General features: G+C 55.2%; 1 protein-coding gene, 2 long non-coding RNA genes and 1 pseudogene across 5 annotated transcripts; 3 read left to right on the top strand and 1 right to left on the bottom strand.

Moving 5' to 3' along the window:
- The first annotated feature begins 1,073 nt into the window (after positions 1-1,073).
- Positions 1,074-2,210, top strand: LOC138847257 (uncharacterized). Its single transcript, XR_011384942.1, has 3 exons — positions 1,074-1,206; positions 1,912-2,010; positions 2,134-2,210. It is a non-coding gene; the product is annotated as an uncharacterized lncRNA (long non-coding RNA).
- A 57,707-nt stretch (positions 2,211-59,917) lies between these two features.
- On the top strand, positions 59,918-68,734 carry LOC100339933 (uncharacterized; annotated as a pseudogene).
- JDP2 (Jun dimerization protein 2) lies at positions 68,568-109,809 on the top strand. Of its 3 annotated transcripts, none has more exons than XM_051826215.2 (4): positions 68,568-68,720; positions 77,825-78,048; positions 100,261-100,365; positions 108,787-109,809. In XM_051826215.2, the coding sequence occupies exons 2-4, from the start codon at positions 77,848-77,850 to the stop codon at positions 108,970-108,972; spliced, it is 492 nt and encodes a 163-aa protein (XP_051682175.1). In that variant the 5' UTR covers positions 68,568-68,720; positions 77,825-77,847; the 3' UTR covers positions 108,973-109,809. The 3 variants fall into 3 exon arrangements, with proteins under 3 accessions (XP_051682175.1, XP_051682177.1, XP_051682178.1); XM_051826217.2 differs by lacking the exon at positions 68,568-68,720 and adding an exon at positions 68,898-69,123; XM_051826218.2 differs by lacking the exon at positions 68,568-68,720 and adding an exon at positions 69,222-69,435.
- A 17,961-nt stretch (positions 109,810-127,770) lies between these two features.
- LOC127484624 (uncharacterized) lies at positions 127,771-132,430 on the bottom strand. The gene is made up of 3 exons (XR_007911730.2): positions 132,302-132,430; positions 128,602-128,708; positions 127,771-127,894 (listed from the first exon to the last, which is right to left on the bottom strand). It is a non-coding gene; the product is annotated as an uncharacterized lncRNA (long non-coding RNA).
- Positions 132,431-139,972: the final 7,542 nt, after the last annotated feature.

The raw sequence follows: 139,972 nt of genomic DNA on the forward strand, positions 1-139,972 counted from the left end.
CAGAGCCCCAGCGCCTGTCACGGGAGGGCCCGGGGCAGAGTCGCTGTGCCCCCTGTGCCCGCTGCGCCCCACTCCGGCGGTTATGTACCCCTAAGTCTGCCCTGAGCGCGCATCGGCAGAGCCGAGCTCTAACTCGCTGCAGGGACAAAGCGGCCTGGACCACAAGAGGCCTTGACCCCGGGGAACGACTTCTGTTCTTTCTTACTAGAAAAAGCACAGGTTGGAGATGAGCCACAAGGATTAGAGTGGGCACCAGGGCTATTGCCATGGGGGACCCGCGTGGTGAGGTCGCCCACATTGCCCGAACTCCGTTCCTAGCTTTGCTCCGAGGCTCAACATGCGCGCGAGATCATCGAATAACGTTATTCCCAATTTGACAGACGAGGAGCTGGAGCCGCTGGGAGATGACGTCAGCAGGCCAAGGGCGCGTAGCTTCTGGGGCCAGCGTCCCGTTTGCCTTTGTGAAGAAGAGGGAACACGCCTTGCGCTTCTCCGAAGGAGAAACACGCTGATGTCAGGGATTCTTTCAAGAAAGCAGTTTGCAGGGCCAGTGCTGAGATCACTGGCCATTCAGCAGAAACGTCCCAAGCCCTGAATGCGATTGTGTCTCTGGTTTCACTTGTTTCGGTTTTTCAGGCAAAACTGATGCTCGGGATAATGACCTTCCACCGCCAAGGAAGAGCTGTGTTTTGCAAGCTCTGTTCGAATAGGCGGGGAATTAACAGGCTTCGACCAGATTTTTCTGGAAACCCAATGAAAGGAATTAACCCTCTCTCTGCAAAGCTTAGCTACCCTGGTAGCTCGTCCCAGGGGACCCTGGAGGTTTTAAAAATCGTCCCCTCTGGAGGGGTCTGCTCTGTCACCAGGGCTGCTCTTGCAACTGAGAAACAGGAAGGAGCGGTGTCTCTCATCACTTCCGGGACAAGTGCCCCCGAAGATGGTGGAGTCACGTGGGGAAGTTCCCTTTCTTCCCCAGCCTGAGCCCGAAATTGCCCCACCGCCCAGGGGCCTGGAGACGCTGGGCAGCCTGCAGCAGCCCTGGCACCTCGCCCTCTTTTATACAAAGCAGTCACTGTTGGGGAAACCAGGGTCCTGTGGCCATGTGGCACCACCCCCTGCCTGGCATTTGCGTGGGAGAAGAAACTTCTTTCTCCTTGACAATGGATGCTGATGGCAAACCCTTTGCAGAGGAGGCTTTGCCAGGAGGTGAGCACAGAGTGGAGCCCCAGGAGTGATGGCCTGGGGAAGCTGTGGCTGTCGCTGAGCAGAAGGCAGGCCTGGGTGGGTGGGTGGGGGGCGCTTCAGCTTCCCACCCCCATCAGCTGTCACCCAGGCCTCTCTCCCTTCACTCTGGTCCTTTCCTGGAATTTGTTTCAGGAGTTGTCTGGTCCCCGGCCGCCGTGACAGACACTTTGCACTGTGACCGTGTCTGGTAGTGTTCCAGTCTTACCTCTAAACGCAGGAGTACCGACCCTTTTTCACCACGATTTTCCTGGGGTACTTTACTAAGGAACTAACACTGGGGGTGAGCACTTGGCACAGCAGTTAAGACACCTGCATCCACGTTGGAGTGCCTGGGGTCTAGCCCTGGCTCAGCTCCTGACTCCAATTTCCCACTAATGAGCACCCCAGGAGGCAGGAGAGAAGGCCCAAGTACCTAGGTCCCTGCCACCTATGTGGGAGACCAGGATGGAGCTCCTGACTCTTGGCTTTGACCTGGCCCAGCCCTGGCTTTTCCAGGCATTTGGGGAGTGAACCAGTGTCTGGGTAATCTCTGTCTCTCTCCATCTCTGTGCTTCTCAAGTTAATACATTTAAAAGGAAATTAGTGTTGATGCGATACTGTTAACTAAATGACTAACTCTATTTGTGTTTCTCCAGTTTTTTCTCTCCTCTCCCTTTTCTGTTCCAGGATCTGATCCAGGATACCATATTGTGTCTGGTTTCCACGTCGTCTCTCATCTGTGACAAGTTGCTTAGTAGTTTTCCATGTTTCAAGACCTTGACTCAGGTATTTCACGAAATGCCCTCAGTTCGGGCTGGCCTGATGTCTTCTCGTGGCTATACCACGGTTATGGGTCTTTGGAAAGAATATCCCAGAAGTGAAATGTCCCTTTTCTTTGTGTTACACCAGGAGGCATGTGAAATGGATGTGAGGTTAATTTTGGTCACGTGGCTAAGGTGGCTCCGCCACGTGTCCCACTGGGAAGGTACGATTTTCCTTTTCTGTAGTCTACTTATGGGAAGCGAGTCCCTAAGTCTGGCTCACATGCAGAGAGAGGGAAGTGAGGTTCTACTTCCTGGAGGAGGGAGACTTTACCTAAATAATTGGGAATTCATCCATAGGGAAAATTAGTCTTTTTAAATTAATCTACTTAATCACTAATTAATTTTACTTAAGTATTAATTAATTTACTTTAATTATTCGTGTATAACTTATTTGCTTAATTATTCATTTATATTGGTATGGATTCCTTCTTGCTCATATTATTACAGGCTCGGTGATGACAAACTCCTGTGTTCTTTTTTCTCTTTTTAAAGATTTATTTGAAAGAGTGACAGAGAGAGGGAGAGAGGGTGAGATTGATCTTCCTTCTGCTAGTTCACTCCCCAAATGACCACAATAGCTGGGGCTGTTCTGGACTGAAGCCGGGAACCCAGGAGCCTGGGACTGGGTCTGAGTCTCCCATGTGGGTGGCAGAAGCACAATCTCTTGGGTCATCTGTTGTTGCTTTCCCAGGCGCATTAGCAGGGAGCTGGGTAGGAAGAGGAACAGCCAGGACTCGAACTGGCAGTCCATGGGATGCTGGAGTTGCAGGCAGTGCCTAAATGTTGCACCACAATGCCAGCCCTGGTCCCTAAGTCCTTCTGTCACGCCTCCCTTTTGTCTCATTACTTTCTGTACTGCACAATGCGCTAGGCTCCCTTTGGACTGAACTGGTTGCATGGTCAGCTGCATTAGAACTCGGGACTTCGGGCTTTGTGAGACCACACTGCCCTTCCTGGAACTGCTGTTTTCTTGGTGGGCCTAGGGCGCAGAGCCAGCTGTTCCATACAGCCTCTGGTCAAAGGAGAGGATGAAGGAGGCTTGAGTAGGTCACCTCTCTCTTGGTCAGGCAGAATCAGCAGATGTCGGTGGGCAGGAAGCTCAGAGATCTCTTGGCTCAACTGTCTTCCCTTGCAGGTGGGGGAACTGTTGAGAGAGGCAGTGTAACCTGCCCAAGACCAGCTATAGCTTGGTAGAGCTGTAAGACTGGGGGACAGGGTCTGGGGCCCTGCACACCCTCGTTTCTCTGCTCTGCCCATCACAGAGTGGGCTACAAGGTCGGGGGTCAAGGTCTACAGAAACAGAGTCCTTGGAAATTATATTTCCCACCGTGGCCTAAACAGAGACTTCGGCCAGGAAGGTTCCTTCATCCCTTGAGCATCCTGAAATGAGCACTGAGAGCTGACTGAGGCCCGCCCGAGGGGTCTGGAAATTTGGTCCCCATGCTTCACAGCAGTAGTGACCTCATCGAAAAGTGGCTGCCTAGGGATGTGAATTCCAGAGCTACCATTTTTCAGTAGTGTTGTATCCTCTCTTAATCCTGAGTGCCTGTGGGGCCGGAACTGTGGTGTACTGGGTAAAGCCGCCGCCTTCAGTGCTGGCATCCCATATGGGTGCCAGTTCGAGTCCCAGCTCTCTGCTATGGCCTGGGAAAGCAGTAGAAGATGGCCCAAGTCCTTGAGCCCCTGCACCCATGTGGGAGACCCAGAAGAAGCTCCTGGCTCCTGGCTTTGGATCGGCACAGTTCCATCCATCGCAGCCGATTGGGGAGTGAACCAGCGGATGGAAGACCTCTCTCTCTACCCCTCCTTCTCTCTCTGTGTAACTATGACTTTCAAGTAATTAAATAAATCTTAAAAAATAACCCTGAGTGCCTAAAAATCAGAGGATCATGGTGTCTGCCCGTCTCAGGACCTGAGTTTATTGGAAGCTTGACTGTAAGGTGGATGAAAGACCTCTCTCTGCCTCTGCCTCTCTGTAACTCTCCCTTTCAAATAAACAAATAAATCTTTTTTTAAAATTTTTTTTAATTTTTTTTTTTTGAGAAGTCACTGCAGCCAGTAAGCGTAGCCACAGCTGATGCGAGCGGTCCCCCTGCCCTCCCGGGTGAAGGCGGCAGTGACCATTCCTCAGCAGTTGCTGACTCCCCTGGGGGTCCAGCCCACGGGGAAGGGTGGGCTGACAGTGCCCGACCCGCCAGGACATGGGCATCGAGAGGGCCCTGGGGTGGGGGTGCCTGGCTCCGCCCAGTGCAGGCCCCAGTCACGGGGCCACGACGCACTGAGCAAGACCCTAGGTGTACGAATGACCTGGCTGGGAGACAAATAAATCTTTTTAAAAAATCTACCTCTCTTTCTCTCTCTTCCTTCCTTTCTATTTTTTAAAAGATTTATTTATTTTACTTGAAAGTCAGAGTTACACAGAGAGAGAAGAGGAGAGGCAGAGAGAGAGAGGTCTTCCATCTGCTGGTTCACTCCCCAATTGGCCACAATGGCTGGAGCTGCAGCCCATTCAAAGCCAGGAGCTTCTTTCGGGTCTCCCACATGGGTGCAGGGGCCCAAGGACTTGGACCATCTTCTACTGCTTTCCCAGGCCATAGCAGAGAGCTGGATCGGAAGCGGAGCAGCCAGGGCTCAAACTGGCGCCCATATGGGATGCCGGCACTGCAGGTGGTGGCTTTACTCGCTATGCCACAGTGCTGGCCCCTAAATAAACAAATCTTAAAAAAAAAAGACCTAAAAGGCTGACTGTAAGAAAGGAATCAAAACTTTCCCTCAACTCTTTTTTTATAACTTCTGGTTTCCTAATCTCTAGCACAGTATAAAGAACACAGTAAATAAATAAATAAGTAAATAAATAAATATTTAGCTATTGAATGAATGAGTTAAGGATCCTATTGGATATTTTGGGTTAAAGGACACTGCCATCTCTAATACTACACAGATGTTAGAAACTGTCAACTGTATTAACCAACACCCTGACCTTGGGTGAATTGCTTCACCTCTCTGGATTTCAGTCTCCGCACTTGCAATACAAGATGCTTCAGGTCTGTAGTTTCAGGGGTCACTGGTTATTATAAAGAGTATCATGAGAATTTTGAGATCGACTGAGGACACTGAAATAGAAACCATCAATACACAATACAAGCCGCTGAGTTAGGATACAAGAGTACACACCATCGTGGACCAGAGCAGGGATGACAAGATTTGTGTGTGTGTGTGTGTGTGTGTGAGTTCTAATTGATTGGTAACAGCTGCCTGGAATGCCACGTTGAGAGTCATGATTGATTAGTAATGTCTGTCATGCTATTGTGGACACGGAATACAAAGTAGTTGCAAGCATGCCAAGTTCCTGCCATCTCCCACTTAGCTCTTAGAACAGTGTGACCTTGGACTTTCCGGAAGCAACATGCTTCTGCGCAATAGAGAAACCACTCGGATGCAGCAGACTTCCCAGAGTCCAACACAGAGCTCTGGCGCTGCAGTAGACTTGTCACCCTTCCGCCTTGGATGGCCTCTGTTTTTAACTTTCTCGGGCAAATAAAGAAGATGCACATGAGTGTGTAATTCATCGTGAGACGTGAACTCCAGACCCGGGGTCTCTCCACTATTCTGAGACACACTCGTGTACACGACATCTGTTCTTCAGGAAAATGAGGACGTAGAAGGACATGAAAACATGCACCTGCTGGCTCCGTAGCACAGGTTGAACACCCACAATGTACTGAAAATGCGGGTGACCTCCCCAGGAAAAAGGACTTGCCCCTTTCTCTTGCTTCCTGAAGAGTGGAGGCCGAACCTTTGACGGGTCGGTAAGCGTGGGTCTGTGAGCTTTCTTGGTAGAACCCTTATTTCTCCCAGTCTCCCATGGTGATGTGAAAATGGTTTCAGGTCTGACTGAGAATTCTTGAAGGAAACAAGTCACGTGCCGCCTAACGCTGGGGACACGTTCTGAGAAATGGGTCCTTAGGTGGTTTTGTCGTTGTGCAAACAGCACACGGTGTACTTAGCACAAACCAAGACAGCTGGGATGTCCCTGGGTAATACAGTCTTACAGGAGCCCCATGGCGTAGTGGTTAGTCACGGACAGGAGCATCATAACGCAAGATCTGACTGCTCCCCAAAGAGACTCTGACTCTCCCCTGCACACAGAGAAGCCACCGGCCACGGAGACAGCTTCTCAGCCATTAAGTGCCATCCTCTTGCTCAATGCGCTTTTGAAATCCAAGCGTGCTGTGAGGATGAGCATGTTCCCATGCTTTCTCGTATAGCTGGGAGTGTGGAGAGGCCTCTGTATCTTGGCTGGGGGGGGGGGGGCTGTGTGTGCCCACCTCCCTGGGAGGCCAGACATACACCAGCAGGGAGGAACAGCACCATAGCCCCTGGAGTGCTCCCGTGCCTCAGCCGCGCAGTCTCCCGGTGAGCCGCGCTTAGCATTGCTCTTTCTCCACTGTCCAGGCAGTTCCTGAAAAGGCTGTGCTCAGGGAGCGATTACTTCAGGGCCTGAAATAGCTTTTTTCCTGTCCCAGCTATGACACAGTCACTTCCTCATAGAGCCATGGCTCCAAGAGGAACAAGACGTCCCTGCAAGGGAGCCAAGGAGGTCACGTGATCAGACAGCTGGGGGCCTCCCGGGGACCTTGTTTCCCCTTGAGCTATTGGCAGAAGGCTATCTGCAACGGGCCGTGGACAGCCACCCTGAGCCTCCTGTCGGCCGGGGATTCAGTCCCGAGCACGTTCCACAGGGGACAGATGCTTCAGCCACGGATGACACGGAGGGTGGCTGGGGATGGAACGTCTTCGGCGACCACATGGGGATGACCTCAGCATGCATGTGCCTGCACGTTAGGCGAGCAGGGAAGCCCCGTGGCCCTGTGATCTCTGTCCCCAGTGGAGGCTGTGCAGTTGGGACCATCAGCCCAGCCTGTTGGCTAGGGAATTCCTTGGCGTAATCTGGAGCCAGCTGGAGCGCAGAGAGGGAAGCAGAGGGAGTAAAGGCTTCTGTAGAATGCGGGCTCAGGCGGAAGAGAGACACTCAGGAAGGACCAGCCTCGGCCCTTCTGTCAGCTCTAGAACCCCCAGGCCTCACAGACCCCTGGCCAAGCTTTCCCGGGAGGTAGCCGGACTCTACGGGGGAAACTATGACTTAGGCGTCCATGCAGGAGCAGGCTGGGGAGCTGAGAAAAGGTCTTCAGAGGCCCTGAGAACGGGGAAGAATGAGCTGAGTCAGAAGCCAACAAGAGGAACCTATGTAGAGGAACTGGGTCTGTAGGGTTCAAGGCAGCCTCACCCTGGGAGACAGAGTTAGGCATTAAAAAAAAAATCTTGAATTTCTGGTGCCATGATGCCATGAAAATCTTTGGGAGACACAAAGTGACTTTATATTGGTTTAGTGAAAACTGTCAGTAGCTAATTAAGTTACCTTTCAGGTGAATGGGAGAATCCCTGATTAGACTGTAAAAACTTCTAGAATGCCAAGAACCCGGGAGGAGCTCCCCAGGCCATCTGGTCTACCGCCCAGCCCCTTCTCTCCTGCAGTTGCAGGGAAACCCAAATGCTCCAGGGCTTTTGGCCTGTGGAAGTGTTGCAGTTGGCCATTGGCCAGGTGAGGCCACGCGGCTTCCATTCACACCTGGGCCGTGGACAAGGCCACAGATCCAAGCGGTGGACGTCAGGGTTGCTTTGGTGAAATGCAGTTGCGGACAACAGTTTGCCCTGGAGAGTTTAAGCTAGAAGGAGTTTCTCTGTGGATATGGGGAACATCTCAGAACTGTCAGAAAGGCTGGAAGAACAGGTTCCAGGGTGAACTCCCATGAGCAGTTCCTAGAGCCACGCCAGTTCCTAGATCAGGCGGGGAGGGAGCTGCTGCCACTGCGAATCACAAACCATGCCTGCCTGTGCCACAGGTGGAGCTGCCTCTGCTCCCAACCCCCGAAGCCTGCTGCACCTGCACACCGCAAAACGTGTGCCTGCACCCCTCCCCGCCCCGGTTCCTCCTGTAGCTCACTTCCAAATGAAAGTTTTGTGTGGGTACACAGAGAAAGCTCACATACACACACACACACGCACATGCACACAGAGTGTGAATATCCTTAAAATGCGGGGAGGCTACACAGTTTTCTGAGGAGTCAGGAATGGCAGACTTCAACTACAGGGCTATGGCAGGGGATACCTGGGGCAGGGGCACCTGCAGCAAGTGTCCCATTGAGAGGGTCAAGTGACAGTTTCCTTGGTGGGCCTCCCTTAACAGCTTTCAGCTCAGTGAGTTTGAGGCAAAATGGAGTGGAAAAAAAGCTTATATTCTAGATTCTCCATTCGACCAACTGTACCTGTCAGCGCTATTTATTCATTTTTAAAGATACCTCCAAAGCAAGCCTTGAGCCACCCAGGGTGTTGTTTTGCCTTCTACAGCTCTGGTCTATTCTGGGCATTGTGAAATTCACCAGCAGTGGCCTTGCTGGGGAGTCGGGAAAACAAATACTGGCGGTGTTCCCAACACAGCCCAGTCCTGTAGGATAAGCCCCTGATGAGTGGTGTCGGTGATGGTACAGGAGCTCCCAGGGAACCTCTGGTTTGGGGGGGTTGGGGGGGTTTTGGGGGGAGGCTGGAGCAGAGCTGCATCTCTATCAGTGGTGGGATTTGGACGCTCAGTGAAGAGGAAGAAATGGTGGTGGGTGTGAGCTACTGGTGGGGGGGTAGGGGGACTTCCAGGTAAAATTTGGAAGCAGTGCAGGTTTGGTAGAAGTGGCGTAGGTGATAACAACAGAAACTTGATTTGGGACCATATTTTGGAGAATCTTAATGGCTTCATGAATTAACTTAGGCTTAGTTTTGAGTGATAGAAATCCAACTCAGAGGCCGGCGCCGTGGCTCACTAGGCTAATCCTCCGCCTTGCGGCGCCGGCACACCGGGTTCTAGTCCCAGTCGGGGCACTGGATTCTGTCCTGGTTGCCCCTCTTCCAGGCCAGCTCTCTGCTGTGGCCCGGGAGTGCAGTGGAGGATGGCTCTAGTACTTGGGCCCTGCACCCCATGGGAGACCAGGAGAGGCACCTGGCTCCTGCCATCGGATCAGCGCGGTGCGCCGGCTGCAGCGCACTGGCCGCGGCGGCCATTGGAGGGTGAACCAATGGCAAAGGAAGACCTTTCTCTCTGTCTCTCTCTCTCTCACTGTCCACTCTGCCTGTAAAAAAATAAAGAAAGAGAAAAAGAAATCCAACTCAGATCAACAAAAGATAAAAGGAATTTATCGCTCATCTAGTTACAAAGCTCAAGGGCATGAGCTTGAAACATGGCTACATCTAGGTGCTCAGAATATTATCACCAGCTCAGTCTCTCGCTCTCAGCTCTGGTTCACCTGTGTTGGTTTCACTTCCCAGCAGGCTTTCTCCATGTGACTCCATTTCTCCTGCTAACTCCAGGCTTCCGTCGTCCCAGAGCAGCAACAGCTGGCCAGATATTTCCAAGGGTTGGAGCTGGTGTTGAGGCACAGCGAGTTAAGCCTCTGTCTGCAATGCTGGCGTCCCATATCAGAGCGCCGGGTGGAGTCCGGCTGTTCCACTTCCCCTCCAGCTCCCTGCCAATGCACCCGCTGGGAGGCAGCAGGTGATAGCTCAGGTACTTGAGCCCCTGTCACCCACATGGGAGACCCAGATGAAGTTCCTGGCTCCTGGCATCGGCCTGGCCTAGGCCTGATGGGGGCAGCGATTTGGAGAGTGAACCAGAAGATGAAAGATCTCCCTAACCCTCTGTCTCCCTGTCTTCTGTATCACTCTGCCTTTCAAATAAATAAATAAATCTTTAAAAAAAATTTAAAAGGTCTTAGAATCTTGGCACCGAGGCTTGTGGATGGGCTCAGCCAGGGACCGTGGGATTTCTCACTGAGTGGGTCTGGAGTTAATGGCTAATTTTATGTCTGTTTGATTAAGCCATGGGAATGCCTAGATACGTGTCAGACATAATTCTGGGTGTTTCTGGATGTGTCAAGAGACTGAGTGGAGCAGTTTGCCTGCCCTACAGCGGTGGGCCTTCGCTGATTCATTGAGGGTCTGACTGCAGCAAAAGGCTGCGCCTCCTCTCAATCAGAGGGGAGTCCTCTGTCTTAACCGCTATTTTAATCCATTTTCTGTTGCTCTCACAAATCCCTGAGACTGGGTCATTTAGAAAGCACAGAAGTGGTTCTGGACTGGAAAGCGCAAGAACGAGGCGCAGGGGTCAGGCCTCCTTGGGGCGCCCCAGCCCGGCAGAGGCCATCACGTGGCAAGGCAGAGCAGGCTTGTGGGAGAGCTCCGGCTACAACAAAGCCACTTCCACCAAAGCCACGAGTGGGCGGAGCCTCCACGGACTCACCTCCCCACACCACGGCACTAGGGACCAAGTTTCCAAACACATGGGCTCCAGGGGACATATCAAGGCTAGCGACTGCCTTCAAGCTGGGCCATCAGCTTTTGGATTCCAACTGAAAGCTGGTCTGGGGACCGGGGCTATGGCGCAGCAGGTTAAAGCTCCAGCCTGCAGCTCTGGTATCCCATAGGGGCGCCGGCTCTAGTCCCAGCTGCTCCACTTCCGATCCAGCTCTCTGCTATGGCCTGGGAAAGCAGTAGAAGATGGCCCAAGTCCTTGGGCCCCTGCACCCATGTGGGAGACCCGGAGGAAGCTCCTGGCTCCTGGCTTCAGATGAACTTTGGGGGTGTTTGTGCCATTGGCGGGTGAGGTTCTGTGTAGTTTATAAACCCCGGACTCCAAGCCTGTAGCAGTCAGATTGCACTGAAATGTCTGGGATGAGGGCTGGTGTCATGGGGCAGAGGGCTAAGCTGTGGCTTGTGACACTGGCAGCCCATATCAGAATGCCTGGTTCTGGTCCTGGACGCTGTGCTTCTGATCCAGCTCCTTGCTAAGGCACCTGGCAAGGTAGCAGATGATGGTTCAAGTGCTTGGGCTTCTGGTAGCCACATGGAAGCCCTCCATGGAGTTCCAGGTTCCCGTTTCAACCTGGCATTTGGGGAGTGGCCCAGTGGATGGAAGATCTCTCTCTGGCTGTCTTGCTGCCTTGCCAAGAAAATGAAAATAAATGATTTACACCTTCCCTGTGGTCCGTCATCCCTCCAGGCCTCAGGAGGTGTCGGAGCCACCAGGGTGAAGGGGCTTTGGTCCCTGGATGACTGGGTGGAGCAGAGTTCCTTGCTCTCGGCTTCTCCTTGGTCTGCGCCAGGGGCGAGAGACAAACCTCGATTCTGCTACGCTGCTGAGATTTGGGGGTGCCACAGAGCAGTCACTAGCTGCCCGATTTTAGGGAGCCTCACTGCAACCTGGCGAGAGGGAGAGAGGAGCTTGGGGACCCTGGTTAGGGCCGAGTCCTGGCTGCAGCCCTTGGGGCAAATGAGAACTCGGATGTGCAGGCAGGTGCGGGGTTTGGGAGACAGAGCTGACTGTGGGGAGCTCTGGGGCCGCGTGGGCATCCGGGTTCCGAGGTGACGGGGTGTTCGGCTTAGACATGGGTTGGGCGTCCCCCAAGGCTCCATGTGTTGAGTTTGTCCCTCCCTATGGGGTCTGCAGAGGGTGGAAACTTAAGCCAACTCTAGCATTAGAGCTGAGGCCTCTGGGAGGTGGAGAGGGTTAGGCACCGTCAGGGTGCAGCCCCATGGCTGAAGCCTGGTGGCTTTGGAGTAAGAGGGAGAGACCAGGAGAGACAGCTGGGTGTGCCTGCCCTGTCTCTCGCCGCGTGCTGCCCTGGGCCACCATGGAACTCTGCCGGCAGAAAGGCCATTGCCAATGTGGCCCAACAATCTCGGGCCTCCAGAACCAAGAGCCAGAATAAACCTGTTTTCTTTGTAACTCACCCCGGGCTGTGGTTTTGTGTTATTAGCAACAGGACACAGATGACTACGCGGGGATGTCCAAGTGCAAGTTCAGGGGGCAGCTGGCAGGCGGCCAGGCCTGGGGTGAGGTTAGAAGCTGTCCCCCCAGGAGTGGCCACCAGAGCGAGAGGAATGGCCGCTAGAGCCAGAGCTTGTGAAGGGAGGACGGTGCGGGCCGTCAACCGGCAGGAGCACGGCGGCTCCGCGCGTGGCACAGTCGCAAGGACCTCGCTTCTCCAAGGCCCCAGGCGGAAGGAGACGAAGGTCGTGCCTGGTGCGGTGGCGGAAGTAGGCGGGAGCTAAGATGCAAAGCGAACGTTTCTCCAACACAACTGGGCGGAGACCACTATCTGAGCGATTGGTCCCAGGAGGTGGGACTTGGGGGAGTTGCGTTTGTGTCCAGGAGTCTGGGGCCTGAGGTAGGGGAGAGAGAGGGACAAGGCAGCGTGGTGCGAGGTCCCTGTGAGCACAAAGGGGCGGGGACTTAGCGAAATCTGTTATAACTGCACGACTCGGCTACATTTGGGTGTAGGTGCTGGTGTGACCTCTTCTGTACATAGGGTGTGGTGCGGTCCCAGGGTGTATAACAGAGAAACGTCAGCCCTGTGGGTTTGCACATACTCAGTCTTGCTAAGCCTCAGTCTCTCCACCTGCAAAATGGGGCTTCAGTAATTTCTGCTTCAGAGGGCCACTGGTGGTGCATAGAAAGCACACGATGAGAGTAAGAGGGCAGCATGAGTTTAGGAGCTCTGGAAGTAATCAGTATCATGAACTTGACATTTTGCACAGCACTTTGCCTTGTACAAAAAGCTTTGGCATTTATACTCTAGAAAACAATGCAGCTCTACTTCCCATCTTCTGAGATCCAGCTCAGCAGGAAGGAGGGCAGCTCTACCCCAGGCTAGAGTCCAGGCCTGACTCTGATTGGTTCATTTGGGATGATGAGCCCATCCTTGAGCCAATCTCCGTGGTGAGAATGGAATATACTGATTGGTTGAGGACCAGGTCGGGTGACTCTTGGCCCTCTGAGTTGGGGAGAGGTGTGTTCTCCAGGGGGAACCAGGGAACCTCTCCTGAGTGTGGCCTGAGCAGAGACCCGAGGGGACAGCAACCGCAGGTGCTGCTGAGAGCCAGGGCTCTTTCGGGAGGGTGAAGTCTCCATCAGGCTCTCCGGGAATGGCTCTTCCCCATTTCTCTAGAATAGAAGTGCACCAACCATCTTGGGATCCAGGAAATCCCGCAGCTGCAGCAGCCTTGGCATCCAGGGTCTACAGAGAGAGACAGGGTGCGCCCTGGTGTCTGTCACAGATGTGCTGGGTGCGCCCCGGATGATCCCATTTTACTCTCATGGCCGAGTCTTCGCACCGCAGAGGGAGGCGTTGATGAATTTCTCTACCATGTGCCAGGAAGTGCCAATTCAAGAGCCTGGTGTGTGGCTGGCGCTGTGGCCACAATGGCCAGGCTGAAGCCAGGAGCCTGGAACTCCATCCAGGCCTCCCACATGCATGGCAGAGACCCAAGCACTCATCATCTGTCATCTGGTGCATTCCCAGGTGCGTTTGCAGGGAGCTGGATCCCAGGTGGAGCAGCCTGGTCCCCAGCCGGCCCTCATCTGAGAATGCTGGCACCGCAAGCTTAGCCCCTTGTGCCAGGCCAGGCCAACTCTCTGTGTATAGTTTGGTTTTCAGACTTTCAAAGCTTGACTATCCTGGGGAAACTGAGGCAGTGCATAGGAGACACCAGCTGTCAGGACAGGAGCCCCTTGAAAGCACACCACTTGGTGTTTGGAGGCAGCGGAACCATCTTTCAGTCCGTCTGGACAAGCAGTCACTTCTTTGCAGCAGGTGAGGGAAGAGTTTCTGGAAGATTCCTTCATGCCATACCAAGCTCTCTTTAAGGTGGAAAGATTGGTAATGATGAGCTGTCTCCTCCTCCTGTCCCAGTCACCTCCTGCTCTGTGTTGTGCCCCGGCCATGCTTCCTAGGGATTGAGTCCCCGTCTGGGTGTGTGGGTGGCCAGTGCTCTGGGACTCCGTCAGGGAGGGCCACCTGACACCCAGGCCTGGAGGGCGGCCTCTGACCCCTTCATCCTCCATTTTATTCCTTTCTTGGCCAGCACCGCGGCTCACTAGGCTAATTCTCCACCTCTGGCGCCGGCACCCCGGTTTCTAGTCCTGGTCGGGGCGCCGGATTCTGTCCCGGTTGCTCCTCTTCCAGGCCAGCTCTCTGCTGTGGCCCAGGAGGGCAGTGGAGGATGGCCCAAGTGCTTGGGCTCTGCACCCGCATGGGAGACCAGGAGAAGCACCTGGCTCCTGGCTTTGGATCAGCATGGTGTGCCAGCCGCAGTGCGCTGACTGCAGCGGCCATTGGGGGGTGAACCAACGGCAAAGGAAGACCTTTCTCTCTGTCTCTCTCTCTCACTGTCCACTCTGCCTGTCAAAGAAATAAAAAAAAGAATAAATAAACATTATTCCTTTCTCCGTTGCACCTGATTTCTATGGTTGCTGGGTCATCAGCCACCTTCCGGGGAATGGAGGCTCCAGGACAGGAATTTCTGTTGTTCCAGGTTGGAATAGTCCTTGGCATGCAGTAAATGCTCCTAACTCTGTTGATTCCCAGACACTGTGCCGAGTTCTGCCCATGCCTTATCTCACTGAATGCAAAGCCATGGTGGTTTGTCCACACGGGACCCCAGACCCAATTTCAGTAAGTGGGCAAGTAGGTAGAGCAAGGCCCGAGGCAGTGCCTCCTCCTCCCCCGTGGTAGCAGGCCCTGGGTGTAAGAAGGCCTGTGAAATTCACAAGGCCAGGCTGTCCATGGGGTTGGCGGCACCTCTGATGCTAGCAGCTTCACACCTGCCCTGGTGTGAAAGTCCTTGGCGTCACAGGACAATCGTGGCTCCCAGAACCTTCTTTTCAGAAATGAGCAACAAACCAAAGAGGAGACAGCCATCCACAGAGAGCTACAGTGAGGGGTGGGGGGATGGCTTGCAGTTCTGGCTTCTTCTCTCCTCCTCCAGTCCTGCTGCCGCTCTCTGAGGCTGCAGGTGCAGAGCGAGGGGCCAGGAGCTGCACCAAGTTCAGCTGCACGTTCAGATCTCAACCGATGTCAGGCCCCGGTCCTAGGCTGGACCTTTTTTTAGACAGATGGGAAATTTCACTGGGTCACACCCTTAGATAACATATAATTGAAACGTTAGGGCAAACGTTAGGGTCTAGAATGGCTAATGAGCTCTCTGGGGTGAATGTTTATGATTCTGGAAAGGCTCCAGCATTGACCGCCGGGCAGTGTAGCCCCTCTTTCCACTTCCTTCCCGATTTTGACTAATTTCCTTTCCCTGGCCTGATCCCCATGTCATGAATCATTTAAAGCAGACTCCTTCTCACTCACAGTCGGCTCGCGTTTTGGTTAATGACCAAGCCTGCGACACACATGCATTGAAGACCCCATGAGTGCAAAGTCATGCCTACAATGAAGAGCAAGACGAAGCATCTGCCTCTTGGGGTGTTTGCCTCCAGCGGCCCACGCTGCAGGCCTGGCTCCGTGTTCCTACCGCACCCTGGGTTAGTCTCTGGGCGTGAGTGGCAGAAACGCAACCATAGCTTACAACCCATCAGAATTATAGGAATGCACCACAGCCGTCCAGAGGAGCTCCGCCCATCCGGCCCGCCCACCGCAGCTCTGCTCCTGTCCAATTTTATCCTGGAGGCCTCTCTTCTGTGTGTGAGCCTCAGGTCTCAGGAGGGGGTCTCTCTGGCTGCTGTGTGACCATGACTGTGACCGGCAGACACTGTCAGGGGCCGTCTGCTCCAAGAGGGTGGGCCCTGGAGAGAAGAGCCAGCCTCACTCTTGCCCAGGGCCGGTGTGGGGGCCTCGGGGGTGCACAGCTGGCAGGCAGGAGGCGAGAGAGGGAGGGAGGGAGACAGAGAGAGGCCTCCTCCTGCAGGCAGTAAACACCCCTGGGTGACTCTGCCATGTGGTTTGAACACGCTTCCTGAGACTTCTGCCTTCTATTGCAATAGTCTCAGCCGTTCCCCCTTGGTTTCAGGGCCCACACACCGCCCAGTTTATCCTCAGCAGCACCACGCTCTGTGCACTTGCGTGCACAGGGGGCCGCCGAGTGTTTGCAGGAAGAAGAGGAAGGCGAGAGCACGCAGACATTTGCTTCCTCTGGGAACCGGATCCGCTTCTCACCTAGAACTGGGTCAGAGGTCCCAGCCTGGGACTGCTGCTCCGGGGCCTGTGTGGACATGACCGCAGAGGAAGGAGACTCAGACGCGTCCTGGACGTTCAGCTGGGATGAGCTCCTCCGTAAAATGTGGCTTCACCCTGGCCTTTGTCGCGGGAGCCTGTGAGGTCCAAGGATGAAATGCAGCCTCGCTCGTGCCGTCAGTGCAGGAGGCGGCCTGGGAGCCAGGATGCCTGCCCCTCCCTCCCTGCACGTCCAGCTGCACTTGCTTACCTTCTCTTTCTTTCGTAAGATTATTTATTTATTTGAAAGGCAGAGTGATAGAGAGAGATTTTTCCTTTCTTTTTTCTTTTTCTTTTTTCTTTTTTTTTTTTTGACAGGCAGAGTGGACAGTGAGAGAGAGACAGAGAGAAAGGTCTTCCTTTGCCATTGGGTCACCCTCCAATGGCCGCTGCAGCCGGCGCACCGCGCTGATCCAAAGGCAGGAGCCAGGTGCTTCTCCTGGTCTCCCATGGGGTGCAGGGCCCAAGGACTTGGGCCATGCTCCACTGCACTCCCAGGCCACAGCAGAGAGCTGGACTGGAAGAGGAGCAACCGGGACAGAATCCGGCGCCGCGATCGGGACTAGAACCTGGTGTGCCGGCGCCGCAGGCAGAGGATTAGCCTAGTGAGCCATGGAGCCGGCAGAGATTTTTCCAATCCTCTGGTCCACTCCCAAAATGCTTGCAACAGCCAGGGCAGGGCCAGGAAGTCCATCTGGGTCTCCCATGTGGGTGCAGGGGCCCAAACACTCGGGCCATCTTCTGCTGCTTTTCCCTGGCCATTAGCAGGGAGCTGGATCAGAAGTGGAGCAACCGGGTCACAAACTGGCGCCCACTATGGGATGCTGGCATTGCAGGTGGTGGCTTTACCTGGTATGCCACAACAGTGGTCCCAAAATAGATGTTTTTAAAAGGATTTGTTTATCTTTATTTGCAAAGCAGAGCAACAGAAGTTGGGGGTGGGAAGAGGAGCGAAAGAGGAGGAGAGAAGAAGAGAGAGAGATCTTCCATCCTCTGGTTCACTCCTCAAATGCATGCAACAGCTGGGGCTGGGCCAGGTCCAAGGCCAGAGTCGGGAACTACATCCAGGTCTCCTACATGGGTGACAGGAACCCAAGCACTTGAACCATCATCCACTGCCTTCCTGCTTCCCAGATGCATTTGCGTTAAGCTGGATGGAGAGAGGAAGAGCTGAACTCTGACTGGCTCTCCAGTAAGGGAGGCAGGTGTTCTGAGCTGTGTTTGTGGGCCACTGCACCACAAACTGGCCCAGGTATTTTAGAAGTTTTTTTTTTATTATTATTTGAAAGGCAGAGAGAGAGAAAGACACACACACACAGATGCACACACACACATGCATACACACACAGAGAGACTGAGATCTTCCATCTGGTAGTTTACTCCCAAATGCCTGCAAATCTGAGGCTGGGTCAGACTGAAGTCAGGAGCTGGGAACTTCATCTGGATCTCTCATGTGGGTGGCAGGAGCTTGGGCCATCATCTGCTGCCTTCCATGCGTATTAGCAGGGAGCTGGATCAGAAGGGGAGGCAGGACTGGCTCCCAGGCACTCTATAGCCCTCCAAGTGGCGGCTGGACCCACTGCACCACAAAGTCTGTCCCTTAGCTCTTTTCTGCTAGGCCAAACACCTGCCCTGCACTTTTTTTAAAATTTTATTTATTTAAAATTTTATTTATTTTTTGACAGGCAGAGTGAACAGTGAGAGAGAGAGACAGAGAGAAAGGTCTTCCTTTGCCATTGGTTCACCCTCCAATGGCTGCCGCGGCCGGTGCGCTGCACTGATCTGATGGCAGGAGCCAGGTACTTCTCCTGGTCTTCCATGGGGTGCAGAGCCCAAGCACTTGGGCCATCCTCCACTGCACTCCCTGGCCACAGCAGAGAGCTGGCCTAGAAGAGGGGCAACCGGGACAGAATCCGGCGCCCCGACCGGGACTAGAACCCGGTGTGCCGGCACCGCAAGGCGGAGGATTAGCCTAGTGAGCCACGGTGCCGGCCGCACCTGCCCTGCACTTTAATACCCGAACCAACTCCAAGGCCTCTAAGGTCTTTGCGGGGTGTGTGGATATATCCGTGTGCCCGTGCAGGGATTCTTGCTGTAGCAGTGTTTGTTGCGTGAGTATTTCTTTCTTTCTTTTTTTTTTGACAGGTAGAGTTAGTGAGAGAGAAACAGAGAGAAAGGTCTTCCTTCATTGATTCGCCCCCCAAATGGCCACTACAGCCAGCCCACTGCTCTGATCCGAAGCCAGGAGCCAGGTGCTTCTCCTGGTCTCCCATGCGGGTGCAGAGCCCAAGCACTTGGGCCATCCTCCACTGCCCTCCTGGGCCACAGCAGAGAGCTGGACTGGAAGAGGAGCAACCGGGACAGAATCTGGCGCCCCAGCCGGGACTAGAACCCGGTGTGCCAGTGCCGCAGGAGGAGGATTAGCCTAGTGAGCCGTGGCGCCGGCCCTGTTGCGTGCGTATTTCTAATGAATACAGACATGACCACTTCCGGAAGATGCGGTCCGTGAGACGCTCAGGTGTTACTCAGTGCTGGTTGTGGTCAGTGTCCCAGCTCTTGCCCTTCACAGGTGTAGGTGATATTGGGGAGGAAGTCTGTAACTTACTCTACCAGGAATTCGATTATAAAGCGGTTATTGGAACTGGGACTCTATTTTCTCATAAAAACAATTTATATATGGTGATTATGTGGTTTAGTTAATCCTTGCAGCTTGTTTCACGCCATATATATAGTTGAAATTCTGCCCACTTGGAATTAACGCAAATACGAAATACTACTTTTTCCACCATCAGTGCCTAAATAGAAAAACTATAAAACTAAGTAAGAAATTATTGTTAATGATCATGAATGATGGTGGTAGGGGTGAGAGGCTCCTGTTAGAAGCGGAGATGAGGGTGGGTAGCACTGTGGCACAGTGGGTTAAGCCACAACCTGCAGCACCAGCATCCCATATGGGTACAGTTTGAGTACTAGCTGCTCCTCTTCTGATCCAGCTCCCTGCTAATGGCCTGGGAAAGCAGTAGAAGATGGCCCTAGTCCTTGGGTGCCTGCACCTATGTGGGAAACCTGGATGAAGCTCCTGGCTCCTGGCTTCAGCCTGGCCCAGCCCAGGCTGGTGTAGCCATTTGGGAGAGTGAACCAGCGGATGGAAGATTCCCTCTCTTTATCTCTTTCTCTCTCCTCTTTATAAATAAATAAACATATATATATTTTTTAAAAAGTGGAGGTGGGGAAGACTTGGATTCCTGATGAGACCTGTAGCTATCCTAAGGGCTTTGTGTGCTGATGGTCCTGGGGTGTGGCCATGGCTACTTTTACATTTACGTCTTTCTCTTCCTTCTCTAAAGCATCATTAGCCCCACTGTTTAAGTTGATCCGATGTGATTAGATCTTGGAATTTTGTTAGCAAGTGGAATTTCTTCTTTCACTCGTGAAGAAGAAAGGAGGCAATTTTCCTCTTGAAAGCAGTCGGTGTGAGGTGGAACAGAGTAGACAGAGAGACGGCCAGCGCAGGTGAGTTGGTGCTCCCGGCGGGGTGGCTGCCCTAGAAAGGGGGGCAGGAAGCAAGAGGGAGGGCTGGGGCATGAGCCCCCCCGTGCAGCATGACCTCCGTGACTCGTGCTGGATTACTGACAGCTCAGAGCCCTGAGATCTCCCTGGGTCCTGGGCCTGATGCGGTCTTCCAGACCAGCACGTCAGCACCTTTCCCAAAGTCCAGTCCCATGTGTTCCATGAGAGCAATATCCTGCTAGGGAGAAGGGATGATCTGCTCGTCCTGACATACTCCTGGGACCACGTCTAACCAAGACCCCAGAACCATTCCTTGGCATGAAGTCTGGAACCCTTCAGGGCATCTGGTCAACCTCATAGGCTTAGGGAGCCAGGGGGAGGATGGGGCAGTGGGGAGTAGAGGGATTGGAGAGCACCCCGAAGAGGAAAGGTGGAGTCTGGGGCAACAGGGGGACCTGAAGAGATTTCAGGTGAGGCCTGAGCTCTCCCTGCCTGAAGGCAGCACTGCAATGACAGAGCTGGGCTGAGACCAGCTCCACCAGGACCCGAGAGCTCAAGTGGAAAAAGCGAAGAACTTGACTTACGAGAGCTTCCCGTGAGAGAAGAAAGGGGTAGGTGTGGACGAGGTGTGGTCAGCTCCACGCACTGCTCACAGGGACGTTGGCTGTACCCCGGGTTTGGATGAGGGACGTTGGCTGTACCCCGGGTTCGGATGAGGCTGGAGCAAATGGAGAGGAGTTTCACCCACAGCCCAAGTGCTGGTCATGGAGGAAGCAGCCGCAAGCTCCATGTGCTCGCCGCGCTGACAAATCCTTGCCTTCCAGAGAGGCAGAGGCTGATGAGATGGCCTGAAAGCGATGAAGTCTATCCATTCCTTCAGGTTTTTTTTTTTTTTTAAAGACATATTTATTTATTTGGAAGGCAGAGTTACAGAGAGGCAGAGGCAGAGAGAGAGAGGTCTTCCATCTCTGGTTCACCCTTCAAATGGCCATAATGGCCAGAGCTGGGGCAATCTGAAGCCAGGAGCCAGGAGCTTCGTCCACATCTCCTACATGAGTGCAGGGGCCCAAGCACTTGGGCCATCTTCCACTGCTTTTCCAGGCAATAGCGAGGCGCTGGATTGGAAGAGAAGCAGCCGGGACTCCAGCTGGCACCTATATGGGATACCAACACTGCAGGCAGTGGCTTTACCCGCTACACCACAGCGCCGGCCCCTACTCCAGTTCTTCAACTTCATCCTTGACTCCTTCAGCAGCGGGTGTGAACTGCGTGGTTCTGGACTCCCGTGGAAATGCTCTTAACACACTCTAAGAAGCCATCAGCCCACACTGAGGGATGTTTTAAGAGACAAAAATTATGGGACCTTTTATTGTATTTATGGTAAGAGTATTGTTTTCTTTATGAGGATTAATGGAAGAAACTTCTCATCAGTCTTCATTCCGGGAACAGCTGTGCTTCCCCTAAACACCTGGCTTTTATTTCATGCACAAGACCACGTCGTTGCTCGTATCCCCCCCTTTTCTGCCTCACTCACTAGGAAGCTCGGGTTCAAATCTGCAGCTACGTCTTGAACAAGGGCATAGACCGCTGTAACCTGCAGAACTGAAACTCCACCCTCAGCCTCTTGGTCCTTTTTCTTTCCTGTGTCTTTATTTTCTCATTTACTCGTGATCTTACTTTCTTGATGTTGCGTGCATCTTTCAAGCCGTCTTAAATTATTTTCAGAACAAGGTGGCTAAATCAATAAATGCGATGCTGGCGATGGGGCACGAGCTCACGGGATCCAGTTGCTGAGTGTGGCTGGGTGGCTTTGAACAACGGGCTATTCATAAGTTCAGGAAATTTGCAAGACTGATGTTAGAAACTCTGGAAGTACCTGCACTATTTATAGTTGCATTTTAAAACAAATTCTTGAATCTGAGTGGTGAATATGTGCCATTCTAACTGGAAAGGCAATTATCAAATTCCTTCATAGCCCATTTGGCCATGGGATAGAAGTACCTCTACACTCAGGGGGGCAAGCGGCTGCTGGTTTCTTTCATCTAAGCAGAGCTGTTTTCTTTTTAAGGTTAATTCCATGTGTGCACCCATTCAAGGATCAAAGTCCAGATACTTAATCAAAATCTCCGATTTTGCAAATCGTCAGCCAATCTTGGACTGGATTTGCAACCACCGAGTATGAAAGAAAGCAGCGTGAAATGAAACCAGCGCCTTAAAAACACAGAGTTTATCGAATGCATTTTTATTCCTGGTTAGCACTCAGCACTGAACACTGCTCTTCAACGTATCCCTTTCTTCTCTCCTGCGGAAAGAAGCAGCCCAAGGCTGGAAATGGCTTGCACGGGGCGGGCAAGAGTGTCTGTCTCTTAAATATCTCTCTGCCTGAGCATTCTTTCTGTGGCATCTGCTCTCGCTAGGGGACAGCTGCACGACGACCAGCCTCCTGCTCCCCGATGGGCCAGGCGTGGCTGGGCAGAGCCTGGGTGTGGTGCATGGGAGTGATTCCCTGCAGGAGTGACCGGGGGCTGGGCGGTAAAGCAGGGGAAGAGGGGCCCTCAGGCCTCTGGCCGCCTCTTCCAGGGCATCCTGACTCGTCTGCGCACAGGCCAGGGTGGCAAGCAGCTTTTCTGGTGCAAATACTATCATGGCAGAAAGCCGACCCAATTCTTGAAGGAAGAGAGCTGGAAAAGCATCGTATTCGTAAGAAAGACTCAGAAAAAGCCCCGCAGCACTGTGCTCAGGAGTTAGAATGCCACGCGGGGGACTGCCACGCGGGGCACCTGCAGCCCCTCCCCTCCCCCACATCAGAGCGTCTGGGTGAGAGACCCGGCTCTACTCCCACCTTTAGCTTCCTGCTGATCCACACCTGAGAGGCAGCAGGCGAGGGTTCAAGGACTTGGGTCCCTGCCACCCACCTGGGAGACCCGGGTTGAGTTCCAGGCTCCTGGCTTTGACCAGCCCAGCCCTAGCCGTTGTGGACATTTGCGGAGGGTGAACTGGAGGATGGGAGATCTCTCCATGTCTCTCTCTGTCTATCTTACTGCCTTTCAAAAATAAAATCAAGAAATAAAAATTAAAAAACCAAAAGGCATCTTATTTCCAGTTTTCCTTCATGAGATACTGGCGTAATAAATGTACTTTTGGGGGTTGGCACTCTGGCGCAGTGGGTTAAAGCCCAGTCTGCAGTGCTGGCATCCCAAATGGGCACCAGTTCCAGTCCCGGCTACTACTCTTCTTCTTCTTCTTCTTCTTCTTCTTCTTCTTCTTCTTCTGACAGGTAGAGTTAGAGAGAGAGAGAGAGAGAGAGAGAGAGAGAAAGAGAAAGGTCTTCCTTCTGTTGGTTCACACCCCTAATGGCTTCCATGGCCGGCGCGCTGCACCGATCTGAAGCCAGGAGCCAGGTGCTTCCTCCTGGTCTCCCATGGGGTACAGGGCCCAAGCACTAGGGCCATCCTCCACTGCCTTCCCAGGCCACAGCAGAGAGCTGGCCTGGAAGAGGAGCAACCAGGACAGAATCTGGCGCCCCAACTGGGACTAGAACCTGGGGTGCCAGCACCGCAGGTGGAGGATTAACCTAGTGAGCCACGGCACTGGCACCGGCTACTCTACTTCTGATCCAGCTCTCTGCTGTGGCCTGAGCTTGGGCCCCTGCACCCGCATGGGAGACCCAGAAGAAGCTCCTGGCTCCTGGCTTTGGATCAGCCCAGCTCTGGCTGTTGTGATCATTTGGGGAGTGAACCAGCAGATAGAAGACCTCTCTCTCTCTTTCTCTGCCTCTGCCTCTCTGTAGCTCTGCCTTTCAAATAAATAAATAAATCTTTAAAAATGCACATTTGCCCACATTTTTCTTACAAAGAAAGCTCTTTGAGGGTGCAGAGAGGAGGAACGACTCCTGAAGTTCATAGCACAGAAGGGCAACTGTGGTTGGACAACAAATAATTGGGCACCTCCAAGTAACAAGCAGAGAAAATTTTGAATGTCCCCAACACAGAGAAATGATGGATGTTTGAGGTGATGGCATTGACCCTGATCTGATTATTAGGTACACATGTATTGAAATGTCCCACTGTACCCCATACGTCAGTAAAACTACCAGATGTCAATTAAACATCTTAGAAATTGATTAATTTTTTTAAAAGGCCACTAGAGGTGCCTAGTGCTTGTCTCTGAGCCGTGGATCCAGGGAACTTTCTTTCTCTGCTGGACTCTCTGATCCGATTTCCCTGCAATGGATGCAGACAATGTGGCTGGATGTGAAGTGCGACCTGCTTTTTTTACTTAGGATTTATTTATTTATTTGAAAGGCAGTTACAGAGAGAAAGAGAGAGAGCAAGCGAGTGAAAGAAATATTTTCCATCCTCTGATTTCTTCCTCGAATTGCTGTAATGACCAGGACTGGGCCAGGCTGGAACCAGGAGCCTGGAGCTCCATCTGGGTCTCCCACGTGGGTGGCCGGGGCCCAAGCACTTGGGTCATCATCTGCTACCTCCCCAGGTGTGTTATCAGGGGTCTGGATAGGAAGTAGAGGAGCCAGGACTCGAACTGACTGGGATGCTGGCGTCGCAGGTAGTGGCTTAACACCCTGCACCACAACACCAGCCCTGAGAATTAGCTTCTAAATTCAGTATGTAAAGAGGAAAATCAGTCATGTTCAGTAAAATGACCCCTGAAGACAACTTCCTGTTAAAATAGGATATACATGGTTGTGTGCACCACGAAGCAGTTGTCTTTGTGTAAAAACACCATCTTGTGCAGCACAAGGTACTTCACGGAGACATAAGGTGCCCAGCTGTGTTGGGAAGCGAGGCCAGCTGTGGGAACAGCTGCCGCCTGGTCCTCACTCCCGCTATGGGGCCTGTGCTCACGGCACAGTGTGACCTGGGGGAACCTCACCTCTGGATTGCTCCCTCTCCCTCTCTCCCTGGATGTGAGATGCGGGTGCTAGGCAAGGCATTGCTGATTTAGATTAGATTAGTTTTCATGTTGCATATCAATAAAACAGACAGTGTTTTCCTTTTTTCTCTAAAACAATTTTATTCTTTATTCAAAAGGCAGAGAGGCAGATTGATGGAAAGAGAGAGAGAGAGCTCCCCTCCAATGGTTCTATCTCCAAATGCCCACCTCAACCAGGGCTGACCCAGGCCAAAGCCGGGAACCCAGCACTCAATTCACAGTCCCACATGAACGGCAGGGACCCAAGTACTTGAGCGGTCACTTGCTGCCTCCCAGGGTGTGCATTAGGAGGAAGCTGGAATTGGAAGCGGAACCAGGAATCAGATATGGGATGTGGGTATCCCTGCTGGTATCTTAACCACTATACCAAGTGCTCCCTGGTAATACTTTCGAAGAATGAATTTATTCTTATTTTACATAAGATTAAGAAAGGCTTGGGCTGGCGCCGTGGCTCACTAGGCTAAACCCCCGCCTTGCGGCGCCGGCACACCGGGTTCTAGTCCCCATCAGGGTGCCGGATTCTGTCCCGGTTGCCCCTCTTCCAGGCCAGCTCTCTGCTGTGGCCAGGGAGTGCAGTGGAGGATGGCCCAAGTGCTTGGGCCCTGCACCCCATGGGAGACCAGGAGAAGTACCTGGCTCCTGGCTCCTGCCTTCGGATAGGCGTGGTGCGCTGGCTGCAGCGCACCAGCCGCGGCGGCCATTGGAGGGTGAACCAACGGCAAAAGGAAGACCTTTCTCTCTGTCTCTCTCTCTCTCACTGTCCACTCTGCCTGTAAAAAAAAAAAAAAAAAAAAAAGAGAGAGAGAGAGAGAAAGGCTTAAGGCATGGGGTGGGGAGAACGGGGTGGGTCTGGCTATAAACACAGGGCTCTTCAGGAGTGTGCTTGGAAACCCGGCTGGGAAGCTCTGGGCTGCTGCAGCCGGGGTGGGCCGTGAGGAGCAGCCTGTCAGCAACCAGGGGCTGTTTTCCCAGGCGGGGTTCAACTCTGTGGAGGGTGGGCGGAGGGGCAGGAGGAGGGAGCTGGAGGGGTGCGGTGGAGCCATGTTTGTTTACTCCTCTCCTACCGTCAGATAGGCACAGGTTCCCTGGGCAAGGCTTGGGTCCCGGATGCAGGAGCCTCCACCCCACACCCAGTTCATGCTTACTGAGCCCTGTTATGTGGGCAGCCCTGGGGGGTGGTTGGAGAGCCCAAGGAGGACCAGCCTTCCTACGTGGGGACCCACAGTCGCAAGCCCCCCAAAGGGATGAGGCGGATGCCTAGGAGGCTCTGTAGCCAAGACCCCAGTGTGGGCCGCCCGGGAGAGCAGGCTTGGAGTGCAGGGCTCTCTGCGGTGTTGCCGTTTAGGTGGAGAACCGTGGATTGAGATGGCATCAGTCTGAGTGTCAGGGAGAGAGCACGCCCCCGGGGAGGGGACACATGCACTCGTCTCATCTCCAGACCATCAGATACAGCGCCTCACCCCTGAAGAGCCAGGAAGCCCTTCTTAGCTAGAAATAAGCCTTCCGAGCGGCTGGGTGAGACCCTGTCACAGTGCAGAGAGAGCCCCCAGGCAGACAGCACCGTGCTGTAGTCAGACACGCGTGGAGCTGCTGGTCCCCACGCCGCTGCCACCTTCCCTGCTAGTCCTGCCTCCCCGGGAGCCTGTCTCCAGCGTGGCTGGGCTCCCGAGCTGGGCGCCCGCCAGTCAGTCTGGCCAGGGAAGGAACTATTTTGAGAATTTTTATGATGGAACAATATTTTTTTGGTAAACAAACGGAAAGCTGTTAAGCAGGGACACTCACCCCTAGCTCCCGGTTCACCTTTCTCCACGTGGAGGTGTCACAGAGGTGGCACTGTCCGGCGGGAGAGCGTCCCCCCCAGCTGCCCAGCTCCCGCGTGCACACACCCCCCCCCCGCCCATGCCTCCAAGAATAAACACGGGGGCAATCCAGGAGGCTGCTTTGGTTCCCATGAAAACCAAACCCGAGTGCAGTCCCGGGCGGTGGGGGAGCTGGGCCTAGCGCGGGATGGGCTGGATTCAGCATATCGGCCTTGGAAGGCAGAGGGCACCCCCTGGCCCTCGCCCTGCACAGAGGAGGAGGCCGAGGCTCGGACATAGCTCATCTGTTGCAAGGGAGGTTGGGACCTCACATGTCAGACTCCCGGCCCTGTTCTCTTTCAATAGGAATAATGACCAGGCTGGTGGACGAGACAAGGAAAGAAAAGATTTCAGATTCAGGGCTTCGAGGACGTCTACCAACCATACCCTGATAGTGAAGCATCAGCATGCTAGGGCCCTAAGCCCTGAGCAACCTCACCGGAGAGGCGCCCCACCCCCAAGGACCCTGATACCCTGCCACTCCAGGCTGGACGCTTGGGCACTGCCTCTGATTGGCTGCTGGGGCAGCTGGGAGGTCCTTCCCAAGGGTCCCTCTCCTGGGCATTGGGAGCCCACCCTGCCCAGGTCTCACTCCTCCAGCGGTTGCGCCATCTCTTATTTCACAGAGCAGCCTCCAAGCATGCCTGGCTACCTGGACCTGGGTTTGTTTTTATGTCCGAATTCTGAGAAAGGCAATTAGGGCCTCCAACAGAAAATGGGACGGAGGCATCGCCTTCCTCTGGTGGAGCGAGGGGGTCACTGTAGACATTGTAGGAACAGCCACTTCCATTGAGTTCCCACTGGGCCTACCTGTTTCATGTACAACAGCCCCACATGCTAGGGTTCTTTGTCCCACTTTACAGATGAACAAACTGAGGGCCACACAACCGATGGGTAAGTAGTGGAGCTGGAATTCACCCAAGCTCTTTCTGGCTTGGATCCCATATGTCGGTCTTCACTGGGGTGGGGACCAGAGCAGCAGGCCCAGCACTGAGACCTGGCAAGCGAGTGTGGGGAGAAAAGGACAAGGGCCCAGTGCAAGGTCCAGGAAGCCTTTGCCAAATACATGGCAGTACTTAGTGTCTGCTGGGTGGACTGTGCTGGACATCCCAGGGTCACAGGCTCTGACAATCCCGTCCATGCAATCGGACTGTATTGGTACCAGGTTGGGTTGTACTGTCTCTCTTGTTTATTTTTAAATATTTACTTGTTTATTCAAAAGGCAGAGGATCAGAGAGAGAAGGAGAACAGAGAAACAGAGAGAGAAAGATTCTATCCACTGCAATGGCCAGGACTGGGCCAGGAGAAGCCAGGAGAAGCCAGGAGCCTGGAACTCCATCCTGTTCTCCCTCCTGGGGGGCAGGGTCCCAGGCACATTAGCAGGGAGCTGGAACAGAAGTGGAGCAGCTGGAACTCGAACCAGCACTCCAGTGGGATGCAGGCATCGCAGCAGTGACTAGCGCACCGTGCGCAGCGCCAGCCCCAGCCGTGCCTTCCTGCTCCTGCGCTTGCTGTGCCTGGCTCCAGTTCCTCTCGAGCTGGATGAACTCGCTGCATTTCAAGGAAGTTCAAGTTAAGTCAATCAAACTGCATTTATCGAACACCAAATATGTGCTGGGTGTTGTGCTATGCACCTGGGGTGTGGAGATAAGTAAGGCACCATTTCTGCCTCTTTAGGGATCACTCATTCATGAGGCCTCCATTGTCTCTCAGGTGCTTACTGTGTAAAGTGCTGGGTGTACACGACTTATATGAGGTTGTGTGGAGTCACCCAGATTTAGGCTCAACCAATCATAATGCAATGTGATAATGCTTTTATTTGCATATTAAAAGTGCTTTGGGGGGCGCGGCTCAATAGGTTAATCCTCCGCCTGAGGTTTCTAGTCCAGGTCGGGGTGCCAGATTCTGTCCTGGCCACTCCTCTTCTAGTCCAGCTCTCTGCTGTGGCCCGGGAAGGCAGTGGAGGATGGCCCAAGTGCTTGGGCCCTGCACCGCATGGGAGACCAGGAGAAGCACCTGGCTCCTGCCTTCAGATCAGCATGGTGCGCCGGCGGTAGCGGCCATTGGAGGGTGAACCAATGGAAAAGGAAGACCTTTATCTCTGGCTCTCTCTCACTGTCCACTCTGCCTGTCAAAAAAAAAAAAAAAAGTGCCTTGGGGGCAGGTATTTGGTGTAGCTCCTGAAGTTGCCACTTGGGCCTGAACCCCATATCGGGTGCCTGGTTCAAGTCCCAGCTACTCCACTTCTGATCCAGCTTCCTGCTAATGCATACCCTGGCAGGCATCAGAGAGATAACTCAAGTACTTGGGTCCCTGCCATCCACGTAGGGGACCCAGATGAAATTCTGGGTTCCTGACTTTGGCCTGGCTCAGCCCTAATTATTGTGGGCATTTGGGAGCAAACCAGCAGATGGAAGATCTCTCTGTGTCTATGTCTCTACCTCTCTCTGTGTTTCTGCCTTACAAATAAATTAAAAATAAATGAAAAAAAAAAACATGTTAGGTGCCTTGGGATTACCAAGCTAGACATGACTAATTTTTATCTGGGATGTGCAGGGCACCCTTGATGAGTTGTCAGCTGCGCTAGGCCAGCAGAGCGAAGGGCTGACTGAGGCAAGTGTGCGAGGGCTGCTTGGAGTGGCTGGGAGCTGTTCGGAGTGGGGAGTCGGCGCACCGGAGGTGGCAGGAGTGGGGGAGGGGTGGAAGGAGGCTGGGTTTGAAGAGCCGTTGGGGGGTTTCCACTGCATCCACGGTGCCTGGGTCCCTTGGCAGGGGAACCTTTGCTGGTACAGGAGTCTGTGTCTTACCAGCTGGACATCTGTTGCCCTCCTGCTTGGCTTGCTGGCCAGCACGCGCGGTATTTGGCCTGGTTGCTGTGCTGTCATCTCCCAATGGCCAAGGCCCGTGTCCATGCAATTTTGATTTTAGTTTTGGTCCTGGTTCCGGTACAGTACAGGCCGTAAGCAGGTCCCCGAAGGTGGCCCAAATGTAACAAAAGGGGGTCCTGGCCACAAGCGCTACCAAGGGCCTGGGACATCGAATGCTGCTGAGATCCTGTGTCCTCGGGCTTCTCTTGTCTGCAACCCTGGGTTCCACACTGGCTTCTGTCAACGTCCACTCTCTGCTCATTTGATGGTAGAACCCTTGAGTTTGTGCTGGGCACCAGGCCACCCCAGCCTCCCTTGCTGTTGGGTGCGTCCACAGGACCGAGTTCCAGTCTCCGGGATGTGAGTAGAAGTGACTCACATTTGAACGTGACCCACGAAGGGGATGTTTGACCACCTCCCTGCCCTTCCCCCTTCTTACATCTTACATTACATGAGGACCCCCGGGGAAGCACCTTGCACACAGCAACGGAAGCCCCGTGCTGAGGATGGCAGAGTCACCCTGCTGGCCTGGGCCACTCCCCGGGGCTGGTGTTCACTAAGCCTCCTTATTACAGCAACCCAGTTGGTACTGAAATCCTTTTAGTAGACAGAACCTTGGGCAACTGGTTCCTTGTCTTGTGGTCTTGGACCAGTCACCTTATTCTTCAGGCCCTGGTCTCCGCATCTGTCAGATGGGAATGCAATTACTGGGGAGGCCTGGAAGAGCTGCAGCAGTGACAGTGGTTTGCAAAGAGTGGGGAGCAAGGCGAAGGTCGGGGGGAGCAGTTCCAGGCTGAGGGTCCCTCCTGTCACTCTGCTGTTTCCTCTTCAGGAGCCTCAGAGTGGTTGGTCCTGCTCCGCAGACACACGGTGGCCCCTGGGGCTCACCGTCTGCCCAGACACAATTCTCTCCAACCATCCAAGTGCTCAGAAAACAGTTTGTCTTGGCTGTAAAGGGCCAGCCCTAAGGAAGCGATCCGGAGCAGAAAGATTTGACACAGTTGTAAGCATGGGCCATGCTGGACCCAGCTGAACCTCATTAAAATGCCATGGCGCACCCAGTGTTTATGTTTCACGTCCATAACGTTTGACTGTTTAAATTCACAGGAAAAGCACAGCACCGAGGCGCAATGGCTGGCGGGGTCTGCCCCACTGTTTTGGGACGAAGGGTACTGGATGGTGACAGCAGCAATGACAGGACAACACACTGACTCTGAAGCATGGTGGGGGGCTGCAGCTCGGGCGGGGCCCCCACGTGGGCTGCGGGTGCTCCACTAACCCACCGTTAACACAGTTCGGCTAGTCTCCTGCAGCCCATCGCCGTGCTCAGCACCTCCCCGGCTGATTTACGGAGCGTGAAGGATGGAGCCAGTGTGATTTGGGAGAGGCAGGCAGAGCTTGGAGTGTCGTGGGGAAGTTGAATGAAGAAGTAAAAACTGGAAGGATACGCAGAGGAGAAATAAGCCAACATGTTGGAGACATTCAAAACAAATCCTGTAAATATATCCCAGTAGGAGAACAATCAAAGGAGTGATGGCCCAGTGACTCATTCCATTCGTTACAAAACCTCGCACTGTCCTCTGGCAGCCAGTATCCCCCGCCTCCGATCAGGCAGCTATTTAAAGGAATAGTTACGGTTCCTGCTTCAGAACAAGGAAAATGCTCATGATAGAAGTAGAGCGAAAGATGCAACAATGTGTGTACAGTGTGATGACCAGATTTAAAAAGCCAACACAGAGGAGAACGGAGAGAGAAACTACAGCAAGGGGGTCATGATGGACTGTGTTCACGTTGTGGGGTTATGGGCAATTTTTCTTCATTGTCTAAACTGTCAGTACTGTAATTGTGGTCCACTCCCAGTTCTACAGAGGAAGAGTTGTTTTGTTTGTTTTTGTTTTAACAAGAAGGAGGAGGGTAGGTGTTATGGCGCAGTGGGTTAACCCCTGTTTCCGGAGCCGACATTCCTGAGTGCCTGGGATTCAGTCCTGCTGCTGCCTCTGACTCAGCGTCCTGCGGCTGGGCACCCCAGGAGGCAGCAGATGATGCTCAAGTGCTTGGGCCCGTGCCTCCCCTGTGGGAGACCTGGATGGAGCGCCTGGCTCCTGACTTTGGCCTGGCCCCAGCTCTGGCTGTTGTAGGCATTTGAGGGCGTAAAATAGTGGATGAGAGATCTCTCTTCTCTCTCTCTCTCTCTCTCTCTCTCTCTCTCTTTCTGACTTTCAAATCAATAAAACTTTCAAAAGATGCTATGTGAGGGGTTGGCGCTGCAGAGTAGTGGGTTAAGCCGCTGTCTGCAGTGCCGGCATCCCATATGGGCACCGGTTCAAGTCCCGACTGCTCCACTTGTGATCCAGCTTCCTGCTGATGTGTCTGGGAAAGCAGTGGAGGATGGCCTAAGTCCTTGAGCCCCTGCACCCGCTTGGGAGACCCTGCAGAAGCTCCTGGCTTCTGGCTTCGGATTGGTCTAGCTCTGGCTGTTGCGACCATCTGGGGAGTGAACCAGTGGATGGAAAATCTCTCTCTCTCTCTAACTTTGCCTTTCAAATAAATAAATAAATAAATCTTTTTAAAAAGAAATGTTATGTGAATACTTTACTATTCATCTTTTTAAGTGAAAAATAAACATCAGAAGGGGACACTGCCTGACCACCTGAGCCCCTCACATTCGTGCCAGGGTCCAACAAACTTCAAGGAGTACAGCCTGCCCCCCCCCCCCCCAGCCCTGCTGACAGCCGACTTCCTCCGGGGAGGGGGGGTGGCTGCTGTTCCCAGTCTGACTCGCGGACATGAAAGTTTGGGAAGCACCCAGGTATTTGGAAGGGCACCCCTGTTCTTAGTGATGACAAGCTCAGCAGGAAATGGAGAAGCCCCCAGTCCAACACGGTGCAGGGCCGCTGTCTCCCCTGACTCTCAGAGCCTGGGCACCCATCCGTTTGGGACATGAGATGAAGGACTTGGCTCGCGCCTGCCTTGGGAAGAGATGAGCTGGCCGCCAAGCCAAGGCCAGGGCTACCCGAGCCGTGCCGGCCTCCCGTGCGGAGAGCAGGAGCTCGCTAGCTGCCTCATGGGTGCAGCTCTGGAGTCAGACAGGTGCAAACATTTTGAAAACTTTGTGAATATTTCAGTGCTGTGTCATTTAGTGACGTGGTTGGGAATAGGCCCCTGCTCTGCTCCTCCTTCGATGCTGCGGCTTCTAACTGCCTCGGTTTCTGGTTCCGCCCGATCGCCTTCATGTCTGGAACAGTGGGCTCACACAGCTGACTCTTGGCGTCCCAGGAGACTGGGTCCAGGACACCAGAATCCGCAATACTTTATATCAAATGGTATGTGCAGGTAGCCTGTGCACCTCCACCTATCCACTGTATATCAGCGAGAGATTCCTCACAATACCTACTTTTAAAAAAAATTTATTTATTTATTTGAAGGGCAGAGTTACAGAGAGGCAGAGGCAGAGAGAGAGAGAGAGAGAGAGAGAGAGGTCTTCCATCCGCTGGTTCACTCCCCCAGATGGCCACAATGACCAGAGCTCGCCCATCTGACACCAGGAGCCAGGAGCTTCTTTCGGGTCTCCCACGCAGGCACAGGGGCCCAAGCACTTGGGTCATCTTCTATTGCTTTCCCAGGCCATAGCAGAGAGATGGATTGGAAGTGGAGCAGCCGGGACTAGAACCAGTGCCCATATGGGATGTCGGCACTTCAGGTAGCAGCTTTACCTGCTACACTACAGCGCCAGCCCCACAATCCTTCCTCCACACTCCATCACCCTCATCAAACACCAAACCGACAAGACTGCCTGATTTTGGACCTGAACCTCCAAAGCTGTGTGCTAAATAGCCCTTCCCTCTGTGTGAAGTGAACTTCCGGTTCTTCATTGCAGCCGTGGAAGGCAGGCTCACGCTGCCGTCTTGTTCCCTTGGTGCTCACTCCAGTTTGGCTGGAGTGCGTTCTCATGAACTTCTCCAGGAGGCAGACCCCAAGTGCAGAGAGCAGGACCCCCGAGCCCTGAGTCCTCTTTCATTTCAGTTTCCTCTTCTCCAGAGTGGGGATCGTGGCTCCCACCTCGTGGAGGTAGATTATATTTGATGGCGTTTGTAAAGTGCCTGGGAGCAAATTCTGATTTGTTTTCCTAATGAAGACTCCCCCCACCCTTGGCTAAGGGATCCTGAAATGCCCTGATGGCTGTGGAACCGCATTCATCAAATGTTTTAGCGCAAGGCCTGCATAATTGGATCCCAGGTGACCTACTGCCTTCGTGTACCTTGGGTTGTGCCAAGCTTCGCCCTAACGCAACCTGTGTCTGCCAGATTTCAGGCCTAGGTGGAGTTCCCACGGCCTGAGGTCCTCTCCCATCAAACCTGCGTATCCAAACTCCCGCCCTCCCAGGTGCTCCCTCCGTGGGCTGTGGATGTCCAGCTACGTGCAATCCCCAGCCATCCTCTGGCTTTTGCTGAGCGGTGCGGCGCTGTGGCTGCCCCCTTGGCTGGCTGCCCATGGGGGACCAGCCTCAAGGCCTCTCTGCAGCTGGACAGCCTCGGTGCTCAATGCTTCTCTTTTCAGCAGGCTGGGCAGAATCCAAGAGGCCTTTGGGCAGTGTTTGGAGAGGCCCAAAACTACCACTTCCTTCCTCTCTGCTGCCAGGGCAGCTTCCCTTCCCCCACAGCCACCTCCTACTCCCATCCCACGTAGGCTCAACTTGACTTTCAGGGAAGCCCCCACTGGGTGAGATCTTAGGGCCGCTGGGAAAATGCTCTGTCATCAACATTGCTCTTACTGGGATTTGGTTAAAGGAACACAAAGCACTACCCGCTGAGAGGGGCTCACCGCCCATATAACGTAACACCAGCATTCCTCACTCACCTGTTCCTCCGTTCATTCTATCCGTGCCTGCACACATGTATTGGATGACTCTGGGGTGCCGGGCACTGGCGAGGGCTTGGGGAACCAGAGAGGAAAGGCATATAATTCCTGCCCACAGGGGCATCGCAGTGACTTAGATTGGTTTACAGAATGCTTTCCAGCCATGGGCTCCAGCAGAGAGCAGGACGCTGGACGTGAGAGGCAGAAGAGGGAGAGGCTGGGTGCGCAGGTTGGGCTGGTGCGGGAGGGGCTGTGAAGGGCCTAGGGTGGAAGAGGAGCTTCCACGCAGGGAGGTGCCTGCCCGCCGATGTGGTGGAGCCTGGTCGGCCTCCAGGTCAGGCCAGAAATTGGGGAGGGCATGGAAGAGGAGACAAGGCAGGCTCTGAATACAAGGTCCCATCCCATCCCGTTCACCCATCATCCTCTCTGCTGAGCCAGGTGAGACCCTGGCCAGCTGCAAAAGGTCAGAAAGGGAATGGCAGAGACAGGAAAACCCCTTTCTCAACTCAGTCATCCTCCTGGCAATGTGTTCATTGCCCAGATGAGTGTGGGAGGCCCAGGGGAGAACGCAGTCCCCGCTGGGGCTCGCCCCGGGCCCTTCTCCTGAGCCAAGTCAGCCCAGCACCCCTGAGCTGGCCTGAGGCAGAGAGCAGGCGTAGCAGCCTGCTGCAGGTTGATTTCTGTCCAGTGGTCACATCCTGGACTCACCACCCCACGGTGACAAAGCTTCTTTTGTAGCCGGCAGGACCAAGGATGGCAGCTGTCGCTCCCCCTCTTCGTGGAGGAACGACACAGGACCCTGCGCTGTTCTTTTGTCTGCTCGGCCCTCCCCAGGTTTGCTGCTGGTTCTTCCCGGGTTGGCTACTGTCCCTTCCACCTCCGTGGAAGGGCGGTTCCCCCTGGCCACTTTCCCCACTTCCGCAGGGGAGCGGCACACCGCCGGCCGGCTCTCTTGGGGGCTGCACAGGTGTTCCCTCAGATGTTCCCCTTAGATGTTCCTGGTGCATGCCGTCTCTTTCCTCCTTTATAGTCCTCCTCCGCCAATCCCAACTCGGCTGCCCACACGCCGAGTACGCTGCTCTCCTCCAATCAGGAGCAGGATCAGCTCCTGGAGGTCATCACTCAAGTTGGCAAGAGGCAGCTGTGTAGAAGCTGTTTTCTCCTCTCCCAGCACCATATTGTGGGAGAGCAGATGCATAGAATAAGTCTTAATTCCAGTAACTTAGTCCAGTCCGAGTTGCTCCCCACAGATCCCCCTTTCTTTTTATTTTTGGTGTTGATACGCGCCTGTCTTCGGTGCCCCGCGGCACACACTCTGCTCTGCTTGCTAGAGTTGCCCACAGGTGCTTACAAGTCCTATCAATCAGGCAAACCGAATCCGGGTCCTCTCTTCGCCATGTTGTGAGGAGGTTTTTAGGCGCTGATGCATGCCTGTGTTCCGTGCCCTGCAGCGCATGCTCTGCTCTGCTAGAACTGCCTGCAGGTACTTACAAAACCTAGCAATCAGGCAAACCGAATCCAAGCCTTCTCATTGCCGTATTGTGGGGAGATTTATTGATGTTAATTCATGCCTGTCTTCCGTGACCTGTGGCACATAAGCTGCTAGCCGCCCGCAGGTGCTTATCGTCCTAATCAGGCAGACCGAATCCAAGCTCTCTCATTGCTGTGTTGTGGGGAGGCCTTTCTCTATTTCTCTATCTCCGGGCATTCCTATTTCTCCTATTTTACTTCTATCTACCAGCATTCCTATTTCTCTCATTTTACTTCTAAAACTTCTGTTTCTCTTATCCCTGCGGCTTCCCGGCGCCCGCCCCGAGGCTGCTTCTCGGCACCTCGCCCCGCGGCAGCTTCACAGCTCTGCGTGGCTTCCCGGTGCCTCGCCCCGCCGGCGCCCGCCCCGAGGCTGCTTCTCCGCGCCTCACCGCCCCGCGGCGGCTTCCTGGCTTTGCGCTGCTTCAGCCCGCACTTCTCTCATCTGCGCGGCTCAGCTTCGCGCACTCCGCGGTCTCTGCGCCCTTCGCGTCCGCACCACGGCCTCGCGCTAGCCCCACGTTCCCTATCTATTCACGCCCCGTGCTCTCTCTGCACGCGGCGGCTTCCGCGAGTCACACAGCCTAGCTTACGTTTCTGCCACTAGCATTCAATCTAAGTTCCCCGGGCTAACCTGGCGAATTCAACCTATAGCTTACGTTTCCGCCTCATGGTTTGGCTTCCCGTCTTTTGCTCCCCGGGCTAATCTGACGGATTCCAACCTGGCTTACGTTTCCGCTTCTGGTTTTAACTTTTCGCCCCTTATTCCCTGGGCTGACTCGACGAATCCCAAGGTAGCTTTCGTCTCCGCCTCAGCCTGCCCCCCCGGCTTCAATTTCCCTAACATTTTTCTCTACCCGGTATGTTTCCCTAAGTTTTCTTCCAACAATATTCCTCCCTCATTTCTCCTGGCTTCTCCATACAGTCCGTATCCGAGTCTGTGCCTAGGCTTTCGATAGCTTCTTCCGGCACCTTTTCTGTCCGGCTTTTCCCTAGGCTCTTTGCTAGTCTCTCTCTCCGGTATTTTCCACTTCTTCCCGTTTCTTCCCTCCTAAGTTTCCTATCCGAGTCACGGCACCATTATGTCGCTCCCCCTCTTCGTGGAGGAACGACACAGGACCCTGCGCTGTTCTTTCGTCTGCTCGGCCCTCCCCAGGTTTGCTGCTGGTTCTTCCCGGGTTGGCTACTGTCCCTTCCACCTCCGTGGAAGGGCGGTTCCCCCTGGCCACTTTCCCCACTTCCGCGGGGGAGCGGCACACCGCCGGCCGGCTCTCTCGGGGGCTGCTCAGATGTTATCCGGATGTTCCCCTTAGATGTTCCTGGTGCATGTTGTCTCTCTCCTCCTTTATAGTCCTCTTCCACCAATCCCAACTCTGCTACCCACACACCTAGTACGCTGCTCTCCTCCAATCAGGAGCAGGTCCTACAGTTTATTGGTTGAACTGGAGGCAGCTGTGTAGAAGCTGTTTCTCCCTTCTCAGCGCCATATTGTGGGAAAGCAGATGCATAGAATAAGTCTTAATTCCAGTAACTTAGTCTAGTCCGGGTTGCTCCCCACAGGCAGCAGCTGAATTCTTAGTGTGGCCAGTCAGGTTCCAGCTGCTATCAACACATTTCTCCCAGGACCTCTTCCAGACAACCTTTGGCCAATGCAGAGCCATGGGGCTGTGGGTGTTGGCTGAGGCCTGGCATGGCCCACAAGCCCAGGTTCTCTGTCCTCGGCCACAGTCAGCCCTTGGGTCACCTACAGCTCAGGCTATGGGGTCCTGGGAGCCCAGCCTTCTAACTGTATATTTGTGCTCTCTGCTCTGGGAGAAAGGCGGTCCAAGGAGCCGCCTCACACCCAGGTCAAAGGCTGTGGGCTCTGGGGTGTGGGCACAGGGCCTAGAGGTCAAGACACCTGCATTCCGTATCAGCAGTGCCAGTGTAACTCGTCTTCCTAATGTGCGCCTTGAGGGGCAGAAGGCGAAGGCTCAAGGACTTGGGTCCCTGCCACCCATGTGGGAGACTTAGATTGAGTTCCTGGCTCCCAGCTTTGGCCCTGCCTCAGCCATCGCAGACATTTGGGGAGTGAACCAAAAAATGGAAGTTCTCTCTCCCCAGCCCCCTCCCAGCCCCCTGGGGGAAGTCAGAGAGAGGCCACAGGCACGGTGCTGCTGGGTGCCCCAGCGAGTGGCTGGCAGGGTCCCCAGGAAGGACCAGGACTCAGCAGTAGCCGTGGGGTCTGTCTCTTGACAGCTGCAGAGGAAGTGGTGCGAGTCAGAGGCTGGATGACACCCTTGCTTTCCACCAGTGTCAGGGGTTGGCATTCCCCTCCCCCAACCAACGCCCCTTCTCAAATGCAGGGTGGAGGAAGCACCTCACCCCTCACCTTGCACACCTGCTGGGGCTCCCACTGCTGTGCAGACAAAAGCCATGCAGTTGCAGTCACAGGCGACCTCTCGCACCCCAGCCAGATCTGTTGCCATGACAGCAAAGGGTAGCTTGGGAGTGCCCAAACTGATGGAGCATTTCAGGATCGGATGTGCACCGGGGAAAGCAGTCGATGGCGCCAGACACAGACCTGGGTCCCAACCTCAGCTCTGCTGTGACTCACTGGCTCTGTGACCTGGGAAAGGTTACGTAACCACCCGGTGCCTCAGTCTCCCCATATGGAGCATGAATAATAATACTAGGATTGCTGGGAGAATTAAATGGAAGGGGCCAGCGCTGTGGTGTAGTAGCCTAGGCCTCTGCCTGCAGTGCCGGCATCCCCTATGGGTGCTGGTTCGAGTCCCAGCTACCCTACTTCCAATCCAGCTCTCTGCTATGGCCTGGGAAAGCAGTGGAAGATGGCCCAAGTCCTTGGGCCCCTGCACCCTCATGGGAGACCCAAAAGAAGCTCCTGGCTCCTGGCAGCTGATCAGTGAAGCTCCAGACATTGCAGCCATTGCAGCCATTTGGGGAGTGAGCAGTGGATGGAAGACCTCCCTCTCTCTCTCCCTCTCTCTCTTTCTCTCTCTCTGTGACTCCAACTCTCAAATAATTAATAAATAAAATCTTAAATATGTGAAAAATCTGGAGCACTACTTGGCACGTGGTTGCGCTCAAAGCGCGTCATCTGTCACTATTGTCAGAGGAGGAAGTGAGGGGGCAGCGCTGTGGAGAGTTCCGGTGAGGCACGCAGACGCCAGGGGCTTGGAGAGCCAAGAGTCACCGGGCACAGACACGAACCTGCCAGCTGGAACAGGGAAGAACTCCCCTAGCACGTCAGAGGTGGGGGTGGGGATGCCCGAGTGGGCACCAGGAGCGGGGCGGGGGAGGGGGCAAGCTGCTGCTTGGGACTCCCACATCCCGCATCCATGCGCTTGCGTCCAGTCCCGGCTCGGCTCCCCATCCAGCTTCCTGCTCATCTCAGTGCATTCTCAGAACAGCAGACGATGGCTCGCTGCACCCACACAGGAGACCTGGATGGAGTTCCTAGTCCTGGCTTTGGCCTGGCGCAGCCCCGGCTGTTGTAGACATTTGGGGAGTGAACCAGCAGGTGGAAGATCTCGCTCTCACACACTTGCTCTTGCTCTCACACTCGTTCTTCCAAATAAATTGTAAATACGTTTTAAAAATGTTAAAGTGGGGATGCTATGAAGGGGAGACTGATAGAAACAAGCCTGGGTCTTGAGAAAGGGGACTAGATCCCAGGGCGGGAAGAATGCGAATCAGGCCAGCCCCTGAATATCTTGAGATGGAAAAACTACCATGAGTAATTTGGGGCAGGTGAAAAATTGCAAGTTTTTCAGGTTACAGGCCTGGCGTGTGTGTGTGTGTGTGTACCCACTCACACAAAGAAATGCTATCTTTTCTTAAGAAGAGAGAGAAAGGCGCTTGCCCAGCCCCGTCCCTGTAACCTCCTTCCCCCAGGCGGCCTCGTGAACTCATTAGCACATCCTGAGCTGTCACTGCACCTGTTTCAGCAACCTCAGCTCCTGGGACAACTGGGGGAACAGTTCCAGGTCAGAGCCTCTCCCCTGGGGGGTGAACGGGCACCTGGCCTCCTAACAGCAGGAGGAATTTGGCCTGAGGCCACTGCCATGGAGACTGGTGCCTATGCTGAGCAAGTGCAGTTATCTTCACAAATACTAAGAAAGGAACAAAAAACTAGGGCTTCAGCCGGATTCTGAGCCTCCTCGATGGTTCTGAGCCCACTGGGAGAACCTCAGTTACTTGGACGATGAGCTGTGTGGGGTAAAAGGCTCTATCTTGCAGCCACTTGAGACACCAGCATCCCATAGGAGTGTCCTTTGAGTCCCGGCTGCTCTACTTCCCGTCCAGCTCCCTGCTAATGCACCTGGGAAAGCAGTGGAAGATGCCCAAGTGCTTGGGCCCCTGCATCTGCATGGGAGACCCAGAAGAAGCTCCTGGCTTCCTGGCTTCGGATCAGCGCAGCTCTTGGCTGTGCAGCCATTTGGGGAGTGAACCAGCGGATGGAAGACTCTCTGCTCTACCTCTCTCTGTAACGCTTCCTTTCAAATGAATAAAACAAATTAAAAAAAAAAAAACCAAAGAGCTTAAAACAAAGTTGGATTCTTTTGAACATCTGCTCACAGGTTTTTGAGTGTGTGTGTGGGGGGGGGGTTGTTTCATTTTATTTTATTAAAAATTTCTTTATTTTGATATCTCTGAGGAAACTCTGTACTGTCTTCCACATGGGTGTGCCAGTTTACATTCCCACCAGCAGTGGATTAGGGCTCCCTTTCCTCCGCCTCCTCGCCAGCATTTGTTATTTTTGATCTCTGGACGGCTGGTGATCCTGAGTATTTCACCCGTCTGTTGGCCACTTGAATGTCATCCTTTGAAAAATGCCCATTCATGTCCTGCGTCTGTTTCTTAACCGGATTCTGTGTTTTGTTCTTGTTGAGTTTCTTGAGCTCTGCCCAGCCACCCCACTCCTGGGGATTTACCCAGGGAAATGAAATCAGCGTGTGAAAGCGTTATCCACACCCCCACTTCTATAGCAGCTCAACTCACATTAGCCAAGAAATGGAATCAGCTCAGATGTCCAGCAACTGAGGACTGGATAAAAAAAATGTGATATATATACACGACGGAATACTGCTCAGCCATGAAAAGGAATAAAATTGTGTCTTTTGCAACAAAATGGATGCAACTGGAGGACATTATGCTTAGTAAAATAAGCCAGACCAAAACAAAACAAATGTCACAGGTTTTCTCTGATCTGTGGGAACCAATAAACAAAGTACAAAAAAGGTGTAATGTACATGTGTGGAACTGACATCTTGAGATTTGATTACTGTTTGCAGCACTTCTCTATGCCCCTGTGGAACAGCAGTCTTTTTACTTTTTACTTGTCTTTAGTGGAGGATTAAGCCTGTGATTATAAATTAAATTTAAAATGTTATTGCAAAAATTTTTTAAAAGATTTATTTATTTGAAAGGCAGAGTTACAGAGAGGCAGACAGAGAGAGAGAGAGAGAGAGAGGTCTTCCATCCACCGGTTCACTCCCCAAATTGCTGCAACGGCCAGAGCTGAGCCGATCTAAAGCCAGGAGTCAGGAGCATCTTCCAGGTCTCCCACGCAGGTGCAAGAGCCCAAGCACTTGGGCCATCTTCTACTGCTTTCCCAGGCCATAGCAGAGTTGTCTATCAGCTATGTGGCCCTGGGCAAATGACTTGCCATCTCTGGGCCTTGGTTCCACCTATGGCAATGCCACATGTATGACAAGAACTCCACATGGGGCTGTTAAAGAACCTAAGACATGGGGCCAGGGTGTGGCTTAGTGGGTTAAGCTGCCACCCGCTACATGGCATCCCATATGGGTGCTGGCCCCATTCCTGGCTGCTCCACTTCCAATACAGCTCTCTGCTAATATGCCTGGGAAAGCAGTGGAGGATGACCCAAGTGCTTGGGCCCTGGAACCCATGTGGGAGACCCGGATGAAGCTTCTGGCTTAGACCTGACCCAGCCCTGGCTGGTGTAGCTACTTGGGGAGTGAGCCAGTGGATGGAAGAGCTCTCTCTCTCTCTCTCTCTAACTCTGCTTCTCAAATAAATAAATCTTAGAAAAAAAGAAGACCCTTAGACTCACTTTGTTATAGTTAGTTAGTGTTGTTCACTGTTAGCATTTACTGTTTAGAAAATTCCTTTAGGCCCCAAAAGGCAACTTCCGTTTCTAGAGCCCTTGGTCACTGCAGTGGGGGGCGGGGACTCTCAAGCATCCCGAACCCCATGGCGATTTCTGCCGATGAGGAACGGGCAGCCCAGCGGGGTGAAGTCAGACCATTGTCCTTTTGTGCAGTGCTCTTTCTGCTATACTGTGCTGGACGCTGACAATTTCCCAAGAGGCTGAGCCTCTGTAGGCTTTAGAAGGTGGTTTTTTTTCCCCCAGCAAGAATTTGATCTGTTCAGATAAAAGTTTACAGACGGAGAGGCTGAGATCAGCAATGGAGGCTCAGTTTTGCTGTGACCAGAACTAGATGGGTACTTGAAGAAGTGCATGAACAAATGGAATGAAAAGACAAGCTTATTTGTGTCTAAAACGCTTTTGAAATCTGTGCATACATTTCTCATCGTATGCATTTTCTATGGATTTCATTGTTTAAACTTTAAGCTGTTCAAAAATTATTTCTTAAACGTTTTATGCATTTGAAAGACAGTGACAGAGACTGACTGAAAGACAGTGAGGATCTCCCAGCCACTGGGTCCTTCCCCAGGTGGTCACAAAAGCTGAGGCTGGATCAGGCTGCAACCAGGAGCCCAGAACTCCATCCGGGTCTCCCACCTGGATGGCAGAGGCCCAATAACTTCAGCCATCACCTGCTGCCTCCTAGTGTGCACATTAGCGGGAAGCTGGAATTGGGTGCAGAGGCGGGACTTGAACCCAGGAGCTACGACGTGGGGCGTGGGCATCCCAAGTGGCGTCCTAACCATTGGTCTACATGGTTGCCCTCCATGAACTCGTGAAGACCCCTCAGATGCATGGATTTCAGCATTTGTTTGCACCCAAATAAAGTTATCATTTAAAAAAAAATTTATTTGAAAGAGTTACAAAAAGAGAGAGAGAGAGAGAGAGAGAGAGAGACAGAAGGACCAAGGGTGAGGGGGATGGGGATGGAGGCTCAGGGAGGATGGCCTTGTGGGCGGTGCAAATGCACCTGCACTTGGCCTTCAAGTCACGAGAGGCTGGGGGGACTGGACATCACAGCGACATGGTTGGGTTTGTCTTACAGGTTGCTGGCTGTAGTTTCGCCACACTCCAGGAGGCCCAGGAAGTAGCCTGTGCCTTGACGCTGGAGAGTGTGTGGCATGGTGTTGGGAGATAGGAGACTGGAAAAACTCCTCCTCCAACCTTCTCACCTTGGCTGGTGCCTGCAGGGTGTGGCTCGGTTCTCTTGTGCCTCCAGGGCTCCTCCCTGGTTGATCGCTCTGGTCACCACTCCAGATAGCTGGAGGAAAGACCTCAGAGGCTTCAGTTAAAAAAAAAAAAAAAAAAAAAAGACCCCCCCCCCCCAAGGAGGGGGTCTTGACCTTATGTTCCAGAAACAGAGCCGATCCCAAGAGTGAACACCCTGTTCCCCCTTTCCAGGGTCCCTTAGGGAGAGCAGAGAACATGGACACTTCCAGCGCATAGAATCCAAGGCTTTAGCATCAAATCTCCTGGGGTTGATTCTTTGCTTTTCCCTTAACCAACTGTGTGACACTGGCATGCCATGCCTCAGTTTCTGCATCCGTAAAATGGGGCTGTCGAGAGGACTAAATGAAGTAATGCTCGCCGGGTGCTGGGAACGTGTTTGACAGGTGGGGTGTGTTGGCAGGGTTGCCGGTGATGCCAACGGTGTTACTCAGCAGAGGGCACATCGGCGGCGGGGGCCCAGGGTGTGATGCTGTTTGTCCCAGCTCACGGAGACTCCCTGTCCTGGAGGGTGGGGCTCTGACAGCCGTGTGTGAAGGGGACAATCTCACTGTGAGTCTTTGGTTCCTGATGGCAGCAACTTCTTCTTCTTCCAAGATTTATTTATTTGAAAGGCAGAGCAAGAGAGACAGAGACAAAAAGAGAGAGCTTCACTTGCTGGTTTTCCCATGTGAGTGGCAGGGGACCAAGCACTTGGGCCAGCACCCACTGCTTTCCCAGGCGCGCAGCAGGGAGTTGGATCAGAAGCAGAGCAGCCAGGACTGGCACTGGTGCTTCCATATAGGCCGCTGGCACAGCAAATGGCATCTTTGTTTTTTTTAAATATTTATTTATTTATTTGAAAGAGTTACACAGAGAGAGGAGAAGCAGAGAGAGAGGTCTTCCATCTGATGGTTCACTCCCCAATTGGCCGCAATGGCTAGAGCTGAGCCGATCCGAAGCCAGGAAGCGTCTTCCAGGTCTCCTACAAGGGTGCAGGGGCACTTGGGCCATCTCCCACTACTTTCCCAGGCCACAGCAGAGAGCTAGATTGGAAGTGGAGCAGCTGGGACTCGAACCGGCGCACGTATGGGATGCCGGCACTGCAGGCTGGGGTTTTACCCACTACACCACAGCGCCGGCCCCAGCAAATGGCGTCTTAACCCACTGCCCAGCCTAGCCATGGCTGCTGCAGGCATATGGGGGAACAAACCAGCAATTGGGAGATTTCTCGCTCGCTCGCTCTCTCCTTTTATCCAAATAAATAAAACAAATTTTAAAAGAAAGCGAGCACGAAGTGGGCTCTTGGTTGGGCTCCGCTTGTCTCAGCCTCGTTCCCCTCCACTGCCGTGAGGTCACTTCCACGGCCAACCCCTGCTTCCCGTCTTTTGGGGACCGGCGCCTCTGCCTGCAGCTCTCTGGGGCAAGCCTGCCACCGCCATCCTCCCATCCCCGCGGCACCAGCCTGGCACAGGGCTGGCCGTGGTCTGCGCTGAGATGCCTCAGGGCTTACTCATCTGTTTCATAAGCACCTCCGAAAGCTGCAGCCAGTGCCCGCCTCCCGGCTGCTGGCAGGTGTTGGCAGCCCGAGTGCCAAAGGCCAGGAAGCCAGGCCCTGCGAACACGCGAGGGCGGCGAGGGGCGGCCAAGTCCGCGGGCTCCCGGAGTCCCAACGCCCCCTCTCCAGGAAGCACACCCCAGCCTCCTTCCTGTCTTTCTTTGCACCTGTCCTGTCCGCTGGCCAGAAGCACATCTGTGGGTTTCCCTGCTTCTAGAAGAAGTCAGTTTCAGGGCCACACCCTTCCCAGCTACCTCCCGGCTGCTCCCTAGGAACGTTAACCCCTTCTCATCACCCCCAGAGCCTGAGAAGCTTGGAGTCCAGAGCATGGAAACATTAACCCTTTAGCTCCTTTCCGAAGGTGGATCTGACACCTGCCCCGCACCCCTGACATTCCCCTTCTGCCGACGACACTGCATCCTGTAGGACTTGGCTGCGGTGGGAAGCTGGGGGCCTGTGTGGCATGGGGGTGTGTGTGTGTACTCCATGATTCTCCAGCAAGTTGGCAGGAAATGAGACTAGGGGCAGGCGTTTAGCCTAGCACCTGAGACGCTGGTTAAGACACACATGCCCCGCACTGGCGAGCCAACAGCAACGCCTGACGCTGGGAGGCCGTGATGACCGCCCAGGAGGCTGGGTTCCTGAAACACACGAGGGAGACCTGGATTGCGTTCCCAGATCCTGGCTTCTGCCTGACCCAGTCCCGGCGGTCACGGGTGCTTGGGAAGTGAACCAGGGGCTGGGCGCCCTCCTCTGTCTCTCTGCCTCTCAGTTTAAAAAACTGAATTAAAACGTAAGCTTATTTTTGGGCCGGCGCCGCGGCTCACTAGGCTAATCCTCCGCCTAGCGGCGCCAGCACACTGGGTTCTAGTCCCGGTTGGGGCGCCAGATTCTGTCCCTGTTGCCCCTCTTCCAGGCCAGCTCTCTGCTGTGGCCAGGGAGTGCAGTGGAGGATGGCCCAAGTGCTTGGGCCCTGCACCCCATGGGAGACCAGGAGAAGCACCTGGCTCCTGGCTCCTGCCATCGGATCAGCGCGGTGCGCCGGCCGCGGCGGCCACTGGAGGGTGAACCAACGGCAAAGGAAGACGTTTCTCTCTGTCTCTCTCTCTCACTGTCCACTCTGCCTGTCAAAAAAAAAAAAAAAAAAAAAAAAAAAAAAAAAAAAAAAGTAAGCTTATTTTTGAGCAAATCCATGGATACCTAGCTTTTCATAGCAGGCACTCTCCACGGACCGCCGAGGTTTCCCCGGGTCTGTTTCCTTACGGGAATGCCTGGCCCGGAGGCCCGCGCCGCCGGCTGCTCCAGGGCTGTGACCTCCCGCGCAGCCGGCCCCACTGTTGTGTTTCCCCGTCGCCAGGGCAGGGATGAGGGCGGGGAGCCGCGGAGGGCGGCGCGAGGAGCGAGCGGGAGACTCTGCCTGGCGGGCGATTTCTTCGGCTGTGCTCGGGTCTGGCTTGGTTTTTCCCTCCGGGTTCGTTCGCAGAGGCGAGGAGCAGGGGCTGCGGCCTCCGGCTGCCCGTGCGGTGCCACGCCTGGCTACCGAAGCCCCTCTGCCAGCGTGGGTCCCCGCCAAAGGCGCTCTTCAGACCCCCGATGGCAAAGCAGCTTCCAGTTCTCCGCCAAGCGGGGGCTCCGTCTGACGCAGGACCACCCTGAGACCATACAGGAGCCCCTGCCTGTGGGAGACCCCTCCCCGGCCTCCCGGCGAGCTTAGGGTGGGAAGCAGTGGGTCTGAGGAGGGCGTCCCCACCAGAGCCCGCTCAAACCCACCTTGAGCTCTCGCTCCCAGTACGCAGGACCCCAGCCTCTCCATCCTCATGGCCCAAGCCCACATCCAGCACCACGGAGCCGGTCCCCCACGGTCTGCCCTGCCAAGGTGGCCTGATCAGGGCTGCTGGGGGGCGGTCGGCAGGCGTCAGGACCTTGCACTTGAGCAAGACCCCCGCTGAGGATGGACACTGCAGCCAGGCAGGTGCTGGGCGGAGGCTGCGTTGTGCAGAGCTGCCCCTGGGTGCTCTGGGAGAACTCTGCTCACAGCCAGCCCTCCCAGCGTAGCCTTTGTGCAGGTAGGAAGATAAGGCAGGTCTTATCTAACCGTGTATCCACTTGACTAACAGCTTTTAAGTACTTACAGACAGCACGGGGAGGCTGGCTTTGAATTCTCGCCCTGCTCCTGCAAAGGGGACAAACGAAGTCCAGCGGGGCAGCGGGCCTGCATTCCCAGTGCCGCTGCCACATCTCATTCGCTCCCTGTCTCAGTCTTGCCCTGCCAGCTGCCTTTCACTCGGGGGCTCCCGTCCTGGGTGAGGCGGTGGGTAGGCCTGGCACGGCTGTAGTGGGGGCAGAAGACGCGATGTGGAGGGGCCATCGGGGGTTCACTCTTTGTACTTTTGGGTTGTCCAGCTTCCAAGTCCCTCTCTGTATCTGGGGAACACCCACCCAGCACACACATGCCCTGTTCTGAGCCTCACTAAGGAGCAGAGCTCAGTTTCTAGCACCAAAGACAAAAATGCTTGTGGCCAGTGACCAAGTTTGCTCAGTCAGATGTCAGTAATATATGCCATTTCCAGGAAGTGGCTCTCAAGAGAGGGATCATGCTGCTTGCCCCTTTGTCTTTCCTGATGGCTGGGATGTGGGCTCCATGGCAGACACTGCAGCAGCCACATTGGTCTGTAAGACAGCATGCAGAGGCCGAGTTGAGGGAGTCTCAGAGCAGCCTTCTACTGTTTGCTTTCACACTCTTTTAAAACCAGAAAAAAATAAAGTGTATTTTATTTAGGCCACAGTTAGTTTTGTGCTGCCTATCACAAGGAGTGGACTACAAGCCCGAACAGCACTTTTACTTTCCCAGCCTCTCTTGCAGCTAGGACACGGCATGAGACCACGTTCCACCTAAGGCAGACTGTGTGGCCAAGGCCATGTCAGGAGGAAGTTCAAGTTCCCGGGGTGGCAGCGGCTGCACGCAGTGCTCAGTCTGGGAGTGTGGACGAGGCACAGCACAAAGCCAAAGGCTGGGTGGCATTCATGGGATCTCGGCAGGCCAGTTCTGCTGCGTGGTTTCGGGCACTGCGCCTGGCTACAGCCCCCACCTTGGTCTTCCAGTGCACTGCCCGTTCTGTGAGCTAGCCAGTGTCCTGCGAGCCTGCTCCTCTCAGCCAGAGTTGCTTAGCAACCCACAGTCTCACCCCCGGTCAAGAGTAAGATTTCACCAAGGTGTTTGGCCCGGCCGTCAAATTCGTCCACCAACTCATCTGTCAACTCAGCCTCCCCGGGAGGCACGGACTCCACTTAAATATCAAGATTTCCTGACACTCTTGTTTCCGTGATGCTCTGGTTAGGAGAGAGCTGGGTTCTCCGGGAGGTTTGTGTCTCTCGTCGTAGGGGTATGTGTGCTATTTGCTAGCCTTGATATTTTAGGGGGAGTACCAGCCACCAAAATTAAATGCAAATTTAATGAAGTTAATACAAAGTTAAGCTGCAAGTGCATTCCAAGGGTGGCAGCACTTGGCTTTGGCAGAGACAATTTCAACAGTGACCTCAGCTCGTTGGGACACTTTCAGGAAGCAGGAAGGGAAGAAAAGCCAGCAAAACCAAACCAAACCAAACCCCAAAACTGAATGAACAAACAATAACCTTTCAAACCAAACAACAACAACAGCAAAAACCTGCTCAGGGCGCAGAATTAGTGGCTGCCCCTCCCCCGGAGCCCAGGGACTCTGTGTGCAGATGCTGTCAGAGGAAACATTTGCATGAGGAGCGTCCCATTCCGGAGCAGATCTGAAAGATCTCCTAAGAGGAAGGAGGGGGAGATGGTGCAGACAGCTCTGCCAGGAATGACAAGACGGCAGCGCGCTGGAAGGCGGAGACTCGGCCAGAATAACAAGCAGGCAGGCAGCCCAGCGTCTGCGCCTGCTCTGGGCGGTGGTGACCACGCTGAGGCAGACGGGGAAGGGGTGGTCATGAGGACCTGGGTGACGGGAAGTGTCCGGAAGCAATGGCGCAGTGTCCAGTGTTCCGTGGATGGCTGGGGACTCCCCACCACTGGCGAGAGAGCAACCACTTGGGAAACCGGTTTGGCAGCACTGTGCAGGGCTGAGTGTGCTCCAAGGCCTCGACTCAGCAGTTCTACCCCAAAGAAAGTCCAGAAACACATGCGATTGTAGGAGATGGACCAGAAAATTCACTGTGGCGCTGTTTATCACAACACACAAAGGGCCTCAGATATCCATCCAACAGCAGAGTGAATGCGTTATGGGCATCTCCAGTGGAATATTATACAACAGAGAAAATGAATATACTAAAGACACATGGCACGAACACAATGTTCGGCAAGGGAGCTAATCTCAAGGAACTGTAGCTATTCGAGTCAATGTGTATAAAGTTCAAGGACAGGCAAGGTTACGTATTGTGTGGGGCTATGTTCAAACGTGATGAAGCTACAAAGAAAAGCAAGGACGTGATTAACATACACTGTGCTGTAATGCAGTTACTTTGGACAGTGGCCCTTAAGATAATTGGTTCACCCCCCAAATGGCCGCAACAATGAGAGCTGGGCCAAGCCGATTCTACCGTGTCTCCCATGTGGGTGCAAGGGGCCCATGCACTTGGGCCATCTTCTATTGCTTTCCCAGGGAGCTGGATCAGAAGTGGAGCAGCTGGGACTGGTGCCCATAAGGCATGCTGGTGCTGCATAGGGCAGCTTTACTCTCTGCGCCATAGCGCGGGCCCCTTGTGTGCGCATTTAACCTCACCATCCATCCACGGAGAACGATCCCGTCTTTACATGGGTAGGCCCCAAAGGCTCGAGCCCCACTGAAAGTGTCCCGTTCACCCCACCAGCAGCGGCACAGTCAGAATGGGCCATGTTCTCTATTGCATTGCACTACTGCCTGCAAGAGAAAGGTTGAGGGCCCATCAGCAGAGCCAGCCAGGGGTCACGAGGGCAGAAGCTGCCCAGGGGGCGGGTCTCAAATCTAGATCCCCACCCCCTTCCCGATCGGCTGCAGTCTGTTGCCTGGCTCTGCGCCCACCCTGACAAGCAGCTACACTGGCTGCAGAAAAGCCAATCCTTTAGCTAGGGGCCATCGTCAGTAGCTTTGCGGTGCAGGTGATCATGCACCATTAATAATAAAACCGACCCCTGCCGCCCCACAGAAGGCCTGCTCAGAGAAGGAATCCTCTGTCTGTCCGCTTCCATCTCCTCCCTTCCAGTGTGTGTCCTGGGCGGCCCCAGGCCAGGCGTCTTCTCTCTTTCGTCCCTACTCGGAATGCCCAGAGCTTTCAAGTGTCCTCCCTCTTGTCCATGGGGAGGGAGGAATCTCAACAACTTATCATCGCATCCAATTGACTATTTCATTGGTTGGTTCTTTCAGGCCTCTCTCTCCGCCACTGTCTAACTCGGCAGACGTCCATGGGAAAAATGGAGTTAAAAGTAAGCCTATTTTGGTGCCCAAAACATGGAAAGTCAGGTGTTTGGTGCAGTGGCCCTTTGAGGTTCTGCTGCTGAACACCTCTGCCCAGGCAGTCCTGGTCCTCAGCCGGGGGTACAGGGATGGGGAGCTGGTCCTCCTTTGAGGCCCTAAGACATTGCGCCAGAGTTTGTGCTAATGGACAGAGGAGTTAAGTGCCGTGGCCTTGCTTTGTAGACATGGGTGCTGAGGGCTCCTACCCAAGGCCGTACAGGAGGACTCAAACCCAGATCCACTGCCCCTTCATCTTGAACTGCAGTCTGTTGGGTCCCCTCATCCTGGAACCACCTCCGTCCAGGGAGCCTGGAATTTCAGCCTCCCCATGAAGAAGTGTGTCCATTACCTAAAGAGGTGGAAAGTCTCAGTTTTCAGGAGTCTCCATCTGAATACCAGAGTCCCTGGGGCAGCAGTCTCTGACACGTTGGGCCTGTAACACCGCAGTGGGTGGGGTTCAGGGACCAGTCCCGTGGGGGAACACCCCGAGGGGGCCTGGACCAAGCACGGGGAGCAGCACGGTGAAGAGGTTTCACTCACCGAGGGTCCCTTTCCCCTGGTGCTTCCCGGAGCCCGAGGTCAGCTTGCTGCCTGATTCCCAGAGGCCTCGGGCTGGTGGTTTCCACCGCGCTGTTTTGGGAGGGCAATTATCTTGAGAGTGCCCTTAGCACCCCCACCCCCCCACGCACGCACAGGGTCTAATAAGGCTTCCATGAAGCTGAGAGCTTGCAGTGCCGCATGGGGAGACAGTGTGGGCGGAGCCACGCACACTCTCCCCTACCCAGGGGACCCCAACTTCTGCAGCTCAGAGAGCTGGGCTCCTGGCAAGACTGATCTGAGTGTGTGCTGAGTGCATGTGTGTTTGTATGTGTGTGTGCGTGTGTGTGTTTGGGGGGAGGGTGTTCAAATTCGACCAGCCACTTGCTCCTGGTTGTCATGACAACCTCTCCTGGAGCCAATCTCACCTCCCTCTGGATGTTTCCCGAAGACGAGCTGGTAACTTCCTGGCTGACAGCGATGGTTTGGGCTGGGTTAAGCTGAAGGGACCCCCCCCCACACACACACACCTACACACACCCATTTCTGGCTCTGATAGCTTGTTTGGGCTTCCAGAATCCAGCCTCACAAATCAATATTTTTATTCCTGGCTCAGCACGTCGAGGGCTCTTTGCTGACCTGCAAGAATGAACCTGCCTCTCGGCAAGGCAGCCTGAGTCAGGGCCTGAAGCAGATGAAGGACGGAGGACTGCCCGTGGCTGTCTCCGGTCCACCCTGCCTCGAGGCGGGAGCTGCGCCCATGGCTCCCCTCTCCCCGCACCCTGTGTCTTCCAGGAAATAGGACGAAGGCGCGGCTCATCACCGTGCCAGGCCTTGTGGTGAGCCCTTCCGCCTCCCTGTCATCACACAAGGTGCAGCCGAGGTCTCATCACACACACACAAAGGCACTGATGTCGGGGGGGGGGGGTGACACCAGGTGGCTGACACTGGGTCACTAACGTGGGCTGTGGCAGAACCTGGACTTGAACCTGGGTGTCTGACTGGGGAACTGGGCTGGAACCGGGAGCACAGAGTATCTCTAGCTGGCCCCACGAGTGGCAAGGTGGACACCTGGAGCCAGGATGGAGGGGTCCTCCCGCTCACTGCATCCACGCCCTGGGCAGGAGACCAACAAGTAGCAGGTCAAGAGGCACCGTCCCTGCACTTAGTTATCCAGAATAAGTACCAGCTGCCTCCTAGAAAGCACACTTTTTTCTTCTGCATAACAAGGTTTTATTATCTCCTTGGGATATATCACATCTAGAAGGAACACAGCTTTTATAAAATGTTTAAACTTATATAGGTACACAAATTAATTGCATCATTTCATATATACAGATTTAAGAGCATAATAATGCTTCCCACTCCATCCTCCCTCCCACCCACACTCCCACCCCTCTTCTTATTTTTTCTTTTAATTTTCGCAATGACATATTTTCAGTTTGTTTTATAATCACAAACTTAACTCCACCAAATAAAGAACTCAACAAGTGGTAAGTAGAAAAACCACTGTTCCTCAAGAGTATAGACAAGGGTTGTAAACAATAATCAAATCTCAAAATGTCGATTTCACTCATATACATTACATTTTTTGGTGCTCTGTGTATTAATTACCGCAAATTAGGGAAAACATGATATTTGTCTTTTGGGGGACTGGCTTATTTCACTAAGTATAATGATTTCCAGTCACATCCATTTTGTTGCAAAAGACAGGATTTCATTCTTGTTTTTACAACTGAGTAATATCCCATAGTGTGTGTGTGTATAGTGTATATATATACATATATGTGTATATGTATATATGAGTATATATATGTATATATACATATAGACTATATATATATATATATCTCACATCACAGTTTCTTTATCCAGTCATCAGGTGACGGACATCTGGGTTGATTCCATATCTTAGCTGTTGTGGGTTGAGTTGCAATAAACATGGGGGTACAGATAACTCTTTCATGAGCTGATTTCATTTCCTCTGGGTATATTCCGTGAGTGGGATTCGCAGACCTACTGTCAGCTTTCTGAGGTATCTCCATACTGTCTTCCACAACAGCTGTACTAGTTTACATTCCCACCAGCAGTGGATTAGGGTACCTTTTTCCTCACATATTCGTCAGCATTTATTGCTTTTTGTTTTTGTTTCTTCGATGAGATCCATCGTAACTGGGGTGAGATGAGCACACATCTTGTTTAAAACAGCAAGCAGTAAATTCCAGGCGTTTTGGGCTCGAAATGTTGTGCTGTTTGTTTTTGTGCAGTGCACCTTTGGTAAGAGGATGTTCATCTGTGATATGAAGATTCCGTTTGGGGGCCAGGGTTGTGGCACAGCAGATTAAGCTGCCACTTGCGATGGCAACATCCCGTATCAGAGCGCTGGTTTGAGTCCCGGCTCTTCCACTTCTGGGATCCAGCTCCTTGCTAATGGTCCTGGGAAGGCAGAGGAAAATGGCCCAGGTGCTTGGGTCCCTGCCACCCATGTCGGAGGGGAGTTCCAGGCTCTGGGCTTCAGCCTGGACCAGCCCTGGCCATCGTGACTATTTAGGGAGTTAGCCAGCAGGTGAGATACCTGTGTGTATGTGTGTGTGAGGGTGTCTCACTCTGTCTTTCAGTAAATAAATAAATCAGAAAAAAAGGAATTCTCTTGGGGCCGGCATTATGGTGTAGCGGGTAAAGCCGCAGCCTGCGGTGCCAGCATCCCATATGGGTGCCAATTCGAGTCCTGGCTGCTCCACTTCCGATCCAGCTCTCTGCTATGGCCTGGGAAAGCAGTGGAAGATGGCCCAAGTCCTTGGGACCCTGCACCCTCATGGGAGACCCAGAAGAAGCTCCTGGCTCCTGGCTTCGGATAGGTGCAGCTCCGGCCATTGCAGCCATTAGGGGAGTAAACCAGTGGACAGAAGACCTTTCTCTCTGTCTCTCTCTCTCTCTCTCTGTGTGGCTCTACCTCTCAAAATAAATAAATAAATAAATAAAATCTTTAAAAAAAGAATTCTCTTTAAAAATTGGTTGCTTTGGGGCCGGCGCCGTGGCTCACTAGGCTAATCCTCCGCCTTGCGGCGCCGGCACACCAGGTTCTAGTCCCAGTCGGGGCACTGGATTTTGTCCTGGTTGCCCCTCTTCCAGGCCAGCTCTCTGCTGTGGCCAGGGAGTGCAGTGGAGGATGGCACAAGTGCTTGAGCCCTGCACCCCATGGGAGACCAGGATAAGTACCTGGCTCCTGCCATCGGATCAGCGCGGTGCACCAGCCGCAGCACGCCGGCCGCAGCGGCCATTGGAGGGTGTCTCTCTCACTGTCCACTCTGCCTGTCAAAAAAAAAAATTGGTTGCTTTGAAGTCTCAATGACTCCCTTCCAAATAACTGGAGATGATGAACTTGTCTCCTCTTTACAGACACTTGCAGCAGGTGCCAGGTGCCAGGAACCAGGTGTTTGGGTCCCTCCCCCCAATTCATCAAATTCTAACCCCAATGTGATGGCATTAGCATTAGCAGGTGGAACCTTTGGCTTGTTCTTGGTTCATGGAATGGAATTAGTGCTTGTCTTATTCTGTCTTCTGTGGCTACACTGGAATAGCACGGACTGGGTAATTTGTAGAGTGGAGGCTTATTGGCTTATTTAGCTCATGGTCCTGGAGAATGGGAAGGCCAAGAGCATGGTGCTGGCGTCTCTTTGGCATCTGGTGAGGGGTTCTTGCAACAGAGCAGTATGATGGAGGGCACCACACGGCGAGCCAGTGCAAGCGTGCCAGCTTGGGTCTCTTCCTGTTCTTACAACACCACAAACGTCACCATGGGGGCCCCGTGACCTCATGGAATTTCAATCACCTCCTGAAGACCCTGCCTCCAAATAGCATCAACAGGAATTTAAGGATTTCCAAGCCATGAACTTTTGGGGGGGCACAAAAAGAGACCCCAGAGAGCTCCCTCGCCCCTTCCATCACGTGAGGATGCAGCCAGAAGTCAGCCACTTAACAAGCCAGGATGCTGGCCCTCACCAGGCACCAAATCTGCTGGCACCCTGACCTTGGTCTTTGCAGCCCCAGAACTGTGACGAACAACCAACCCCAGCCTGTTGGCGTCTGTTCCGGCAGCCTGCACGCACCACAGCACCAGTGTGTTCATTGAGGGAAAATTCGCTCAGCTGCACACCTACGATTCGTGTATTTTTTGGTTTGTATGTTTACATGCTAGATGCCAAAAAAAAAACGTTTTGCAAATATTAAAGAGAGAGAGAGAGAGAGTGCTCTGAATAGCATGTGGATTAGAAAGCACCCAAATCTCTACTTGTTGGTGGAGCCAATGGGCTCTGAGCTTGGCCCTCAGGTAAAGCTCCCCCATGGGCACAGCCCTGGCAACCTCTGGGAGTCTGGTGCACTAGGGGCTTGCGCAGAACCGAGCATGGAGCCCCTGGTGTTTGTGCGTGCGTGCTGCACACACGCGTGTGCTGGACAGAGGCCAGCACACGGCTCAGACAGCTGACCCTTGTGACCCTGTGACACTGGGCTGAGTTCCTCAACCTTCTGACCCGCTAGCTTTCTCACGGTAGAGGGAGGCTGATAGCAAGACCCACAGGACAGACTGCATGAGGAAGCATCCAATTGGATGCCGGGTAAAGGGCTTAGCCCAGAACCAGGCCCCCAGCAAACGCAAAAATAACGCATGAGGCAGGCGTTTGGCACAGAGGTTGCCCACACCCTGTATCAGAGTGCCTGGGTTTGAGCCCCGGCTCCTTTTCTGACTCCAGCTTCCTGCTGATGCACATCCTGGCAGGCAGCACCCTTGCCACATGGGAGACTCGGGTGGGGTTCTGGGCTCTTTGGCTTCATCCAAGGTTGGGAATTTCCCTCTGACCCAGGCCTCTGCCCCTGCCCAACCATTACACCACTGCATCATGGGAGATTTGGAGTGCTAATTCTCTTCTCCCCCTTCCTACAGGTTCCAGCAGAGGTCACAGGGGGCTGCCCAAGGGAGTCCTCCCTCCCTCCCTCCCACAGACCCTCCCTGAACAGGGGCCAGGACAGACAGGTGGTCAGATGTGACTGCTGTCTCTGGGAGTCAGCTGTTCACAGATGAAGCGGTGTGGTCTCAGCTTTGCCCCCACCTTTGTGGCTCTGGGCCTTCTTTCTCACATCTGGAATCCGAGAGACATTACTCTGATTTCTGAGGTCCATCTGTCCCTCTGGATCCACACATGAACCTGAAAAAGAGCACTGTAGAACCAACAGCAAGAATGAATAACCTGGGGCCGGCACTGTGGCATAGTGGGTAAAGCTGCCACCTGCAGTGCTGGCATCCATATGGACACCGGTTTGAGTCCCAGCTACTTCTCTTTTGATCCAGCTCTCTGCTATGGCCTGGGAAAGCAGCGGAAGATGGCCCAAGTGCGTGTACGCACATGGGAGACCTGGATGAAGCTCCTGGCTCCTGGCTTTGGCCTGACTAGGGCTGGCCGTTATGACCATCTAGGGAATGAATCAGAGCATGGAAGATCTCTCTCTCTCTCTCCTCCCCTCTTTCTGTAACTCTTTCAAAATGAATAAAAAATCTTAAAAAAACTCTACTTAAAATGCAAGCAAACATCAATAAATGCTGTTTTGTATATGCTGAGAGTATGGGCTTTGGAGCCAGGCTCTTTGGTGTGAGTCCTGACTCTGCCACTCTGACTAGCTGTGATAGTAAACATTCTGTTCCTCAGTTTCCTCATCTGTAAAACGGGATTAGCAATACCGCCTACTTCATGGGCTTCTATGAGGATTAAGTGAATTAATAAATCTGAAGCTGTTAGCACGGTGCTTGGCATATAGTAAGTGTTCAATCAATATTAGCTGCTATTTCAAAAGTAAACCTTCTTAAGAGCAAATTCCAATCGATTGCCTGTCACTGCCCCTGGTGACAGAGGCTGAGCGCTGGGGACAGTCCGAGGCTGACAGAATGACGGTGCTCCACTGTGCATTGGGGCAGAAGAATTTCTAGATTTGTTTTATTTATTGAAAGACAGAACCATAGAGAGGGAGGGGCAGAGGCTGAGAGAGAGATCGATTTTCCATCCATTGGCTCACTTCCCAAATGGCCATAATGGCCAGGGCTGGGCCAGGCTGAAGCCAGGAGCCTGCTCCAGGTCTCCCATATGGGTACAGGGGCCCAAGCACTTGTGCCATCCTCTACTGCTTTCCCAGGTGCACCAGCAGGGAGCTGGATCAGAAGTGGAGCAGCCGGGATTCGAACCTGAACCCACATGGGATGTTGGCGCTGTAGGCTGCAGCTTCACCCACTACGCCATAGTGCTAGCCCCTAAAATAAATCCTAAAAATGCAAGAGGTTAGTTGAGAACCATTGATGAATTCGATATTTTGTTGCATACTTTAAATGCATTGAAATTTATGAGAAATTTTCCCAAATAGTTCTATTGCCATAACAGTGTTTGAATTTATACGCATAGGTATCTCTACAACTAGTGCATTGCAATTCAGATTTTAAAATTTTAATATTTTTTGTTTGAAAGGGAAAGCGACAAGAGACAAATAGACACAGTTCCCATCCACTAGTTCAGTCCCCAAATGCCTACAACATCCCTGGGCCAGAGCTGAAGCTGGAATTCAATCCAAGTCTCCCAAGTGGGTGGCAGGAGACCAACTAACTTGAACCATGACTGCTGTCTCCTAGGGTCTGCATTAGCAGGGAACTGGAGTCAGCAGCTGGAGCCTGGGATTGAAGCCAGGTATTCTGATAGAGGCCAGGGTTGTCTTACCTAGCACCTTCACTGCTGTGCCAAGCACAGCCCTGAGATGATTTCTCAGAGGGCATGCACTTTTTCAGCCCTGAGAATGAGCTATGTTGCTTTAAAGAGGTACAATGCTTTCAGAAAAAGAATGTGTCAGGTAATAGAATGTGATTTAAAGCAAGTGCTGGGGCAGGCAGTGTGGCTTGGTGGATAACGCCGCTGCTTGGGATGCCTGCACCCAATACCAGAGCGCCTAGGATTGCATCCTGTCTCTGCTCTGAACTCCATTCCTGCTCGTGTGCACCTGGGAGGCAGTGATGACTCAACTTGCCGGTGCCATGGCACCACCGATTGAGTTTCTGGTTCCCAGCTTCAGTCTAGCCTCAGCAGTTGAGAATGTGTCGGGGGAAGAACCAACCAATAGGATCTCTCTCTCTCTCTCTCTCCCTCCTTTCCCCTGCCAAATAAAAATATTTTAAAATTGAGTTAAGGAAAATGCAGTCTATCTTCTTCCTCCGATGGACATAGCTTTGAATTTTCCCTGGGATACTTTTATTTTGATCTTGAGTTTTACTTTGCTGCTCATGGTAGTAATTGATTTTTTAAAAAAATATTTGTATATTTGAGAGGCAGAGAGAGCTTCTATCTCTCTCCTGGCCCAAATACCTGCCATAGCCAGGGTAGCCAAAGCAGGGAGTTGGGAATGCAACCCAAGTCTCTCCCAGGTATGGCAGAAACTCAGGCACTTAAGCCGTCACAGCTGCCTCCCAGGGTCCACGTTAGCAGGAAGCTGGAGTCAGGAGCTGGAGCCGGGAGCCGCCAGCATCAAAGAGCAGCCAACCTGAGTCCCGTGTGATAAGTACTATTCTAAGTGCGTGTGGGGGTAACTTATTGAGAGTCTCTCGTACTCCTATGGTTGGGTGTTGTCACCTGTATCCTGTTTTAATGATGGAATGGAACACAGAGGAGTTAAGTGAATCGCTCCAGGCCACATAGCTAACATGCATCAGAGACAGGATACAGAGAGGCAGTCTGGTTCCAGGGAGCCCCTTCACCGCTCTGTCCTGCCGCCTTGCATGATGAATCAATCTTAGAGCCGTGAAAACCATGAACATGGCCATGGGGGACAACCCGAGACCCCAGGTCTGCAAGGGACTAGGGATGGGCAGTGGAGTCTGAAGACACTCCCCTTAGCCCTGAAGCTTTGACCTACAGGAAGCAAGGTCGAAGGGGTTCCTCTGCCTCAGACAAGTCCCCAGGGGGACACTTGTCCCGGTGCCACAGTGGAACAGCCCTGGCCCCACACTGATTGGGATAAGAAGTGCTGACCAATAGGAGAAGGTTTCTTCCAGTGGCTTTCCTCCCTGTGTCCAGTACCCCTTCGTTGGCCTTTGCACACATGTGATCACTTAGTTCCTCAGCTAATTATGCGTTCACATGAGAGCGGGGGGGGGGGGCAGCCTTGTTCATCCTTTTATGATCTAAGCCTTTGCTCCTACAGACAATCCAATATCCATGGAACGAATGAACGGCTGAGTGAAGGAACGAGTGAGAAGTCCGCCGCTGGGTCTGAAACTGCGCTTCAGTTGGAGCTGGCGGGGGAAGCGCGTGAGGGGGCGGGCACAGAAATAACAAGCTGGCATTTGGGGAAGTGTGGGGACGGAAAGGCAGGCTTTTAAAAGGAGGAAGGAGCGGATTAGGGAGGTGTATTTAAGAGATAGAGAAACACAGAGGGCAGGCGGGAGGGAGGGGACCTCAGGCAGAAAGCCTGAAAGGGAGCCTGTGAGACCAGCCAGGGCCACCAAAGGAGCCCTTGTCCCCAGGCCTCCCTCCGTGCCCGTCCCGGAGGCCAGCCCGAGGGGTCTCCTCTGGCAGCAGTGCGACTTTCCCTTATTTCCCCAGGGCGGCAGATTTCCCCAGGAAAGACACAGAGTGTGGGGCTGCCCTCCTGGGGGCTCCGGGACCCCAGCCCCAAGCATTCCAGGCTGACTTGGGGGCCTGTGTGCAGGGGTGCAGGCGCCAGGGCCTGGCCGGCATGGGCTGGAGCTGGAAGAGCCTCCCTCCAAGTGCAGACCCCAGCCGCCCCCGGCCCAGTCACTGGGCCCCCTCAGGCTGCCCACACCTCCCGCTCTCCACCTCCAAGACCAAGAGCGCTGAGTAAAAGCGGAAACACCACCTCCTGCAGAAAACCTCCAGGGCTTTTTTCCTTCCCTTCCAGAAACATTGGCTGAAATCACTTTTTCTTGGCGGTGGTTTGGAAACACAGAGCAGACAAAGAGTCCGGAGGCTTATGCCCGTCGTCACTCCGGGCCAGCTCGATCCCGTGCCATCTAGGCCGGCCTCATTTAATATGGACAAGTTTGTGCTGGATAAGATGTGTCCGCTCATTCTCTGGCCGCTCAGCATTCGCTTAAAGAACATCCTTCCAGTGCCGAGAGCCCCGAGTGCTCTCCACACGCTGGGGATGCGAAAGAAATGATTGCTTGGCCCAGCACATGGTTTATTTAAATGTCCGTTGAGTGTAACCATAAGCTCAACACATGGCGTTAAGCGGACGTTCAAACCTAAGATGGAAGCAGGCGGCGGCGGCTGGGGTGACCAAGCAGAGCCCGGTGACAGGACGCTGGTGTTGGGAACGGGAGATCTGCACATCCCACACCGGTGCAGCAGTTGGCCAGCTCACTTCGAAAAACCCCTGCTACCAGGAGAGACGCCTCTTATTCTCTGCACTGGAAACCTTTGCACCTAGGACATGTTGACTATCAAGGCTTTGGGAGACTTCGATGAGATCTCAATCCTCCAGACCAGAGCGTGTGACTGGTGGACAGCCCAACACTGGCTTGCTCCATGGACATCAGGTTATGCTGTAGGGAGACATGGCCAGCTTAGCCCTATCTCTGGACACACACACATACATTCGAAGCATTTGAGCACAGAAATAAATTCTATATTAACCCAGGTTCTGCCACGGGGCATATGATGCCTTGGAAACAGACATTATTCCTTCCTTTGTATTGATGGATACCCAGGCTTCTATAGTGGTCACTCACATGTATCAACTAATTGGAGATGACGAGAAAGTAGAGCGAATTGAACACACAGAATCCTACAGGCAGGCCTGCTTTGGTGAGTTCTCTCTCTTTTTTTTTCATTGCCTTGTTCACATCAAGTAATTAAACACTTAAAACCACACAATTGCATGACTTTTATAATATTTTGCAGTGAACTATAACATTGTCTTCTCCATTAATATATAATTCCTCTAAGTTTCTTGTAAACTAAGACTATATTTAGTTTACAATATATAGTTTCTATGATAACAATGTCCACACACAGTAAATGGTCCTATGTAAAAAAAAAAAATTACCCTTTGGAAAATCTCAAAAGTTGATACTTGGGAACCCATTACAAAAGTAGTGCATGAAAAAAAAAAAAAACCTAGACTTTCTTGTATACATTTTTCTCTTCCTTAATAATAAATGTTTACTTTTCATTCTTTCTTAAAAAAAAAAAACCCTAAGATGTGGGCACTACCCCTGAGGTCACTTCCAGCACACGGCAGTGACCACAGCAGCATGCCTGAACCAAGGAGAGCAGTTTTGAAGACTCTATCATCAGGCATCAGGAGGAAAGCGTCACCGAAGGTCCCAAGCGGGAGAAAGGCCTGCAGGCTGCAGGGGTCTGCCCCAGCTCCTAGCCGCAGGCCCTTGAACCTTCGCATCAACCCGCCAGTGTAGGTGTCGTTATCGTATCCATTTAACAGATGAGGAAACTGAGGCTCAAAGGTTTTATGGAGCAATCTGACCAATCCACAGCCACACTTTCTGAAATTGGGGGGTGGGCAGAGAATCTGACCAATCCACAGCCGCGCTTTCTGGAATGGGGGGTGGGGTGGGAGCAGGAATTAAGAAGAAAGGAAAGAGTGAAAAGGAGTCTTCAGTTCATCTAGAAGCAGCAGATGTGTGTGGCTGCTGGCTGGGAACATGGCTGTAGTGTAATGTCTAATGTCTACATGTGCAGATTACACTCTTTTTTTAAAAAAAAAATATTTATTTTATTTGAGAGGCAGAGTTGCAGACACAGAGAGGGAGAGACAGAGGTCTTCCATCTGCTGGTTCTTCCCCAAATGGCTGCAATGGCTGGAGCTGGGCTAATCCAAACTCAGGAGCCAGGAGCTTCCTCTGGGTCTCCCATGCTGGTGCAGGGGCCCAAGAACTTGAACCATCTCCACTGCCTTCCCAGGTCATTATCAGGGAGCTGGATCAGAAGTGGAGTAGCTGGGACTCGAACCAGCACCCATATGGGATGCTGGCGCCACCTACTACCTCACAGCACCAGCCCTAGATTACACTCTTTTTTTTTTTTTTTTTTGACAGGCAGAGTGGACAGTGAGAGAGAGAGACAGAGAGAAAGGTCTTCCTTTTGCTGTTGGTTCACCCTCCAATGGCCGCCGCGGCCAGCACGCTGCGGCTGGCGCACCGTGCTGATCCGATGGCAGGAGCCAGGTACTTATCCTGGTCTCCCATGGGGTGCAGGGCCCAAGCACTTGGGCCATCCTCCACTGCCTTCCCGGGCCACAGCAGAGAGCTGGCCTGGAAGAGGAGCAACTGGGACAGAATCCGGCGCCCCGACCGGGACTAGAACCCGGTGTGCCGGCGCCGCAAGGCAGAGGATTAGCCTAGTAAGCCGCGGCGCCGGCCTACACTCTTTAAAATATACATATTTAAAAGATTTATTTATTTGAAAAGGGGAGAGAGAGAGAGAGAGAGAGAGAGAGAGAGAGAAGCCTAGAACTCCATCTGGGTCTCTCAGGTGGGTGGCAGAAGTCCAAGCACTTGGGCCCTCTTCCGCTGCTTTCCCAGGCAAGTTAACAGAGAGCTGGTCAGAAGTGGAACAGCTAGACTTGAACCGGTGCTGGTATGGAATGCTGGTGTTGTGGGTGGTGGCTTTACCTACTGCGATGCAGCCCCAGATTAAACTCTTGCTTTTAAAAAATGAGTTCGGTGGGTGGTGGTTGTAGGGGTTAAGTGGCTGCTTGGAAGCCTGCATCCCATATCAGAGTGCCCGAGTCCTGGCTCTGCTCCCAATTCCAGCTTCCTGCTAATGTGTACTCTGGGAGGTAGCAGCTGAGGGCACAAGTAGCTGGGTCCCTGCCACCCACATGGGAGAGCTGGACTGAGTTCCTGGTGCCTAGCTCTGGCCTAGTCCAGCCCTGGCTGTTGTGGACATTCGGCAAGTGAACCAGTAGAGGGGTGATTCTCTCTCTCTCTCTCTCTCTCTCTCTCACAGAGAGTCTCTGTCTCTGCTTTCCAAATAAATAAAATTATTTAAATTAGAAAACAACTCAAGGCCCTTGACTCTCCCTCTGTGAGGGTGTCATGTCTCTCATATCTGAGCAAGTACAGCAAACTCCTCTTTGACCTTGTTTCCTTCTGGGCTCTTCTGACTGTCCTGGTAACGCAGTCTGACTTCCACGGCACTGGGGAAGCCCGTGCTAAGGGAGAGGGGGTGGGATGGGGTGGGGTGGGGGGCCTGAGAGTCTGTGAGGGTGCCCCCCACTCTCCAGTCTTCTGGGGCATAGGTTGTCTCGGAACTTCTCTGCCTCTTATTCCCCCAGTTCATTAATTCACCGTCAACATCTCCTAAGACTGAGCCCCAGATCAACTTCTGCTCACTCGTTCATTAAGCTGCAGGACTTACACAGAAACCGAATATTCTGAGAGCACAGTGCATCACGTTAGGTTTTCCCTAGATCACTGAAGCCCTCACTTCCCCATTTTTATAAATATCATCTGTCTTTCTGGGCCGCTAGTGTGTCATCCTTTATGGGCAAGAACATCTTCTTTTTCCTTTGCCTCTTCAAATACGGCAGCACATGGTGCATGGCTCACAGCAAACACTCAGACAAGGTTGTCGGACTAAATTATTTAAATGACTAACTGAGCCCTGAGCCGTGCGCAGGCAGCTCGCTGCAGTTCTGTATTTAGTCTCTTGGAGGCTGAGCGGCGCTTGATGGATGAGAAAGGATGGAAGCAGGTGCAAGTCCACATGTCAGTTCAGCGCTCCCTTGGAAGCTTGACTTTAAATCATTTGACTCATGCATTTTTCAGCATCCTTTCAGTGGCCAGGTCAGAAAACTCAACTCAAACTGTCTTAAGAAAGCGAAAGGGGATGTGTTGACGCCATCAATACAAAGTCCAATGACTGATGACTCAGCGGTTTCTTACGGCACGCTAGAGTCGGGGACTCAGATGGCGATCTCATGGCTGTTTCTCTCTTTACACATTTTGGCTCTCTTTTCTTCTGTGTGTTGGTTCCTTTCTCAGGCTGTTGTCACATGACAGGAAAAGCGGCCACTGACAGCCACTGACTATACCTTTGCTGTGGCGTTTTAAAGAGAAGGGGCTTCCTTCTTCCTTAGCATTCACACAGCAAATCTCAGGGAAGACTCTGATTGGCCCTATTTGGGCCATAGATCCACTCCTGAACCAATCACTGTGGCTTTGGAAAGGGACTACTCTGATTGGCTAACTCAGGTGTCACACATCTACCTTGGTTGGGGTGATAAAGCCCCTCCAGAGCTACAGGAAGGAGCTCAAAGAATGGAATGCTGAGGGGAACAAGTACCCACAACGCTTCTCCCACCCTCACCCCGCCTGCCGCATCATGAGAAGTTACTGTTGCTTCACTCTCCCAAGCCTTATAGCATTAGCGGATTAAAGAGAAGATGCTGGACTCTTCCCAGAAATGACTGCGTTCCGTGGATGCTGATTTAGTCTTAAACCTTTAGACATATTTCAGAAAACTCTCATCGGTGGTTATTGGGAGAGAGGCCTTCCCATTCCCAATTCCCAAATTTTCTTCTTGGATACTTCAGCCTTGAATGCACACACACACACTCACACACACACACACACACACACCCCTATATGTATGTGAATTCAGACACAGGTAAATTAAAAAAATTTTTTTAAATCAGACCCCCCCCCAATCACTACCACGAAACTTCCCCCACCCCAGGGAAGAACATGGGGGAGGCTCATTTCTCCAGCTTTCTCCTGGTAGCTGTTTCATGGATCAAAGGAAGACCAGGAGGAAGAAATCATCATAGCAGGTTACTGTGATTTGCAGAACATAAAAAAAGCTACTCTCAACCTCTTGTGTGATTCCATGACACCATCCTGCCTCTCATCCTAAGAACCCCCTACGGCATGTGTTTTTGTTTTAAGCAGATCAAAACATCTGTTTTTGAAACAAAACTTGTGATAACTCCATGGATCACCAGAGACACCTGGAAGACTAATGCTGAGATAGGCCTTGTGTATACCGGGATTTACACAGCCAAGTGCCCTCAGAGGCCAGGCCATGCCAGGCTGGGAAGAGAGTGCTGAGTCAAATCCCACGGTGCCCCATCTCAAGGGGGCGTTGTCTAGGAGGTGCCAGCCCATTGCTGCCATGAGGGAGTGCGTGCTGTGGCAACTACTGATGGTTCGCTAATTTCTGGTTCCTTCCTCCTTCACCATACAGAGCAGGACAGAGCTTCCTTGTCCCTTTGAAATTAAGAGTGGCCACGTGACTTGCTTTGGCCAATGACAGGCAATCCACAGTACTAAATGCCTCTCCAGGAGGAAAGACTCGTCTGCTAGTGCGTAGCCAGCTCTACTTTCCTTCTCTGCCATGATGGACGTGAATGCACCTGTTGACACGGAGGTGCAGCACCTACAGGACAGCTGTCTGTGAAATAAACCTTTCTTGTGGTGAGTCACTCAGTGTTGGGTGATACTTACTCCTGCAGCAAAACATAGCTTATCTTGACTATTACATATACTCCCGACATGGCCACAATGGCTGGAGCTGGGCTGATCTGAAGCCAGGAGCCTGGAGCTCCCTCCAGGTCTCCCATGTGGGTGAGGGACTCAAGGACTTGGGCCATCTTCCATTGTTTTCCCAGGCCATAGCAGAGAGCTGGATGGGAAGTGGAGCAGCCAGGACTCGAACTGGTACCCATATGGGATGCCAGCACTGCAGAAGGCGGCTTTACCCACTGTGCCACAGCACTGTCCACTCCTTTAATATATTTTTAAGAAAGAATTTAGGACTGAGCCAATGAAACTAAGTTCAACCTGCCAGTTCCTAGTTTGTAACTCTGGTCCGCACAGTGGAGGATGATCGCCCTATCTCAACTCCAGCCGTGCTTATAGTCTGTGTCATGTAATTCTCTCTCAGCTGCTCCTGGTGTTGCTGTTCATCTGTTTTGTCTATTTTAAAATTTACTTATTTGAAAGGCAGGGGGGAGAGAGAGAGAGAGAGAGAGAGAGAGAGAGAAGACTGACCTTCCAAACACTGGTTCACTCCCCAATGATCACAACAGCCTGGACTGGGCCAGCAAAGCCAGAAGCCAGGAGCCTCAGCTGGGTCTCCCACGTGGGTGGCAGGAACTCCAGTACTTGGGCCATCATCTGCTGCTTCCCAGGAGCATTAACAGGGAGCTGAGTTGGAATTGGAGTATCCAGGACTCAACTAGCACTCTGATTTGAGATGTTCCTATTCATTAGTTTTTAAGTCATTCTTCCTAACTCGATGGCAAGTGAGAAGTGAGGAAGAGTCTCTCTCTCTCTCTCTCTCAGCAGAGCATCAGAAAGAGCTCTTATTCACTGGTTCAGTCTCCAAACACCTGCAATGGCCAGGGCTGGTCCGGGGCTGTAGCCAGGAGCTGGGAATTCAATATGGGTCTCCCACATGGATGACCAGAACCTGATTAACTTGAACTATTTACTTGCTACCTCCCAGGGTCTGCTGTAGCAGGACAGCGGAGTCAGGAGCTGGAGCTGGAGCTGGAAATCAAACCCAGGTGCTCCCATCTGGGACAGGAGCGACTTAATTGCTAGGCTCCCAGGAATCATGCCTTCCACTCTGTGTACCTTGCAGGCACAGACGAGATGTTCAGTAATATTTGCATGAAGACTAGCTGTTTGGCAGACTACCAGAACCATCACTTCCTGCTTTGATACTGGAGGAACAGGTCTGAGGGATTGTTTTACTTCACCATTTCACTTCTTCCCTTTGCAAAGAGCTTAGTTGTCATCAACGTCCAAATGCACCAGACGTGCGAAAGCCAGTGGCCTCGTCAGGATTTTTCTACTTGCAAGGACTCGGAGGCCCAAGTTCAGTAAGGTACAGTTTGCTGATTCCTGTAACAGAGACCTCCAGAGGCAGGGAAGGTGTCAGCCGGGCCTGGACACAGGATCTCAGCGTCCTGAGAACGCCACCTGCCCGCGCCTTGGGGACGACTCCCCTCTTCTCCGCTCTGCACTGTGTCACCCTCAGCCGACCCCTAGCGTGTGCTGGCTTCCAGCAGCGTCTCCTCTGCACAGTCCCCATCTCTTCCGATTCACCTGGAATATGCAACAACCTCTAAGGCTGCCTCCTGGCCGGGGCCAGTGTCTTACGAGGACTCTTCTAGCTGCGACTGAGAGGAAACCTAAATTCAGACTGCTTTCAGCTGAGTCATTTGCCCCTGGGAGCCAGGGGTGTAGACCAGCTCCACATAAGGACCAGCAGGAGAAGCAGGCCACCGTCGGTTTACAATCCTCCCTCCAGTCACTTCCCTGGGAGGGGGCGGTGGGGCTGGAGGGAGGTCTTGAAGCTGTGTTTGCACAGCATCCTATATAAAATGGAAAAACGCCCGTATCAAATAACAGGAGAGAACTAGTGGCTATTAGAGGGAGATGGAGCGGGCCCAAGACCGCCCAGTCACCCCCAAGTACCACCCCTGTAGCTTATTTAAATATTTGTGGGGGGAGGCCCCACCACGGTCCAAAGCAGGCCCTGGAGAGCACCTGCTCCAACCACACACGCTCATTTCTGGTCCCTGCGCATAGATCAGCTTCGTTTGTTCAAAGTCCCAGCCGACGACACATAAAGTTTCACGACACATAAAGTTTCAGTGTCGGCTTCCACATAAACGTCCAAACCTCGGTCTCCTGGGAGAAGCATCCTAAGGCAGCTTCCCGGTCCCCGGCTTTGATGCTGATGCTGATGCTGCAGCGAAGGTGCCGTGGGGTTGAGTCCTGTTCTCCCACAGGACTATCAATGATGATGTGTTCTCCAAGCCTATTCTTCTAGGGCCTGGCCCCCTCCTTACTGGCTCGCATTCATGTCCCAAGGGAGGCTGCTGATGGCCAAGGGGAAGACTGGCCAGGCCGGCAATGGCCATGGGGACCTGGTCTGCCTTTCCTCCCACGGGACCAGTGCTCTGATCTGGAAAGATTCCACTGCCCAGGAGTGGCAGGGGGACTACAACCACATGGCAGGCAGACTGGCTTGAGTGTTCTGTGGCTCCCACCTGTCTCCAGTCCTGTTGTTCCTTTCATTCTTAGCGTCTGCCCTCCAAGAAGGCTTGACCTTTTCCTTTCACTTCCTTTCTTCTGTGGGAAATGACCTGGCATCACCCTGAGAAGGAGGCTAGAGGTCACCGGGTATCCAAGTCTTGGGCAGAGAGGTAGGGGGTTGGCTGGGCACCCAGAGGGGCCTGGAAGGTGGCAGGCATCGAGAATGGTGCCAAGGTCTCAGGAGCCACGCTTCTGCCCCCAGGGTTCTGGGCCTTTAAGGACTGGAGGGCACCACCCAGCACCATTCCTTCTAGCGTCCCCTTGCCCATCTACCTCTGGAGGAGGATGGCACAGGGCCACTGCCGGGCTGCTGAGGGCTGGGTCAGCTCCGGAGGGGAAAAGGCACAGCCTGCGGGAGCAAGACAAAAAGCCCAGGGATCAAACAAGCCGGGCGCGGGGCGGTGGAGCTGTCAGGCTGCAGCCTTGGGTGGGCGCCCGGTGGGCAGGGGTACAGGTTCCCCCAGGCACCATCATCCTGGGCCCATCTTTCTGCATGCCCGCTTGTGAGGCCACCTCCTCTCCCCTTCGCTTCCCAGGCGTCCAAGCTCGGAATCGTGCTGACACCATCTAGGTCCGGGAAAAGGCTGAGGACCCAGAAGGCCGTGCCCCGACGCCCGCCCCCCCCCCCCCGTCCTCCCACCCCACCCCCCCACCTCCCCCGGCGATGCCTGCCCGGGCTCTGAGCCCGGCCCTCTCTTCGCGCTCTCCCAGGCGGCGGCTTGGGCGTCGCGGGGCGGCCGTGCGCTGGGGATGCGCTTACATAACCGCTCGCCGCGTCCTGCTCGCTCCGCGCGCGTCCCGGAGCCGCGGGCTGGGAGCGCGGGGACACGCGATGGAGCCCGGGCAGGCGCCGCGGGGCCCGGGTCGCCCCTGCGGGCAGAGCAGCGCGAGCAGCCGCGGGAGGAGGGCGCCCGAGGCGGCGGGGGCGGTGAAGGTCAGTGGGTGTGAAGCGCCGGATCCACACCCCCTCCTCCTCCCCTGTCCCCTCCTTCCCTTCCTCTCCGTCCCCCTCTGACGTCTGGAGCTGGCAGCTCGGCCGGTTCCGCATTCCCGACCCCTCCCCGCCGCCCTGGGGCCGCTATATAGCCGGGGCTGATGCAACCCGTCCCGCCGCCCGCCACTGCCTGCGGGAGGGACGCTCGGCGGCCGCGACGGGGGGCGCTGGCGGCGGCGGACGCTGCAGCGGCGGCGGGGCTGGCGCCGCGGCGGCTCCCGGGCCGGGACGGGCCTGGGCACCGGGCGGAGCTCCGCGGCCCGGCGGCAGCGGCGCGGAGTGTGCAGGGCGCCTGCAGCCGGGCCCCGGCCCCGGCGCCGCCTCCGCCCGCGGCTTCTGCACGGTGGGTGCGAGGGCGCGCGCGGGGCGCCGGCCGCGCGGGTGGGGCGGGGCGCGCCGGCCGCGGGCACCTGGGACGGCCGCCCTCGCGCGGGCGGAGCGCGCAGAGTCCCCCGGCACCCGCGGCCCGCGGGAGGCTCCCCGGGACCGCGAGCTTTCGAGGCGCGGGGCGTCCGGGAGCCGGTGGCTTCCCTTGGTTCCGGCCCCGGGACGGGAGGCTCCGTCCGCTGCCTCCTCCCTCGCGCGCTCTCCTCCTCCGTCCGATTGCTGGGAGGCGCTCTCCTCCAGCGGCGGCGGCGGTGGCGGGGAAGGCGGGGTGAGTGGGGAGACAACGGCCCCTGTCCGGGAGCCGGGGGCGGGGCGGGGGAGGATGACAGGGACCTGCCGGCCGGGAGGAAGCACGGCTCCCGGAGGACCCGGGGGAGGGTGTGGAGGAGGGCGAGGGGTCTGCATCCGATGCAGGGGGCTTTTCTCGGATACTCCGCTGCATGGTTCTGGGCTGGGAAGGGTCCTAGGGATGGCCTGGGTCGGCTTTGGGGGTTCCGCGTCTCCCGGCCAGGTTACATAAGGAGGCAAGGCAGCCCCTCCGGAGATGCTTGGAATTCTCAAAGGGGCCCGGGGGCTCTGGGCCTTCTGCCCCGTATCCCTGGACCCCGGGGCTGGCAGAGCCAGGATTGGCTTGGGGCAGTGGGAGGAGCGGCAGCTACACGCGGGGATGCAGTGATGGAAGGGTGGAGAGGCTGCAGGAAGAAGTCGCGGGGACCCCTTGGTGTAGTAGCAGGATTGCCTGGCCCCTGCTGGCTGAGGCCCCCTCCCCTCCCGTGTGGCCCCCAGGGCCTGGGGCTGTGGCCTGACAGCTCCTGCGCAGGGCGGCAGGACTCCAGTCTGTGTGGAGAGGGCAAGCAGAGTGTGGGTGTGTGTACCCAGGTTTAAATCCTGATGCACTCACCCTGGCTGGGAGTTTGAGAAGCCTGAGAAACTGAAGCTTGGCGCGGTGTTGGGTGCCTGCTTGTCCTTTGAGGCTCTGTGTTAACCAGTCCTCTGCCCTCCCCCGCCAGCCTCCCTTCCCTGTGGGTTTTCTAAAGAAACCTCCCATTGCTTTGCGTTTCCAGCAAATCTGGCTGCAGGGAGAGTTCGATGGCTTATCTCCCTTTGCAGGTTTCTAGGGGAGAGTGTAACCACGCATTAGGTGTGAGGTGGCTCCACTTTTATATGAACCCGAGGTTGGGGGTGTGGGGCGAGGAGAGAGAGAAGCAAGGTCCATTCTCATGCCTCTGGGCTGCTGGGGTTCGGCTTAGCTGAGGACAGGCAGGGTGGGCCCTGAGAGAACCTCTTCTGTCCCTGCTCCTCTTTCTCGGCTCCAGCGCGGCAGGCAGCTCCAGAACCTTCCCCCAAGAGCTGGTTGCTGAGCTATTTGAGGGCTGCAGCAAGGTGTGCGTGTGGAGGCCTTTAGCTTCTCTCCTGAGTTAGCTGAAACCCCATCCTGGGCAATGTGTCCCTATGTGGTGACAATGACCTCTAGGGAGGGCTGGGTAAGGGTCTCCCCCCTACTCAACCGCTACTTAGCTTTGGCAACCCCCAGGGCACACACCTCCTGTCTCCCCAACCTGTTCCCGGGCTGTGTGGGCATCTTTTCCAACCTGCAGAAAGCCTTGGCAGGGCCAGGCCCTCGGGCCTTGCTTGTTGAGCCGCCCCTGGTGTTGCAATGGACTGGCTTTCTCTTTCGAGTGCCTCCACTTCCAGCTCCACGCTGGGAAGGAAGGGGCTGGTGCAGACTCTGGGCTGGCCTGCTCTGCGTTCATTCAACCCCAGCTCTACTTGAGCAGTCAGAGCCAGGGCTGAGGGCAGGCTACATTCTTCTCTGCTACAGGATGTAGTTTGCTTTTTTTCCATGCGAATGAATTATGTTTGAAAGCGAAATGGGCGGAAGAGAAAAATAGAGTGAGTGTGTCTGGGTATAGGTGCACATACCTATATAGGCGGGTGGGGGGGAGAAGCAGGCACATTATTTTTCCATTTTCCTTTAATTAAGGCTCTGTGGAGGTGTGTTTGAAAACAGAGGGTCTCCTATGCCTTAGGAGGGTGAGAACACTCTTTTGGCTGCGTCCTGGGCCATATGCAGCGTATGGTGGCCAATGAAACTGGAACTGGCTCATTCTCCTGCTTGTCTTGGCAGGCGGTCCCGTGGCTTGTGTTACCAGCTCTGGAACGTTGGGGCTGCCAAGCTCCGTGTGCCTGTGTGCATGTGTGTGCGTGCGCGCGTGCACTCTTGTGCGTGTGTGTGGTTTGGCCCTCTCAAAACTCAGCAGAGACAAATGCCTTAGCAACCCACGCTTGGAATTTTCGGCCTGGGTTTCTTTACACGTGGGGCTGGCTGTGGGAGGCCTGAGCGGAGCCCACCGTCCTTGGCTTTTCTCTCCCCCGTTCCTCCCCACCTCTCCTTTTTGGTCTAGTTTCTGGCTGTAGCCCGTGGGATTCGGCTGTGGTGCTGATTTCCAAAGCAGGAGCTGGCCAGTGGCACTTTTTTTTTTTTTTTTTTAAAGGACCAAAGCAATTATCACACAGCACGTGTGTGTCTGTGTTGTGCGTTGTGTTATGAACCCTGCCACTGAGAACAGAGCTGACAAGCTTGGCAGAGGGGCGACAGCTGGGCCGGTGCCAATGTCTTCCCTGGAGGTGTGGACTCCCAGGAGGGAGGATCTCACGTGCAGTCGCTGGCCAGCTATGTTAGGAAGAGGACAAAGCTGGCTTCCCAGGCAGGCTTGTTGGAAGCATTTTTCCAGTCTCCAGGGAAGAACAGGCATCCCCTAGGGCAAGGTTCCCAGTTCTTCTAAGGCCCGACTGGCTATGCAGGAATCATGCGGTGGCTCCTCCTGGCACTGGCTACCCGTCACCAAATGCTTAGGGGAACCCCAGAGGAGCAGCCCCTCCGAGTGGCACAGCAGTGCCGGCCCCCACTCTTGAGGGCCACCTGGTGGCTGTACCTCATGGCCAGTGATCTGTGCAGCCGTGTCCCGGCTTGCAGGGTGGAGAAGACCTCAGAGGGATCTCTGAGGACAGAGGGCAGGTGCCCGGCCTCATTTCTGCACCTGTGTCGCTAGCCCTTGGCCTGGCATCTCTGGTTGCAGCTGTGTAGTTCACTGCCAGGATTCAGGATGGCCCTGCCCACTCGGGGTGTACCACTGGGAAGTGGGCGAGCAGGGAATCCTCTGGGGAAATCCTCTAGGTGGCTGTAAGGAGGGGAGACCACTGTCAGGGGGAGCAGTCCGGAAGGGACCTCTAAGGGATCGCCGCCGAGTCTTCCTGGTTGTGTGCAGGTGCAATTCCAGGTACTTTCCAAGTCTTAGCTAATTGAATCTCTTGGCAGCCTTAGCGGGCAAGTAACACTGTTCTCGCCTTAGAGCTGAGAATAGGGAGGTGCAGAGAGGTTAGGGAACTTGCCCCGGGCCACATGGCTGGGGTCTGGCTCTGAAGCCTCCCCAGGTGCCCCGCCTGCAGAGCTGGGCCAGCACCTGCAGGGGCCTGGTCCTCATTCTGCGGCTTGCAGCTCCCCCTGCCCCTTTGCTCCTTGCCGCCTGATCTCCTTGTGCTTGGAAAGCTGGTGGACCTGCATCACTGACCTCCCAGCAGAGAGGCAGTCCCAGATGACTCCTTAGCGCCAGCCAGAGGTCTGCTGTTCATTCTGCAAGCCTCGCGGTGACGGGTCCCATACCCTGTGGCCACTGGCCTGCCACCTTTCTGCTCACTCCGTGGACTCCTGCCCCTGCAGCCGCTTGCCTCCTGGAGGTCCTCCCCCGCTGTTTCTCAGCCCTCCTTGGTGCTGATGCTCAGTTCCTGGCTCCGTGCCCTTGACTTCTGACCCCAGTTCTTGCTACTGGGGCTTGCTCTTGTCAACTCCAACCTGCCCTCACCTCCACCCTGAGCCTTAGCACACCCCCGTTCCGGGCTCCCGATGCCAGCCCAGGCCAGCTGCTTCCCTGGAGGGCAGCTCTTCTCAGAGCGCCTCCCTTAAGCCTTCGTTTCTACGGACAGGAAGTTCGAGATGCAGATCCTATTTCTTTTGACCTTTTTTTTTTTTAAAAAAAAAAAAAAACCTGTTTTTGCCTCTCTGGAAAAAAATACTGAATATTGGGCAATTTCTTTTTTTTTTTTTTTAAGATTTATTTGAAATTGAGAGTTACAGAGAGAGGGAGAGACACACAGAGAAAGAGATCTTCCCCAAATGGCCATAATGGCCAGGACTGAGCCAGGAGCCTGGAACTCCCTCTGAGTCTTCCCAGGTAGCAGGGGCCCAAGCACTCGGGTCATCTTCTGCTGCTTTACCCAGGTGCATTAGCAGAGAGCTGGCTTGGAAGTGGAGGAGCCGGGACTTGAACCCAGGATCATACAGGATGCTGGTGTCACAGGCTGTGACTTAACCTGCTGCACCTTGACACCAGCCCAGTAATGGGCCCTTTGTAATAAAGATAGCTCTTTCCAAGCAACAAAAAAGGGTTTAAGGCTTTTTACAGCTTTACATAGAGTAAATAAGAGCAGAAAAGCCCAGGGACAAAGTTTGCTTATCACCTCTGGCTTTTCTCACTAGGGCTGAAATGAATATCCGTGCTGCCCTCTCCTGCGGGCATTTCTGGCCTGGACACATTTTGTGCCCAGTGCAGCTCCCCAGGGAAGTCAGAGCGGAAGAGATCTGGGTACCAGGCCTCTTCTTCAAGTGCTTCCTCCCGCCTGGCCCCTGTTGTCACCCAGCTGGCTTTGTGGAGCTGCCTCAAGTCACCCATAATCTTAAGCTCAGCAGCGGCTTAGGGTCCGCTGTGACCTTCGGAGCTGTTTCTTTCTTATTCGTGCCTGACCTGTCCCTTGTGCATTCCCCAGCTGTCCTTCATTGTTCCTGGTCAGAGCCCCAAATTGCCAGAGTCATTCTGGATTCTGGAAGCCCAAGCCCCATTTCCCGACATGGCTGCTGTGCCAGCGCACAGGGCCGGACGGAGACACGGAGGGCGCTTGTCTGCCTCTCAGACCTCCTGGGCCCTGGGGTTTCCAGCGCTTAGCCTGTCGTCAGTTCTCCTTTTCCTGGTCAGTTGTTTCCATGTGGAATGACTGGGCTGGGAGATGAGTCCACTGCTTGTCATCTGTCCCGTGTCTTCCTGCAAGTGTTAAGTTCCTCCTGGCTGCCGCTGGCTCCTGGCCACCGCCACCCCCTTTTTTTATAGATCCACGAATCACATCAAATTGTTTTATTTCTCAAATCACCAAAGTGGCCTCCCAGCCTTAGATTGCCAGCCAGCTCCTTGCAGTTAATGAGGCTCCAGCTCTGAGAGGCAGCTGCTCGGCCGCTCAGCCCCCGCCCGCCAGGGGTTAGATGACTTCTCACCGCGAGTGTCAGCTGCTGGGGTTGTCTCCTAGGAATGCTATGCGTTGAGGACTCTGTGGCTTGTATCTGAGCAGCAGCGAGGGAGGAAAAGGGGTGGGCTGGGGGGGAGGGTTGCTTCCACCAAGGAGAGCCTGGTGCCTGGTCCCCTGGGGGAGGCTTATCCTGGCCACAGGGTCACAGAGGAACAAGAATGGTGGGAATCCCCAGGGGGTGGCTGCCCCTCCTGGGGGTTCCACGGTAGCAGAGAATTCTTTGTGTTTGGGCTCATTTATGACGCTGATGTGTCTCGTTTATACCATCTGTATGAAAATAAACAGAAGCTGCATGCCCAGCCTACCATTCCTGGAGCACGCTGGGTTCTGGCTTCCATCTCCCGGGCTTGCCTTCGGCAGGGAGGTTCACGGGAGCCTCTAGAGTACTTTTCTGGGATCTACTGTGGGAACGAAGAGCCTAGAGGTGAAATTAGGAGCTGACAGTGAGCATCTTGGCTTCCAGAGAGAGTTTACCTCCCACACACGCTGAATTTTGCTGTTCTGTGAAGTCGTTATCATCTGCACTCTCACTCATTTATTTATTACTTCAATAAGTACTTATCTTTCAGAAACCATTTATTTATTTATTTATTTGAGAGGCAGAGAGACAGAGTCATCCTCTAGTTCATTCCCCCAAATGCCTGCAGTGGCCGCGGGGGTGGGAGGGAGGCTGAAGCCAGGAACTCAATCCAGGTCTCCCACGTGGGTGGCAGAGACTTGAGTACTGGAGCCATCAGCTGCTGCCTTCCCAGGGTGCACACTAGCAGAAAGCTGGAGTCAGGAGCTGGAGCCAGGAACCAAACCCAGGCATCCCAACCGGCGTCTTAGCTGCTAGGCTAAACACCTACCCCAGGCAAGTGTTCTAGACTGCCCTTCAGTGCCAAAAATGGTGCTAGGCACTGGGGTTACCTGGGTGACGCCCCGCCAGCCATGACTGCACCCCTGAAATCCCCTTGCTTACCTGGTGGCCACATGGCCTGGCCCAGGCGCCGTTGTGCCCACAGGAACGAGTCCTTGTCCCAGTTTCCTGGAGGAGCGCTGGGCAGACAGGGGGGTCTTGGGCAGACCTGGGGTGGTCTTCTGGGGGGCAGTCTGCACCCCCTCCCCGCGGTGACAGCCCAGCTGAGGCGGGCAGCAGGAGTGGCCCTCTCACTGACCTGGGACCCCAGTGCGTTGAACTCCCACAAATGAGAGGTCTCTGGGGCCACCTCTGTGTCTGGTCTCCACCCCCTTTGTTTAGCTGCTGTGGGGTTATCTGGAAGCGACCTCAGCCTGGGGCTCTGGGAAGCAGAGCCCTCTGCACAGTGTAGGTGTCTGGCAGCCGGGGAGGAGGTCATTCCCGCTGCTGAAGGCACTGATGCCTAAGGGACACAGAAAGGGCAGGGCCAGAGAGCCATGGTCCCAGGCTCCAGGGACCGGGAGTCTACTCCTGGCCCTGGTGCTTTCCAGCTGCGTGACCTTGAGCGAGTTAGTGGTTTGGACGAGTGAGCCTCAGGTCCTGCTCTGAGAGGGCCCAGGGACCACTGGGTGCCAAGGAGTCGGGGTGGGGAGAAAGGATGTGGGGTGGGGTGGAGGGGCTGAGGGGACCGGATGTGGGAGCCGAGTGGGTGGAGCCCAGATGAAGGAGCCCAGGAGCACCAGATGCTGCCTTGGCTTGGAGCTTGGTGGACAGACGCCGTAGGTGTGTGGAGGACCAGGTGGCGGCTCCCTGCCCGTTCCACATCTTTAAACAGACAGAGTCCAGTGGAGGTCTTTGTGCTCGTGTGCTTTGCCCCTTGGAGCGCAGAGCCTGTTAAGAAAGTGACAAGGGACTCAGAGAGGGAACCAAACGTCACCTTTTCAAGTGAGATGGAGACGGAGAGTGTGGCCTGCATTTGATGTGCCTCGCCTCTTGCATGTTAGACCTGGGAGCCTGAGTAGGGGCCGGTGGCTGTGGCTCACGGTCCAGGGCCCCTCTGGGGTGAGGGGAGAGAGCCGGAGACGACATGGCCCCTGGAGCACAGGAGCTCCTTGACACAGAAGGCCAGTGTGGCAGCTTCAAAAAGTGGGAGGAGAAATGGGATGACACGATGGTGCAGATTCGCCATGACTTGCTGAAGCTCCCCTGTGCGTCTCTATAAGAAAAGAGACGGGTGGAGATGGGGGATGGGCGAACAGTCTTCCCTCAGGATAAGTGAGATAGGGGAGGTTTCCATGGGTGGCCCTGTGCACACAGGTGGGAAGGAGAGACAATTGCCTGTACAGGACTGGAATCCATGGACAGCTGTGCACTAAAATGCGACTAAGACACTAAGACTTCTTGAATCCGACCTCCCCGGTGCCTGCTGGCTCACAGCAGGTGCTTAGTGAGCGGCCAGTTGGGCAGGAGCCCCTCGAGGGCCTGGGTGAGTCCGGGCTTTTTGGTGGATGAGCTGTCCTCACTGACATTTGAGCCTTGGGCGGGCCATTGTTGCCTGCGAGCTTCCCCAAGTCAAAGAAAGAAAGAATAAGCATCGCACTGGTGTTGGCCTGTCTAACTTACGTCTTCTTTCCTGCCCGAGTCTCTCTTCCCCTCTGAACTGCTTGCATCTGGCGCGGCTCAGATATGTGTTTGCTCTGAGAGTGAGAAGACCTTGGAGGAATTTTCTGGTCCTAGGTTCCACTGGGAAAGCACATGCTAATTAATTCCACCTCCTTTGCTGCGTAGATAGCAGACACACACACACACACGCTTCTAACTTAAGTTTGCTTCATCTTGTATTCAGGGTGTCTTCACAAGTGTGCAGAATGGGATGTGTGATTTGAGGGGAGGCACCATGCCAGATTAAAAATAGCTCCCTCTTAAACAGGTGCAAAGGTGCTTGAGATGCCGCTGTTAGAATTCCGCCTCTTCCGAGGCAGCCCCAGCGCCACACCGGTTTTGACTGTGTGCCTGCCCTTGAGCGGGTCATCTTCTTCCTGAGTGGGGGGGCTCCGGCCCAGCCTCAGAGTGCTGATGGGGGGAGGGGGGCTCACCGCAGGGCCTGGCGCAGCAGAGGCCGAGTGAGTAAATGTCGCCAGCAATGGGGTTGAGCGTCACTGTCTTCTATTTTTTTTTAAAGGCAGACACCCCTGGCAGTGCAAGGGATGACCTTGGTGTGAATGAATTGATCAGGTTTTCCTCTATGACAGGAAGGGCTGAAGGGCAGGAAGAGCGGCTGGGAGGGGAGAGGATGCAGGGGGATGTTGGTGCCAGGAGGGAGACCTGGGGCTGAAGCCGCGCGAGCAGCCCCCTTCCCTGCAGATGACCGATGCCGCTTTCTCCGCCCCCCCCTCCCCCCCAGGCTGGCCTGCCGCTTCTGCTGCTATGATGCCCGGGCAGATTCCCGACCCTTCCGTGACCGCGGGCTCTCTGCCAGGGCTCGGCCCCCTGACTGGACTGCCCGGCTCGGCTCTGACCGTGGAGGAGCTGAAATACGCCGACATCCGCAACATCGGGGCCATGATCGCGCCCTTGCACTTCCTGGAGGTGAAACTGGGCAAGAGGCCCCAACCTGTGAAAAGTGAGGTGAGCCCAGGCGGGGGAAGGGGTGCAGGGGAGAGCCCTGGGGCTGGCCCTGAGCGTGTCCCGTGACCTTAGCCTCGCTGCTCCTCAAAGTGGTGCCGGGACCAGTGGCATGTGGGCCTCCCTGGGGCTTGGCAGAAATGAAGACTCTCAGGCCCCACCCAGATCTGCTGAACCCGAATCTGCATTTTAACGACATTAGGACGTTCTAAGTTTGAGAGGCCCTGGGCTGGGGCAGGAGGTTCGGCTGCCTCTGGTTCTTTAAAGGGAGGAGAAAGAGTGGGGATGATGATAATGGCAATGTATAACGGCGTCCTGGCAGCCAGGGAGTTGATGGAAATATGCACCTGTTTTGAAGAATGGACCAGGGCACGCCAGTGTTGTGTTATCTTTAAAAATTGTTATCCTTGGTCATGCCGTTCCGCCGCCCCTCTTGGCCCTTGGAAGAAGGGTGGTACGGCCTCCCGAGCAGCTGCCCAAGCTGGACAGGCCTCAGTCAGCCTGCGCTGACAGTCTGCGACCGGGTTTATGGAAGACCCACGCACAGAACTCACTTCCTCGGGTCCCTTGCACCTGCTGTTCTCCTAAGCCTCAATTGCAGCTTTTCCCATGGGGCCTGGCGAGAGGCAGCTGTCCCCAGCAGGACCAGGTATCAGCGCGGTGCCCCCAGCCCCACAAGGCCCCCAGCAGGGCCATTGATCAGAGTCTGGAAGGGCAAAGGAGCCAGGGTGGCAGAGGGGAGGAGGCTGGAGGGCCAGGAAGGGGCGGAGCATGCGGTGCTGGTGCGGGGTGGCCCTCGGCCTGCAGGGAGCGTTCCCAGGCAAGGGTGGGCCTGGAGGGGGGCTCATCTGGCACCTGGAGGTCTGGAGGAGGGAAAGTAGAAAGGGGTTTGGGACCTGCAGGAGATATGCAACTGCCCCCCGTGTCCCTCCCCCACAGGACAGCGGGGGCTTGGCCGTGGGTGGTGCAGTGGCTGTTAGTGGGCTGGGGCTAGAACTTAGGTGTGTTTTGCTTGGCCTGCGCGGTGTTTTAAAATAAACGTGAGCCGACATTTTGCTTGACATTTTCATTGTAAAGGATGGGAGTCTGGTCACACGGCTATCGCTGTTTCCTCGCTCCAGCTGGCCGCCGGCCCCGGCATTTCCTTCTTCCGCTCTGGGCTCTGTTTTGGTGACTGCCAGCTGCCCGCATTCGGCTCCACCAGCTGGTAGCCCTTGCACTGGAGACACCTGGATTAGGTGCGCTACCATGGACACCTGCTGAAGACTGGCGTTGCAGAGGAGAGGTGCCGCGGCTGCGCGCCTCCGAATGGGCCCTGTAACGGTCATGTGGCCGACGGCACGTCCTGCCCTGGCTGATGGCACGTCCCGGCCTCGCTCACCTTCTGCTTTCCTTGGGGAGGCACCTGTCTTTCGGCGCTCTGCTAGCCCTGCCTTCCTGGACCCCTGACTTGACATCGGTCTCCGGGCCATGGCTCGGTATGGCTGCCCTGGAAGGCCAGTAGCTGAGCTATGCCTGGGATTGGTGCAGAGCCAAGGGCAAGGACTGGCCCAGCTGGGATTGGCCTCAGGGCTGAGTGCACAAAAAAGCACGGGAAAAGTTTTCTTTTTCTTTCTTTCTTTTTTTTTTTTTTTTTTTTTGGAAAAAGCCTTTCTTGGGGTTGGGTATTTTTACATTTCACAGCCAGCCCCAAATTGGTGACATGTGCCCTGTACCTAACGGTGACGCGCTGTCCTCAGCAGGCTCCCACAGACATGCACCAGCCAGGCCGTGAAAATAACACGCCGTTTTTAGGGTGGATTTGCATGTCCTCTCGTCGCTCGCTGTCAGCTCGCAGCACTGCGGGGGTGCACGGGCAGATGGAGCCCAGAGCTCCAGCTCTGCGCTGAGAGCCGACCTCCAAATGCTTCTAGACGCTGCCAGGTCAGATCCAGGAGGGGTGGGGATGGGGCGGGGGGCGGTGAGTTCATTCTCGGAGCAACAAAACCAAGGGGCTTCGGGAAACAGACCTGCAGCCGAGGAGCCTGTGTTTCGCAGATCTGTTCCCGTGGGCACTTTGGACAGGAAATAGTCTCCTGAGTAACAATCAGATAGCTGCCCACGTCTATTAAACACTGCCTATGGACCTGGCCCTGGAGCTCCTTACCCACTCCTGGTAACCAGGTTATTCCGTGGTAGGTCAGTCACTTGGCTCGAGCTGCTGGGAAGGGCGGCACCAGTGTCTGGATGGTGGTGGTGGTGGTGGTGGTGGTGGTGGTGCTGAGCTACGCAGCAGGCACAGAGCTGGGCATAGGCCATGCCCCCTGCTTGTCTCACACAGGAGCCCTAGGAAGCCATTATTCCCGTTGTCCAGGTCCTCACATTACGGCCAAGGGAGTCCCAGGTCACCAGATGGGAAATGAGCCACAGCTCTAAGCTGATGCCTCCCGTGCTGTCTGTCCATCCCTCCCCAGCTTCTCAGCAGGGTTCCACGGGGCTGGGGAAGTGGATTGAACCGGGCTATGTGGTCATTTCCATGACACGGCCCAGGTCAGCACTGAGCTGGACAGTTCTGCTGGCCCCGGAGGGTGCGTGGGCCCAGCCGCTGGAGCTTGGCTCTGCAGAGGCCGGCGGTCTCCTGGGCCATGTCCAAATGCACCAGGCAGATCGGTAAAAGAAAAGTGGAAGAATCAAGTGCAACAGCAGGTTTTATGGATTACAGAGTGCTTTGTGCTGATGTTATTATTATCCAGTTAACAGATCCTGTGCTAGTGCCAGCTGTGTGCCTGCAGACCATTCGTTTCACTGATAATTGTTAAGCACCTACTGTGTGCCAGGCACTGTGGTGGAAATGAGCTGTGAACCAAGTAGCCCAGGTCCCCGTTCTCTCGGGAGCTGTATATTATAGTGAGGGCATCCCCAAAATAAGCCAATTCGTGTACAATACAAGGTCGCGTAGTGGTCTGTATTAGAAATGAAGCAATGTGTAGCCAGCGCCACGGCTCACTAGGCCAATCCTCCGCCTGCGGCGCTGCCACACCAGGTTCAAGTCCCGGTCAGGGTGCTGGATTCTGTCCCAGTTGCCCCTCTTCCAGGCCAGCTCTCTGCTGTGGCCCGGGAGTGCAGTGGAGGATGGTCCAAGTGCTTGGGTCCTGCACCCGCATGGGAGACCAGGAGAAGCACCTGGCTCCTGGCTTCAGATCAGCGCGGTGCACCGGCCGCAGTGTGCCGGCCTCAGTGGCCATTGGAGGGTGAACCAACGGTAAAGGAAGACCTTTCTCTGTCTCTCTCACTGTCCACTCTGCCTGTCCAAAAAAAAAAAAAAAAAAAAAAAAGAAAGAAAGAAAGAAAGAAAGAAAGAAAAAGAAAGAAAGAAAAAGAAATGAAGCAATGTCCACCAATGCATGGACAGTGGCGGGACTGCTCATTCTCTGGGTTTGGGATTTTTAGAGCCTTGCTGTCCCCTTTCCCTCCCCTGCACCAGCCAGGCCCCGATGGCCTGAAGTTTTCTCCTTTCCAAGTCTTCTGAGCTGTGACTGTGGCAGCAGCTAGTGGCCACACCCTGCCTCGAGGCCTGGAATGTGCAGTTGGGAGAGGCAGGAGGCAGAGGCTGAAACCTGCCCCATGGGACCCCTCCCCCACCCTGGGCTACTCTGCAGCGTCCTGGAGGGCTCTCCACAGGTCAAGGGCTGCCTGGGCCGGCCGCCCTTCTAGGAGACAGGTCGCCAACTGTCATTCCAGGCGCGGGAGTCAGCCGCCAGATGAATCCTGTTTGGCCGTCAGCAGTGTGGTTTTCTTTTTCTTCCTTCTTCTTTTCTTTAATTGAATGAACTGCTATATTTAAAAGCCTGGTTTCTTTTTAAAAAATGAGGCCCACGCCCTCCTACGCAAGGAGAGACGGGAGGTGAGCAGCGCACGCTGCAGGCGGGCGTCAGCATGACGTTCCTTCTCCTCAGGCCCCACTACTCCCTACTGCCTCACCCTCAGCCCCTTCCTGCTGTCTGCGTCACAGTCTGTGAGTCTGTGTCCCGTAGTGTAGGTCCCAAGGGCAGATGCATTTCTCCGTGTTCGGTGTCTCGTGCTTGTGGCTTTGAACACGGTTAGCCGTGCCACTTGGCAAGTGGAGTTCTGTCTCCCAGGTCTTACCTCCAGGCGTTGTTCACGGGTTCTTTCATTTCTGACTGTAAGCAACTTCAGGCAGACAAGACAAGAGCACAGTGAACATCAGACCAGCTGTTCCTAAACTTGACTGATCAGGAAAACAGCTCGAGAAGCTTCCTAAAGGTACCACCTTCCAGCCCCCGCCCCACAGCCCAGGCCCTGGAATCAGCCTCTCTGAGGGTGGGGGCCAGGGTGTCTGTGCATTCGGTGGGCTTGGAGATGCCTCAGATGCATTTGGGAACAAGACAGCTGTCAGGACTTCTCCTGGGGCCCTCTGACCCCTGTCAGGAGAAATCCTGTGGCTTCCCCCCCAGGGACGGGGTGCGCAATCCCCCCAGGGACCACCCTCGCCACTTGGTCCTGCCCGTGTTCCACCTGCTGAGTGGATGCGTGTCCCTGTCATTTTCAGAGCAGGAGAGGTGACAGCTGGTTGTCAGTTTCGCAGTGGGTCTTTCCCAGCCACTCCAGGGCCCCTGTAGAACGTTCCGAGAATGGCCCTCTTTGGATGAAACGTGGCTTGAACTCCGTGGACCACACAGTGGCCTGGAAAGTGCATTCTTTCTTAGCCACAGGTGTTCTTCCTGGAGTCATTTGTTCATGAAAGAAACCAATGTAACTGTTACATAAAAAGTTGCCCCAAACCAGCTGATGTGCCTGGACAATTTTGGCCTAAGGATACCTGTTGTTTTGCTTTTGTTTTTCGATTTATCTGAGGGGCAGAGGAACAGAGAGAAAGGGAAACAGGAAAGGAGAGGCCCCTTCTGGTGTTGGTTCCCTCTCCAAATTCCCGCAACAGCCAGGACCCGACCGCGTCACAGCTGGGCTGAGGATCAATCCAGGTGCCCGTGTGGTGGCAGGAATCCAATGAGTCGAGCCACCGCTGCTGCCCGCAGAGGACCCGTGAGCAGGAGGCTGGAGTTGGGAGCCCAGGCTGGGACTGAACCCCTGCCCTCACTGTGATGCAGGGTGTGAGCGTCTTAACGTGCTGTGTCCGGGGCCGGCCCCCGTGCTTGGGTCGTTGTGCTCTGAAATGGAAAGGCAGCTCGCTGACATTTTTTAGCAGGCCTTGCATAATGGGTTTTTAATTTGTGGCTGTTTGGAACGGAGCTGGCTTTCTTCCCCCTGACTCAGATGCTTTTTTCGTCTCAAACTTGTTTGGCGGAGACATCCAATCTGCTCTTTCTTGGAACAAAATCTCCCAACTCATCTTTGAAATCCTGAGTTTCCACTTTAGTTCTCTCACTTGGTTAGCACAGCTTTTAAAAGCTGGTAGCATTTCGTTTTTTAAAAGATTGTTTGTTTGTTTGAAAGAATGACAGAGAGGGAGAGGGGAGAGAGAGAGAGAGATCCATCTTCTATCAGCTGGTTCACTCTCCAGATATTTGCAACAGCCAGGACTGTGCCCAGGCCAAAGTCAGCAGCCAGGAATTCCATCTGGGCCCCCACATGAGTAGCAGGGACTCATCGGCTGCCTCCCACGATGCATCCATCAGCAGGAAGCTGGCTTGGAAGTGGAGTAGCTGAGCCTGGATCATCCGACACTTGGAGATGGGATGTGGGCTCTGCTGCACCACAATGCCTCTCTGCCCCCTCCCCACACCTCACCCCACCCCCTTTTTTAAACAAATAAATTTGAGGCATAATGAGGGGTCATTGAGGCCGCTGGGTTTGTGTTTAACATTTGTGGAGTCGTCTTTGATACCGTGCCCTGGGCGTTCACAGTTCTAAAGCTTTCATTTAAAATCCTAGATCAGTTACACCCTCTGCTGGCCTCGCATGGGGTTCCATGGAGGGGGGGTGGTGGGGATGTGACTGGTTCTGTATATTTTTACTTATTTATATTTGCTTATTTGAGAGGCAGAGGGAGAGAGAGAAAGAGAGAAAGAGAGAGAGAGAAAGCTCCCCAGAGGCCTGCCGCGTCTCAGGGGGACTAAGGCTGGGAGCCAGGCGCTCAGCCCAGGTCTCCCACCCGGGTGGTAGGACTTGCATCATCACTGCCGCCTCCGGTAAGAAGCTTGAGTCAGGAGCCAGAGCTGGGATTTCACCTGGGCTCACAGATGTGGGGCACGGGCAGCTCCACCCCTGGGCTGAGCAAGGCCTGCTCCGGTGGGTCCGTCATGGTCTTGGCAGGTCAGACTCCTCTGCCAAGCTCAGGGAGCTCGTGGCTTGCTCTCCGATGCCCCATTTTAAATGGGGCTCTAATCGTCGCTGCCTCTTCGAGTTGCTCTGACAATTAAATGAGTGAATGCAGGTGACACTTTCGCGTGACGCCTGGCGCTTAACAAAACACACAAATGCAAGATACGATTCCAAATACGTTGATGAGGTGAGTTGGTTTGTGTCATTGATTCAAACACTTGTTCCTTGGGCTTTCATTTCCTGGAGGGCCCTTTGCCCTTGGACTTGGTAGGTACCTGAGTGTTTGCAGGTGCTGTGGTGTCTTGGGAGCCGAGGAGGGCTGTTGCTGGGGCCTGGGCAGAGCTCTGGGCTTGGGTTCAAGCTTCTGGGGTCAGAGTCTGGCTGTGTCCCTTATTCCCAGTAGGGACCTCGGGCAAGCCAGCTGGTCCTTCGTCTTTGGGCGAGGAAACCAAGTTTGTGGTGTTTTACTGCAAGGCTGAGTGAGATGCCCTTACTCCAGGGCGCCGTCTCTGTGCACTGCCTGTGTGAGGCCTGAGTCCATGCATGGTGGATCAGCCCCCCTGAGCACACTGGCCCTGTCCACATGTTGGGCCCGTGGCCTGGGTCTCAGAGAAGCAAGCAGACCTTCTTGTTTGGATGCAGCCAGGCTTTCTGTTATCATCGCAAGCTGTGAGTGGGACGGCTCTTCTACCTTCTGTTTTCCCTGGGCTGCCTCGTGTGACCCCTTATCTTGTCTCCTGTGTGTTACGGTCATTGCCGAAACCCAGCAACCAGCAGTGTTTCGGCAGCCCTATGAGGTGGCCTCTCTGGTCAGGACTCATCGTCTTACTCTTCTGGTGTCCCCAGACCCTGTGGCAGTGTGGGCTCAGTGGGGAAACTGAGTCCTCTCTTGGGTGAGGCTCATCTGGCTGGACGACTGTGGAGCCATTCAGTGCCCTGTGCCCTCTGCTGTGTCCAAACGCACCAGGCGATACGGCCTGGGGTTGGAGCCTGAGACCTAGCGGGACACTGGGACGGCGGCAGGCCGGTGAGGAGGTGCTGGAGCGAGGGCCGGGGCCTCTTCTGGGTGCAGCCACCCCAGAAGGCTGGATGTGGAGCTCTCGGCCTGTGCTCTGCCGGATGGCTGCAGGGCCTCACGCTGCCCAGCCCAGAACAGGTGCGTGCTCAGGGTGGCTGACTCCCCCCGGCCTCTGCCCCCAACGCCTGGTCCTCTGACCCCCAGTGAAAGCCCTTGGCTCTTTGGAAGCCAAGTACCAAAGCCCGACGCCGTGCTGGTGTAGTCACTAGGCGTGGAGCTTGCGCTTCCTCCCTTGGACGAAGGTCGTGTGGACATGGGTAGCTGGAGGAGTTTTACTTCCGTGGAAAATTCACACTGGTCAGCAAGAAGGGAGAAGGAAGTTGAAGCGTTGTCCCTCCGATGTGAGCTCACAGGGTGAAAGCCAAAGCATGTTTCAGATGTAAGACCCTCAGGTCCCAGGGACTCCACGAACATGCTGGAGGCCGCGAGCTGCCCGGCAGGGGGCGGAGGGGTGCCCCAAACGGGAGTCCCCAGGTCCTGGTCACTGTGGAAGGGGGCTCCGTCTCGAGATGCTGCTGCAGTGAGGTGAGTGACCGACAGAGGCCGGAAGCACGGCCGTGCACCAGCGCTGCCCTGGCCGGAGAGCTGGGGAGGAGGCTGAGCAGCGGACGAGGTCCGAGAACCTGAGCGTAGAGGGCAGATGAGGAGTAGAAAGTAAACTGAGGGCGAGCGGTCAGCCTGGTGATTTAGGATGCCCACAGCCCACAGCCCACACCTGTTTTGGTTCCCAGCTCTGGCTCCTGACGCCAGCCTCCTGCTGACGCGGCAGGTGATGGCTTAAGTCATTGGGTGCCAGCCATCCCCGTGGGAGACCTGGATTGATATCCTGGTTGGCTTCAGCTGAGGTCATTGTGGGAGTCAGTGAGGCATCTGGGGAGTGAGCCACTGGGTGCAAGCTCGCTCTCGCTCTCTCTCTCTCCCTCTCTCTCCTCTTCCCCCAAATAAATAAACGAATATTAGGGAAAAAGGAGCCAGTCATACAGGACCCGGTGTTGTGTGATTCCTTGGGTATGAAATGTCCAAAACAGGCAAACCTACAGAGAGGCAGCGAGTAGGAGGGGTCCCCTGGTTGCCTAGGGAGATGGGTGGGATGGGGAGTGACAGCTGAGGGGTGGGAAGATTCCTTTGGCAGTGACGTTCTAAAATTGATTGTGGTTGTGGTTGTACAAGTGTGCATATAAGCGGAGCTGGACACTTTAGGGGGTGAACTGCACGGTACAGGTGGATTTGATCTCAACAGAGCTGTTACAAAAATAGGAAAGAATAATTCCTGGCTCCCAGGAGGATGGGAGGATTAAAAGGGATAAGGCATGCAAATCCCCCAGCGGTGCTCCAGAATCGGCAGCCGTGGTTATTAAAACCCTCTTTTAGGCCCGCAGCAGTGAGGGAGCCCTGGGCTGTGAGGGGCGATTTTCTTCCCCTTGCTTTTTGGCTCCTAATGGTGTCCAGAAGCAAAGAGACGAGTCGGACAGGATTTTGTATACAACTGGAGGAAATGCGGGGTACAATGGTGATGTTAGAAATTATTTTTCCTTTTTGATTTGAAAGTCAGAGAAACAGAGGGCCTCCATCTGCTTTGCAAATACCCACAACAGGGCTGGTGCCGGGGACTCAATCCAGGGCTCCCACATGGGTGGCAGGGCCCCAAGTCCCTGAGCCATCATCTGCTGCCTCCCAGGGTGTGCATGAGCAGGAAGGCAGGGGTCAGGAGCAGAGCTGGGACCTGAAGCCGAGCACTCCGATGTGGGATGTCAGTGTCCCGAGTGGTGTTTTAATTGCTCGCTACGTGAAAGGCCGGCCTGTCCCCAAGACAGTGGTTTGTGGCTGGCGCCACAGCTGACTTGGCTAATCCTCTGCCTGCGGCGCTGGCACACCGGGTTCTAGTCCTGGTTGGGGCTCTGGATTCTGTCCCGGTTGCCCCTCTTCCAGGCCAGCTCTCTGCTGTAGCCCGGGAGTGCAGTGGAGGATGGCCCAGGTCCTTGGGCCCTGCACCCACATGGGAGACCAGAAGGAAGCACCTGGCTCCTGGCTTCGGATCAGTGCAGCGCACCGGCCGTAGCGGCCATTTTGGTGGTGAACCAACAGAAAAGGAAGACCTTTCTCTCTGTCTCTCTCTGTCACTGTCTAACTCTGCCTGTTAAAAAATAAAAATAAAAAATAAAAAGACAGTGGTTTGTAACTCCAGCTACTCATTAGAATCCTCTAGAGGGCCTTGCGATTCGGGGGGTGTGGGTGGGGCTGGCAGGGGGGCCCAGCCTGCAGCCAGTGGTTGAATCCCCCGGTGCAGCAGACCCCTGCCCTGCTGTTTGAAGGAGTGTGGACATCTGTGTTCAGGACAGGCGGCCTCCCCCGCAGTTCTCCTCACGCCTTGCGCTATCTCCCGTGATCTGTTTCCACAGCCTGGGAGGCTGGTGTCCTCAGTCCCTTCTCCTTGTTAAGGAAGTGAGGCCCAGGGGGTTTACGTCACTTGCCAGGGTCTCATGCCCAAAGCAGAGTTGTATCTATTCCATTAGAAAAAAAAACAAGCAGATCCACCCGCACACACACACGCACACACGTCTGCCTGTGGTCTCCTCCAACACCTTGGAGAGCCCTGCCAAGGTGACAGCTGGTGCAGGTCCATCTGTTTCGCCTGGGCCTCCGAACAAGGCTCTTCCTGCTCCTTCTCTTTCACTGCTGAGCGTCCTGGGAGCCCAAGGCGAGCTGGCACCGTTATCATCCATCTTCCCCACCCCCCGACCTGTCTGCCACTTGTACCTGTCCAGGTGTGCCAGGAAAACCAGAGACAGGGATGGTGCGGCTGCAGGGGCTGTGGGAGACCCGCAGTCGTCCCTCGTCACCTCTCCCTGCAAGGCTCCCGTTCTCCTTGAATGGCTGTCACAGGTGTGTGATGTAGTGGTAAGTCCTGAGGTATACTTCTGCCCCCAGCTGGGTAGTCGTTTGTGGGAACCTTTGAACAAGAGGCTTTTTGCTGCTGCAACGAATCTGGAATCCATGTGTTTGTAACGTAGCCTCTAAAGTGGGGTGAGCAGGGCTGCCCGGCCAGCACCTGAGGGCTGGGGCAGTGTAGACGCTGCAGAAACAGCTGCTCTGGAAGGCAGGGCCTAGAAACGGGAGACGCAGTCAGTCCCTCCAGCTGCGGCTGGCAAAGATCCTCTCTGACAATGGCTACAAACATCTAAGAACCACGTTTTCCCCTCAAACCCAGCTCAGGCCGCGCGTATGGACCCACCTGCCATAGGGGCCTCTCCGATGCTCCTGCTACCTGCATTTTGCATTTATGTAAGGCAGGGGTTGCTCTCTGAGTCAGCACGCAGCTTAGCAGCTCCAACCAGCTCTTTCTGTGTCTTGGCATTGCCCTATCCAGGCCCTGAGGGGCTTCCCAATTAATTAAGCCGCCCTGCTTGTCAGGAGGAGGCTCCTTTATTGTTCTGGAAGGGAGGATCAGATAAGCTGCTCTGATGCCAGAGCGGGAGGGAGGTCCGTGTGCTGTCCAGAGATCCCGGGTGTTTTGGTTTAAGAGCTGGGGAGTCTCTCCTGTGCCACCCAGGCCAGGTCTGCCTGTGCGTGCACTCGTGGGAGTTTTATTTGCTGCTGCCCGATACCCTCGATGTCAAGGTTGCCCTTCTGCCAGGCGATCTGTGTCTTATCTGTGCATTGCACCGGAAAGAAATCGGCTGGAACGCGTGGTTCGGCCGCACGCCCTGCATGCAGATGACAAGGAGCTCCTTGCTGGGGCGTAATCACGGCAGGGACCTTGTGTTTCACCTTCGTGATGAAAGACAGACAGCTTGCAAAGGCTGTCCGGGGTGGGGCTTGAAATGCCCTTGCACTTGACCAGCGTGTGCCTTTGAGGACCGCGCTGCTCATAAGCATTCCAAGCAGTGGCCGCGTTTTCTTTTAATTGGAGGCAGAGTCATTTTTGTCTCCACTTCTTGACCCGGTGTAAACCGCTGTCAACTCTTGTAAATCACTGTCAACTCTTCCCAATTAACTCCCGGGGAAGAGGCGGGATTCCGGCCCCCACCCCCACCCCAGTGTATTCTACTTTCGAGCAGTCTTTCGGGGGTGGGGAGAGTCTTGTTGGGGGGGACAACAATTTCTTTCCTCTTCTCGTCTTTTGAAGCAGCTCTCAATAGGGCAAGCAGCTAGATTGTTTGGGTAGTGGGGAACCAAGGCCCACTAACCCATTAATAGGAAGCGTGTCCGAAACAGACGTATTCCAGCGCAAGCCATCACTCTGCACAGGAGGACTCGCTGGCAGTCGGCATCTCGTCCCCCAGTGCTGGGTTTTCTGCCTGTGCCACGGTGATTTTTCTCGTCTCCTGGCTCCTCGCCCGCATCTGTGGCAGCAGCCCTGGCTCTTTCCTGAGCGGGGCCCGCAGATGGGCGTCGCCCCGGCCCACTGCCCTCGCAGGCTTTGTTCCAAACACAGCACTGTCTTTTCTTAGCAGTGCTCATGGGGCCGTCCTTCCCTGCTTTTTGAGAGAAACGCCCTGCCCTGCCCTGGCCTGCTCATAGAAGGCAGCCCCTGGTCCCTGGCCTATTGTTTCACTTTTCTTTTTTAAAAAATATTTATTTATTTATTTGAAAGGCAGAGTTACAGAGAGGAGAGAGAGAGAGAGAGAGAAATCTTCCATTTGCTGGTTCAATCCCCAAATGGCCGCAATAGCAAGGGCTGGGCCAGATCGAAGCCAGGAGCCAGCAGCTTCCTCCAGGTCTCCCACATGGGTAGTGGGGTCCAGGCACTTGGGCCATCCTCCACTGCTTTCCCAGGTGCATTAGCAGGGAGATCGGAAGTGGAGCTGCTGGGACATGAACTGGCGCCCATGTGGGATGCTGGCATCACAGGCGGCAGCTTTACCTGTTGCGTCACAGCGCTGGCCGCTGCAGCCTATCCTGTTTGAGGGGTTCTCTTAACCCAGAAGAAGTTCTTCCTGTGGATGGAGGTGTTGAGAGGGCAGGGCTTCCTCTTGCTGGGACACAAAGGATCCACCGCGGCTCGGACGTCCAACAAGACTGCAGATTGTGGGGCTTTTGGCTCGTGCACAAATCTGGGGTGCCTGAGAGGTCCTACCACGCTATCTGGTGCAGGCACCTGGGCAGACTCACGCCCCTTTCCTGAACTTCAGGTCTCGGCCTGAGCACGCTGTGCACGTCTCGGGTCTTTGTAGTTTCTTGGATCCAGGCCCTGGGATGGAGTTTAGCATAGAGCCCTGCCCTTCCCCCACCGCGGCCTGCAGTTACGAGGGCACGTCCCCCCCGTGGGAGCTGAGGGGCTCTCCTGCCAGGTGCCCTGGCTGCCTCAGCTGCTCTGGGGTTGGCTGAGCTGCTTGATGTGTGGCCCCCGCCCAGTGTGGGGTTAGTTCACAGGGGTAGTCATTTGAGTATGTCCTGGGGTCTGCCGGGGTGGCGGAGAAAGGGAAACTGGCCTGTCAAGATTCCTGTGTTCTGTCCACATCACCAGCCATGCTAAGCTAAAATAAACCCTCAACGTGTTTGTCACATAATAACGCAAAGCAGAGAGTACTGACACCCAGGCCAGGCAGCCGGCTGGCAGGTGGATGTGTGGGTCTGAAGACGAAGGCGTCAGTGCAGAGGTGGGGGTTGAAGCCCCCAGCACAGGCAAGGACAGTGCACGGGCCATGTCGCTGGAGTGGGAAGAGGAGCAGGCCTGGAAGTCATGAGCTGGGGAGAAGGTCCCAGGCCAGGCTGCAGCACAGAGTTCAGAGCAGCCAATCAGGAGTGAGGGATGAGGCGTGGTCAGGCGGGGCCTGGAGCGTCCACCAGGCGGAAGCCTTGGGACCTGTCCCTAGGACCCTGACCCTGGCTGCTGTGTGAGCCCTGCTGCCAGCGCTTCCTCCTCTGGATGCAGTTCCTTATCTGTGAAATCCAGGGGCTGGCGCTAAGAGGCTGTAGCAGTAGAGACTTCCTAACAGGGACAGGGGCCGCACTTGCTCTGTCCCGCTCCCTCTCCCAGCCCCCCACCCCCACCCCACCCAGTGCTCAGGGCCGTCACAGCTGGAAGGGGCTTCTGGGACTTAGGCCAGCGAAGGTGTGCAAGGGGACGGAGTGGAGTCCCTGTCCCCCAGGCATGGCAGCCTCTGCTTCCTCACTTGTCAAACAGGGGCCCCCAAAGACCCACCTTGCAGAGGCGTCTGAAGGCTGTGGGAAGGGTGAGCCATGGTGCGGACGGGAGCTAAGCCCCAGGACGGCCGGGCCCAAGGTCACAGAGTAGGCAGCCAGGCTTCTGATGATCTGGGCTCGGTCGCGTGCCAGAGGCCATCATTTAGCCGCCCGCGGGTCGTTGCAGTCCGCAGATGGCTCGTGCTTGGCCCAGGCGGCCGGCATTCCTTTGAAAGTGAACTTCCTGGCCAAAAGGAGCAATTAGGAGATTTTACTTTAAGAACGCCTGCATTCAGCTTGCCATCCCCAGCCCTCATTGCGCCATCCCCAGCCCTCATTGCGCTGGGGCTAGTTGGGGGTGGGGTGGGGGTGGGGATGGGAGTGGGGGTCCCCTCCTGCCCTCCACTCTCACTGACAACGTGCAGTCACTCTCTCTCTCAGCCCCTGGTGGTGACCTGAGTTTGTAGCCCCAGCCCGAGACAAACCATTGTTGTTCTGTTCACGGGAGCCACCCACTATTTCTCAGCTGAGGCCCAAGCCCCAGGCCTTTTGAGTGAAGAGGCCTGACTTGAGACAGGCAGACAGGCGGGCAGTGAGCTCCCAGCAGCTCAGCCCTGGCTGGTGGGGAGGCCCCAGCCCCTCTGGGGTGTTGGACCAGGGCCCCTGGGCTCTGCTGGAGGGGAGGAGGCAGAGGAAGCTGTGGGCCCAGCCCTGCTTTCCCGGCCTGGCCCTACTCTCACCCTTGGGCTGCCCTGCTTTGTTTGTTGATGTGTGGAGGGGCAGGGACCACAGCCCCCAGGCTCGGAGCAGCCCTGTTTATGTGGGGGAATGTCTGGTATGTTTGGTATTTGGGTGTTTACTTCCCAGGATGCTCCCGGGTCCCTGGTGTTGAAATGTGGCTCCACCATGCATGAGGCGGGTTGGGGGCCTCTGGTGGGCCTGGCAGGTGGCTCTCGCCATTGACCAGGTTTGGAGGCTGCAGGCCTACTCAGCACCAGCTCTGCAAGCCTGGGGCTCTCCCCAGGTCACAGGCCAGCAGCGCCCCCAGCTGCCCCTCACCTGGGAAGGCAGGCAGGGGCGCCTGTCGGCAAACCTCCCGGCAGAGCTCAGTGCCTTTTGTGCACAGATGAGGGATGGGGGCCCGGAGTGGCCAGGTGACTTGTCCAGGGGCGCGCAGCCCAGCCAGGCCCTGAAGACTCCCTTCCCGAAGCCCACGCTGGCCACAGCCCCGGGCAGCTGCGTGGCCTGCACGTGGACCTGAGAAACATGGCGGGCGTGAGGGGCAGGCCGGGGAGAAGCCCGGGGAGCCCCTCCTCTAAACCGGGTAGCTTGCATGCTGCACAGTCAGGCGCTTCTTCTGTTTAGAAAGCCCCAGAAAGAAAAGAGTGAGAGGATCACTGCCCTTGAAGTTGGAAGCTTCTGCTCCTGCTTCATACTCCCATGCCCAGGTGGAGCTAAAGAGGCTGGGGGCTTTGTCACATGGGAGGGGGACACCCTCAGGCCACCTGGCCTTTGATGAGCCCTGGGCCTTGGGACCAAAAGACCTGGATTCGAACCCCAAGCAGTCAGCTTTGATTTTTTTCTTAAAGATTTTATTTTATTTGCTTGAAAGGCACAGAGACAGAGAGGTCTCTGTTCACTCCTCAAATGGCTGCAACAGCCAAAGCTGGCCCAGGCCAAAACCAGGATCTTAGACCTCCATCTGGGTCTCCCACATGGGTGGCAGGTCCCCAAGTACTTGGGTTGTCTTCTGCTGCCTTCCTAGGCACATTAACAGATTGGAAGTGGAGCCACCGGGCTTTGAAGCACTGCCCCTATGGGATGCCGGCCTTGCTTAACCCGCTGTGCCGCAACGCCGGCCCCAGTGTGGCAGTCTTTGTTCCGAACCTCCTTGTAAAAGTGGGGAGGATGCTAGAACCGGCCTTGATGCTTTCCTGAGAGCGGAGCTGGATTTAATTAGTCAGCTGGCTCACTGCGGAGTTCACTCTGCGCTCAGCTCTAGTGGCTGGGTGATGGTGGCGAAGGAGATGTTTCTATAAATAGGGGCTTAGCGTCCTCGGGGGGAGATTGACAGTGGCAGGCAAGTGCACACATGACCAAGGAGAGCAGCTAGAGAGAGGCTCTTTGGGGAAATAGGCAAGGCCATGCTAACATGGCGTGGGGGTGCTTTTGCGTTGGATTGGTTGGCCAAGGCTTGGACCGGACGTCCCAGCAGAGGCAAGGCCGAGGCCCAGAGGAGAACGTGGTGTTTGGAGGAAGAGGAGGGAGGCCTTGCTGTTGTAGTGGAGGGCAGAGGAAAACCGTGCAGTGAATGAGACGCAGAGGAGCTGACTTGGGCCAAGGGGAGTCCTTTGGAGCTGGCGCGGTCGTCCAGGGCAGAGGCAGCGGGGCTGGGGGCACGCTGGTGGGCGGCTCGGGGCTGTGCTCTGCAGGTGCGAGTGGACTGTGTGAGGGCAAGGGGTCAGGAGCACTCCCGGGTGTGATTTTGCAGACGGAGGTGGTGGTCACCGAAATGAGGCCACTCAGGGAGGAAGATGTGTTGGCTCAGGGCACACTTTCCTGTGCGCCGGGAATCACGTGGGAATCACGTGGGAATCGGGCACTTGCTGGCCCTGACCCAGCAGGCCTGGGACGGGGTTTATGCTCCTCACCAGAGCTCAGGTGGGGCCTAGGCTGCCGTCAGGGGCCCATGCTGAGGGTGAGGCACCTGCGCGCGCTCTGCTGCTTGACCCAGCTGGTGCTCCCTGAGCGCTAGCTAAGGGGACAGCCCTGGTCCCTGCAAGACTTTGTCTCTTTTTATGTATTTGTCAGTTACGGGGGGGGGGGGGGGGGAGAAAGAGAGAGAAATCTTCCATCCACTAGTTCACTTTCCACATGGCTGCAATGACCAGGGCTGGGCTAGGTCGAAGCCAGGAGCCAGGAGCTTCTTCGGGGTCTCCCATGTGGATGCAGGGGCCCACGCACTTGGGCCATCTTTCGCTGCTTTCCCAGGCCATTAGCAGGTAGCTGGATCAGAAGTGGAGCAGTCAGGACACCAGCGTTGCAGGCGGTGGCTTGACCCTGCTGGCCACAGCGTTGCCGGCCCCAGCCTTGCCCCAGTGTTGTTACCGTCGCCGGCCACCTGTCAGCCCGGGGTGAGGCCAGCCCTGTGGGCGGGGCACAGAGAGCCCTGTGTGGGATCACCTCCTTTGTCCACCAGATTCATTCCTGTCCTACCTGCTTCTGCCTAGCTCAATGGACTGCATTACCCAGGATCCCTTGCACTCTGGTTTCTGGGCAGCACCAGCAAGGAGACAGCAAGAATTGGGGGTATTCATCCTCTGTCGCCAGCCCTCCCTGGCTGTGCTCCTGAACCCAGGACCACAGCTCCCGTGTGGTGCCCTCTCCCATGGCTAGGCAGTGGCTCCATTGTTCTCGTCATTACTGCTGCCTGGGCCCCTCTACGCCTGGGGTGTTGCTGGTCCAGGGCTCCCCAAGCTCCGCCCACCCCTCTGCATGGTCCTGTTGTTAAGCTCTCTTTAGGGACTCCTGTGGGTGATTCACCTGTTCCCTGCTGGGACCCCAGGCCAGGGGGTTTGGTAGCACTGGCGTCACCCGCCCCTGTTTGCTTTCTTTTGGCTGCTGCGTCTGGTTCTAGAAGCAGGTATTGTTCCTGGGCAGGATCCCGCCCCTGGATCGTGGGGGCCGTCTCCTGTCGCTCCGTGATCTCCTGGCATCACCTGACTGCGCCAGGGAGGAATCTGGGCGTCCCTGGCCTCCTCGGTGGCAGAAACCTCAAACTCCCTCCAGGCCAAAGGAGGAGGTGCAGGCCAGAGCCGGGGGTACCCACGGTGGACCCCAGGGACTGGAATCCGGAGCACGGAGTTTCTTACCCGCGTGTACTTCCTGCCTGTTCACTGCCTGCCCGTCCATCCTGTCTGCCTCTGCTCTCTCCCTGTGCCGTCTTCTGCCTGTCCTCGTCTCTGCCGTGTGGTTTGCTGTCTGCTCTGTGTGTTGCTGCCTGTCTGGGTGGAGCTCTCTCTCTCTCAGGGCCTGGGCCTGGGTGAGCAGTCCAGGCGCCCAGGACCACAACATTTAAGGAGGCGCTCAGTCTCAGTTGCCGCCCCTGCACGTGCATGAGCCAGAGCGTGCGCCCCTCCTTAAATGTGTGCCTTGGGCACCTGCTTGCCGCGCCTGGCCCAGGCCCAGCCTTTCTCTCTCTCACCTGTTCCCTCTGTCTCTTTGGCAAAGCATGTGAGGGCGTGGCCTGAGCCACCGGAGCCTGTAACCTCAAAGAGTCAGGACTGCGGCTTCTCTTGTGCATTTTTCTCATGTCTTGAGTGCCGCAGGGACCACGCACAGCCCCCGTGCTGACTGCAGCCGGTCTCAGGGGACCCTGGGAGGTGGCCCTGAGCCCAGGAGGTGGCCATGCTGAGGTCCAACAGCTGACTCCAGTCTTCCCTGCACGCACTTGGAAGGAAGGGGTGGGCCTGGCCTAGCATCCGACAGAAGCATTTTTATAGGTGTATTTATTTACTTATTTAAAGATTTATTTAGGCAGGCACCGCGGCTCACTAGGCTAATCCTCTGCCTGCGGCACCAGCACCCCGGGTTCTAGTCCCGGTCGGGGCGCCAGATTCTGTCCCGGTTGCTCCTCTTCCAGTCCAGCTCTCTGCTGTGGCCTGGGAGTGCAGTGGAGGATGGCCCAAGTGCTTGGGCCCTGCACCCCATGGGAGACCAGGAGAAGCACCTGGCTCCTGGCTTCGGATCAGCGCGGTGCACTGGCCGCAGCACGCCGGCCTCAGTGGCCATTGGAGGGTGAACCAACGGAAAAAGGAAGACCTTTCTCTCTGTCTCTCTCTCTCACTGTCCATTCTGCCTGTCCAAAAAAAAAAAAAAAAAAAAAAAAAAGATTTATTTATTTATTTGAAAGGCAGTCAAACCAGAGCCAAAAGCTTCTTCCAGGTCTCTAAGTAGGTACAGGGGCCCAAGGGTTTGAGCCATCTTCCACTGCTTTCCCAGGCCCATTAGCAGGGAGCTGGATCAGAAGTGGAGCAGCCAGTAGTCGAACCAGCGCCCATATGGGATGCCAGCACCCCAGGTGTCAGTTTTACCCTCCGTGCCACAGCGCCAGCCACCACCAGAAGCATTTACCTCCTGCACATCAGTGTGTCTCTCTCCAGCCACGTGGTCTCTGGTCTCTGCTCATCTTTGTAGGTCAGCAGCCCCGTGTGAGTGAACCCCAGCCCTGCATGCCCATTGGTCCATCTCTGAGTCCCGTTTCAAATGTCAGGACAGGGGCTGGTCGTGTAGCGCAAGTTAAGCTGCCGCCTGCAGTGTGGCATCCCGTGTGGGCTCTGCTTCGATTCCCTCCGGCTGCTCCACCTCCCATTCAGCTCCCTGCTAATAACATCTGGAAAAGCAGTGAAAGGTGGCCCTAGGGAAAGTCGTAGACACTAAAAAGGGAAAGTAGCAGATGATAACCCCGGTGCTCCAGTCCCTGCCACCCACGTGGGAGATCCAAACAGAGTTCCAGGCTCCTGGTTTCGGCCTGGCTCAGCCCTGGCCATTGTGTCCATTTGGGGTATGAACTGGTGGATGGAAGATCTCTCTCTTTGTCATTCTGCCTTTCAAACAAATGAATGAGTAAATCTTAAAAAAAAAAAAAAAAAAAGTCCAGGACAGTGACTAGCCCAGTTCAAGGCAGCCATTCATATCTTGTCCATTCAGCTCTGGCCATGGGCTGGGGTCCCCCTGCTCCTGTACAAGGACTTGAAGGAGGGGTAGGGGTGACACAGGATGAGTCCTTCAATTCGAGAACCCTCTTGGTTGCAGGGTCCCCAGGTCTCTCCCTCGAGGCCAGGGCACAGGTGACTTTGCCCTTGGGCCATCCTGGGAGTTTAATGGGGTAGGGAGGACAGAGCCAAAAGAATGAAGTTTGAGAGCAGGGAAAACTCATCCCCCCACCGGTCTCATGGTTCTTTAAATGCACTGAGCACCAAGCTGGCTCCTCCCCAGACAGCCTGGTTCTTCCAGCTGCACCTGCAGGAAAAAGTCATCCCTCCTGCTTCTGAGTTCCGGTTCGAGATGTCAGAGCCACGTGTGGGGAAAGCACCCACTCAGGGCCGAATGCTTTGGAGAATTCGGGCAGCGCCAGGAAGGAGGGGGCTGCAGCGTCAGTGTGAGGGTGACAGCAGCACCTGCGGGAGCTTGGGGAGAGTCCCCACATGGCCCCAGCAGGACTGAAACCTGGGGGTGGGGAGGGGCAGAAGACTCAGGGCCCCACTCAGCTCCTGGCTTGGTTCTCCTGGGCCTCTGCAGCTGTTCTGGGTGGGTCTGAGACGGCAGCAGGAGGAGCTGGGGAGGGTGTGGCTGAGGGGCCCTGGGGCCACTCCCGCCTTCCTGGGAGCTGTCAGCCCCACTGGGGCTTGGGAGCAGGAAGGACCAGGGCTGGGCTTGGAAGCTGGTGGGGGCTGTGGTGGGGAGGGGGCGCTAGCCCACGCATACCTTATGTCCTTGCTGGGCCTGCGGGGGGTCCGTGCAGCCGGCAGAGTCTGCCTTCCTGGACCTAGACGGCCTCCAGCGCTGTGCTCCTGCGGGGCGCAGGGCCTGAGCCCCAGTGTTGCTGGCCTCCAGCAGAGGGCGGGGACCGTCCCCAGCAGAGAAGGCTGCCGAGCGTGCCCAGGAGAGGTTCTGCAGACGCAAACGTGGGTGACAAGGCCAAGGCACTTGGAACTCGCAGAGCCCAGGCCTGGGGCATCTTTCTCCAGAGTCCTTGACTGCAGGCATTCATGGGGGGTGGGGTGGGGCGCTTGCAGAGCCCCTAGTAAGTGCTGTGCTCTGAGCCAGGCGCTGGGGTAACTCAGGTCCCCCATCTTCCAGAACAGCAGGAATGGCCGAGGAGTGTGGTGGGATGTGACAGAGATCCTTACTGTGCCATAGCAGTTAATCTGGGGAGCCTTCCCAGAGGAGGTGAGATTTACCCTTGAAAGTCGGGATATAGTTTGGAGATTGGTGAGGTGTTTGGGGAGGAAGGCTGGGCAGAGTGAGTGGAGGGGCAGAGAGCCCCTGCTCTGGGTGTCCACCCCGCCCAGTGCCTCTGTTTAACCTCTTCCAACGCCGAGCCCCTGCGTGTCTGCTTCCCCCGGCAGCACGGCCCTGTGCGGAGGTCCGGTGGGAGCTGCAGCTAGGAGGCGCGCTCGTGCCTCCTGGGGCCGCGCCTCCCCTCGGCAGTTTGTGGGCAAACCCTCCGGCCGAGGGGAGATTGCGCCGCTGGCCGCTGGCCGCCTGCTTCCTCCATCCAGTTCCTGCCCTGGGCCCATCGTCACGGTTACCCGGCCCTGCTGGGGGTGAGGCTGAGGCTGGGCGGACTCTATCTCGGCCAGGTTTCTATTTTCCCACATGCAGGTCAGCCAGAGGACCTGTCACTTCTGGTTCGGTTTCAAAGGAGGCCACGGGGCTGGGAGGTGCTTGGGTGGGGCGCTGCTGCCAAGGCGCTGCTCCAGGGGCCGGCAGGTGGGCTGGGGCTGGGGCGGGGCTGGAGGGGAAGGAGGAAGAGGCCGCCCTGCCAGGGCCTGTGCCCAGGGCCATGGGGCTGGGCTCCCAGAGCCTCGGAGAGTGCTCGGAGGGCGGCTGTTTATTTTCCTGGCCTGTAGCCCTTGGAGCTGAGACCTTGATCCAGGCCCTGGGCGGCCAGAGTCGCCAGCTTGGAAGTGAGAGAGTTGGCAGGCCCAAGGCGTTCCAGCAACCCCTCCAGTGGCCTCTGACTCTGCTGGCCCCGGCCCGGCTGGCCCGTGTGTCCTCCAGTCTTAACAGACCCAAAGAGCACCCAAGCCAAGTTCTCCTGGAGCCCTGGGGCTGTGTGGGTCAGCGGTCAAGGAAGGGTTCAAGCTCAAGAAATCTGAGTTCAAACACTGGCCCTGCCATTTACTACTTGAGTGGCTTTGGGCAAATGGAACTGTGTGGCCTCAGTCTTACCATCTGTAAAATGGGACAGTTAGGAGTACTTCCTCCTAAGGCTTTGATTGTGAGGGGGAAATGGCATGCATTTTAAGGGTTTAGCCAAGTAGGAGGTTCTTGCTGACGTTAATGAAACAGTGCCTGCCGCTTGGGTTCAAAGTCAGGGGTTGGTGGTACTGAGTGTCCTGCTTCCTATCAGACGAGCCCAACTTCATGCTTGGAGTGGGCCCTAACTGGGGGAGAAGCGAGCCTGCAGACTCAGCGGGCCCCAGCGGCTCCCCAGCCCCCTCACACGTGGACGACCCGGGAAAGGATGCACAGAGACCTCTTGGACGAGAGCAGGTGAAGATACCGTGGGGCCTGTTTAGCCCCCCAGAGACAGTGTTCATGGCTCCGAGTGTCTGGAGGGACCAAAGCAGGAACTCCCGGCTGTGGCAGAGCAGGGGACGAGGGGACGAGGGGACAAGAGGACAAGGGAAGGGCGAAGGCAGTCAGGGCCTGGAAAGGTGGGGGCGGATGGGAAGCCTGGGTCTAGGCCCCAAGCCGTTGGCAGAGGAAGTGCCTGGGAACCGCTGGCCTGGAAAGGCACGCCCAGAGCGCTGGGGCTGGGCACAGTGTGGGTGGACCCCCACTCCCCGGCCAAGCCCCGGCCCCTGCTCCCAGAGCGTCTGGTGCCCCCGCCTCCAGCCCCCCTTCTGCAGGGGGAACCGTGCCTCGGTCTGTGCGTGGGTCAGGAGGTCGGCCGTGCTGCGGGCCTGCCTCCGTGCCTAACCGGTGGCTCTGTGCCCCCACAGCTAGACGAGGAAGAGGAGCGGAGGAAAAGGCGCCGGGAGAAGAACAAAGTGGCGGCGGCCCGGTGCCGGAACAAGAAGAAGGAGCGCACGGAGTTCCTGCAGCGGGTGAGCAGGGCCCCAGGAGGCGTCCGCGGGTGCCCTGGAGTCAGCGTGTGTGTGCTGGCGCTGCCCAAGCAGCCCGGGCCCCTCTGCCGTCCCCCGCCTCCTGGAACCATAACAGCCAAGGGCAGCGTGCAGCAGCCTCCGCCCACGCCCATCCCCTGGACAGTTTGGGGGAGCCAGCTTCCCCTCCACTGAGGACAGACGGTGGCCCAGGACTGGCACCCTCCGCTGGGGTCCACCTAGCAGCGGGTTTGGCTGAAGCCAGGTGTTGGTAACCTCTCTGCATCTGTGGGCAGTGGACTCAGCCGGGCCAGTCTCCCTATCTCCAGCCACGAGTTCATACTCAACAGCAGTAGTGATGATAGACCACGTGAGCGTAGCATAGTGACGTTACACCACGTGCTGTTCCGCCGTGTGCAATACAGTTGCTAGCATCCATAAGGTCAGGCACCATGCCAAGTGCCGCCTGTATATGACCCCATGTAATTGGAGTGATAACCACCTACTGCCAGCTGGTGCACTGTTGTGTCTGCAGATCAGGGAACTGAGAGTGAGGCCAAGAAGCCTACCCCTTTCTCAGCATCCAAGTGGTGGAACAGAGTCAAGCCCAGGCTCACCTGAAAGCAATTGCTCTTTTTTTTTTTTTTTTTTTTTTTTCAGGCAGAGTGGATAGTTAGAGAGAGAGAGACAGAGAGAAAGGTCTTCCTTTGCCGTTGGTTCATCCTCCAATGGCCGCCACAGCTGGCGCACTGCGGCTGGCACACCGCGCTGATCCGAAGGCAGGAGCCAGGTGCTTCTCCTGGTCTCCCATGGGGTGCAGGGCCCAAGCACCTGGGCCATCCTCCACTGCACTCCCTGGCCACAGCAGAGAGCTGGCCTGGAAGAGGGGCAACCGGGACAGAATCCGGCGCCCCGACCGGGACTAGAACCCGGTGTGCCGGCGCCATAAGGCAGAGGATTAGCCTGTTGAGCCGCAGCGCCGGCCAGCAATTGCTCTTAATACTTGGCTCTTGCGGCTCTCATTCATTCCTTCACTCCTCTGTACATTCATTGAGTCAGTGAGTCTGGCTGAGGATGTCCTAAATGTCCTGTGCTGTGCTGGGTGCACTGTGGGGACTCACACAGGAGGAGCAGGCGTGTTCCCCCGCCCCGGGAGCTGGGGGACAAGGGTGTCAGGCAACAGGCTTGCAACCAGCAGAGAGCTGTTTTGGGGTCACAGGTGTAGGCAGGTGAGGCCTGTGAGCAGCCAGGGCTGGGGAGTGGTTATGATAGGCGGGAGTTAGAGCCTTAGAGCCGGAGCCCCATTGGAAGACAGTGGTACCACCTTGGACTGGAAGCCTTCGAGAAGTTTCTCAGACAAGGCCTCCAGCACTGAGTGCCTGTAGGGGACAGGGATGGAGACGCCGCCCTGCCTCCAGGGGCTCGTCAGCCAGGTGGAGCCACGCTGTGCACACGGTCACAAGCACAGTGAACAACACCCCAGGAATGGCACCTGTCACTCTCCCCGTCCAGTAACACCTGCTGAGGCCCTGCCACGTGCCCACCTTTCACTGTCTCAATCCCTGTGGCATCCCTGTGAGATAAAAGAGTGATTTTCCCCATTCCAGAGATTGACCCACGGCTCAGAGAGGTCAAGTTCCTTGGCCAAGGTCACACGGTTATAGTGGGTGGGCTGGGGGTCATCCGTGCATTTGCTAACCCGTCTGTCTGTCCATTAAGGGTTTAGCCGGTGCCCACTGCGCGGTGGTCAGGCAGGTGCCGTGTGGGCCGGGGTGGCAGACGGGAAACGAGGAACAGCAGCAGCGAGCCCAGAACGCACCGTGGGGACCATCCCAGTCGAGGCTGAGACACTGCTTCCTGGGAGACTTGGAAGAGGAGAGGAGCTAGTGAGAGGAAGGCCTTGGGTGCTGGGTCACCAGGAGCAGCACACGGATGTTTGACAGGAATGGCCGTGTGGCCAGAGTCCACAGAGCTGAGTGGACCAGACCCTTGCTATGAAGGGTGACCCTCTAGGCCAGGTGACCTGCGACAATCCCAGTGGAGGCCTGTTGTCCTGGCCTCATGACCATTTTAAATTTTTACTTACTTTATTTGGAAGAGAGCGGGTTCCCACCCACTGGCTCTCTCCCCAGTGCCTACCACAGCCATGGCTGGGCCTGGCTGAAGCCAGGAACTGGGAGCTCCATCCAGATTTCCCACTGTGGGTGGCAGGGACCCAAGCCCTTGAGCCACTCATTAGCTGCTGCCTTTTTCCAGGGTCCATGTTAGCAGGAAGCTGGAGCTGGGGCGGAACTAGATCTCCATCCCAGGCACTCTGGTTCGGGACATGGGTGTCCCAAATGGTGGCTTAACGGCTGTGCTGTGCGAAAGCCTGCCCCGCCCTCTGCCTAACCAGCCAGAGCGCCTCTTTCACCCGGTGAGCGTCCTGACCAGGATGATGGATTGTGTGGCCCTAGGGAGCCATGGAGGTGTTCCAGGGGAGAGAGGCTCCCTCTGGCCGTGGACTGGGGCCACGGGGACCCAGCGGGCCGATCCGTTCCGTGAGTGTAGTGTTGTCCCAGTGACAAGAGGAAGCAGCCAGCAGGGCCAAGAGACCGTGTGACCTCGGGGCTGAGAAGGAGACGGGGTGGCAGTGTCTGGGCCCCGGCCTGGCCCTGCCCCCACCCCCACACTCTCTACTCCCCTGCTCCCCCGACCTTGGGAGCAGAGGCTGGGTGTGAGGTTTAGGCACCGACGCAGGTGGCTGTGCAGGCAGTGCCTGCTGGCCTGGGGGTTGTCTTCTAATTTCCTTTTTAATAAGTAAAATATTTACAAGACTCAGAAGTGCAAAGGGATATAGGAGGGCACTTGAAGAAGTTCATGGGAAAAATGGAATTATAAGTGAGTTTATTTTGGTGCAAAAATCTGAAATCCATGCATAGTTTTTTTCATAATATACATTTTCCATGAAACTTTACAAACTCTTCATGCATAAATTTTTTTTAAAAAATTGTAAATTTATTTGAAAGGTAGAGCATCAGAGAGAGATATAGAGAGACAGAGACAGAGAGAAACAGAGAAAGACACAGAGAGATCTTCTATCTGCTGGTTCACTCCCCAAATGGCTGCAAAAGCCAGGTCTGGCCCAGAACAAAACCAGGAACCAGGAACTCCATCTTGGTCTCACACACGAGTGGCTGGGGCCCAAGTCCTTGAAGCATCTTCTGCCACCTCCCCAGGCCATTAGCAGGAAGCTGGATTGGGAGCAGAGCAGCTGGAACGTGAACCAATGCTCTTACAGGGTGCTGGCATCACAGGCAGCAGCTTAACCCCCTGAGACGTAACACCAGCCCTATAGTTGAAAAAATAGTTTGCACCAAAATAAAGTGACTTTTTAATTCTATTTTCCATAAACTTTTGAAAGTATGGGTGTGTGAGAGAGGCTCTCGAGCCCATGACCCCTGGGCACTTGGCTGCATCCCAGGGTGGGAGGCAGGCATTGGATGGGTCGGGGCTGCCTGCGCACCTTCCCGTGTGCCCCTGTGCCCGTCCCTTCTACCTCGCTGACTGTCACACTGCAGTGTGCCTAACGCAGGCTCCTGGGTTCTGGGTGCGGTGATGCATCTCCCACTCCCACAGTGCCCACCCCTGTTGGGGGCCACTCTCTCTGCGACGGTCTCAGGCATTCTGGAGGAGGCAAGGCAGCCCCCTCGCCTGGCCAGGGTCCCGAAGGCTTGCAGATTTGCACAGGGTCACAGGGCGGCCGAGTCGGGGCCAGGACCCAGGGCTTCCCGTACTCTCTGCCCAGCACTCTCTTCAGGCTGCCCAGACTCAGAGACATTGGCAGGATTGTTGGTAGCAGCAGAACAAGCACACAGCAGGGCTAGAACTTTACCCCAGACAGATCTGTGAAGCTCAGAAGGCTGCTCCCCAACTCTTACACAGAGTTCGTGCAACTCGGCAGTTTTAAAATATTTAGTTATTTTGAAGGCAGAGAGAAAGAGAGAGATCTTCCATCTACTGGTTCACTTCCCAAATGCCCACCACAAATGGGGCTGGACCAGGCCAAATGCTGGGAGCCCAAACCCCATCCAGGTCTGTTTACACGGGTGGCAGGGACTCCAGTACATGGGCCAATACCTGCTGCCTCCCAGGGTGTGCATAAGCAGGAAACTGGATCAGGAGCAGAACTGGGACTCAAACCCACAACTCAACATGGGATGCGGGCGTCCCAGGCCATAACTCAACCACTTGGCCAGACACCTGCCTCTGTCGTATGTGCTTGGGGGTGATGTTTGATTTTTAATAGCATCCGAAAAATGTTGCAAGTGCCCTGGGCGAATCAGCGTATTCTTAGGGAGAACAGTGCCTTGGCTGAGGTCACATAACCAGGAGGAGAAGCCAGGACGCCCAGCCCTTCGCCTGGTGTGTTTTGCCCACTGCCTTTGCTGACTGTAGCAGGAGGCAGCACTAATTCTGCTCTGACAGTGCAGACAGTGGTTTCACGTACTGCAGGGCGATACGCATCGACCAGAGGGCAAAGCAGTCCACAGAACTGCAGACAGAGCTCCCCGCTTCATACTGACCCTGTGGAAGATTCTAGCCCCGCTCCTGCATCAATTAGGAGACAAGAGCAGGCACTTGGTGCTGAGAAGCCACAAACCACACTTACAATTCTGTTTTTAAGAAGATTCTTCTGGGCCGGCGCCGCGGCTCACTAGGCTAATCCCCCGCCTGCGGCGCCGGCACCCCGGGTTCTAGTCCCGGTCGGGGCTCTGTCCCGGCTGCTCCTCTTCCAGCCCAGCTCTCTGCTGTGGCCCGGGAGGGCAGTGGAGGATGGCCCAAGTGCTTGGGCATAAATAAGTCAGCAGCTCTCGAGTTACACAGCTGGAGATGAAATTAGGAAGCAGTGCGTTTCTGTGCTGAGCCAGGCAGTTGGAGTTCAGTACGTTCCCTGGCACACGCTAACACTTTAAAGCCAGCACACGTGGTGCCGTCCCTGTGGTGACGGTGACAGGCACGTTGCCCCACTCCTCACCCAGCCCCTGTGTGAAGCCTGTGCCCCCCTTAGGGTCAGCCTGACCTACAGCATCTCCAGGAGATGGGTCCAAGTGCGGGACTACTGAATTTGTTTTAGTTTTTATTTTTACTTATTTATTTTCATTTTATTTGGAAGGCGGAGGGCGGAGAGAAAGAGAGAGAGAGAGAGAGAGAGGCAGAGACTCCCCAAATGCCCACAACAGCCAGGGCTACGCCAGGCGGAAGTCAGGAGCCCAAACTCAATTTTGGTGCCCTACATGGGTAGCAGGGACCCAAGTACTTCGCCGTCACCCGCTGCCTCCCAGGGTGCATGTTAGCAGGAAACTGGATCGGAAGCAGAGGAACTGGGAGTCCAAGCAGGCACTCCAGCATGGGTTGCGGGCAGGGCCATTGCGTTCCGTGTGTTGGGTGCTTCCCTGGGCACGTCCAGGTTAGCCTCAAACTCACTTTAAAGCAGCCTCCTGAGGCTGTGGCTCGGTGAGTCAAGTGGCTGCTGCGACGCCAGCATCTCATGAGCGCCAGTCTGAGTCCCGGCTGTTCCACTTCCAATCCAGCCCCCTGTTCATGCGTCTGGGAAGGCAGCGGAAGATGGCCCAAGTGCTTGGGTCCCTGCCACCTGCGTGGGAGGCCTGGATAGAGTCCCAGGCTCCTGGCTTTGTTCTAGCCCAGCCTGGGCTGTCACAGCCACTTAGGAAGTGAACCAGCAGATGGAAGATCTCTCTGTGCCTCCGCCTTTCAAATAACTAAACAGCTCTTAACAACACACACTCTTCCTTGCTCTTCCCAGTGCTCCAGAACAGCTCCCCTCCCAGGCCCCACTCCTTGGGTCATTCTCTCAGGCTCCCCATCAGCTCTCGCCCTGTCTCCACTCTCCGCAATCCCGGCAGGGACCGACACCGGCTGCTTTTGGAATCTCTTTCTTCTTCATTCGGTTCTCTGCTCTCTGTCTGAAGCAGAAACTCCTTTTGCCCTGTTACCCTTCCGTTTACCAAGTGTTTTTACCGTGTGGGCTCATCTGCTTCCCACAAATGAGGTTACAGAGGCTCCTCCCAGAGCTGCAGCCGGGCTGCAGAACTGCAGAGCCGCATCCCTGCTGTGCCCGAGAGGGAGCCGTGCTCAGAGCCTGGTGCTTTTTCCCTTGTAAGCACCTCCAAGCTCTCCTGTGACCATGACCTTGTTCAGGCAGGCTCCCTGCTGAAATCCTCTCCCTACCCTACTCCACCCAGCCACGGCCAACCCAGTTTCTAAAAACCCCGCTAAGTTCCAGCTCTCTGCAGGACCCTGGGTGGCAGAGGGTCACCCAGGAAGGAAGCCCTGCCTTGCTGTGTGGAATTCTTCTGGTGAGGGGTTCCTGGCCTTTGGGTCCCCCAGAGCGTTCGTTGCACACAGCAGGTGCTAAGCAGGTGTGGGCGTTGCCCTGAAGGAGCTGAGGGACCCGGGTGGTCAAAGGGTCTGTAGGACGTCCCCAAGGTCAGCAGCTGGCCCGGTGCAGTGAGCAGGTGCCTGAAACCCAGGGTCTCTGCAGGCCCCCAACAGAGGGCTGCTCCGGGCATTCTGAGGGCTGGGGGCCACGCCCGCTTCCCCGTCATGCCTCAGCCTGCGGAACCAAAAACCACCGTGGCTGGTTTTTAATATTTTCCCCCAAGCATTTTTTCCTTCTCTGAGGCCGTTCTCTCCATGAGGCCTGCCTGTGTCAGCAGTTCTGAGTTCCCCGCCAGCTCACGCTGCCACCACAGAGAGGAGCACGAGGAACAATCCAGCCTGCTCTGCCGGCCTGAGGGAGGCAGCCCCCCTGGCTGAGACCCCAGGGAGAGGCTGCACCACCTGCGCCCCGCCTGGGGCGGGGGAGGGGGCGGCACATCAGAGGCAGGTGGCTGCCCAGGTGTCACCCTCACAGCTGGAGCCGCAGCTTGCTTTCTGACTGATAGAGGTTGCTCAGTCTGCGCTGCTGGGATCCAGGACTAGATGGTTCTGTGTGAGTGGCTGCGTGGCGGGTGTCCAGAGCTGGTAGGCTGTGAAATCCACCTCCACCTGCACCTACACGATGCTGGTTAGCGCCCTCCCCTCTGGGAGCTCCACGACCCAGATATCTGCAGACGCTGTCCAGTGTGCCCTGGGAGGCAACGCAGCGCCTACAGGGTAAAACGGAGCTGGCTGCTGGGTACATTTCAGCTCTCAACCGGGTATCTGGGGACACAGCCCAAGAAAAGTCATTCTGACACTTTTCCTGTGTGACCCCCGGGCTGTGAGCTGACAGCCCCTCCCCCGCCACCTGGCCCCACCCCTAATCATCCACATCCCTGCCCTTACCTGGGGCCTCTCCGGGCGGTCTGGAAGGTCATGGGGACCTCACTTGAGGTCTGCTGGAAACCTCCTTTTGAATCCAGCAGGAAGACAAAGTGGCCTCTGTCTGGGTGACAGACGTGTAGACTACAGGGGCTAAGAAGGGACTGTTTAAAGCATCATCGCACAATGGGCTCGTGACATGCATTTATCACACGGCACAGCACCTTGCCACCGCACTGTCCGCCCTCTGTGGGTCACCGCACAACCCCCCATGGACCTGCCCTAGGCCCCCTTGGCCCCCATCCTTTTCCCACCCTTTGTTTCTTGTGCAAGGGCCCTGGGGCAGCAGAGCATCCGGCAGATGAGAGCAACAGTGAGGGGCTGAAGCTGGTGTGTAGGGAGAGGGGAAAGGGGCAGGTGGGCTATGAGTGAGGCTGGTCCTAGACTCCTCCCACTGTGACCCAGGCCGGTGTCTCAGACGGGATGAGCTCTGCGACCAAAGGTCACTGGCCCAGGAGCTCTGTGCCTTCTCCAGTGGGAAGCTGGCAGAGGGAAAGCAGGCAAGCGGTAGCCCAAGGTGCCTGTCCCCAGAGCCGTCCCCACCCTGGCTCACAGCCTGCGTGCAGCCCAAGGTGCCTGTCCCCAGGGCCGTCCCGCCCTGGCTCATGGCCTGCCTGCAGCCCAAGGTGCCTGTCCCCAGGGCCGTCCCGCCCCGGCTCATGGCCTGCCTGCAGCCCAAGGTGTCTGTCCCCAGGGCCGTCCCGCCCCGGCTCATGGCCTGCCTGCAGCCCAAGGTGCCTGTCCCCAGAGCCGTCCCCACCCTGGCTCACAGCCTGCGTGCAGCCCAAGGTGCCTGTCCCCAGGGCCGTCCCACCCCGGCTCACAGCCTGCCTGCACCAAGGTGCCTGTCCCCAGAGCTGTCCCGCCCCGGCTTACGGCCTGCCTGCAGCCCAAGGTGCCTGTGCCCAGGGCCGTCCCGCCCCGGCTCATGGCCTGCCTGCAGCCCAAGGTGCCTGTGCCCAGGGCCGTCCCGCCCCGGCTCATGGCCTGCCTGCAGCCCAAGGTGCCTGTCCCCAGGGCCGTCCCGCCTCGGCTCACGGCCTGTCTGTGTTCGCGCAGGAGTCCGAGCGGCTGGAGCTCATGAATGCGGAGCTGAAGACACAGATCGAGGAGCTGAAGCAGGAGCGGCAGCAGCTGATCCTCATGCTGAACCGGCACCGCCCCACCTGCATCGTCCGCACCGACAGCGTCAAGACCCCCGAGGCCGACGGCCACCCGCTGCTGGAGCAGCTGGAGAAGAAGTGACCTGGGCTGGGCCAAGGAGAGGTGGAGGCGGCGGAGGAAGAGAGACTCGGAGAGAGGAGGAAGGGGCCCAGAGGGCCCTTGCTTGGTGCATGGAAACCCGTACGAGGCTCAGCAAGCCAGCAGCGGTCGGGCTTTTGTGGGACACTCAGATCGGCTCCACGGGGGGCAGAAGCGGGCTGAGGAAGCCCGGAGGGACCAAGGGCTGAGACCAAAGTCGACCCACGGGCAGGGCTGTCCCGGCCTGGAATCTCGCTCTGAGCAGGCAGGACGGAGGGGTCTGGGCCACAGAGACCCCCGAGCCGGGCAGCCTCGGGCCCGTGGCCGGCCTCTCCTCCAGGACACCCACCCGAGGGACCTCCGAGCAGCCAGGAGTTGCAACCAAAATGCGGCCGAGGATGGAACTCAGAGGGAACCTGTGAGCCAGCTGCCCCCAGCCCCGCCGCGAGGCCGCAGCCTCCCGGCCCAGCTGGAGTTTGCTGTGGGCGTGGCGGCGCGGGCGCCCCCTCCAAAGCACATACTCACTGAATGTTTACAGACTGGCTGTCCTGGTAGGGCTTCCAAATGCACATTTTTTTTATACTTTCTTTTTTTTAATATTTTTTACAAAAAAAGATTTTATACAAGCAATATATATATGGATTTCTATAATCACTCGATGTGATACAGTATAAATATGCTATGGTTTGTTTGTTATGAACAGACACCCACCAGTTATGGCCGTTGTGTGTAACTCCTAAGTACTGTAGTCTCGGGGTGTCGGGGTGGCCAGGGCGGGGGTGGGGTGTGTTTCCATCCTTCAGAGCCTTCATAGTACTCAGTAAACATTGCTCTTCCTTACCCAGCCGCCTCGCGTGTCTGCCTGGGGGATGGGGTGCAAGGCGTGCCCAGAGTCAGGGCAGGTCGGGAGCACCTGCTGTAGGCCCGTAGTCCTCACCACCGCCTTCCCAGGAAGGTGTGTGTGTGTGCCCATTTTACACTCATGCAAGCTGAGGCTCAGAGAAGTTCCCCTGCAGCCTCCATGTTTTACTCCGTTTGTTTGGTTTGCAGAGGTTTCCTGGGTGCCTCCAGGGATGTGCCAGGCGACCTAGGAGCCCCAGAGCCCGCAGTGACGAGCTCACCCTGAGCTCACCTCTTGCACCGTCTCGTTTTTTCATTACAGTCCTGCCAGGCAGTGGCAGTGGTCCCCGTGGGACTGCTTCCCGTCTGAGGAACTGGAGGCCTGGGAAGGGCAGACTCGCGGCCGCTGTCAGTGGGACAGCACTGAGAAGAGTGCAGAGACTTCTTGGGACATAGAAGTAAAAAATACGCTGATTTTGTGCAAAAAAAAGGTTGAAATCTGTGCATACAAAATATTTTTAAAAAGTTCATGAAAATGTATAGTATGAAAAAACTGTGCATGGATTTCAAAACATTTTTGCACCAAAATTATATATATATTTTAAAGACTTATTTATTTGAAAGGCATATTGACAGAGGAGAGACGGAGAGGTCTTCCATCCACTACTTCCCTCCCCAGATGGCTGCAACGGCCAGGGCTGGGCCAGGCCGAAGCCAGGACCCTGGAACTTCATCTGGTCTCCTATGTGGCTGCAGGGGCCCAAGCACCTGGACCATCCTCCACTGCTTTCCTAGGCTCCTTAGCAGGGAGCCGGATTGGAAGTGTGGCAGCCCGGACTCGAACTAGCACTCTCATATGGGTTGCAAGTGGTATCTCAGTCTGCTGTGCCACAGTGCTGGCCCCCACCTTATCTTTTAATTCCATTTTCCAGGAACTTTTTGAAGTACTTACATAGTCACACAACCCCAGACATTATGCTTCCATTTTGCAGATGAGATAGACGAGGCACAGATAGGGTCAGGGACTTATCCAGGACACCCAGCTGGCAAGGGACAGAGCTGGTGTTTGAACTCTGCCTCAAAGGCCCAGGATGCTCCTTCTGGCAGCAACTGATGGTGTGATTGTCTCTGTGGTCTCACCTGGTGAGAACAGGCAGCTTAGGAGGCCACAATTACAGATCGCGCTGCAGGGAAGGCAGGGCCGAGTTCCAGGTCATCCCGTGGCCGGGGCGTGACGCAGCTGCTGCAGCAGGTGTCCGCTGAACCCAGGTGAGGGTGTGCGTGACTCTGCCACCTCCCCGAGCAGGGACAGCTCCGTGCCACACCCATCGTCCCTCGGCACTCGGCAGCTCCCGAGGCACTAGCAGGTGTGCGGTCTTGTTTGCTCTTCCAGCTCCGTGAGCTGGGTGGGATAGGTGTGTCCACCTTCCTGTTTGCCGAGGCTTACAAAGGTCAGAGTTCACCCAGCTGAAGGGAGGCAGAGCAGAGAGCTGACCCCAGATCCCCTGCCGTTTTTTTTTTTTTTTGTAAGATTTATTTAATTTATTTGAAAGGCAGAGTTGGAGAGAGAGGGGGAGAGACAGAGATCTTTCATCCATTGGTTCACTCCCCAGATGGCTGCAACGTAGCTGGGGCTGGAGCGCACCTAAATCAGGGGCCTGGAACTCCATTCAAATTTCCCATCGTGGGTGGCAGAGACCCAGGTACTTGGGCCATCATCTGCTGTCTTCCCAGGTCCGTTACCTGGGAGCTGCATCAGAAGCAAAGTAACCGAGACTTGAACCTGGAACCTCCACTCCAGCGTGGGATACGAGTGTCCCAGGCAGTGGCTTAACCCGCTGCACCACAACACCTGCTTCCTGGTTAACTATCTTTATTCTCTGAGGTGGGGTGCAGAGTCTGTGTTCTGATCACGTGCCCGGTTCCCACGGTGATGAAGGCCTGGGATCCAGGATTCTGGGTTCCTTCAGCTCCTGTCTGGCCACAACCAGCTGTGGCGGGCTCGTCATGCCCACCCTGGGCCTCCGGGTGCCCTCCTGCCCTGCGATCATAGATGTGACACGTGCCACCGCCCTGCAGGGTCCCTGTGAGAACCAGTGGAGGTGATGTGTGCGTGTGTGTGGCCTGACAGGCCCTTTGATGATCTGTCAGGCAGCCGCTCGTGAGAGGGGGCCAGGATGTGCCTTAAAGGAAACTTGGCCTTGCTGCGAGGGGGAAGCTGACCCGACTGCCGTGTCCCACAACGTGGCAGTGAGCCGGCCCGCTCCCTTCCAAGACACACTGGGGCACAGGAAGGTGCAAGAATGCTCGCTGAGGCTCTGACACAGCCTCAATACCCATGAACCTACGGAGAGAGAAAGGCTGGCTATTTTCATGAAATTGACTATTCCACAGTTAAAAAGCATGCACTACAGCTGCATGGAGCAAAGCAGATAAATCTCAGAAACCTAACCCCAGGGCTGGAGGGCAGGGGAGGAAACCACAGAAGGATGCAGTGTAGACTGGGTATCCTGCATGGGCGGCAGGGACCCCTGGGGCCGTCATGAACGGCTGCCTTCCCGGGTACATGAGCAGGAAGCTGGGTTGGAAGTGGAGTAGCCAGGACTGAGTGAGAACTGCCACTTCGGGAACTCAGTCCAAGTCTTCCACGTGGGTGGCAGGGACCCCATCACTTGAGCCATCACCCCTGCTTTCCGGGGCCTGCAATAGCAGGAACCTGGAGCCAGGAGCCGGAGCTGAGTCCCGAACCCAGCTACGCCAGGGTGGGACAGGGGTGTCATAAGCAGTGTCTTAGCTGCTAGGATGTGCATCAGCCCCCACGTCCTAAACTTGCAAATCAGCACTGAGCTACATCATAGGGGTAGGAAGATTCCGTCAGCATCAACATCTATCAAAGGGAGTGCTCCTGGGAGCGGGAGGAGGGGGTGGCAGGTGAGCAGGATCCTGGTCTTCAAAAGCATGTGCGACATATCACGTATCACAATGTAGAAGAGCATAAGAATTTGTCAGTGGTGGGAGATGGGCCCACGGACGCGGGTCTTGTTCTTGCTCAGGCTCCTCCGTAGGCTTGGTCTGTTTCCTCACCAGAGGATGCACCGTGGTCCAGGTGGAAGACTTGGCTGTTCCTTTCTTTCCTGGCAAACGCAGCAAGTTTAAAGCAATCTGGAATGACACTGGATTGCAGCTTGCTTGCACCATTCTGAGTTTATGCAAATGCAATGACACACCAGCAGGGGAGGCAGGGGGGTTGCGGGCTCACGCCCCTGGTGGAGAGGGCCTGGGGAACCTCTCCTCCGGGCATCTCCAGGGCCTGACTCAGTGCTCGGCAGGGGTAAGCCAACACACACAACACACACAGCAAGCACAGGTTCAAAGAGGGTGAAACAGAACCAACAGACACACTTACACATGAAACACACGCACATGACTATAGATATGAAATGTTATGGACACAGTTACACACATGAGGCTCGGACACATATATGGATATGTACGCAGGGGGAACATTTACAGATACATATGTATCCATTAAATACAAAGCAGTGAGAGTTTTGCTAACCATACTCTTTTGTATCATAGTTCTGAGATTTTGAACTCAGTTCTTTGTAAATACTTAAGTTACAGTTTATTAAGAGGTTAATATTGAAACTGAGTGCAGGCCGGCGCCGCGGCTCACTAGGCTAATCCTCCGCCTAGCGGCGCCGGCACACCGGGTTCTAGTCCCGGTCGGGGTGCCGGATTCTGTCCCGGTTGCCCCTCTTCCAGGCCAGCTCTCTGCTGTGGCCAGGGAGTGCAGTGGAGGATGGCCCAGGTGCTTGGGCCCTGCACCCCATGGGAGACCAGGAGAAGCACCTGGCTCCTGCCATCGGATCAGCGCGGTGCGCCAGCCGCAGCGCGCCGGCCGCGGCGGCCATTGGAGGGTGAACCAACGGCAAAGGAAGACCTTTCTCTCTGTCTCTCTCTCACACTGTCCACTCTGCCTGTCAAAAAATAAAAAATAAAAAAAAATAAATAAATAAATAAAAAAAACTGAGTGCACTGTTTTGGCTTAAAAATAAATATTGTGGGCCGTTGTTGTGGCGCAGCAGGCTAAGCTGTTGCCTGCATTGCCGGGATACCCTCTGAGCTTCGGTTTAGTCCCGGCTGCTCCACTTCCATCCAGCTGCACGCTAAGGCACCTGGGAAAGCAGCAGAGGTTGGCCCAAGTACTTCAGCCCTGCCACCCACCTGGGAGGCCTGGAAGAAGTTCCTGGCTCCTGGCTTCAGCCTGGCCTGGCCCAATTGGGGACTGAACCAGTGGATGAAAGATCTCTCTCTCTCTGTCTCTCTGTCTCTCTCTCTCTCTCTCTCTAACTCTGCCTTTCAAAACAAATAAATCTTTTTTTTTAAGTGAATATTGTGGCAGAGCCTCTGGAGCCACAGGTGCATGCCTATACCCGGGAGACACCCACAGCCAACTTCTGGGAGACCCCATTGGAAGTCCAGGGAGCCAATGCCTGTGCGGCCTGCTTTGACTAATTGGTGGGGGAGAGGCTAGATGGACAGTTCTGAGACAGGTTTTCTGAAGTTCCTCGCAGGATTGAGAAAGACCTGCAGAAGTGACACACACGGGTGGCCCCGCTCAATACTACGTCTCGTACTAGTTCTCTCTCCTCTGTCCTCCTGTCCCTCCGGCTCCCTGGGAGCACCTCCCAGACAGCAACCCGCACCTCAGCATTGGTCTCAAGCTCTGATTTCGGGGAAAACCAGGCCAAAACGTAGCTCCCGGAGCTCCCACCTGTCAATGGAGATGATGCAGTTCCAGAACGGTAGGGACCCGGCGGAGGCAAGAAGCATCATAGGCAGCAAGGATGAAGTTCACGGTCTCAGAGCCCAGTGACAGCGAGGTAGGCTGGGCCCCCTTGTGGAGAAACCCTTCATCGCCACCACGTCTTCCATAACCACTTCCCAGAGCAGGTGCTGGGCGTGGTGGTGAGGACATCGCTCAGCACGCCAGCATCTCATTATCAGGGTGCCTGAGTTCGAATCCCTGAGCCATTCCTGGATGCAGCTTCCTGCTAATGTTCGCCCTGCGAGGCAGCAGGTGATGGCTCAAGCATTTGGGCCCCTGCCACAGAAGTGGACTGAATTCCAGACGTCAACTTCAGCCTGGTCTAACCCTGGCTCCTGCAGTCATCTGGGTAGTGAACCAGCAGGTGGCTCCTTTCTTTCTGGCTAGCATCTGCGACAGCTCAATAAACCCTTTCATTTCTGAGGTCTTGGGGTTTTGCTCACACACATGGTTTATGGAGGCACAAGGCTGCCTCCCAGTGGGCCCAAACCTCCCTTGTAGCTCTTCTCCCACTTCTGAGGAATATAAATGGGAAAGATAGGCTTAGGAGCTGCACTTTGGTTCTCTGACTAGTGAAGGATGAGGGGTTTCCTCTGTCTGTCTGTTCTATTTTTATTTATTTGAGAGGCAGAAAGAGATAGGCAGAGTGAGCTCTCATCCGCTGGTTCATACCCCAAATGCCTACAACTGCCAGGGCTGGGCTGAGCCAAAGCTGAGCCAGGAACTCAATCCGGGTCTCAATTCATGTGGGTGGCAGGGACCCAATCACTTGAGCTATCACCTGCTTCCTTCAAGGGTGTGCATTAACAGGAAGCTGGGAGGCTGGTGCTGTGGCGTAGCGGGTAAAGCTGCTGCCTGCCATGCCAACATCCCATAAGGGCGCCGGTTGGAGACCCGGCTGCTCCACTTCTGATCCAGCTCTCTGTTATGGCCTGGGAAGGCAGTGGAAGATGGCCCACGTGCTTGGGCCCCTGCACCCACGTGGGAGACCCGGAAGAAGCTCCTGGCTCCTGGCCTCGGATCGGCACAGCTCCGGCCGTTGCGGCCAACTGGGGAGTGAACCACCAGATGGAAGACCTCTCTCTCTCTCTCTGCCTCTCTGTAACTCTGCCTTTCAAATAAGTAAATCTTTAAAAAACCATAGGAAGCAGGAGCAGGACGCAGACTCAGGCACTCTGCTCTGGGATGTGGGCATCTTCACGAGTCGGCCCCACATCTGCCCCAGTAAGAGGGATGTGCTAGGAACAGCTGAGAGGACGGCGTGAAACTGCCTCCACCTCCCAGGAGGTAAATCAGAAACGGGACTGCACCCCGGGAGCCATTGCGGAGGAAAGCACCACCGGCAGAGGCTTGCGGGATGCAGAGATGGTGAGAGTCTCTCTCGGATCCTTGCTGACTCAATGGTTTGATCTCTGCAAACCTCAGATGGAGTGTGGTGGGAGATGGTGGACCGCTATTGACTTAACCTATCACTGCCTCTGGGCGGGGCCCATCGTCACTGCTGGAAGAGACGCCCGCCTCCGTCAATTGGGAAGTGCGTTTTTCTCAATTCTCAGCAGTAGGAGGGTCACGGCGGCCATTGGACGCAGCAGGCAATCTCCTCTTGGGACACCCGCGTTCCATATCGGAGCGTCTGGGCTCGAGTCCCGGTTCATCCTCTTCTGCTCCAGCTTCCTGCTGATGTGCACCCTGGGAGGCAGCAGGTGATGGCCCAGGTGATGGGCTTGCAGCCACTGTGGGAGCCCCAGATCGAGTTCGTGCCTCTTGGCTTCAGCCTGGCTGCTGCGGGCAGCTGTGAATCAGTGAATGGTAGATCTGTCGTTTTCTCTCTCTCTAAGAAGTTTTTAAAAAATAGAGTTTCAGGAAGAGCTCACTTTCTATGCGGAAGGCAGGGCCTAGCTGGAGGGCCGAGCTAACTCTCCGGCTCCCCGGCACAGTGTTGGCCACAGGGGGTCTGGTCTCCTGCACACCCCTCGGACTCCAGCTGTTCACTGTGTTGGTGGCAGAGCTGCAGAGCAGGAAGTGATGCCGAGGAAGGCACAGGAGCAGGAGGGGATGGGAGGAGACCCGGGGAGGACGCAGGGCGCGCCGTGGGGATGACATTTCCAGCGGTGCAGTGTTCCAGGGCTTTCTGAAGCCAACGGCAGGTGTGGCACCTCACAGCCCAGGACTCAGGAGGCTCAGGGCTCAGTGGCTCTCGGTGGATTTGGAGGCAAGATGCCAGCCGTGATTAGGAGCAGTGCTCCATCCCACTTGGCAGGCCTTGGGGCCATGAGGCCGGGACCAGGGTCTTCCTGCTCTGCCACTTACTCCATACAGACTTGCAGGCCCCGTGGAGCTAACGCTGTCCCCGGTCTGCTGAGCACTGGCTGTGTTGAATGCACAACTCCCGATAAGTTAAAGTGCTCATACGATGTGCTGGTGTCTTAACTGTGCACGGCACAACACCAGAACTTTGCTTTCAATGTCCTGGTACGCTGTTTTCTGAGTTATAAATATGTATGGCTTCATGTCACCTAGCAGTGAAAAGAAGTTGTGTATGGTTGTCACCGAGAGTGTGGCTCCCGAGGGAACTACAGGACTGACTGATTGTTACTGAGCGCTAGGTTTGTGAGGTAGCTATTATCAGTTGAAATCCCATTTTGTTGATAAGGAAAACTGAGGCTTAGGTAAGCCTCCGTGTGTTATTCAACATCACATAGCTAGCACCACGGCACGCAATCCAATCAGTGCCTACAGACTGCTTCCAGTGGACCCAACAAAATGCCAGCCTCCAGAAAGTGCAGAGTGTCTTGGGGAGGCCGGCGGATCCATGGGGCAAGGGTTGGGTTAGGGGCAGGTCTAGGGCAGCAGGGAGGAGACTTCTACCTGGGGTTGGATGACCCCGGAGCCCAGAGCCCGGGCAACCTTCCCTCTGGGAGCAAACAGAGCCCCACTTGGGCTGCGCCTGCACCTGGCTCCCTGCTGTTTTTATCACTTTGCTCTCAACCTCTTGGTCTTTTGAGCTGCTCTCTTGAGTGCCGTCCCATAGCCACCTCTTCCCGGGACCAAGAGGCTGTGCCTGCCGCGGTGGCCTTGTCCTCAGGGTGATATCGGAATTTGGACTCCTAAAAATTATACCAGAATGTGGCCCCTTTAAGTTCCCCAGAAACGCCATCTGGGGTGCCACATGTTACCGGAATTTGCGGTGCCATACGATACCACCATATGCTTATTAATAAATCCCCAATATTAATAAGCCCGAGTGGGTTCTTGCCTAATATTTAGAGAATTCCAAATACAGGCATAAATGAACGAGGCAGTGTGGTACATTTTTTAAGCTTTTATTTAGTGAGAAAGATGCATAGGAGAGTGAGGGCTTTATCTATAGGAGAGAGGTGGATCTGGGCTCATACCGAGTACCAGCAACCAACCACATAGAAGAGCAACTAGGCCAGGAAGCATAAGGTGGGTTGACCTGAAGGCCACAGGCCCTGTAGGTGCAGGGCTACAGCCAGCTCCCTCCTGGCAAGAGGCCAGGGCCAGGGAGGGAGGGAAGGGCCCGACACACCCTGTTCCAGGCTTTTAATTCACTCTCAAAGGGGAGTGGTTAATTAACCTGATTGGCCAGTGGGCACGCAGGTGTGGCCAGATAGGGGCGTGAGGTCACACAGGGGTGTGGTGAAGGCGTGGTCTTCCAGCTCACAAACCTAATCAGTGTTAGCCTGTATGCCTTCCAGGGGGACCAGTCTAACTGGGACCTCCCTCTCCCGTCAGCAGCCTCAGATTCAACTCCCCCAGCCCCAGGCCCTCCCTTCCAGCCTACAGCCCCAGCGGGAACCGGGTGAGTTTTCTCCTTCTCCGACTTCCTGTGCTTGAAATAAAGACTCAGCGCTCCCTTCCCACAGCCTAGATTAGCATAAGGCCGCCTGAGAAGAGACAGCGGGTTTCTGAAAGAGCGGCTCCTCTTTGAAGGCTCAGGAAGAGCCGGAAGGAACATCCTCCAATGCATTCCCTTCAAATCTGTGCATTTCCAAAGCCGCCTGCAGCCTGGGCTCCGGAGACATCTCTTCCCTCATTAGAAGGGGAGAGGGGAGTTCAAGGTCACCCCAGCTTGCCAGTCTCCTGAAATAAGCACAAGGAATACTCGGCTGCTCAGGGAAGGGCTTCTCAGGGCTGAGCCAGGCAGGCGTCTGCAGGTGGAGGGGCTGGTGTCCCGGGGTGGCTGCCCACCCCCCACCCCGGCGCTCCTCCTCCTTGAGCAGGCGACCCACGTGGCCTCCTGGACTTGACAGTTTCTACTCTTCCCACACTTGGGCAGCTGGTGGGGGGGGAAGGGGTTTTCTTCCATCACACAGTGGTAAACAATGAGTGGGGTTTACCAAGGAGGAGGCTGTGTACAGCACGGGGAGGCCTGCAGGCAGCTCCTCCCTCCCCACAGGAAATGTACACGAGAGCTATGGCCAGGCAGACCTGGCTGAACTAGGCTAGGCCCTCTCTGTGTGCCTTCATCTTCTAAGCATTGACTTGAAAAACCCAAGTGTTAAAAGTGACCTAGAGTCGCCGGCGCCGCGGCTCACTAGGCTAATCCTCCGCCTGCAGTACCGGCACACGGGGTTCTAGTCCCTGTCGGGTCACAGGATTCTGTCCCGATTGCCCCTCTTCCAGGCCAGCTCTCTACTATTGCCCGGGAGTGCAGTGGAGGGTGGCCCAAGTCCTTGGGCCCTGCACCTGCATGGAGACAGGAGAAGCACCTGGCTCCTGACTTCGGATCAGTGCAATGTGCCGGCAGTAGCGCGCCGGCCGCGGCGGCCATTGGAGGGTGAACCAACGGCAAAAGGAAGACCTTTCTCTCTGTCTCTCTCTCTCTCTCTCACTGTCCACTCTGCCTGTCAAAAAAAAAAAAAAAAAAAAAGTGACCTAGAGACGCCGGCGCCATGGCTCAATAGGCTAATCCTCTGCCTTGCGGCGCCGGCACACCGGGTTCTAGTCCCAGTCGGGGTGCCGGATTCTGTCCCGGTTGCTCCTCTTCCAGGCCAGCTCTCTGCTGTGGCCCGGGAGGGCAGTGGAGGATGGCCCAAGTGCTTGGGCCCTGCACCCCATGGGGGACCAGGAGAAGCACATGGCTCCTGGCTCCTGGCTTCGGATCAGCGCGGTGCGCCGGCCACAGCGCACCAGCTGCAGTGGCCATTGGAGGGTGAACCAACAGTAAAAGGAAGACCTTTCTTTCTGTCTCTCTCTCTCACTGTCCACTCTTCCTGTCAAAAAAATAAAAAAAAGTGACCTAGAGTCAAGAGAATGGAAAGAAAAGCCACAGACTGGAAGCAAATATTTGTAAAACACACATCATGATCAAGGACTCGCTCCCAGAATACACACAGAACTTTGACAACTCAACCATTTGAACACAAACGACTCAGTTTAAAAATTGGACAAAGACCTGAACTGACATCTCGTTAGCGAAGCTGGCAGAGAAGCGAATGAAAAGATGCCCGCATGGTAGGTCACCTGGGAGCTGCAGGCTCAGGCAGCGAGCAGCTGCACACCTGCCGGAGAGGCTGAACTCCCAGCTCAGACAAAGCCAATCGCTGGAGAGGATGCGGGGCGGGGCGTGCAGAGCGGCACAGCTGTCTCCGGCCAGCGCTCACGCCCTGAGCCGCTCAGAAGTTCTCCAAAGTTGTCTTTCAGGTTTTCGGTCACATTCTAGGGAGAGACGCAATCCCCAGCCACCCTGGACAGATCCAGACCCTACTGCAAGAGTAACGCTTGGGCCGATGGCCAAAAAGTGCCAGAGGCAGCCCTGCCTTCATTTTACTGCTGAGATCCCCGCCCTGGGAGCCCCTCAAGCCCTATCCCTTAGACACGTCTCTGCACGTGTCCGAACTGCGCCTGCGTGAGCTTGTGCCCGCCCCCTCAAGCATATTCATTTCCCCTAAACCATACCTGCTTCCATGCTAGGGGAGTCAAGGCTTTGGAAATGATTCCCCATGGTCTCCTTATTTGCTGCAAATTAATTGCTTTGTATGACAACTTCTGACAAGCTCTGAGAATTTGCCAGGAAGCAGGCCTACTTTATTTTCTAAGATTTTATTTTATTTGAAAGGCAAAAAGATAGACAGAGATATATCCTCTGATAGTTCACTTAAATGCTTGCAACAGCCAGGTCTGGGCCAGGCTGAAACCAAGAGCCAGGAACTCCATCCGGGTCTCGCATGGGGGTGGTAGGAGCCCAGCTACCTGGGCCATCACCTGTGCCTCCCAGGGTGAGCAGGGGCAGGCACCCTGGCACGCTGACATGAGATGCAAGCAGCCAAGCAGGGGCTCCGCTCCTATGCCGAGCGTCTGCCCAGCAGCCACCTTAGAAGACAGGTTGGGAAATTTTTTTTTAGAAAGCCAAACATACTCTTACCTTAAAAGAATTAAGGTAATTAGATTATTAACTCTAATACAGCCCCCGTGCTGTAGCGTAGTAGGCTAAGCTCTGCCTATAGCGCCGGCAATCCATATGGGCGCCAGTTCAAGTCCCAGCTACTCCACTTTCGATCCAGCTCTCTGCTGTGGCCTGAGAAAGCAGCAGAAGATGGCCCAAGTCCTTGTATTCCTGCACCCATGTGGGAGACCGGGAAGAAGCTCCTGGCTCCTGGCTTCAGGTCGGCACAGCTCTGGCCATTGTGGCCAACTGGGGGAGTGAACCTGCGGATGGATGACCTCTCTCTCCCTCTCTCTCTGCTTCTTCTTCTCTTTGTAACTCTAACTTTCAGATAAATAAATAAATCTTTAAAAAAAATTTAACCAGTGTGTTCAGGAGAGAAAACTGTTGGTGTGGCCACTTTGTTAAGGAGAGAGAATGGATAATGAAAGCCAGAAAATGCAGAAGGACTCCAAGTTACTGTGGGGGTCTCTGAGCCTGCCACGCCCATCAGGCCCAGGGTGCCTGTGGGACCTTAGGGCTCACGGTCCGGGGCCACTGAAGTCTCTGCTCTGCACACGCTCACAGGGCTCCTTGGTAGCCCCAGCCATGGCCCAGGTGCTGCCTGGCTGCAAGCCTGAGCGTGGGTGCCCCAGGAGGTGCTGACTCTGCAGGCAGTGGCCGGGAAGGTAGGGCTTCCTCCGCCCAGGTGCCACAGGGTGCCCAGCACAGAAATACCGCAGGGCTGGGACCACCAAGGAGAGTTCCCAGGCTCAATGCCTAGAGGAGCTGTGGGCCACCTACTGGGGCCACCCCAGAGACCCCAGAACTGTAAAGCCAGCAGAGTGCTATCCCAGCCCAGGAGAGCTACAGGCCCCTATCTGTCTCTTTATGTGACTTAAAAGAGACTGAGCATCTACTGTGGGGAGCAATCCGGACTAGACTGAGTTGCTGGAATTGAGACTTATTCTATGCATCTGCTCTCCCACTGTGGGGAGCAAACCGGACTAGACTGAGTTACTGGAATTAAGACTTATTCTATGCATCTGCTCTCCCACAATATGGCGCTGGGAGAGAAGTAAACAGCTTCCGCACAGCTGCCTCCAGTTCAACCAATAAACTGTAGGACTTGCTACTGATTGGAGGAGAGCAGCGTGCTCGGCGTGTGGGCAGCCGAGTTGGGATTGGCGGAGGAGGAATATAAAGGAGGAGAGAGACGGCATGCACCTGGAACATCTATGGGGAACATCTAAGGGAACCCGTGCAGCCCCCGAGAAAGCCGGCCGGCGGTGTGCCGCTCCCCTGCGGAAGTGGGGAATGCGGCCAGGGGGAACTGCCCTTCCACGGAGGTGGAAGGGATAGTAGCCAACCCGGGAAGAACCAGCAGCAAACCCGGGGAGGGCCGAGCAGACGGGAGAACAGCGCAGGGTCCTGTGTCGTTCCCCCACGAAGACGGGGAGCGACAATCTACGTTTTTCAAAATGTTTTTTAAAATCTCTATTTATTTGAAAGTCAGAGTTACAGTAGAGAAGGAGAGACAGAGAGAAAGAGGTGCACCTGCAGCTCCCAGGTGCATTAGCAGGGAGCTGGCTCAGAAGCGGAGCAGCCAGGACTTGAACTGCGACCCATATGGGATGCTGGCACTTCAGACAGCAGTTTAACCCGCTGTACCACAACACTGGCCCCTGCCAATAAATAAAGGACACACCTCTTAATACTGTCATATCAGGGACTAAGTTGCCACATGAATTTTGGAGAGGACAAAAACATTGAGACCATAGCAAGGGTCTGACCCTCTAGGCCCCACTCTCGCAGTCCATACACCCCTCCCTAAGGTAACCATCACTTACAATTTGCTCCACCTGCTTCCTTGTTTCCCCCTAATTTTCTACAACTCCATCCAGCACCACACATTCAAAAGGAATAGAGGTGAAATCGTGTATTTACACAAACATGTTTTCCATATTAGTCTATACCTCGCTCATTTTATGTACACCATGGGCCTTCTTGCAGGCTACATGGGTAGACCTTGTGCCTTTTAGAAAGCTACAGCTGTTACCATGCCATGTGCAGGGGCCAGTGCTGTGGCATACAGGGTAAAACCACTGCCTGCAACACTGGCATCCCATATGGGCGCTGATTTGAAGCCCCACTTACAATCCAGCTCCCTGCTAATGTGCCTGGGAAAGAAGATGGTCCAAGTGCTTGGGCCCCTGCACCACGCGGGAGACCCAGAAGAAGCTCCTGGCCCTGGATTCAGTCTGGCCCAACCCTGACTTTTTGTGCACATTTAGGGAGTGAACCAGCAGGTGGAAGATCTCTCTCTCTCTCTCTCTCTCTCTCTCTCTCTCTCTGTCTCTCCCTCTCCCTCTCTCTCTGTAACTCTGCCTTAAGAATAAATAAAATAAATCAATTTTTTAAAGAAAGCCACAGCTGCTTACTGTGCCGCTTGCATGAGCAGTGATCACTAGAGAAGATCCACGCCGACAAAGCCGCTGCAGCCATTTAGTGCGGTGCAGTGAGCGAGGGAGGCAGAGAGACCAGTGAAAATGCCGGCTGCCCCCGCTCTGGAAGTCCACGCGGGGCACACTTTCTCTCGCACCGCAGCCGTGTCACAGCCCTCCTTGGGCCCCCCCAGGGCCTGCGCCTTGTGTTCACGGAGGCAGGTTCCTTGCTTTCTCCCCCCCCCAACAGCAGCGTCCTCCAGGGCTCCCATCAAAGCCAGACACCAGTGATCAACCTCACCGTTACCAGTAAACACAGCAGGACAAAGCGCTGCTGACGAGGTGGTACAGACTCCCCTGAAGCCCTCTGACCGTGGCTACGAAACAACGCTGTTCAGGCAGCACGTTCAGTGCCCCAGCCTGGCGTCGGAGCTGCGCGGGAGTGAGTGGCCGTTTCGGTAAATCGGCACTTGCTGAGCCCAGGTCTGCTGGAGCAGACTCGCACACCACAGGGCGACACGCGCAGCCCTCCCCTTGTTCAATCATTCCTGCATCAGTGGGTCCGTTAGGGTCCTCCAGAGAAACAGAGCTGAGAAGTGCACGGCCATATCTGCACATATGTGTCCAGGCACACACGAATGCACACACATATGTACATATAAACACACATGTACATATGCACACGTAGGTGAGTGTGCATGTGTTCATAGAGGGAGAGTGAGATCGAGTTACCACGTGGACTCGGTGCATGTATCGGTGTGGGCTGAGAAGCGTGGGATCGGCCCCCTGTAGACTGTGGGCCCCGGAGGTGCCATTCAGGGGAACCTGGCGATGAGCCTTCCCAGGCCAACCAGCGAGGCCTGGACGCCCCGCTCTGCAGATGAGCTGCTGCTTACTGAGTCCACCAGGCCAGGTGCTGGTCTCTAGGAAGCACCCTCACAGACCCCCAGAAGGAGTTTCACATGGGCGCCTTGGGACCCAGTCAGGTGGACACATGCGTGCTCTGATTTGTCCTTTGTGGCAGACAGCAGTTATCTCCCGGACCCCTTCTCCTGTAGCGCGTTCCCCTAATGAGGGCGAGGCCAAGCTCCTCCCCTCCATCCATCCAGGTCCCTCCTTGTCATTCCCAGCTGGTTTCAGGAGGCTGGGGGCTCATAGGCACCGATGCTGGGATGCAAAGTGCACAGTTCTGTCCATTTCACTGTGCTCACCGTAGATCCCCACCCGCCCCCCACAACGTGTCTCTTTCTTTAGTTTTCTGCACCTGCTCCAGTACCCACTGCTTCCGTGCTTTCTGTATCTTAACTCTCCCACCCGTGACTCCCACATCCCATACTGGAGCGGCAGCTTGAGCCCAGGCTGCTCCACTTCCAGTCCAGCTCCCTGCTAATGTGCAGAGGATGGGTCAAGTACTTGTGACTTCTTGGCTGTTTGGGAGCAAAGCAGCAGATGGAAGATTCTCTCTCTCTCTCTCTCTCTCTCTCTCTCTTTTGCCTTTCAAATAGATAAATTAATCCTAACATTACTTATTTGTTTATTTGAGAGGCAGAGGGAGAGAGAGAGCTCCTATCCCCTGGTTCACTCCCAAATGGCCCTCAGTGGGCCCCAGCAGGGGCTGCAGCAGGGAGCCAGGAACTCTCTGGGTCTCCCATGTGGGAGGCAGAGACCCAAGTGCTTGGGCCGTCCTTTGCTGCCTCCCAGGGTCTGCATTAGCAAGAACCGGAATTGGCAGCTAAGCTGGGACTTGAACCAGGTTCTCTAATGTGGACGTGGGTGTCCCAGTTGACGTCTTCACCACGGTGCCACATGCCCACCCCTGATCAATTCTAACAGAGCAGGGTGAGCACCCGGCTGCACTGAGTCTGGGGGCCTCTGCTCGGTGCTCGGAAGGCCTCTTCCCTTTCCTTCTCTGGGATGCCCCTCCCACGCCGCCGCCCACGGCCGCATGCGCCTGGCTAGGCTCAGGAGAGCTGAGAACGTGAGCATGACAGACCCAAAAGCATGGGGCGCACACGTGCTGCCACTGTCCCTTGCGCACGACCAGGATGCAGAGCGGGTGGCAAGCCCGCCTAGACTTTGGAACAGCCTCGTTCCATGTGCGTTTTGAAGCCCCATCACACAATTAGGGTGAGATGCAACTGAGACTCAAAACCAGATTTGTCCCAACTCCGAATCCCACAGCAGAGAGAATTTCTGGGGCGGGGAGGGGATCAAGGCTGTCCCACGCGCTCGCTGGAATAATCAGGGAGAGGGGATGGCCCCCTTCACCGGGCGGGCGCCCGTGTTCCCCGGAAGACCCCGTGTGGGCTCCACTGCACTTTGGGTGGGGTTTTCTTTGGATGGTGAGCGAGTGGGTCGCAGGGAAGGAGGCTGCTGCTGTCTCCCTCCGGGAAGAAGCAGTCACTTCCGGAGACAAAGAGATGGGGTGGAGGCTTTGTAGGGAGAGAAAAAAGGCACAGCCGCTGCTGCCGCCTGGCCCTCTCCCAGCATGGGTGCCTGGTCTGGCCTGAACGACGGGGTCCCTGTGTGGAACCAGGAAGTGGTAACTCCTTAAACCGTGCGCCTCCTTCACACCTTCAGAGTGACTCATTTGGGGGGAATTCAACGAACTCTGCGCACCTGCTCACACTGTGGACTATTTTTGAGCAAAAGGCTACACATGTGCCTTCCGCCGATTTGTCAAGAGGCTGAGACCCCGCGGGGCAAGCACTGAACCTAAAGGACCCTGCTCCTGACCACCGGCCCCTCAGTCCCCTGGCTCTGCGAAGTGGCGCCCAGCCCTGCCAAGCCTCACAGTTGAGCCAGAGACACCTGGACCCAAGGATACATCCGTGTGGGTGCACGTGTACACACACAAACACACACACACATGCCTAGGTACTTTCCAGGGGTCTTCAAAAGGTGTATGAGGGGCCAGGGCACACGTTTGACCTAGAGGTTAGGATGCGCGCATCCGAATCAGTACAAGTCCCAGCTCTGCTCCCAAATCCAGCTTCCTGCTGATGCACAGCCTGGGAGGCAGCAGGACACGGCTCAAGTGGTTGGGTTCCTGTCACCCACGTGGGAGACCTATATATACTGACATGTGTCAATTTTTTCAAATCAGACTATGTTACATGTGTATCTGTATCTAATCTAAATCTATTTCTTTAAAAAAAAAGATTTATTTTTATTTATTTGAGAGGCACAGTTAGAGAGAATCTTCCATCCGCTGGTTCACTCACCAAATGGCTGCAACCAGGAGTTTTTCCAAGTCTCCCACGTGGGTGCAGGGGCCCAAGCACTAGGACCATCTTCCACTGCTTTCCCGGGTACATTAGCAGGGAGCTGGATCAGAAGTGGAGCAGCGGGGACTTGAACTGGCACCCACATGGGATGCCAGCGTTGCAGGTGGCAGTTCTATCTGCTACGCCACAGTCCTGGCTTGTACATCTATTTCTACCTTCTTTCCCAAAGAGCAGTCACTGAAATGTTAGCCAGCAGTTCTGGGTGTGGTCAGGTGATAATGGTTTGATTCATAAATTCTGTCCTTCTAAATTTCTGACAACTAACTCGTAAGTTACAGGATCTGAAGAACAGGTTCAAAACTCATCCTTTTAAAAATGGCTGGGATTCCAGGTGTAGGTGATGCTCCCTGAGTTGGGTGGGGGTGGGGGGTCCTTTCTTTCTTTTCCTCACTTTTCCTTACTTTTCCTGCCCAACTCCTGCACTGGACTGGAAGAGCTGCACTAGGTCTCTGCCTTCTATGACCAATGTCTTTGCTGCCCTCTGGTGGCCATGTGAAGTCTTAGCAAGCCCTATATCCAACTCTTCCTTTTAAGTTTTATTTATCTGTATTATTTTTTTGAAACAGAGTAACGTGCACACGCACACACACACACAGAATCTTCCATCTTCTGGCTCACTCAAATACCTGCATGGCTAGGGCTGCACCAAATGGAAGCCACAAGCCAGGAACTCCATCCAGGTCTCTCATGTGGGTGGCAGGAGCCCAAGGACTTGAGCCATCCCCTGCTGCCTCCCAGGGTGGGAAGTAGAGGTGGCACTCCACTGCTGGCACTCTGAAATGAGGTGCAGGTGTCCCTAGCCCCTTCCTTTCTGGGCAGTTTCTTATCCTTTGGGTGTGAGCACAGAAGCCCCACGTCTTAGACTTGCCTATGTTTTGTTTTTCTGCGATTGAGAATCCTTTTCAACTCAATGGGTTTGCTCCAGTGTGAGCCTCCCGGAGCCTTTGTGGACATGGAAATGTGGAAATTCTTGCACGTTTCCGAGACCCTCAGCCTGCAGGCCCCAGGTGGACTGCGCTTGTGTCGCATCGCAGGAAGGGACCGGGGCTGTGCCCGCAGGAAGAGTTCTCACAGTTGGTCCCAGAGCAGGTTTTGGTTTTGTTCAGCATCATTGTAGCCAAAGCCACCAGGACACCTGCCAAGATGCAAAAAGACAGTGTTTCTTGTGGATACAGAAAGGCCTCCAGGTGCAGGCTGTGATGCAGGTGTGAAGATGCTGCTTGGGATCCCTGCATCCCAGCACGCAGGGCCTGAGTTTGAGTCCCTGCTCTCTGGCTTCTGATCCAGCTTCCTGCGAATGCGCCTGGGAGGCAGCAGGTGATGCCTCAAGTACTTGGGCCCCTGCTGCCCCTGTGGGAGATTTGGCTGAAACTCCAAGCTTCTGGCTTCAGCCTGGCCCAGCTGCACACATGGTGGGCGCTTGGGGAGTGAGCCAGCAGATGGAAGATCTCGGTCTTTATCTCTTACGCCTTTCAAATAAAGTGGGGACAAATCAATAAAAATTTAAATATTGAAAAATAAGGAGGGCTTTGAACACAATAAGTGAATCACAGTGCACAGGGGCCGGGGCTTGGGCCCCAGCTTCAGACCCTCTGAAGCACATCGCCCCATCTCACTGTTCCTCCCCTGGCACCGTGGGAGTTGCAGCCGCATCTGCCTGGATTACAAGCCCTGTTCTACCCCTTCTGAACTCTTGACCTTGGGCGAGATGCTGTGCAACTGGGAGGAGGCAAGGCCTGATTCCTAGTGCCATGAGAATGGGATCAGCACATGCATGTGGGTGTTCTCAACACACATGTACTCTTCGCATCACCGTCACTAATCGCCAAAGCATATCATTACCGGATCTTCCACAGTGCGCAGATTCAGGATAAGGGATGCATTCCTTGATCAGCCTTTTATGTACTCAGCACCATTCTAACTGTGACGCATTCTTACTCAGCGACAACCTGTTGAAAAAGATCCTTTCAGCTTCGCTTTACAAATGATGAAACCAAAATTCAGAGAGGTTGAGCGGCTTGCCCAGGGCCGTACATCCGGGACCTGCAGAGCCCGAGGGTCATCCAGGCAACCTGCCTCTGCTACCATTCTCCCCACTCCGTCTGAGTGACTGCTCCCACCTACAGTAGGTTGGTTTTCACTAAATTATTTTCAAAGCCTTTAACCCCACTCCTACTTGTTATAAGGTCAGGTGCTATCCTAGATTCAGCCTGGAGCGCCACGACTTTGTACAGGAGACCCGTGCTCCCCGTGTGTGCTGTAGCTCACCAGGGTGCTCCCAGTGGGTGGCTGGCCTTCCGCGTGGTGATTCAGGAACCCAGGCGCCTTCCACCTTGCCCGGCTGCTTTCCCTGGGAGCTCTGGGTCCTCTGCATTTAGCGGGCGAGTGAATCAAGAACAGGAGCCAGGCCTGCAGGTGGCTTCTCCACTGTCCCCCTTCCATTACCTTAAGGCTGAGTCTCACAGTCATCCCTGATACAAGGGATGCTGGGAAATGGGGTCTTACTCTGTGTTCAGAAGGCCGAGCAAGGAAGCCACACATGACAGCTAGTCTCAGCCACGCCTGGCTTGCATCTTACACGGTCGTGATGTCTTGGCTTAAAGTTTTGTCCCCTGGGGAGGAATCCTGACTCCTCAGGACTGGTTGGAAGCCCCCTGTCTGTGCTCCCTCCATCCCTAGTGGGCTTTCCTGCGTGGAGTCCTCATACGTCCGTCTCCTCTGTTACACTGGGGGCTCTAGGGCATGGGCTGTCAGTTTTAGTCACTGCTCGTTCCCAGCTCTCATGGAGCGCCTGGAGGGCTCAGTGACTGGTGTCGGGGACAGGGGACATGGCTGAGAGTGGTCTCAGGCCCCTCCCCCACAGTCACCAGGTTTCAGAACCACAGGACGGCTTGTCCGGGAACAGGGCTGGAGGTTGGGGCGTGTGATCTTTATGAGTGAACTGAGACTCCGCGTGTGGTCACAGGTTGCCTGTGCCTCTGCACCTGCCCCCCAAGGAGGACCCACCCAGACGTCTCCTCCATCAGTCTGTCCAGAGCAGGTTCTCAGCTGAGCCTGGCTTTGAATTTAGGAAAGAAACCACACTCACAAGGATCAAATGATAACTCCCATTCATTTGTTTACCGTTTATATGTTGTTACAAACTGAACGTCATACAAGAAAGAAACTTGAAGGACAGGGAAAAACCAGACAAGGTGATACTTGATCATTGGAGCTTGGATGGTTCCAGAAATAACAAAATAAGCAGTCCTCTGTTTTCTTTTACAAGCCTAGTCTTTACTTGGGGATAATTTCAGTGTTTTTGAAAGATTCTCTTGGGGCTGGCATGGTGCAGCGGGTCAAGCTGCCTCCCGCAGTGCCGGCATCCCATACGAGCACTAGTTAGAATCCCGACTGCTCCACTTGCAATCCAGTTCCCTGCTAATGCACTTGGGAAAGCAGAGGAAGATGGCCCAAGTCCTTGGGACCCTGCAGCCATGTGGGAGGCCTGGCTGGAGTTCCTGGCTCCTGGCTTCAGTCTGACACAGCCCCAGCCATTGCAGGCCTTTGGGGAGTACACAGTGGATAAGAGATCTCTTTCTCTCTCTGTAACTAGCTTTCAAACAGATAGAAGATCCCTTTTTGCCCTCCTTTCTCCCCTGGTGTCTAGAAGCAGGGAGTGTGGTCAGCTCTTGGTTTCTGTTTTTGGGGACCCTGATCACCCCTTCAGCTTTGAGCTCATCCATTTAATTCTTTTTTTTTTTAAGATTTATTTATTTGTTTATTTGAAAGTCAGAGTTACAGAGAGAGTGAGGGAGTGAAAGAGAGAGAGACAGAGAGAGAGAGAGAGAGAGAGAGAGAGGTCTTCCACCTGCTGGTTCACTCCCCAGATGGCTACAATGGCCAGGGCTGGGCCAGGCCAAAGCCAGGGGCCAGAAGCTCTGTCTCGTTCTCCCCCACGGGTGGCAGGGACCCAGGTACTTAGGTCATCTTCAGTTGCCTTCCCAGGCCATTAACAGGGAGCTGGATCAGAAGTGGAAATAGAGCAGCAGGGACTCAAACCTGAGCCCATATGGAATGCTGGCAGCTTTACCCACTATGCCGCAGCACCAGACCCATCCATTTTATTCTTTTTCCTGATTTCAAATCCCCTCCCATCAACTGGCATTAAGATGAAGGTAGTGGTTCAGACACCACTCGGGACATCGCATCACGTCCGGGGTGCCTGCTTAGAATCCCAGCTCCCCACTTCCATCCAGCTTCCTGCAGGTGCACACCCTGGGGGGCAACATGCTCAAGGAGTTGGGTCCTGACCTGAGCCTTGGCTATTGCAGGCATTTGGGTAGTGAACCAGCTGATGGGCAGTCCCTATTTGTCTATCTCTCTGCCTTTCAAATAAAATGAAAATAAATACAATTTTTAAGAATGAAAGTAATATTCAAGAACAAAATTATGAAGCGACTATCCTGACATAGCACGGCTGCACGTATATGAGAAACCCAACTTACCAAGACAGGGGGGTGCTCCCGCAGGGTGAACAGGTGAGGAATCCTCACCCGGCATCTCTTGCATGGTGACCTTGGGAAGTCACTTGTGGGTTCATCAAGCCCTCAGAAGGGCAACAGGTGGCGTCAGGAGTGTTTGTTACAACGGCAGGCTGCAGCTCTCAGAGCCAGACTGGGGTGGGGAGGAGACTGGGGTGGGACCTGCAGGACCACCTGGCTGGACAGGTCTCACAGTGCCCCTGGGAAGCTGGGACTCGGAGGAGGAAGACTAGGCTTCCCAGGTGACTTCTGCCTTCATCACAGCTGGGGGTCTCAGCCGCCCTCTCAGTCACCTCCTCCATGGGGGACTTGGGGTCTTGAGTCTAGCGGTGGCCAGGGCCCGGACTGAAAGAAGCCTTTCTGGGGGGGGGGGGCAGGGCATCTGAAGCGGGGTGGGGGGGGTCTGCAGGCCCAGGAGCAACAGACTTCAGCAAGACTTGTGTTCCAGAAGCGTCTCTGGCCCACACAGGTGCATTGTGGCTGATTCGTAAAAGGGAAGGAGAAGAAGGAGGAAGAGGGGGAGGAGGAGGAGGGGGAGGAAGAGGAAGGGGAAGGCGGAGGAGGGAGGGGGGAGGCAGAGGAGGAGGAGGAGGAGGAGGAGGAGGAGGAGGAGGAGAAGTCATCCTTGTCATCGTCCTAGGCTCCAAGGGAGCAGATTTGCAGTGAGCTTTTGAAAGCAACAAAGCCAACCTGAGCTGGAGGAGGGGTTTCCCCCAAACTCTCCCTCCCCGCACTCACTCAGCACTTAACAGAGCAGTTGAGAATGTGGGGGAGGACGGGGAGGGGGAGGGGTGCCCGAGGGCCCTTACCACCTTGTCAGCCCAGAGGCTGCACAGACCTGTCTGAAAGCCAGAGTTCTACCCAAGGCGCCACAAGCATTCACCGAGGGCCAAGTCCCCAGCCATCTCATCGCCCCTGAGGGTCCACCATTTCCATTTTCCTGGGCTGCCTTCCATCCCCACCTTCATGGTCCACTCATAGCTCGACTCTACGGAGAGGATCAGCTTTGTTCTTCTTACCTGGGTGAGAAGTTGGCAAAGTTTCACTTCCACGTCTGTGCAAGGGGATCCTCAGATCCACCGGGCAGGTGCTGTGAGCCTCGCTGGAGATCCCAGGGCCTGGCACATAGTAGGTGCTCAAGAGATGCGATGACTGCTTCTGGAAGCCTCTCTCTGGTTTCCATTGTAGGTTCTGGACTACTAGAATTTTTCAGTTCATTATATATATATGTATGTATGTGTGTATATATATATATATATACTGACACACAGAGAACATCTACACATATATATACCGATACACAGAGACCATCTCTCCATCTGTCTCTGTCTCTGTTTCTGTGTGTGTATATATATGTATACATTTGTATATATATGTATACATTTGTATATATATGTATACATATATATATACACACACAGAAACAGAGACAGAGACAGATGGAGAGATGGTCTCTGTGTATCGGTTCACTTTCCAAATGCCCACAACAGTCAGGGTTGGGCCAGGCCGGATCCAGGAGCCCAGAACTCGATCCATGTCTCCCACTTGGGCACAGGGCCCTTACACATCTCCGAAATCTAGTTTGCCAAGACAAGGGGGTGGCCCAGCAAGGTCTCACGTGCCTGAGTGACCACCTGCCACCTCCCAGGCTGCCCCTTAGCAGAAAGCTGGAGCTGGAAGTAAACCCAGGCGCTCCAACATGGCACGCGGGTGTCCCAAGAGCAGTTCTCAAATGCCCACCCCAGAACTGCTTATTTTAAAAGAAGTTCGGTTCCAGTGAAGTCGTGTCTGTGAGGCTCTCGAGAGTCATGTCAGCCACGCGCCCCCTTCTTCCACAGCCCGGGGCCCAGTGCCTGTCCCACGCTACTTCCAGCAGAGGGGTCTTTGCTAGGGTGGGGATGGGGCGTGGTGGTCTCACTACCACTGAGGCTGGCATGGACAGTGGCAGGGCGTGCTGATGTCACCTTTCTCCAGCGATGGGGAGCGTCCACGACTCCAGCTCGTCCAGTGATGTCCTACAAAAGGCATCTACAGGGTCCCTGAGCCTCTCCGCTCCGTTGCATGCCAAGAGAAGTGCCCTTTAGACCTTGGCCAAGTAAATCCAAATGCCAGGCCCTACTCTGTCTAGTGCTGCTCTGGCGGTAGGGGGTGGGGGTCAGAAATCAGTGCATCTCTACAGAGCTCAAAAGCTGAGCTGTGGCCAGCGTCGCGGCTCAATAGGCTGATCCTCCACCTAGTGGCACCGGCACCCCGGGTTCTAGTCCCGGTCAGGGCGCCAGATTCTGTCCCGGTTGCCCCTCTTCCAGGCCAGCTCTCTGCTGTGGCCAGGGAGTGCAGTGGAGGATGGCCCAAGTGCTTGGGCCCTGCACCCGCATGGGAGACCAGGAGAAGCACCTGGCTCCTGCCTTCGGAGTTGGCATTGTGACATAACAGGATAAGCTGCCGCCTGTAACCGCCAGCATCCCATATGGGTGCCAGTTCAAGTCCCTGATGTTCCACTCCCCATCCAGCTCCCTGCTGATGGCCTGGAAAAAGCAGTCTCTTGGGAGATCCTGATGAAGCTTCTGGCACCCGGCTTCAGTCGGGCCCAGCCCCAGCCATTGTGGCTATTTATGGGGTGAACCAGCAGATGGAAGATATATATCTCTCTTTCTCCTTCTCTCTAACTCTGCCTTTCAAATAAATAAATATTAAAAAAGACCATCCATGGAATCGCCTTATTCTTAACTTGTTCTTGGCTCCAAGGAGGGAACAGGGGACACCACTAACATCTGCCCGAGCCTGGTCCCGCGAAGGGACCCCTCTCTGCCCCCTGCACTGGAAACCAGGAGCCCTCGGAGAGACAGGAGCAATCTGGCTCGGTGCCCTGCACCCAGCATGGTGGATGAGCACTGTGCCCGTGTGGGGGTGGACACCACTGTGAAGGCTGACAGTGACCATGACATGTCCCTGCCCTCATGGCACGCACAGACTCATGGGACATGGCTGACGTGTGCGTTACTAATGACGGGGGCTGCCCTTCACCAAGTGCACTCAACGTCTAACCTCATGGGGTCCTCCAACAGCTCCACGGTGTGTATGCTGCTAACAGCCTCGTGGCTCAGGGGAGAAAACAAAGGCGCTGAAAGATGGAATCGTTTTGGCCAAACTCACCTGACCCATGCATGCGTGGTGGAGCTGGGGTTCACTTCAGTCTCGTGGGGCTGTCCCACGCTTTGCGGGAGGGCGGGCTGTCACTATGGTTTAGCCACGGGATGTCTGGCGCAGGTCTGTGGCCCAGCAGCTACGGTGCTGCTTGGGATGCCTGCATCCCATGTCGCGGTGCCTGAGTTCAAGTCCCAGCTCCACTCCACTCCCGATTCCAGCTTCCTGCTAACGCACACCCGGCGCGGCAGCAGGGATGACCCACGTATGAGGTCCCTGCCTCCCATGTGGGAGACTTGGGAGGAGTTCCAGGCTCCTGGCTTTGGTCTGGCCCAGCCTTGGCTGTCGTAGGCATCTGGGGAGTGAACCAGCAATTGGAAGCTCCCTCTGTGTCTCTGTCTCTCTCCTCTTCTCGTGCAGTCTCTCTGCCTGTCAAGTAAGTAAAAAGTAAATTCAGAGAAGTGTAAAATAGATAAGTAAGGTTTCTTCCCTCTAAAACTCATGGTGAAATTTGATCGCCTCGTGGCGCCGTGGGGAGGCATGGCCTCTCACAGGTGACTAAGTCGTGAAGAGGGCCAGCACGCCTTCCTGGTTAAGTGGGTTGTTAGGCGCGAGGTCGCCCCCGGCGTCGCTGTTTCTCTGCGCATGCCCACCTGCCGTCCGCGTTCCCACCATGCTAGGATGCGCCCGACGCCCTCCCCAGAGGCGGCCCCTCCATCCCGGACTCCCAGCCGGGAGGGACCAGGAGCTCCATCAACTGCTTCCCTTTCTAAATTGCCCGGTCTCCAGGGTTCTGTTACAGCAACAGAAAACGGACTCAGACAGGCAGCGATCACCAAACTCTCCTGATTTCATCTATCACAGTTTCAAATGAGGTCTGTGCACAGATGGACATCGGAGATAGCACAAATCTCAGTGCAAAAGGGTTTCCTCTCTCGCCGTCCCCCTGGTCCCTCTGAGCAGGGTTTCAAAGGCCCTCTGATTGCTGACACCTTGAGATTTTATCTCCAGGCACAGAATCAAGCAGCAGTGCATAAACACCCAGCTGTGCAAGTGGTAGTCTCACTGCCCAACCCAAAGCTAAGTAATGGCTTGATTTCCTTAGTGTCCAGTTCCAACGCCATTTTCTTCTTCCCTCCTCCCCCCACCCTTTCACTCTTCCTCTTCTCTCTCTTCTTCTTCCCCTCCCATCCTATTCTTCCTCTACCTCTACTCATCCCTCACCTTCCCTAAAGAGAACACGTGGGACCTCTGCTCATGTCTCCTCCTCCACTGGGGGAATGGAAGTTGGCGGAAGTGCAGTCCCACAGCAGTGCAAAGGGCCAGCTGACTCAACGCGGTTATTCCAAGCTTGGCAGCCACCGGGGGGCCAACAATTGAAGCATCACGCTTCAGTGTTTCAGAGGCGTGGCACTTACTCCACAGCACCGGCCAAGACCCCAGGGCCGGCTGGGAAAGCACATATGTTACCTGCCTTGTCCAGAGCCAATAAGGTCCCGGATGTGTAAAGCCACCGGAAGCAAGAGGCCTTCTGCTTTTGCAAAAGCTGTGATCCCACAAGAAGGAGTGCGACAGCCTGCTCTAGGTCATTCCACCAAGGAGAGGATCCTGCAGTGTAGACAAGACTCATCCTCCGAGGGCATGCTCATGACCAACCTGCCCTATGGCGATGCCGCCTTGAACCAGAGCGTGATGAGATCGTTAGAAAAGCAGCGTGTTGCACAGACTTTACATTCTAAAGAAGCCCTAGGGAGCTGGAGATGAGCTGGAGTTTTTGCAGACTCTGAGTTTCAAGGATCCATGGAGGTGTCCCTTGGTAGTCCATGCATCCTTAGCCCCCAGGTGAGGAAATTGAGGGCGGGACAGACTTCAGCCTCAAGACCAGGCCGGGAGTCAGTGGCAGATCAAGTCTCAGCTTCCTGGTTCTCTCCGTGGCTCCATACAGTGCCCCTCTCCACAGCAAAGCTGGCGGAATGAGGGCAAACTTCACTGCAGGTGGGCTGGCCCCTTGTTTGGAAGGCATTGGCTAAAGCACAGGGCACTGGACGGAAGCTTAGCTTCTCTCGCTTTCCTGCTGCCTCCTTTAATTCCCCAGATGCCACTTTGGAGTGCATGTGCTCAGCCCCAAGCGCCAGCCCCTGCCCCTGACTCCAGCGACACCCATCCGGGTCTTGTTCCCCACTGGGAGTTTTGACTTTGAGAAGCCTGGTGGTGTGAACCAAGGTGATTTGGGGTTGGGAGGGGTCCATCTTCAGGGACAAAGAGGGGCATGGAGCGGACGCCAGGGACGCACCTGGACGCGGCGGGGGAGGGGAAGGGTGTCTGCCCGGAGGAGGCCACTCCTGCAGTCCCACGAGGATGGTCCGTTGCCCGGAACCCCGCCGTCCTGATGTTATCGAGTTTCTGCAGAAGCAGCTCACTCAGCCCGGGCTCTGACCAAGCCACCAGGGGAAGTCCTCGGTTACGCTTCCCGCTGGGGGAACCACGGTTCACAAGGGGTCGTGTTGTAGAAGGGGAACGCTCTTCTCTTTCTCGAAGGGAGACCCTCGGCCTCATGGCCACACCTTGACCCAAGCTGCAGAAGGAATGGGACTCTGGGGAAGACACTCATGTGTTTGGACAAAGATTCGCAAGTCAGCAGCCTTCACGGCACCGTGGATGGGCGAGAAGAGACTCCAGGGGTCCCGTCAGTCCCAGGCGTTGGACATTTCTGCTCTGGGGTAGAGCCACGGCCATGAGATGCAAATGCTGTATAAGTGACTCCACAGTGGGGCTTCACAGCCCGGGGGTCAGCGACTGTCTCCCAGCGGGGAGGGCATGTAGTGGCCTGGCCCAGCCTATGGGGGCTGGGGACAGAAACAGTCAGAACGGAGCTAGGAAAAAGAAGGGTGGCTGCCCAGTTCAAGTGGCCGAAGCAGCTAGAGTGGGACGTCGCCAGACTCCAGGAAGAAGAGCGACCACACTAGGGAGCTGGGCTTTGCTCACAGAGCTGCTACCTTGGATCCTCCGCTTATGCATGCTGTATGCTACATTTTTTTGAGCATGCAAAAGAGATGTTTTTAAGATTTATTTTATTTATTTGGAAGGCAGAGCAAGAGAGAGAGAGAGAGAGAGAAAGATCTTTCATCTGTTCACTCCCTGAATGACTGGGGCTGGGCCAGGCCGAAGCCAAGAGCCAGGAACTCCATCTGGGTCTCCCACATGTGTGCAGGGGCCCAAGCACATGGGCCATCTTCTTTTTTTTTTTTTTTTTTTTTTTTTTTTGACAGGCAGAGTGGACAGTGAGAGAGAGAGACAGAGAGAAAGGTCTTCCTTTGCCGTTGGTTCACCCTCCAATGGCCGCCGCGGCCGGCGCGCTGCGGCCGGCGCACCGCGCTGATCCGATGGCAGGAGCCAGGAGCCAGGTGCTTTTCCTGGTCTCCCATGGGGTGCAGGGCCCAAGCACTTGGGCCATCCTCCACTGCACTCCCTGGCCACAGCAGAGGGCTGGCCTGGAAGAGGGGCAACCGGGACAGAATCCGGCGCCCCGACCGGGACTAGAACCCGGTGTGCCGGCGCCGCAAGGCGGAGGATTAGCCTAGTGAGCCGCGGCGCCGGCCAATGGGCCATCTTCTGCTGCTTTCCCAGGTGCATTAGCAGGGAGCTGGATAGGAATTGAGCAGCCAGGACTATACCAGGGTATGCTGGTATCAAAAATTGCAGCTTAACCTGCTGTGCCACAATGCCAGACCTGCCAAAATTTTGTTGTTGTATTTTATAATATAAAGCATATGTGTAACTATTTATTAAGCAATATATATGAAGCAACTTCAGTAATTTTATGGAAAATGTGTTTTGTGAAAAAACGATGCAAAGATTTCAAAATTTTTTACATTAAAATAAGCTTCTCTTTTAATCCCATTTTCCATGAACTTTTTGAAGTACCCTCATATTTATTCACAAAATAGGTATTTGTTTTTTTTTTTTTTTAAAGATTTATTGATTTATTTACAAGGCAGAGTTACAGAGAGGCAGAGGGGGAGAGAGAGAGAGAGAGAGAGAGAGAGAGAGAGAGAGGTCTTCTATCGATGGTTCACTCTCCAATTGGCTGCAATGGTTACAGCTGAGCCAATCTGAAGCCAGGAGCCAGGAGCTTCTACCGGGTGTCCAATGTGGGTGCAGGGGTCCAAGGACTTGGGTCATCTTCTGCTTTCCTAGGCCATAGCAGAGAGCTGCATTGGAAGTGGAGCAGCTGGGACTCGAACAAGTGCCCATGTGGGATGTCAGCACTGCAGGCGGCTGCTTTACCCACTACACCACAGTGCCGGCCCCGGGACTTGTTCTTATACTAATATGTTATACATGATCATAGCTTGATTTTCTTATGTTTTTAAAAATTTATTATTATTATTATTATCAAGTGGCAGAGTGACATAGCGAACTCCCTGTCCACTGGCCCACTCCCTTGAATGTCCATCATGAGCAGCGCTGGCCCGGGCCGAAGCTGGGGACTGTGAACCCGATCCAGGTTTCCCATGTGGGTGGCAGGAACCAAACTACTGAAGCCACTGTCCCTCAAAGTCTGCATTGGCAGGAAGCTGGGACTGGGACCTGGAGCTGGGATGAGAACCCGGGCACTGCAATGTGGGACGAAGGAGTCCCAGCCGGGGCTTCACCATGAGGCCCAAACCCGCCCTTACCGTCTGTGTCTTTTTATTTTTTTGGATAAAAATAAATATACATAGAAATTCTAGAATATTCTGCATGCCCCACCGTGCGTACTAGAGAACTGCTCTACAAATGAGATCAGGCGCCCCTGGAGAGTTGGGGGCAACATCTTCCTCCTCAGAGGCAGCCAGATGTGTCACTGTGTCTTCAGTTGCCATAGCCACCGCTGGTATTCTCTGCGCTGGGTGACTGAGACCGAGAAACCGCAGTGGTGGCCCAGGCTGCCGGGTGCCTGGGCCGGGACCAGGAAGGCCCCTGTACCTGGTGATTCCCAGTCTGAATTTCGGGATGTGCACACCACCATGACTGCAAAGTTTTTTTGTTTTTATTTTTTTTTTAAGTTAACTGGAAACTGGACCTTATGATCTGAGGGCTGTCAAGAGAGACACAGAGAACTCACGCACCTGCTCTCTTCTCGGCAGCCTTTCTGGGAGGCGTGAGCTGAACTTCCTGTCTGGGGAATCAGTGCTGGACACTGCACACAGCAGCCCGCGGCCAAGCTGAGTCTGGGACCTGCACATCCAGGCCAGTGGGTGCCATGCGGGGGTTCGGGACCCTGCAGTCATGCCACGGGAACTTTCTGGGACTTGGCCTCGCGGTGTCATTGCCATGGTTGGAGACTCGGGTCTGAAGTCACTTTCTTGCCTCCGGCCCTCGAGCTGTGCCTGTGAGAGGTGTTGTAAGGTTAGGGGACCTGGCCTTGTCCTGGAGCTGTGACTGTGAGAGGTGCTGTAAGGTTAGAGGACCTGGCCTCGTCCTTGGAACCGAGCTCTGCAGAGAGGAAATGCCCAGTGCCGGCAGCCAATGGCATCTTCTGAGCTCTCACCGCGGAGTCCAGA

This window comes from Oryctolagus cuniculus, chromosome 20, assembly GCF_964237555.1.
Source record: "Oryctolagus cuniculus chromosome 20, mOryCun1.1, whole genome shotgun sequence".
Classification (NCBI taxonomy): domain Eukaryota; kingdom Metazoa; phylum Chordata; class Mammalia; order Lagomorpha; family Leporidae; genus Oryctolagus; species Oryctolagus cuniculus.

What these genes read in the sequence shown, in the direction of transcription:
- JDP2 (XM_051826215.2), top strand. Translation starts at nt 77,848, where the DNA reads ATGATGCCCGGGCAGATTCCCGACCCTTCCGTGACCGCGGGCTCTCTG. An exon ending in CCCAACCTGTGAAAAGTGAG is followed by an intron (nt 78,049 to 100,260) that starts GTGAGCCCAGGC and finishes GTGCCCCCACAG; the next exon opens with CTAGACGAGGAAGAGGAGCG. An exon ending in GCACGGAGTTCCTGCAGCGG is followed by an intron (nt 100,366 to 108,786) that starts GTGAGCAGGGCC and finishes GTGTTCGCGCAG; the next exon opens with GAGTCCGAGCGGCTGGAGCT.